The 144,179-nt window shown below is 45.7% G+C and overlaps 1 protein-coding gene across 1 annotated transcript; it reads right to left on the bottom strand.

Annotated features, from left to right (window-relative positions):
- Nucleotides 1-17,199: 17,199 nt before the first annotated feature.
- LOC144686406 (ATP-dependent 6-phosphofructokinase, liver type-like) lies at nucleotides 17,200-74,191 on the bottom strand. The gene is made up of 22 exons (XM_078551558.1): nucleotides 73,856-74,191; nucleotides 63,223-63,296; nucleotides 58,071-58,148; nucleotides 54,553-54,742; nucleotides 51,816-51,981; nucleotides 46,120-46,164; nucleotides 45,059-45,167; nucleotides 42,540-42,635; nucleotides 41,263-41,355; nucleotides 40,424-40,549; nucleotides 38,032-38,096; nucleotides 35,432-35,495; nucleotides 33,215-33,361; nucleotides 32,853-32,923; nucleotides 31,499-31,586; nucleotides 30,458-30,610; nucleotides 28,661-28,825; nucleotides 27,810-27,871; nucleotides 23,826-23,937; nucleotides 21,698-21,797; nucleotides 21,063-21,168; nucleotides 17,200-19,459 (listed from the first exon to the last, which is right to left on the bottom strand). The coding sequence occupies exons 1-22, from the start codon at nucleotides 73,938-73,940 to the stop codon at nucleotides 19,312-19,314; spliced, it is 2,343 nt and encodes a 780-aa protein (XP_078407684.1). The 5' UTR covers nucleotides 73,941-74,191; the 3' UTR covers nucleotides 17,200-19,311.
- Between the last annotated feature and the right edge of the window lie 69,988 nt (nucleotides 74,192-144,179).

Consider the following 144,179-nt stretch of genomic DNA (forward strand, 5'->3'; position numbering starts at 1 on the left):
ACCTGGTCTCCAGTAGTCTTCCGAGTGCCAGAGACCTCGGCTACCACTGCCTCTGTCTGCCGTGGACACGCGTTCATTAGGTGATCACCAGGTTGTGAACCCGAGCCAACTCTAGAACTAGGAGCCACCGAGGTGTGTGCATCTACGCTGGTGGAGGGTGCATGAGAGTGCCTGTGGGCATAGTGACGACGGTACAGGTGTGGGACCCTCTTCTTCCTCCTCCGAGGCGGCCTGAGGGCTGAGGCTTCCTCTTGCAGAGGACGGTGTCCTCTCCCTCTTCTTGCTGGTACCTGGAATGGAGAGAAGAGAGAATTAGTGATTGGCTAGGCAGGCTCAAACATTACACATCACTCACAGTCATTGTCTGCATGTTGTTGCTGTATAATGGATGCTTCCTCAGTGGATTGTTGAGGGAGGACCATGCCTTCCACAAGGTCAGTGTCCTTCCCTGCCAGCTCTGCAGCCTGCTCCTCGAATGGAGTTAGGGTCCTGAGCTCTGAGGTCCCAACTCTAGTCTGGGATCTCTCCCTCTTGTGGGTGGGTGATCTTGTCCTGCATTAAGACAGACGGATTGAGTGGGAGCACTATGGGTGAAAGTGCAGGTCAGAAGTTTGCATGCCTGTTGTGTGTTCTGAACTCTACTCAGGAAAGAATTTAGACGCCGTTTGTGTAAGAACTTACAGCGGATGGTGAGCTTTGAGTGGCTAAGCCAAATTGAGTGCTGATCATATGTGACGTTGCTGTGGACTCAAACGCCTGGACTGCCTGATGCCCCTATGAGAGTGTGAGTTTGCAGTGAGAAGTTTAATTTACCCTGGCATTCCCATGGTGTGCCTAAGGTGCCTTATGCTTACGTTTGCGGGTCCTACGTCTTGGTGCCGCCCCATCGCTCGGAGTGGCTTGTGAGACAGCCTGCTGACTCTGCTGTCCTGTTGGCCTCGATGACCTTGGCAGGCGTCCTCTGGCCCGTGGAGCCTGTGATGGTCCCGCCTGGGAGGGAGTGGCCAGTTCCATCACTCATCCATTTGCTGCACTGCAGGATCCCACAGACGCTCACCACTCTGGCGACCTCCTCCCAGGCTGCCATGGTCAAATGGGAAGACCTCCTTCACCCGTTCCTCAGAAATAGGACCTCCCGCCATTCCTCGACCCGCTGGAGGAGAATCTCCATGGAGGCCTCGCTCAACCATGGGGCTGAAGGTTGCCATCTACTCTTGGACATCTTTCTTACGCGATCTGGAGGTCCTGGCGTTCAGTGAGTTTAAATATGGTGCCTGGACATTGAAGCCGATGAGGTGACTGCAGGGCAGACAGATCACTGCCCGTCCCACCAATGAGATTCGACATGTTCATCGCGGGTGCCTAATTAATGAGCTGAAAGGCGAAAGATCGGTTACCCAGCAGGAATCCTGTCGATTTTCCCACCCGTCACCGCAATTACTCTCCAAAACGAAAATTCCACCCTCTGTTTCTCTCTCTCTCTCTCTCTCTCTCTGTGCCTGTCTATCCTTCTCTGCCACATACTCTCCCTCCAGCTCCTGACATTTGATATAATACTGCAGCGATTGGCATTTTCCTTTTATTCAGAGAAGCAGTGAAGATGAATTTAGTTCTTTAAGTTACTCCTCTTTAACCTTAAACAAGTCTCAGTGCAGATATACCATTGTTTTATCATCGCACTCAAATCTGGCCACACAGACAGATTCTCTGGAAGATGGAAATGGAATTTTGTTTCCTCGGAAGGGGCCGCAATTCCGAATCTCCTAAGGCCTGGTTTGCAATCTTACAACACCTGAGTTTTACTTTATTGAAGCTTCTGAAAGAATATCTTGAATGTATCTTCTGTAGCAAATACGAGACTTGGCTAGGCCTGAAACAGGCCTCAGATAGCTATCTCCAAACGGCCTGAGACGGCTATCTCCAACAGGCCTCAGATAGCTATCTCCAACAGGCCTGAGATGGCTATCTCCAACAGGCCTGAGACGGCTATCTCCAACAGATCTGAGATGGCTATCTCCAACAGTCCTAAGACGGCTATCTCCAACAGGCCTGTGCTGGCTATCGCCAACAGGCCTGAGACGGCTATCTCCAACAGGCCTGAGACGGCTATCTCCAACAGGCCTGAGACGGTTATCTCCAACAGTCCTGAGCTGGCTATCTTCAACAGGCCTGAGATGGCTATCTACAACAAGCCTGAGCTGGCTATCTCCGACAGGCCTGAGACGGATATCTCCAACAGGCCTGAGATAGCTATCTCAAACAGGCCTGAGATAGCTATCTCCAACAGGCCGGAGACGGCTATCTCCAACAGGCCTGAGATAGCTATCTCAAACAGGCCTGAGCTGGCTATCTCCAACAGGCCTCAGATAGCTATCCCCAAACGTCCTGAGACGGCTATCTCCAACAGGCCTGAGATGGCATTCTCCAACAGGCCTGAGCTGGCTATCTCCAACAGACCTGAGACAGCTATCTCCAACAGTCCTGAGCTGGCTATCTCTAACAGGCCTGAGACAGCTATCTCCAACAGGCCTGAGCTGGCTATCTCCAACAGGCCTGAGCTGGCTATCTCCAACAGGCCTGAGCTGGCTATCTCCAACAGGCCTGAGCTGGCTATCTCCAACAGGCCTGAGCTGGCTATCTCCAACAGGCTTGAGATGGCTATCTCCAACAGGCCTGAGACGGCTATCTCTAACAGGCCTGAGACGGCTATCTCCAACAGGCCTGAGCTGGCTATCTCCAACAGGCCTGAGCTGGCTATCGCCAACAGTCCTGAGCTGGCTATCTCCAACAGGCCTGAGACGGCTATCTCCAACTGGCCTCAGACGGCTGTCTCCAACAGGCCTTAGACGGCTATCTCCAACAGGCCTGAGGCGGCTATCTGCAACAGGCCTGAGATGGCTATCTCCAACAGGCCTGAGCTGGCTATCGCCAACAGGCCTGAGACGGCTGTCTCCAACAGGCCTGAGCTGGCTATCTCCAACAGGCCTGAGATGGCTATCTCCAACAGGTCTGAGACAGCTATCTCCAACAGGCCTGAGACGGCTATCTCCAACAGGTCTGAGATGGCTATCTCCAACAGTCCTAAGACGGCTATCTCCAACAGGCCTGAGCTGGCTGTCTCCAACAGGTCTGAAACAGCTATCACCAGCAGGCCTGAGACGCCTATCTCCAACAGGTCTGAGACGCCTATCTCCAACAGGCCTGAGACGGCTATCTCCAACAGGCCTCAGACGGCTGTCTCCAACAGGCCTTAGACAGCTATCTCCAACAGGCCTGAGACGGCTATCGCCAACAGGCCTGAGCTGGCTATCGCCAACAGGCCTGAGACGGCTATCTCCAACAGGCCTGAGACGGCTATCTCCAACAGGCCTGAGACGGCTATCTCCAACAGGCCTGAGCTGGCTATCGCCAACAGGCCTGAGACGGCTATCTCCAACAGGCCTGAGCTGGATATCTCCAACAGGCCTGAGCTGGCTATCTCCAACAGTCCTGAGCTGGCTATCTCCAACAGGCCTGAGACGGCTATCTCCAACTGGCCTCAGACGGCTGTCTCCAACAGGCCTTAGACGGCTGTCTCCAACAGGCCTTAGACAGCTATCTCCAACAGGCCTGAGATAGCTATCTCCAACAGGCCTGAGACGGCTATCTCCAACAGGCCTGAGCTGATTATCGCCAACAGGCCTGAGCTGGCTATCTCCAACAGGCCTTAGACAGCTATCTCCAACAGGCCTGAGACGGCTATCTCCAACAGGCCTGAGATGGCTATCTCCAACAGGCCTGAGCTGGCTATCGCCAACCGGCCTGAGCTGGCTATCTCCAACAGGCCTAAGACGGCTATCTCCAACAGGCCTGAGATGGCTATCTCCAACAGGCCTAAGACGGCTATCTCCAACAGGCCTGAGATAGCCGTCTCAGGCCTGTTGGAGATATCCAACCGGCCTGTCAAAGCCAGGGATAAGTGGGGAGAACTCGCACCTCTGACTCTGAAAGTTGGAGGTTCAGGAGAGACATGAGTCCAAACTCTAAGCTAACACAGTCGGGGGTGAGAAGTTAAACCGAGGCCTTGTCTGCTTTCATGAGTGGATGTAAAAGATCTCAGTGCACGACTTTGTAGAAGAGCAGGGGTGTTCTGCCTGGTGTCCTGGTTAATTTTTATTACCTAAGATTAATTGTCTTGTCATTAGGGCTTAGAACCAGCCTGTGGTTCAGAATAACATGGTAAATAAACAGTGCTGGCTTGATTCCTGTTCTGGCTGAGGTAGGCTTGAGACCTGCCCACTTTCCCTACCCCTGAAACTGGCTGTTGCGTTTCCTGCACACGCCACTTCAGAAAGTACTTGAGGGACTGCAAAGCACATGGGATGTCCTGAGATTGTGAAAGCCACTATAAAAATGCAAGTCTTCCTTTGAGTATTCAGAAACTGGAAAGTGTGTGGTGAGGAGGGCTGTGTCAGGAAGGGGAGGGGGTACTTTAGCTTCTCAGCCAATTGGAAAGCAAACAAGGCCCTTTGTTACCTGATTGGATAACCTGGACCTTCAGTCAAACAGCTATTTTCCCCATAGAATTATAGAATAATGCAGCACAGGAGACTATTCAGCCCATTGAGTCTTTACTGGCTCTTTCAAAGAGCAATCCAGTTAGTCCCATTCCACCTGGATCCCTGCAAATTTCACTCCTTGCACTATTCAGCCAACTTCCTTCTCAAGGCCACATTCATTACCCTAGGAGGTGTCAGCTGTGGCTCAGTTCATAGCACCCTCGCCTTTGAATCAGAGGGTTGTGGGTTCATGTCCCACTCCTGGAAAAACCAAGAACTGTGATTGTACTTGAAAGAGTTGCAATCTGTGACTGTTGATAACTCGAAAGAGTTTCATTACCCTAGGGCACTCCAAATCCTAACTATTCATTGTGTAAAGTAGATTTTCCTCATGTTTCCTGTTTATTCAATGTCCAGTCAATGGAAACAGTTTGTCTTTATTTACTCTATCTAATCCTTCATGATTTTAAACACCTTATCAAATCCACCGTTAGCCTTCTCTGCTCTAAGGAGAACAACCCCAACTTCTCCAATCTATCCACGTCACTGAAGTTCCTCATCCCTGGAACCATTTGTGCGAATCTCTTCTGCACCCTCCTCAAAGCCTTCACATCCTTCCCAAAGTGCGGTGCCCAGAATCGGACGCAAGACTCCATCCGGGGCCAGACTAGAGTTTCATAAAGTTTTTATTTGCCGTGACTGAACGTGCACTGTCCCCATTACTAATGATACGAGCACACAAAAAGGAAGAGGTTAAAAAAGGAAGTGGAAAGTAATTTACTGTGAGCTGGACATATCATTCTCTCAATGCAGTGGTCAGTCATGGCTCTTGCTGCTGAGCTCCCTCTTCACTGCCTTGTGAAGTAGCTGGAGGGGATAATCGGGCCTACCTCAGCAGGCTTCTCATCAGACACAATTAAACCAGGCAACTGGTAGGGTGTGGAAACAATAGAAGAATGCAGGATTACGCACACTCTTTAATTACAAGAAAAACCCTGCTCGCTGGTGTGGAGCCCGGTTTAAACCCTGGTTCATTTCTCAGCTCAAGTGAGAGGGTAAAAGGCTGAATCAATTATTCCTGTCTCTTCCTTGAGGACTATTTTATAGATTGCTGATCAATCCCCAAAAGATGCTTCCCTTCCCTAGTTACCATGCAAAGTCGAAATGAAGGAACCCATCTTGTTGTCAAGAACAGTAAGTCTCTCTTTTTTCCTTCACTGTCAACTAATTGGGCCATTAAACTCATCAGCACTCTCTCCAGGGAAGCCATTACTTCTTCTTTAGTGAATCGGAGCATTTCTCTATCATTTTAGAATATGCCGCCTCTTTAAAATGTTAAAATTTAGCTTTGATTCCTATTTCAGGATGAAGCTCCTATTTCTTGGTCTGACTGATTATGCTTGCTGCACCCAGTGACATTGCAGTTTCTGGTGCCAACTATCCTTGCCAGTTTTACTGCCCAGTCAGTGCCCAATGAGTCACACTTGTGGCTGTGCAGTTACACACAAACCCACCTCAGCTGCTTCCCAATCAATCATCCCAGATCTATCCCTCCCTCCCTGCTTGAATCAGATCTCATCTCTGCTGCATTGCTATTCTGTCCCAGCTCTATTGTTATCCCAGGCCTTATCGCCTTCCTTATCCCATTCCTACCCTCCGCTCTACGAAACTGCACAATTCCTCACAGCTGTCAGTATTTTCCTTCCTCAATGATTTTCCTTCAGTCTTTAAAAGTCACCTGCCTGATTCCTCCCCTTCCCTCCTATTTTAATCGAGTGTCCTGCATTATCAGCCTCAACCCCACGCCCCCCAGCCACGGTTCTCAGTAATAAGAGAAATGCACCTAGGACCAAGATATAATCCAGCCCAGATCCATGAGATGAATGGTTAAACTTTCTATCTCTTGACGTCTCTTCCTCTCACTGTCTCTCTCATTCTGTCTGACTGACTGTCTCTCACCCTCCATCTCTCTTTCTTTCTTTCTCTCCCTCTCTCTGTTGTGATCTCTCTCTCTCTCTCTCTCTGCCTCTCATCCCCTATGTCTATTTCTCTCTCTCCTTGTTGCACTTTCTTTCTGTCAATCCCCAATCTCTCGTCCTGCCTTTTCCTCTTTCTCAGGCACCCTCTCTGGCTCCCTCTCTCTCTTCCTCTCTGAGTGTCTCTATCTTTCCTTCTCTCTTTCTCTCTCTTGTTTGTCTCTTCCTGTTTCTTCCTGTGTCTCTGTCTGCCTCTCGCTGTCTCACTCTCTGTCTCTTTCTGTCTCATATCTCCACCTCTCTGTCTGAGTCTCCCTCTCTTTGTCTCTCTCTCTCTGGGTCTCTCTCTCCTCCTGTCTCACCCTCTCTCTCACTGCCACTCCCTCTCCCTCTCTCACGGTCTCTATCTCTTTGCTGACCATGAGGTTCATTTTAGCCAGTCTTAATCCAGTTCTCATGGGTAAGATTCCACAATGTGAAACAACTCCGAATTTGTCACTTGAGAGTCATAGTGGGGCTTCAATGAGGAATGTAAATGCACAGTGAGTGTGTGAGTCTGTGTGAGCGTAATGAGATGTCTGTGTGTGTGTGTGTGTGTGTGTTGGGTGCATGTGTGTATGTGTGGGTAAGTGTTTGTTGGGGTGAGGCCGCACCTGGAGTACTGTGTATAGTTTTGGTCCCTGTATTTAAGAAAGAATATACTGGCATTGGAGGCTGTTCAAAAGAGATTCACTAGGCTGATTCCTGGGATGAACAGGTTGACTTATCAAGAACGGCTAAACAGGTTAGACCTTTATTCATTAGAGTTTAGAAGAATGAGGGATGATCTTATTGAAATGCACAGGTTCTGAGGGGGCTTGACAGGGTAAATGTTGAGATGTTTCCACTTGTGGGGGAGTCTTGAACTAGAGGACACAGTTACAGAATAAGGGGGCACTCATTTAAAACTGAGATGCGAAGGAATTTCTTCTCTCAGAGGGTAGTGAATGTCTGGAATTCTCTACCCCAGAGAGTTTTGGAGGCTAGATCACTGAAAGTATTTAAAGAGGAGGCAGATAGATTTTTGAAATATCAGGGAGTTGAGGGCTATGAGGAGCTGGCATGAAAGAGGAGTTGATCTGGGGCAGATCAGCCATGATCTTATTGAATGGCGGGGCAGGCTTGAGGGGCTGAATGGCCTACTCCTGCTTCTTATGTTCTTATGAGTGTGTATGTGTGAGTAAGTGTGTGTTGGGTGAGTGTGTGTGTTGTGTGTATGTGTGTGTGCGTACGTGTGTGTTGGTTGAGTGTGTGTGTGGGTAAGTGTGTGTTGGGTGAATGTGTGTGTTGTGTGTATGTGTGTGTGGGTGGGTACGTGTGTGTTGGGTGAGTGTGTATGTGCGGGTAAGTGTGTGTTGGGTGAGTGTGTGTGTTGGGTGAGTGTGTGTGTTGGGTGTGTGTGTGTGTTGGGTGAGTGTGTGTGTTGTGTGTATGTGTGTGTGGGTAAGTGTGTGTTGGGTGAGTGTGTGTGTGCAGGTAAGTGTGTGTTGGGTGAGTGTGTGTGTGTGGGTAAGTGTGTGTTGGGTGAGTGTGTGTGTGTGGGTAAGTGTGTGTTGGGTGAGTGTGTATGTGCGGGTAAGTGTGTGTTGGGTGAGTGTGTGTATGTTATGGCACAGCGGATGGTAAATGCCGAGCTGCTCAAATGCAAGAGGGAACATTGAAACAGCTGCTTCAACTGTGTTGCAATTTGCATTTTATTTCGAGGTGTGTGCCTTGAATTCAGTAGTAATAAGTCCACTGAGTCTTCTGGGTTTTTTTTTTACCTAAAACTAAATTAAACATTTATTAATAAAAGAAAAGATTTTAAGCACATGCATAGGTCTACAAATTACTACTATAATAACTCCTAACTCCCTTAATTAATCTGACTCCTAGTTACACCTCCATTAAGGCAACAGTAAAAACAAATAAATTTTAACAGACCCAGGCAAAGCAACACAATACCCTGGACAGGGATATTCAGAGTGAGTTTTCTTAGCTTCGGTTCCTGTAGGCAGCATCTTGATGCACAGAGGCTGGAGGCTTTTCACACTTGTGTTAGATCTTAGAATGCCTTCCCCTCTTACACATAGCCTCATCTCCTTTATACATGTTTCTCTCCTTTTAATACAAATTACATTGTTCCAATATGTCTATGCAACTTTACTTTTCTCATAATATAAATCTTTCATAGCACTCATATTATCAGTAACCTTTGGGAAAAATAAACACAGTTTGGCCCAGCCTCTTATTGCTAGGTGTAACATCTTACCATCTCTTTGAAATTCAAACTAACCTAATTTATCTAAAAATGCAAATGTTCCTCACACCTCACATTCTAAAACTTCAGCCATGTTTACGTATTTAGCATTTCAAATCTAGCTTTCCTTTTGATAACTCAAAATCTCCAGACCAGCCGTCTCCAATTCAATTAAATCCCCCCACACACACCCACACAGAGAAACTAATCCAAACCCCACTATTAACCTACCTTTACAATAAATCACAATAATATTGAAAATTATTAGATTTTCATGACAGTGTGTTGGTAAGTGTGTGTAAATGGGTGAGCGTGGTGGGTGAATGAATGTCAGCATGTGTGTGTGAGGGGGAGGGTAAGTGTGTGTGTGAGTAAGTGTGTTGGATGTGTGTGTGTTTCTGTGTGCAGGCAAGTGTGTGTGTATATGTTGGGGGGTGGGGTAAGTGTGTGTTGGGTGAATCTGTGTGTGTAAAGGTGTGATGGGTGATTGTGTATGTGTGGAGGGTGCAGGAAGTGTGTGTTGGGTGAATGTGTGTGTGTGAGTAAGTGTGTGTGTGTTTCTATGTGGGGGCAAGTGTGTGTCTGTAGGGGGGTAAGTGTGTGTTGGGGTGCGTATGTGTGCATAAATGTGTGATGGGTGAATGTGTGTGTGTGTTGGGGGGATGCGGTAAGGGTGTGTTGTGTGTTTATGTGTGGGGGTAAATGTGTGTGTGTCTGTGGTGGGGGGTGGGGTGTGTGTTGGGTGAATGTGTGTGTGTGGGTAAGTGTGTGTTGGATGAATGTGTATGAGTTTTGAGCGTGTATTGGTGTGTGTGTGTGAGCCTGTGAATGTGTATTGGTTAAGTGTGTGTGAGTCTGCGAGTGTGTATTGGTTAAGTGTGTGTGAGTCTGCGAGTGTGTATTGGTTAAGTGTGTGTGAGTCTGAGAGTGTGTATCGGTTGTATGTGTGAGTCTGAGAGTGTGTATTGGTTAAGTGTTTGTGAGTCTGCGAGTGTGTATTGGTTGTATGTGTGTGAGTCTGAGAGTATGTATTGGTTAAGTGTGTGTGAGTCTGCGAGTGTGTATTGGTTAAGTGTGTGAGTCTGAGAGTGTGTATCGGTTGTATGTGTGTGAGTCTGTGAGTGTGTATCGGTTGTATGTGTGTGAGTCTGCGAGTGTGTATTGGTTAAGTGTGTGTGAGTCTGCGAGTGTGTATTGGTTAAGTGTGTGTGAGTCTGAGAGTGTGTATCGGTTGTATGTGTGTGAGTCTGTAAGTGTGTATTGGTTAAGTGTGTGAGTCTGAGAGTGTGTATCGGTTGTATGTGTGTGAGTCTGAGAGTGTGTATTGGTTAAGTGTGTGTGAGCCTGTGGATGTGTATTGGTTAAGTGTGTGTGAGTCTGAGAGTGTGTATCGGTTGTATGTGTGTGAGTCTGAGAGTGTGTATCGGTTAAGTGTGTGTGAGTCTGAGAGTGTGTATTGGTTAAGTGTGTGTGAGTCTGAGAGTGTGTATCGGTTGTATGTGTGTGAGTCTGCGAGTGTGTATTGGTTAAGTGTGTGTGAGTCTGAGAGTGTGTATTGGTTAAGTGTGTGTGAGTCTGAGAGTGTGTATCGGTTGTATGTGTGTGAGTCTGCGAGTGTGTATTGGTTAAGTGTGTGTGAGTCTGAGAGTGTGTATTGGTTAAGTGTGTGTGAGTCTGAGAGTGTGTATTGGTTAATTGTGTGTGAGTCTGAGAGTGTGTATTGGTTAAGTGTGTGTGTCTGCGAGTGTGTATTGGTTAAGTGTGTGTGAGAATGAGAGTGTGTATTGGTTAAGTGTGTGTGAGTCTGTGTCATTGGTAAGTGTGAGGATTTGTGTTGGATAAGTATATATGTGTATGTTTCCGCACTCAAGGCTGACAATCTAAGGAAAGCAGATGTTGCCAGGGATGGGGGACCAGAAGGTGGCTGTGGCACCCCAGGGACATTAAAACTTCAGGTGAAGTGGGGAGAAAACCGGTGGGAAAATGGAAATAATGTGAATCACACACATGAAACAAAGACAAAGGGAAGGGTGAAGGACTTTCTAATGTAAACACAGAGCTTACTGCCATTCTATAAGAAGATTGACGATGACTGCCATCTTCTGGTTGCTGGGAACATTACGCTGAGTTCTGACCTGCTGAACCTTTTGCCTTCAGTGGGAAATGGAGCCTGTTGCTAACTCCAACCTGAAGCTGATGGTTCCCTTGGATGTTTAAAGAGGGACTGACCCATTTAAGTTATTTCTTGCTCCTGATCTTGTTAATACTAAGCTTTTCAAACCTTTCTATTCATTTTTAATATGTTTATTTAAACAATAAGGGAGAGTCAATCAAATCAGGAGGAATAACAGTGGCAGAGTTTTTAAATTCATTCCAGGCAAGTGGTCTTGCTGGCTGGGCCAGCATTTTTATTGCGCATCCCTAGTTGCCCTTGAGAAGGTGGTGGTGAGCTGTCTTCTTGAACCGCTGCAGTCCATGTGGTGTAGGTACACCCACAGTGCTGCTAGGGAGAGACTTCCAGGATTTTGACCCAGTGACAGTGGAGGAATGGCGATATATTTCCAAGTCAGGATGGTGTGTGACTTGGATGGGAAATTGCAGGTGGTAGTGTTTGCATGCGTCTATTGCCCTTGTTATTCTAGGTGGTGGAGATTGAGGGTATGGTAGGTGCTGTAGAAGGAGCCTTGGTGAGTTGCAGCAGTGCATCTTGTAGATGGTACACACTGCTGCCTCAGTGGTAGCAGGGGTGAATGTTTAAAGTGGTCAATGGGGTGCTGATCAAGCAGACTGCTTTGTCCTGGATGGTGATGAGCTTCTTGAGTGTTGCTGGAGCTGCACTCATCCAGACAAGTGGCGTATTCCATGTGGAGAGCAGGGAAGGGTTGCTGAGCCCAGTGATGTGAAAGAGCTGGATTGACAGACCCAGCAGAAAAAGATTCATTAGTACTGGCTTACTGTCCTTTCACATTATTGCCTTCAGTAGCCCCTCCTACTAGGACTGGGCAGAGTGAAAAGGTTGTCCTTTACTTGAAAAGGAAAATAAAAACATGTCTATCAATATACGACACATCTTGCACCTGGCACTCACCCCCTCCCACCATTAATCTTGCTTCTTGTGTCATGGTTTACCATGTGAAAGCCCCATGTCATTTCATAACGTCAGCCTGGTACAGTTGGCCTCAGTGCCCCCAGGCTAATGAAAGGGCAGACATCAGACCATGCACTCCCATTCCTGTTTGCCATCAAATGACTGCCTCCAGGAAACGTGCGCGTGTGGAAGTCAGGATCGAGCTGGGGCACGATGTGCCCGCCGTGGCTGAACAGCCCTTGATGTCCTCTGCCCGGTGTGTCACAGTGAAGAATGGGCTCCTAACTGAGCAGGGCTATCAAGTGCCTGTTAAAACCGTACCCCCTTAAGAGGGAGATATTGCCCACAAAAATTCACAATTCAGGAGTACAAGGGGGAAAATGTGATGTTGTCATGGAGACGGGTTGAGGCCGTATAGCTGAGCAGGAGAGGGGATTAGGACTTGACACACGGCAGAGATTTGATGGGCTGAGCCTGGAACCTCATTTGCTGTGAGAAACACTTCCTAAATCTGCTCCCCACCAGCCTTCTGCAGTGGGGCCAAGGGATCGAGAAATGGGTGGTGTCATGGCAACCAGGCCAGCTGGTTCAGAGTCGGGTTGCAAAGGCCTTCAGTCAGGCCCGTCTCCCAACCTCGCATTGGTTGGCACGGCGATGGTGACCACGCTGTCTTTAATTGGCGATTAACATTTGTCGTCAAGCATGTCAGGTTAATTAGCATAGCGCTAAGTCAACGCAAAATATAATTAACACATTAACTTTGCTCACCAGCGGTTTCGGTTATGGCAATAAACAGTGGCTGTTCACAGGAAGCCTGCGGTGCCGAATGGAGACAATTTAGTCTAAACATTAATTAAGAGCTGAGCTTATTATTAATGATCTTTTTCTGTTCATCAGGAGGAGGGACATTGATGCTAGAGAAGGGAACTCTTTCCAGTCCAGGTTCCTAGGGACGGAAATCCACTAGGTCAATCGCTCAAAACAAAATTAAAATCATAATAATAATAATAAGGCCTCAGGCCTTATTTTAATCAGTTTGGTGAGCTGTAAGCTATTTTTCCCCCCCAAAATATACTTTGCTCATTAATTTTGTAAAGGTACATTTCATAACAGTTCAAATTTTAAATTACATCAAGTGCAAAATCAACCAGTTTCTTTCAATACAGTAGGTGGCACTCTGAGGTGCCTCACTATACTTACAATTACAGGCTATGGTTACAACATTCATTTCACGTCAAACATACAAACCCTGAGGGGTTTACACGGTTTCCAGCCACATAGTGTACTATGGCGGGACAGCCTTAGACAGTGACCTTTCCCCATTGAGCCTTTGCGGCTGCTGGTGCAAGCTTTAGTGCATTCCCCAGCATGTTATCCTGGACTTTGTAAGTGCCGGTCCCCAAGCAGTGGGACTCCTGTATATCTTTGGAGGGAGGGGGAAGGGGTCACTGCGAAACTGCAAGGACTAGGCAGACCATGCACGGTCTACTTCTGCTCAAATTTGGACCAATTTCTTACATTCAGGCGTGAGGCTCCTTATTCCATATCTAAGGGGCCTAACACCAGTTTCACGATGAGTCCTGAACCTGAGATCCCTTGGGTCCATCACACGTGCAGTTGGGTTGGTGTGTGCACCGCTCAGGCTAACAAATTCTTCCTTAGCTGTAAGGCCGGGTTGGATTATGTGAAAGGCGCTTGTGAGTTCCTGTTGCATTTGCTCTGGCCTGCTGTGGCTATGGTGAAAATGCTGTCGTCAACTGGAGGGTTAAGTTGAAAGCTGGGAGGTATTTGAATTCAGGAGTTAGTTCTGGAAACAGGGCGAGACTGAGGACTCGTTCATGTCTGGCTTACATTCCAGAACTCACCATTCAAGTTCCAAGGCTGGAACTGCGATGGGAAGATCGAGAATTTGCTGTGCAGGTAATAGTGAAAGAAAGTTTTTAGAATGGGTAACTGACTCATCATGAACTTTGCTTCACTTGACCATTTTTGCTTTTCTCCAATTATAGATTCTTACCCATCCCCAATTGTCACTCCACCAGTGACACCTTCAGCTGCCAAGGCTCAAAGCTCTGAAATTCCCTCCCTAACCCTCTTTACCTCCCTTGCCTTCCCTCTCCCTTTACAATACTCCTTAAAGCTTTCCTCTCTGGCAAACCTTTTGTCATCTGCCCTAATAGCTCCTTGTGTGGCTCAGCGTCAAACGTTGTTTGATGATCAGTCGTGTAGACATCTGGGATGTTCTGCCACACTCAAAACCTTGCACAAATGCAAGGTTTCGATGCATTTGCTGAATTCTTTAATGCTTCACGATTCGAATGAATATTTTCATTTTATTTGCCTCTAGACTCTGTAAATCTGCCAATGCAAGGGGAATGAGCAGAGTAGAATGAGATGTTTAAATTAAGTAAAGGGGTAAAGTCGGGTAAACATGTTTCCATGGATCACGTAACTGTACAAAGGAAAAATGATCAATAATAAGGTCACTTCTACTTTTGGAGGGCGAGGTTCAATGCGAAAACAGCTGTCACTCTGTTGCGCGTCAATGATTCTACTAGAACCCTTAATTTGTTAACACACCCAAGAGTGCCACCAGCTGTAACATTCATTTACTTATCTGCGTGTTCTTAGTTTTAGTTAATACTTAAAAAAATGCTCTCAAACGGTGTAGTGAGTTTATTCAGCAAGAAGCTCTCCGGACCACGAGTGGCCCACACTTGACCTTTTGAAATAAACTGACCTCAGCCAGAGCTGCAAGTCATTTGGCCCAAGTACCAATGGGGAGGGGGGGGGGAAGGGAAGAGAAGATTGGCCGTGGTTCCGGTTCTCAATTACTAACCAATGACTCCAGCTGGAAAGCTGCGGATGTTGGGATGTAACTCTGGTGCCCCCCACCCCCCCCATGCCAGTTCTCACTGCCAAAGGTGTTCTGGCAGAGAAGGGCAGTTGGGTTGCTGAGGGCCTAGCTAACAGCCACAGAACTATGTAAGCAAACACCTTCAAAGCCAAAGAGAAATTCAGCAAAGCGAAATCAGAAGAGGTACAGGTTAACAATTCCTTACATCACTTGGCTTTTCCTAATTAATTGTTAAGGATGGAGAGGCTTCATTTTGGCTGGAGTATAATCAGCAAAAGTGAATGTACCTTCCAGTGGTCAGAACAGGCAGAATTTAAAAGGATGGTGGGTAGGAGGAAATCAATTATTCAGAGCAGCTTCTTATCATAGTCTTGTAATAACTCACTGTTATATTAATCAGCAGAACCTCTCTGACTAGATTAGGATTTAAATCTGACTGCAAGGCAAATGAAACCATAATTAAGTCAGTGTTTATTGGATGGGAGTAATTAATTTTACACATGTATGTGACATTATCATCAATGGAAGAGGCCATGATTTATAACTTGAGACAAATGCTATTTTCAAGGATCATTACAGGTTTACCTCTCAAACCATTGCAACCAGACATCCCTATCTTACTGCACATGAACTCTCCTCCACACTCTCGTGTGTTTTTATTTACTGCTATATGATCATTGACCATGTTGCCTGGGCAGCTCAGCTCTAACGCTCAGCTGGTGTGTTTGAACTCCTGACGCACCAGCCATCACCAGATTAAGATTTCACACAGGCACTTACACTCGAAACATCCTTCCTTGATCAAATTTAAACAGTGCGAGTGACAGAAGAGGACAATGATGGGTGGCTTCTGTGACGTTGTTCAGTCTCCACTCTTACCTCAGCCCATCTGCTGCTGAAATCCTCCAGCATGCTTTTATTACATCCAGGTTCGACGATCCCAATGCTCTCCTTGCTGAACCTAGCAACCTCCCCACCCCCACCGCCATTTTCCTCCTTCCGTAAGCATCATCTCATCTAGAACTACAGCCCGTATCTCGCACCAAGTCTCGTTCACCCATCACCCCTGTGATCTCTGACCGACGTTGGCTTCCAGTTCACCAATGTCTCTTTTTTTTTTAAACAATTCTTGTCCTCGTTCTCAGATCTCTCCATGGACTTACCCCATCACAATCTTAAGCCCCTCCAGTCCAACAAAGACTCTGCATCCCCCACTCCCTCTGCCCTATCATTGGCCTTCATGTCCTCAGTCATTTTGGCATCAACTTCTGGAACTCTCTCCCTAAAATTCCTCCACTTCTCTTCCCCTGTCCTTAAAAATCCACCTTTTTGAATGAACTTTTAATTACCCCTCCGAATATCTCCTCATGTGGTTCGGTTTATCTGATAATGCTCCTTGAAGCATGTTTTAATGACGCTGAAGGTACTATATAAATGCAAGGTGTTGTATTCTTTCCTGTACCTTTCCCTCTTGGGTTGCCACATTACACCCGTTACAAAATCTACCAGACTGGGGTCATGCACTGGATTTCTGATGGAAGTTCAGAAGCCTTAACCTGTCAACAACTAATTGTGTTCCAGAGTTGGAACTGCCCTCTTTTTTATAACACCATGGAGAGCAGGGGGGGGCTCCTGTTTAAATCTTTCAGAAGTTTCCAATCAGCTCTTGGCTCATGAGGCTGTTCCTTTCCTTTGTCCTTTCAGGCTGCTTTCTCGTGACTATGGCTCAGTGGAAACACTCTTGTCTCTCGAGCCAGAAGGTGCTAGGTTCAAATCTCTACCCTGGAGACTGGCGCTCCAAGGCAGTATTGAGGGAGTGCTGCGCAGTCAGGGGTGCTGACTTTCAGATGGGAAGTTAAATTGAGATCCTGTCTGCTCTGTTAGGTGGACATAAAGGATCCCATTTCGAGGAAGAGCAGGAAAGCTCTCCCCAATGTCGAGGGCAACATTTATCCTTCAACTCAATAGCTAAAACAGATTATGATCACAATTTGCTCTTTGTGGGACCTTGCTGCCTGTACATTACACTTCAGAACTGGCTGTGAAGGGGAATCCTGAGGTTGTGAAAGTTGCTATAGAAACGCGAGCTCCTTTTCTCTGTGGGTGGCGACACTCAAATGCATTCCATCTACCGGCTGAATCCTTTTACAATCCCCAACAGTAGCAGAGAGGAAACCTTCATTCTCACAGACAGTAGTGATCACCCAGCACAGAGCTACCAGGGGAAATCTCACCTCCTGGGTACCTTGTGTGAAAGCTTCAGCCCAGGAGGAGGAAGAAAAGATGAACATAATTTGCAGCATGTTGGGAGCTACTTTGTGGTTCCCTCCTCACGCTCCCCTGTTAGGTTCACGGCGTGGGATGTCCTCATAACCAATCCCATTTTATTTTGGGGGTTGGGTGGATAGGAAAGGGGAATTTCAAAATGAAACCCAGTAAATCACCAGACTCTCAGACAAAGCCATTGCACAATACAGATTTAATCACGAGACACAATATAATCTATCCAGGTCACAATCCATTGTCAGTATATGATAAACAGTCTTATATACACACAGTCCACAGACACGTTACACTACTTGCATATTATGGCCAGTAAAAACTTACTCTTGGTGTTAAAAAGCCATGTTTACTACATCTTGGAAATTCTAAACTGTTGAATGTATATATATTGTCAGGGAGGCCTTTTCAATGCCCTGTTGCAGCTTCAAACCCTCCCAGGTCTGCAGTAAAGCTCACTCTTAGTCTGGCCTCATGCCCAATGTCAGGAAAGAGCCCTCTGTTACACCATTGAGGCATTTCCCCACTCCAGTCATCCTACGTCGCCACTGGCTTTGTGCCCACTGGCAGGAGGAATGTCTTTCACCAGCTAGTGAAGGAGACTCTCATTCCCTCCACCCTGGCTAGAATGACCATGCACTAACCCACTGGGCAACAGCCTCCACTGTCAGAGTTCACCCTGCTTGCCTTGTGGCATCACAAGGATCTGATTTACCAGTTCCTGAATGGTTACATGATCAGAGAATACTGTTGTAATATTTAATGGAGCACTGTCAGCTTTAAATGAGTGTTGGAGAACTTTCATTTACATGGACACAAACAGACAGAGCAAGATAATAAATATTATCGGGGGAGTGGGGAGAATAGCTGTAACTAGGTTGTCAATGCTATTTGAAGATAGTGCTCCTTTACGCTTTCTTTTTTAAAAAACACAAATCCTTTCAATCTTAAAACAATCTCAAATAACCGTCTGTCATTAATTCCCCAGGCTCAATAATTAACCTCCCAGAGAAGGGAATGAATTGGAATTTTCTAAATCCCAGGCCTTCACTGCAGTCAAGAGATGCCAAGCTTCATTTCCATGGGACATTATCACCGAATGTGCAAGTGTCAACAGTGTCCTCAAAGGGCTTCATTTCAGGAGCTAATCTAACAGTTAAGATATAGTTAAGCACAGCCAGAATGGGTCGAGGTGCTGACTAGGGTTAGGTGATCAGCATCAGTGTCACAGAATGCACAGTGTACGATATTTAGGGGACGATGCTTTGATGCATTTAGAAGTGGAGAGGTAGCTATCTCAGTGCCAGCCTTGGATTTTCTATGACAGGGTGGGGAGGGTGCTCTACCCAGTTAGTCGCTGCTTCTATTAAGGTAAACCTAAGGGCATCAACTGTTTTGTTCATGGATTGAACTTTCCAGCACCTTCTCCCAACTATTCTCAATCACATATTTCATGTGCGTTTGTCCAGGGTCACTGTGAGAGGTAGTAGATCTTCCCTTCCCACTGAAAGAATACTGTTGTCGTGCACCTCCCCCGCCCCCTGTGCTTCAACAGCCTCTGGTACACGTGTGTTGAGTGGAGGGGCTGGTTACGTGCTAAACAGTCCACTGTGCTTGATACACCATAGCTAAGTCAAGCAACCCAAAAAAAAAACACTCTCTGGAACAATAATCAACGTGCTGTAATGCCCCAAATTGTGGCATTGGATAGCGCACAATGCCCGTGTTATCCTTGCACCAAACTCCCCAGTAGCAGTGGGGATAGATGAGGAGAGGTGAAAGGAGGGAATCTGAACGAGAGGGAGAGGGGTGGGGAAGAGAGAGGGAGAGAAGGGGCAAGAAAGAGAGAGAGGGGGGGAAAAGAGAAGAAAGGGAGGGAGAGATTACCAGAGAGAATCCAGCTTTGCAGCCACAAGCTGCTTTCGTGTGTCAGAAAAGGGCCATTTGATGAGAGAGACATAAGGTAGAGGACCCATGAGGTGAGGGGCGAGTTGGGGGAAGAATGTGTGTGTTAGAGGGGATTGAAAATGCTACTTTCTCACAGGCCTGAAACTATTCTCCTTGGGGATTAAGCCTGACACATGACCCATATGTATCGAGAACGTGGCCACCTGGTGTGTAAAGCTCCTTCTTTTGTCCGATTGCGCCCCTGTGATGCACCTTGGGATGTTTTTCTACATTACAGGTGTTATACAAATGCAAGCTGTTTTACGCTAATCCATGGTCATTTCATGCTAATGAGGTTAAAACGCAGTGACAGGGAGACCCAAGGTGGCTGCGAGCGCTCACTCGTCTCAGAAACCGGACTCGACGCTCAGACTCCGCCTGTTGACGTGTTCGATCTTGCCTGTGATGTAGTCATCAAAGTGAGTCTGGTACTTGGCTAACATCTTCAGTAAGGGCCGTACCCTCAGCCACCACTGCTCCTTCGGCACCCGGTGCCTGTCAGACACACGGAGAATTAAAGGTGTAAACCTCAGCAGCAACATCACAAAAGACAAACTGCAGCCCCAAATCTTGAAGAAAAATTCTCAGAAGATTTACATCCTGATCTCCAGCAATACCGACAATCGCCATTGACCTCCCTAATCTCTACCTCCATCCATCAGCTCTCTCTACAATAAATAGCCTTTTATCCTTCATTGGATCCTTTAGGGAGGAAGCGAAGGCATTACAAAGGGTGCAAAAAAGATTGAAGAGAATGGTTCCAGGGATGAGGAGCTTCAATTAGGTGGACAGATTGGAGAACTGGGGCTAGCTTCCTCAGAGAAGAGATGATTCAGAGGGGATTTGATGGAGGTATTCAAAATCATGAGGGGTCTGAACAGAGCGGATAGGGAGAAACTGGTCTCGCTGGTGGAAGGATCGAGAACCAGAGGACACCGGTTTCAAGCGAATGGCAAAGGACTTAGAGGCGACAGGAGGAAATGCTTTTATGCGGCGGGTGGTTAGGATCTGGAATGCACTGCCAGAGAGAGTGTGGTGGAAGCAGATTCAATCGTGGCTTTCAACAGGGAATTGGATAAGCACCGGAACAGAAAAAAATGATGGGACTATGAGGAAAGTGCAGGGGAGTGGCACTAGTCAAGGTGCTCTTGCAGAGAGCTAGTATGGACATGATGGGCTGAATAGCCTCCTTCTGTATTCTGTAACTATTCTCTGATTGTATGATAGGACAGACAGAGAGAATTTATCTCCTCTGACGGATGATTCCAGAACAAGGGGGCTTAGCCTGAAAATTATAATTACACTCATGGTGGTGTCAGCAAGCAATTCTCGAAAAAGGAGTGGAAACCTGGAACTCTCTTCCCCAAAGAGCTGTTGAGGTTGGGGTTCAATTGAAAATTTCAAAACCGAGATTGATAGATTTCCTTTGGGTAAGAGTATTTAGGATATGGCATTCGAACAAAGGTCAGGTATAATCTAATTGAATAGCAGAACAAGCATGAGGGGCTGAGTGGCCTCCTCCTGTTCCTATGGTCCTCACCACCTGTTCAATGCCTTCATTAGCGATGTGCTGGATGACAAGTTAAGGTTCAGGTATGGACTGTCTGGTCCAATCGTGTCTGAAAGTACTGGAGCACTTCTTGCCACTGGCAATATCAGTGGTCCTGGAAGACTCATTTCTGGATCTGAGGGACAAATCCAAACGTTGGAATTGCCCACTGGAGGGCATGACTCAGAGCAGGTAGGCAGCAGTGCTGCAGCCTCACCTCCTGACCTCTACACTCTCGGAGCGTGCCTGGCACAACAAGAGTGTGGGATCACACTTCCGGTAACTTCTAATCGCCATGTTGAGCAGTGAGAATAGCTGCTGGGGCCTATTGTGCTATTCTGGCCTCTTGAGCATTAGCGATTATTTTAGCTTGCCCTTGGCAGCCGTGCCTTCGAGCTGCCTTGGCCCTAAGTTCTGGAATTCCCTCCCAAATGCCCCTCCCTCCTTCCTGTCTAAAACCTACATCTCTGACCAAGCCTTTAGACACCTTGTCTTACACAGGCTTACACCCTGTGCTTTTCACCCTCCTCCCCCACCATCCGTACTTACTCAAAGTCCGTTTCTCCCTTCAGTTCGGTAACTGGTCGGAAAACCAATGCCTTCCTGTTCATTCCCAGTACACAGGCCGTCTCAGGAGAGTTGGCGAAGACTTGCCCTATCCAAGAAAAGGTAATTGGGTTACAGAAAAGGTGATTAGAGTGGATATCCTTTCCAAGCCCTGGCTTCTGCCATAACAAATGTTGTTGGGAAATCCCCCCATCCCGCTTGCTCCAGCCCTACTCCCCTCACCTGTGTCTTCATTTATTGGGACTGGATCAATCCACTGATTAGGAAGTGTGAAAGGAGCATTTTCCAAATTTAATAAGCTACTCACTACTCCCAGCTTCAGAACTATCAGGGGCTTCTCACCACTCCCCCAATGCTTTAGAGAGCTTTCCTCAATGTCCTCCTCTCTCAATCCTTCTACGTTCGATCAGGGGTTTGATCCCTTCCTAACTGTTTGCGAGGGACGTCTTCCTTATTCCCCTCTGGCCCAGTTTTTCTCAGTGTTTCTGACTCCTCGATAGGATTGTGGTAGCTTTGGATTCAGTGTGACCTGGGACAACTCTCCCCTGCTTCGCTGACCGGCCTCATTGAGGTTCCCGGTCCTGCTCTCTCGGCATTGTCCAGCTCCTACAGCGCACCTTTCCTGTAGGTTTCCAGGAGTTTCTCCGTCAGCCACTGCACGGCCTTCACACCCAGCTTCGTCCCAAAGTTCCTATCGAATGGTGTTGGTGCTCCGCCCTGGCAACAGAGAGCAGAGAAAATGAATGGAGAGGCTTGTGTGTGAATGAGGAGACTCAAACAGGATGAACTGCCCTCCCTGAGGAGACATAATGGCCTTGATTTTAACTCCTTCCCACACCAGCCCCACAAACACTGGACGGGCAGGAAAAATGTTAAAACGCAGGAACAGCCCGAGCCCACCACTAACCCTTTTATCATTCTTTCATGTGGGATGTAGGCGCCGCTGCAAGGCCAGCATTTGTTGCCATCCCTAATTGCCCTTGAACCAAATGGCTCGCTAGGCCATTTCAACCACATTGCTGTGGGTCTGGAGTCACACGTAGGCCAGACCAGGTAAGGACGGCAGATTTCCTTCCCCAAAGGGCGTTAGTGAACCAGGGGGTGTTTTAAAATCAATAATCAATGATTGTTTCATGGTCACCATTACAGAGACCAGCCTTCAATTCCAGATTTTATTTATTGAATTCAAACTCCACCAGCTCCCATGGTGGGATTTGAACCCATGTCCCCAGAGCATGAGCCCGGGCCTCTGGATTACCGGTCCAGTGACATTATCGTTACATCGCCAGCTTCCCCAAGCTGCAGCATTTCCAGTCACTGTAACATTAGCACCAGTGATTTAGGCTGTGGAAGATGATCCTGCTAAAAGTAGGCAGAGGCCTACATGAAGTAAAATTACTGTATCCCGATGGCATCGTTGGCACTCTGACGTGATATTAACGTCCAATTGCCTGGTGCCCTGCAGAGGACCCCAGTGACAGGAGCTTACTGGTCAGAAGAGGACCAGTTAAGTTAAAGAATTTCTTCTGTCAGAATTCCTGGAGTGTCGGGAGAAGCAGGATTGCTTCCATTCTAAAGCCTCTAATGCAGTCCATGGGCTTCCCCAGCCTTGGCCTCCCACGATCATGCTGGACATCTCCACTGACCCCCTAGTGCCCTCAGACCCCCCTCACCATCCTCCCAAAGGACCACTGACTGCAGCTGCCTGTCACCAAATTCCTGCTCCCACAGGCCAGCGGTGAATACGGCCAGCACGCTGGGAATTTTTAAGATCAGCCTGGCCTCCATGTCCATGGATTCTCCAGATATGCCTCTCGATAACAGGCCTGCGAGTGCCCTCCCTCAATGTAAATATTAACGCCAATTTGTCAATATCCAGGACAGGAGGATGAGCAGAGTCCGGGATCGACAGCGACCGGGATCGACAGTGACCGGGAGCAGAGTCCGGGATCGACCGCGACCGGGAGCAGGGTCCGGGATCGACGGCGATCGGGAGCAGGGTCCGGGATCGACGGCGATCGGGAGCCGGGTCCGGGGGCGATCGGGAGCCGGGTCCGGGGGCGATCGGGAGCCGGGTCCGGGGGCGATCGGGAGCCGGGTCCGGGACCGGCGGCGATCGGGAGCCGGGTCCGGGACCGGCGGCGATCGGGAGCCGGGTCCGGGACCGGCGGCGATCGGGAGCCGGGTCCGGGACCGGCGGCGATCGGGAGCCGGGTCCGGGACCGGCGGCGATCGGGAGCCGGGTCCGGGATCGGCGGCGATCGGGAGCCGGGTCCGGGACCGGCGGCGATCGGGAGCCGGGTCCGGGATCGGCGGCGATCGGGAGCCGGGTCCGGGATCGGCGGCGATCGGGAGCCGGGTCCGGGATCGGCGGCGATCGGGAGCCGGGTCCGGGATCGGCGGCGATCGGGAGCCGGGTCCGGGATCGGGTGCAGGGTCCGGGATCGGCAGCAATCGGGAGCCGGGTCCGGGATTGACCGCGACCGGGAGCAGGGTCCGGGATCGACAGCGATCGGGAGCAGGGTCCGGGACCGGCAGCGATCGGGAGCAGGGTCCGGGATCGATAGTGATCAGCATCAGGGATCCACAATGATCAGGATCAGAGTGTGGGATCCACAATGATCAGGAACAAAGTCTTGGAGTGTTCAGTCAGTTGTTTGAAATTTCCTGGGATACGGTTTTGTGTTTTAATCTCATTGATCCTTTAGCTGGAACTCTTGACTCTCTGTGCTGGGTGTCTCTTACCTGCTGCATATGGCCCAGCACGTTGGTTCGACAGTCGAACACACCCTTTCCCTCGGCAGAGTACAGGTTGTATAAGAACTCTGTGGTGTAATATTGGTGGCATTTCTCATTTCTAGAGAAAAAGGAAAGGGAAGAGAGAAAGAAATTTCACAGCAAATCTTTATGGAAACACGGCAGCCACTGGTCTCCTTGATCTCACCTAGTCCTCCTAAAGCATTCTCTGCTGAGGAGACTTGCTCTCCTCGCTGTGCCCAATTCTTCACCCTTTCCCCACCTCCAAAGCAGATACTGGTAACTGAGTGAGAGGTAATTCGCAGACCCAGTGTCTGGGGGCTCTGACCCCGGGCCCAGTGTCCAGGAGCACGAGGCAAAAGATCAGTCAGCATTTGCATAGGAAACAGGGGGACGAAACTCAGTCCCTCCAGCCAGTTCCACAGCTCAGTTAGATTCTGGCTGATGACTATCATAACTCCATTTACCTGCCTTGGTGACATAACCCTTAATACACTTTCCGAATAGAAATCTATCAATTTCAGTCTTTAAAACTTCCAACTGCGCTCCAGCAAGCACAGCTCCTGCTTGGGGCATTCCCACCTGTATGCAGGGGTCAGTAACATCTGGACCCCCAGCTCAGCAGTACTTTCTCAGGCCTGAGATGATGGCGCTTTGATGGTAGACACAGCATTTTTTGCCTCAGTGGTAGCAATCCTGCCTCTGAGTGAGAAGGTGAAGCGTTTGAGCCCCACTCCAGGCAAGACCCTGCAGAACCAGAGCTCCAAGCACCGGGACAATCCCTGGATCACGTGGCAATAGCGGAGCTGGTTTCCTGTTGCCTTCCCCACGGGATGTTTCCTTGCGGGCACCTTCTCCCAGGAGACCTGCACGCCAGACAAGAGAGTCTCACCCGCTCTTTACAACACCGGGTGCACTTGTGCCCAATGGGCACGGGTGGCATCCTGTATTGTAAAGGGTGTGTGAGACTCTTTAGCCTTGCTTGCAGCCCACCTGGGAGCAGTTACTCTGTGACAAAGGCAGCGCAAACCACCTCCACTGCCAGTGGGCGTTTCAAGAATCCCACGCGTGAGACTCGAGCTAGGAGCTGCGCTGAAGGAATTAGACAAGATGCCAGGTGGAATTCCTGGTCGGTGCTGAGTCGACTGATCTTCATTTGGGGATGGCGATTGGCGCTGGGGGTAGAGGCACCGAAATTGTCGCACTTTAGCCAGCAGAGAAACCTCTGAGCACCATGACAGCTTTTTGATGAAGACGGGAGGAAGGCGCTGAACATCTATTGCCTGAACCTGATCCTGGCCAATAATAGTCTGCTGGTGGGAAACTGGTTTGGGGGAAGGCTGGAGGCTGTGAGTCATCATGTCTGTCGGAGTGATTAGAGCTGAAACTTCTGCTATCCTTTCATCTCAGGGCTAAAAACAGAAAAGGTCTGTCACTGAACAGGAAGGGACAAATGCCACACATTCCTATTCAAAGAAAAAAGACAAGCAGAATTCCCCTTCGGCAAGTTACTCACGGAGTGGAACAGGTACAAAAGCTTCATTAGCCAGAGGGATGCACCTAACTCTTCAGCAGCTCTCAGGCACCTTCTGGTGGCCAGCTGGAGAATGACACCACTGGAGCCTGAGGGCAACCACACCTCTGCTGATGCTAAGATGGAATTCAGGTTAGCGCTCAAGCTGGGAGCTCAGCTTCCTGTGAGAAGTAGCAAACCAGCTTTAGGAGTCTCAATGGCTCATTCTCAGTCATCCTGTTTAACAGTGGGGGAACAGGGTCCTCATTAGAAAGGCAGAGTCAAGAAGTACGAGAGCTGGGTGTCTCACTACCTTCTCCGCAAAGATGGGCAATGATTTAGAAGACAAAATATTTCCTTATCCATGAAGAAAGACTTGCATTCATATAGCGCCTTTCAAAGCTCAGCACTTCCAAAAGTGCTTACAGCTGATGAAGTGCTTTTGAAGTGTGGTCACTGTTGTAATGTAGGATACGCGGCCGCCAATTTGCATTCAGCAAATTCCCACAAACAGCAACATGATAAAGGCCTCTTAATCTACTTCAGTGATGCTGGTTGAGGGATAAATATTGGACCAGGACACCTTTGTATGCTCCTCACAACTTGCTTCCCTACTTATCTTTGTATCATCAGCAAATTTGGCTACAAAACAGTCTGTCCCTTCATCCAAGTCATTAATATAGATTGTAAATAGTTGAGGCACCAGCACTGATCCCTGTGACACTCCACTGGTTAGTTTGCCAACCTGGAAATTACCCATTTTTCCTGAATCTCCTTCCTGTTAGTTATCCAATCCTCTATCCATGCTAATATATCACCCCCAACACCATGAGCTCTTAACTTGTGCAGTAACCTTTTATGTGGCACCTTATTGAATATCTTTTGAAAATCTAAATACACTACATTTCCTAGTTCCCCTTTATCCACCCTGCTTGTCACATCCTCAAAGAACTCTAATAAATTTGTCAAACGCAATTTCCCATCTACAAATCCATGTTGACTCTGCCTGATTGTATTCTGATTTTCTAAATTTCCTGCTGCTAACTCCTTAATAATGGATTGTAGCATTTTCCCCAATGACAGTTATTGGCCTATAATTTCCTGCTTTCTGTCTCCCTTCTTTCTTGAACAGTGGTGCTACATTTGTGGTTTTCCAATTTGTTGGGACCCCAAATTTAGGAAATTTTGGAAGGTTACAACCAATGCATCTCCTATCTCTGCAGCCACTTCCTTTAAAAGCATAGGATGCAGGTCCAGGGAACCTGCCAGCCTTTAGTCCCAGTAGTTTTCTTAGCACTTTTTCTCTAGTGATCATGATTGTCTTAAGTTCCTCCCTCCCTTTTGCCTCTTGATTTCCTCCTATTCTTGGGAAGCTTTCTGGGTCTTCTACTGTGAAGACAGGTTCAAAGTCTCTGCCATTTCTTTGTTTCCCATTATTAATTCACCAGTCTTTAAGGGACCAACATTTATTTTAGCTCCTCTCTTCCTTTTTATATACTTGCGGAAGCTTTTACTGTCTGTTTATATATTTCTTGCTTTTTTTTTTCTTCATACTCCAATTTCTTCCTCTATTATTTTTTAGTCATCATTTGCTGGTTTCTAAAATTTTCCCAATCTTCTGAGCTACCACTTATCTTTGCAGCATTGTACATCCTTTCTTCCAATTTGATACCATCCTTAAACTTCTTTAGTTAGCCATGTCACATCCTCAAAGAACTCTAATAAATTGGTCAAACACAATTTCCCTTCTACAAAACCATGTTGACTCTGCCTGATTGTATTCTGATTTTCCTTCTCATGGCGTCTTTCTTTCTCAATGGAATATATCGTTGTTGAGAGTTATGAAATATCTCCTTAAATATCTGCCACTGCTTCGCTACTGTCTTACCTTTTAACCTATTTTCCCAGTCCACTTCAGCCAACCCAATCTTCATACCCTTGTAATTGTTTTGATTTAAAGTTTAAAACATTGGTTTCAGACCCAAATTTCTCACCCTCAAACTGAATGTGAAATTCTATCATGTTATGTTCATTCTTACCTAAAGGATCATTTATTTGTGAGGTCATTAATTAATCCTCTCTCATTACACATTACCAGGTCTAAATAGCCTGTTCCATGGTTGTTTCCAAAACGTATTGTTCTAAGAAACCATCCCAAATACACTCGATAAACTCTCCTTCAAGCTACTTTTGCCAATTTGATTTGCCCAATTTGTGTAAAACATTAAAATCTCCTCTCACCTGAATGTTGGAAACTCTGCCAGTGCAGTGCTTCCTCGGCCTAGATTTAGTGCTGAAACCTCTAGAGTGGGATTTGAACCCATGACTCTCTGACTCAGGGAATGAGTGAACTACCCACTGAGCCATGGCTGACAGCTAAGCAGGTACACAGAGAAACATGTGCGTTCCTTAGCATCACCAGTCCCACACCCTCCACGGTTTTTCCAGTGAGACTCTACCTTAGCACCAGCCCTCGCTGGATTGTGGTCTTCATTTTCCCGGTTAGATGCTCCACATTGGCCTGCAGTTACAAAGAAAAGCATCAGAAAGTGAGAAGCAAGGAAAATAAGCCCTTCCGACACATCCCCCTCCCTGAAGGCACATCCAGCCCAGAAGGGAAAACGACAGAAGCTTGATGGGGTTTTAAACAGAGTAACTCAGGACCAACTGTGTCCACTGGCAGGAGGATCAGTAACCCGAGGACCCAGACTCAATGTCATTGGCAAAAGAACCAGGGTGGAGGTGAGGAGAGTTTTTCTTTAAACATACAGCAGTGAGCTGTTCTGATCTGGAACGTGCTGCCTGAAAGGATGGTGGAAGCAGATTCATTAGTAACTTTCACAAGGGAACGAAATACATACTTGAAAAGGAAACAATTTTCAGAGCTATGAGGAAAAGATCCAAGGGGAGTGGGATTTAACTGGGTAGATCTGTCAAAGAGTCGATACAGGCAAGATGGACTCTTCATGAAATTGGCGGGGGGAGAACTACAATTTGCCACTGGGCTAGAAAGGAGAAGAAACCATCATGCAGGGTTTTGTCACAGTCACAATCAATTGATGTCCTGATAGAAATACTTAAGTGTTGATGTTAGGTGATGATTAGATTAGGTTAGGTGTGATGCTCCATGCAGTTGAATAGATTTCCATTGATGCACCTTGGGTTGGGGTAGAGGGCACCAGTAGACTGTAGCCCAGGGCCTGTAAATATCCTCAGGAGGACAGAGAGTAATCACAGCGGAAGAACTAAAGGATTGGGTATTGCCCCATCACATCCCCACCCAGTCAGGTTTTGCATCTCACAAACGTACCGTCAAGTCATGAATGTTAATGGGATCTTCATAGATGTAGGCAGCATCAGCCCCGACAGCCAGTGCTGTGGCGGAGGCCAGGTAGCCACAGTAACCTCCCATGGTCTCCACGATGAAAACTCGCCGCTTGGTTCCTGATGCAGACTGCTTGATGCGGTCACAGGTCTGCGGAGAGACATTTAAACATCAGTAACACATGGAGAGGTCAAATAATCTGGCCCAGAGATCCTGCAGATCCAGAATTGATTCAGCTCCTACCCACTGCCCTACACCCTCCCCAATTAACCTTGCTCCAAATGTTTACCCAATCTTCCTTTGAAAGGTGCAATGGGATTCCATTGGGTGAGGAGGTGGCGGCAAGTCAGTCCTCTTTAGAGAATATTATCTGGGAGTCCAATGGGGCTGCCCCTCCACTGCGTGTAGCAGATAATTGTGTGAGCACAAACATGTCTGGTAAATGTGTGTGGGGAGTGTGCCCACAATGTACTTTATCCCATCAATGACCCTAATAAGGTCTGTTCCACCTCTTTCCAAGGCTGTGGCTAATCAACGAAATTTCCAAGTCTCTAATCCCCAGGCCCCATTCCCCATCTCTCTAATCCCCAGGCCCCATTCCCCATCTCTCTAATCCCCAGGCCCCATTCCCCATCTCTCTAATCCCCAGGCCCCATTCCCCATCTCTCTAATCCCCAGGCCCCATTCCCCATCTCTCTAATCCCCAGGCCCCATTCCCCATCTCTCTAATCCCCAGGCCCCATTCCCCATCTCTCTAATCCCCAGGCCCCATTCCCCATCTCTCTAATCCCCAGGCCCCATTCCCCATCTCTCTAATCCCCAGGCCCCATTCCCCATCTCTCTAATCCCCAGGCCCCATTCCCCATCTCTCTAATCCCCATTCCCCATCTCTCTAATCCCCATTCCCCATCTCTCTAATCCCCAGGCCCCATCTCTCTAATCCCCAGGCCCCATCTCTCTAATCCCCAGGCCCCATCTCTCTAATCCCCAGGCCCCATCTCTCTAATCCCCAGGCCCCATCTCTCTAATCCCCAGGCCCCATCTCTCTAATCCCCAGGCCCCATCTCTCTAATCCCCAGGCCCCATCTCTCTAATCCCCAGGCCCCATCTCTCTAATCCCCAGGCCCCATCTCTCTAATCCCCAGGCCCCATCTCTCTAATCCCCAGGCCCCATCTCTCTAATCCCCAGGCCCCATCTCTCTAATCCCCAGGCCCCATCTCTCTAATCCCCATTCCCCATCTCTCTAATCCCCAGGCCCCATCTCTCTAATCCCCAGGCCCCATCTCTCTAATCCCCAGGCCCCATCTCTCTAATCCCCAGACCCCATCTCTCTAATCCCCAGGCCCCATCTCTCTAATCCCCAGGCCCCATCTCTCTAATCCCCAGGCCCCATCTCTCTAATCCCCAGGCCCCATCTCTCTAATCCCCAGGCCCCATCTCTCTAATCCCCAGGCCCCATTCCCCATCTCTCTAATCCCCAGGCCCCATCTCTCTAATCCCCAGGCCTCATTCCCCATCTCTCTCTATTCCCAGGCCTCATTCCCCATCTCTCTCTATTCCCAGGCCTCATTATTCCCCATCTCTCTCTAATCCCAAGGCCTCATTCCCCATCTCTCTAATCCCAAGGCCTCATTCCCCATCTCTCTAATCCCCAGGCCCCATTCCCCATCTCTCTCTATTCCCAGGCCTCAGCTCTGCATCGACTCCCGTTCCTATGCAACAGGTTTGAGGGGCTGAACGGCCTCCGCCTAATCCCCTGCTCCATTCCGCCTTCCGCTTACCTCCATTGCAGCATTGACAGCAGTGTCGCAGCCGAGGCTGAAGTCGGTGCCCGGCACGTTGTTGCTGATGGTTGCCGGGATGACGCACATGGGAACGCAGAGCTCCTCGTAGCGTTCCCGGCCCTCGGTCAGCTGGAGGGCCGCCACGAAGGCCTGCCGAGGGAGGAGAAACACATGCTTGTCAGTGCGCCCACCCAAGGCACCACGACAACGGCTCTACTTTTACCTCAGAAATAACTACACGAGACTCCTCCTGAACAAAAATCCAAGATAGCGGGTCTGGGCCCTGTGCTGGAGGAGGCCACTACGGTTCGTAAAGAGGGAGAGAAGGCGGGCAGGGGTGACACCAAATTTTGAATTTTAAAGATCTGCAGCTTGTCGGTGGATAGGTAGGTCTGACGGTTCCTTGAGAAAGAAGCAATCAGATTAGGAAAGCGTGATGATCCTGATTTCAGCAGCGTGAGAAATGCCGAGAGGGGACTTAAAAAAAAACCCAAATACCCCTAAAATCTGCAAGCTAATTGCTTGATGTTATACTTAGATGACAGCCTCAGTGCTGGAACTTCCAGCCTAGCTTATGTACTCTGGTCCCTGGTTTGGGGACTTGAACCCATCTCCACCGACACCAGCACTGACACCACAAGGATCGACTGTGTAAGGATCAGGATCAAGCTCCGTTGAGCCTCTTCCACGGTCAAACAATCTACTATAATCTCACGTTCTAGGCAAACGTCGCCAGCTGCATGTGCTGCCAGTTTTTGTTTTGAATTCCTACACAAAAACAATGAGAACACAACTCAATGACATCCTTGTAATCATGGCTGCAGTACCAGCGGACATCAGCAGGTGACAAAGCTGAGCAATGCTCATTGTGAGCTCAACATCATCCCCTGCCAGCAGCTTAACGGTACTGCAAGAGTGAGGAACGGGCAGCTCAGCAAAGTCAATGGGATGGTGAGCAAATGCCCGAGGACGCCAGCAAGAATGGAGGGAAGAGTGCCAGGAGGTTCTCTGACCCGCCAAAAATGTGTAACATCTCACCTCGAACCCGCCAATAATGAGGATAGCATGGATGTGATAATTGCGAATCTGTTTCACGAGCTGTCCCATACACTTCTCAGGGAGCGTTCTGTAAACAAAAGGGATGACATAGCGGCAGATAAATTTAGACAAAGGAGGTGTAAAGTAAGCCAATACAAGAATGTCGTGAAATGGCTGGTACTGACTGTTAGAATGGTACCAGCGATGAGGGACATGAATAGAATTACAGCAAAGAAAGGCCATTCAGTCACTGGCCTGTGTCAGTGTTTATGCTCCACACGAGCCCCCTTGCATCCATCTTCATCAAACCCTTTCAGCATATCCTCTATTCCTTCATGTGCTCCCTCATGTATTCATCTAGCTTCCCCCGAACTGCATCTATGTTATTCACCTCGACCACTCCCAGTGATAGTGAGTTGCACATTCTAAGCACTCTCTGGATAAAGAAGTGTCTCTTGAATTTATTAGTGACCATCTTACATTCATGGCCCCTGGTTTTGGGTACTCCCACAAGTGCCCTATGTCTACCCTATTGAGCCCCTTCATAATTTTAAAGATGCTTGCTGGTGGGACTCAGCAATGATGATTCCCAAGGTGGAATATGCTGCCGTCACACACATATCTGTGCTTAAGCATGAAGAATGGCTATTTTGGAAAGGGAGCTTAGAACAGTACATCAGCGAAAGAAAGACAATGAAAAAAGGAGGAAGAAAGGAAGAAAAGAAACACCTTATATCTTTCAGGGTATCTCAGCACGATTCATATAATGTTTGATTGCTCTTACTGTGTGGGGCAACATGGTTGTCAATTTGTGAACAGTAAGGTCCCACAAGCAGCAATGTGGTGAATAGCCAGATGGATTGGTTTCAGCAGTGAAGGACCAATTTGGCCAGAACACCAGGGAGAACCACCCTATACTTCAAAATATGAGGTTTTTATATTCACCCAGACGGCCTGGGTTTAGCTCATCCGAATGATGGCATCTCTGACAGTGCAGCACCCCATCAGTATTGCACTGAATACAGGCTTGTGCCCCCTGTGTCAGGCTTGACCCCACGACCCTTTGGCTCAGTCCACCAAGACAAACCGGATACCAGTGGGGATTATGGTTCAAATGTTTCTCCTCTCACAGAAATATAGATGTGTTAAAAGGGTTTTTGGCAACACAATGCGCGACAGGACTCAGGAACGTGCACTATGAGGAAGCTAATTCCGAGTGATCTCAGCAGTATAAACAGCTTATTTCTGAGCAAGTGTGCAGAGTCTGATGCTACAGAGGATTCCCAGTCCTCACACATCAGCAGAGACTGCTCGGGGAAGGAATGGTCACCAGGGTTCTTGAGGCAATGCGTACCGTTTTGTACCCAGCAGTGAGCCACCTTGTCCAGTCCAGCCTCCAACATCACACCAGCTCACTTCCTTAATCTGCGGGAAAAAGGCAAAATATCTCACAATTCTGCTGGATAACACACCTTTATGTCAGTGTCACATTTACATCTTGTAAAATTTCCCAATCACATTATGCTGATAACCCCTATTCTTATAAAAAAAGTGTCTCCTCTGACTCACTCTTGAGCAATGCCACAGGGGATCTGCTGACATCTACCTAGATATAGTTAAATCTCTGCCACTAGCTTGTTGGCGCTGATTCCTCCCAGCATTCACATGAACAAGACTGTAAGGGCCGCATCTCCCTGGAACGATGGAGCCACTTACCTGCCCTGCAGCAAATCCTTCTAGCCCGTCACTAACAGTGTAGACGGTGTGACCCGACGAGAGCCCAACTCGAACCGCCGAGCGCACTGCCGCGTTCATCCCTGCTGCCGGAGCTCCAATATTCACGATGGCCATGTTGAAATTACTCTGTGAGATGGGAAAAGTGCAGAGACATATCAACAAGGGCATTGCGCAGCACTGTCTAGGGCACTAGTTCATTACTCTGTGGGAACCCGGTGATGCTATAATTCCCTAGAATGATCTGAGACATCAACGTGGGTCGATCTCAATTACAGGCCAGTCCACTACCAGGCCTATAGATCTACTGAAACAAGTCAATTCCAGAGGCTGTATAGGAGCTGGAACAAAAACCATCATAGCATTGCCTTGCTTTCTTTGGTTAGACAGCATAAAGTGGAGAAGGAACAGGACATGAGTTTCCAGCAATAGAACAGGAGGTCTGGACAGGGCTACAAATGGCTCTCAGGCTTCACCTCGAGCCCCACTTACTCCCAGGTTGGCCACTCTTCAATCAGAGGGATCGAGAACCAGAGAATGCCGACTTAAGGTGATTGGCAAAAGAACCAAAGGCGTCTTGAAGAAAGCTTTTTTTTTTAAAACACAGCGTGTAGTTAAGATCTGGAATGCACTGCCTGAGAGTGTGGTGGAGGCAGGGTCAATAATGGCTTTCAAAAGGAAATAGGATAAAAGAGAAAAAATTACAGAACCAAGGGCAAGGTGGTGGGACTAGCTAAATTCTCCTTGGAGAAGGCTGACATGGACTTGATGGGCCGAATGGCCTCCTTCTGTACCATAATCCATTTTGTGTAACCCATACAGCAATGCCAGTGTAGATACTGTCGGTGACTGCTGCAATTTTAGAGGGTCAGGAGGCTGTGCAGTCACTGCACTGGAGCACTTCCCTGGAGATGCAGTGTCCAGCTGTCACTCCACTGAGCTCCTTGATAGCAGCCAACCATGGTTTGGGAACGAGTGACAGCAGACCAGCAAGGACTCCTCCCACACCTCTTCACAGCCCATATTCTGACGTGATGTTTGTGGAGGGCCAGAAATCGGACCCACGTCGCCTGAAAGGGGAAAGGGAATTTCAGAGCTTCCTCCAAGGGGTCGGAGCTGAAGTCTCCATTACCAAGCCATGAAGGTAGTATCGCCATCTGTGCTGCAGAAAATGTAGGGGCGCATCCTAACTGGTCTCTCATCCCCAGAGTCAGGTAAGGGCAACAGAATACTGACTAAGGTTCCTATTACTGAACCGTAAAAGAAATGTCAGTGGAATCTGGATGCGCTGGAAGGGTGCACCCACGACTTAGCTTAGGATCATAGGAACAAGAGAAGGCCACTCAGCCCCTTGAGACTGCTTCACCCTCATTCAATTAAATCACGACTGATCTGTATCTTAACTCCGTTTACCTATCTTGGTTCCCTTAACACCCTTGCCTAACACAAATCTATCAATCTCGGTTCTGAAATATTCAATCGATCCCCTCCCCCAGCCTCAATTGCTTTGTGGGGAGAGAGTTCCAGATTTCCACTACCCTTTGTGAGAAAAAAACCCCAAGCAGCCTGGCTCTAAAATTAAGGTCGTGTTCCTTTGTTCTGGACCCCCCCCCCCCATACCAGAGAAAATCGTTTCTCTCTATCGACCCCATCAAAACATTAAATCCTCTTAAACAACTCAATTAGATCACTCCTTAATCTTCAATACTCAAAGCCATGCAAGCCTAGTCTATGCAATCTGTGGTCAGAATTTAACCCTTTTAGCCCTGGTATAATTCTGGTGAATCTACGCCGCATAAGGCCAACGTATCCTTCCAGAGGTGCAGTGCCCGGAACCGAATGTAGAACTCCAGATGGGGTCTAACCAGAGCTCAACCCGACTGTAAAATAACTTGCACTTCTTTGCAGAACTTGCAGAAATACTGGTGTACAGTTCAGTAACCGATGACACCCGCTATAGGATAATATAGTCACTTAGTGAGGTGTACTGTAGCAGAGCTTTATCCAGCCCCCCGTGGCCAGCATTTGACACCCTCTCTGTGCCTGCCATGCCAGCTCACATGGTGGAATTCCCTCATGTAGGATGCAAGTGGCAACTGAGAGGGGGGCTGACTGGGCTTCTTGTGGTCAGGTGCCTGATGCGCCAATGTGAGAGGCCAACGTGGCAGGAATATTAACGCTTTGAGTTTGTGAGTTTACCTTGGATAGAGCAGGTTTCTGGTGAGCTAGCAGCTTGTAGATGTTCCAGTTATTCTCGAAGCTCCTGTGACAAAGGGAACAATAGGGTTCGCCATTAGGATTTAGGGTCCATTCAGATCGTGTTCCAAAACATCAGGTGTGGCTGGAGTGCGGCATTTTTTTTTTTTTTTTTTAAGTTCACTGGGTAAAGTTCAGGTACAATAAAGGAAAGCTCCGCACACACCATCTCAGCAAGTACTCCCAGGTCAGGAACAGTAAACGGAAAGTTCCTTAAATGTCCCTTTTTATGGGAGAGCGGGTGTTCCTATTTGAGTCTGTTGGGTTTGGTTATCAGCATGCACAGTGAAGGCTTTTCACTTCTATCCACAATCTCATTTTATTTTTGCTGAAGGGTTAGAAATATTTTTGTGTGCGCATTTCATTAGGCTCACTCACATGAGGATCTGGTCTTCAGCCCCAGAAGGTTCATCACCCCTATATACAGGACGCATCTCCCTCTATAATGCTGTGTCAGATACAGCACAGAGCTGTAATGTAGAAAATATGGCTGTCCATTTAAGCTCCCACAAATAGCAGTTTGATTATGTCCAGATAATCTGCTTTTCTGCTCCTTTTCAAAATGTTCCCGTGGGATATTTTGTGTTCACCCGAGAGGGCACAAGGTGCTCATCAATCTTTCAGTTTTTTTTAATCTGAAAGATAGCACCTATGGCAGTACAGCACTCCCTCAGCACTGGGAGGGTCAGCCTGGAATTTTGCTCAAGTCTCCAGAGTGGGACTTGAACCCACAACCTTCTGAGTCAGAGGCAAGAGTGCTACCCATTCAGCCATGGTGAGATTAGAGTAAAGTTCTCTGTATGCCGCCTAAGGGAGTAGTGTTCTTCATCCACTGATCCCAGAGGTGTTAATTAGACAGCAAGTGTTGGCTACAGTTGTTTAAAAAGGAGTCACAATCTTCATTATCCATTCTCCCCTGTAAATATCCTGTCGCTGGGGAAGGAGTTGGGAGAAATTACTGAACTCAATTGATCGAGAGAATGTGTGTTACATCAGCTTCCTCACAGCACCGACTCAGAATCTCTCCCAGAATATAAAATATTAAACTTAAAAGTTCATAACTGCTCAATATTGCTTCAGAACATGTAAAAGGTGCTATTACTAAACTTAAAACTTTTAAAAAAATGTTGCAAACCTTGAGGTAGTGAAGAAAGGAGTCGCTGACTGAACTGAAGGGCTTGGGGCTAAGGGAGTAAGAAAATTTGGAGAAATTTGGTCTTTAACCTTGAAAAGGTGCCAAGTTGGAAGGAACCTCAGAAAAGGTAACAATCGGGCTAGAAAAAGGTGAAAATTCAAACTTATTTATTTATTCACGGGAGGCAAGCGTCACTGGCTAGGCCAGCATTTACTGCCTATCCCTCGTGAAGGTGGTGCTGAACTGCCTTCTTGAACCGCTGCAGTCCATGTGCTGTAGGTCCACCCACAGCGCCGTTAGGGAGGGAGTTCCAGGATTTTGACTCAGCAACCAGTGAAGGAACAGCAATATATTTCCAAGTCAGGATGATATGTGACTCGGAGAGAAATTTGGATGTGATGGTGTTCCCATGCAGCTGCTGACCCTGTCCTTCTTGGTGGTAGAGGTCACGGTTTTGGGAGGTGCTTTGGAAAGAGCCTTGGTCAGTTGCTGCGGTGCATCTTGTAGATAGTACACACTGCTGCCATCCTGCACCAGTGATGGAGGAACTGAATGTTTAAAGGTGGTGGATGAGATGCTAATCAAGCAGCCTACATTGTCCTAGATGGTGTCGAGCTTCTTGAGTGTTGCTGAAGCTGCATTTATCCAGACAAGTGGAGAGTATTCCATCACACTCCTGACTTGTGCCTTGCAGATGGTGGAAAGGCTTTGGGGAGTCAGGAGGTGAGTTACTTGCCACAAAATTCCCAGCCTCTGACCTGCTCTTGTCATCACAGTATTTACATGGCTGGTCCAGTTCAGTTTCTGGTCAATGGTGACTCTCATCTCACCTCCACACTTCAGCCCTTTTGTCCAAGATTAAATGAAACCATGGCACAATAAAGGAGAACTAGTTCACATTGGTGAAAGTACATTTAGGACTGATGTGAGGAGATTCTTCTTCAAACAGCCAGTCTGAAGATTGTGGCACTCACTCCAGAGACCTGAGCACAAAATCGAGCCTGCTATTCCCTAGTGCAGTACTGACTGTCGGGAGTTCTGTGTTTCAGATGGATATTAACTTGAGGCTTCACTTGCCCTTTCAGGTGGATGTAAAAGATGTCCCAACACTGGTTTGAAGAATTGCAGAGGGTTTCTCCAAGGGGACATGGCCAACATTTATCCTTCAATCAACATCATCAAAACAGATTATCACATTGCTATTTGTGGGATCCTGCTGTGTACAAATTTGCTGCCACGTTTCCTATGTTACAACAGTGAATAGACTTCTAATGTGCTTTGCTGGCTGCGAAGCACTTTGGGAGACCTCGAGTCCGTTAAAAGTGCTGTAGAATTGCAAGTCTTTATTCGTCTTTCTGTTTGAAGATATCCAGGATAATGATTAAAAAAAAAGAACTGGAACTCTTACCTGCCACGCAGAGTGATGGATTCTTCAAACCTCTTCTCATTCATCGCTTTCTGGACATCCTTGGTCTTCAAATGAAACAAAATGAATAAATTGAGAAATCGCTTTCTTTTAGCCAAAGTGTTAAAAATTAAACTCTGCTTTGAATTCTGCCTCAATTCTCCCCTCCTTCCACCTTCCCTGCTGAAGATGATGACTCTTGTTGGGCTAACGTTCCACGGACACCATTTGAGAAAAAGAGCTAGGGAGAGCACATTAGGCATGCAGATCATGCCCTCGCCCTGGTTGAGCAGGGAAGGAAGGGGCAGTTCCTCGATGAACTGGATAGAGCAAAATCAAGGCAGATTTATAAAATTAGGTTTATGATTTTGCTCCATGGTGTGCCATGATTATCCTTGTCCCTGGCATCCACAGTGCAGAGGTCAGTGACAATCAGGAACAGCGCCATATCCCCCTCTTCCCCCAACGATTTTCCCCTCACTAGCTCAGGAGAGTCAAGGTTACCAGAAATCAGCCAACTCGACAAAGAGCAGGAGTCTATCCTGGGACATCGAACTGTGGCTTACTAATGCACCATGAAGTGTTTTAATCATCTCGATTTTCACTTTAAAACGGTGTTCAAATCCCTCTGTAGTTTCACCCCACCCCCTCCTATTCCCTGCAACTGCCCTACGTCCTCTCTGCAGTCTTTGCACTTCTCCAATTCTGGCCTTTTGCACAATCCTGATTCTTTTCACTCCACTTATCGACAGCCAAGCCTTCAGATGACTAAGCCCTAAGCTCTGGAATTCCCTATCTAAACCTCCCTGTCTCTCCACCTCTCTCCCCTTGTAAGGCACTGCTTAAAACCTACCTGCTTGACCAGGTTTTTGGGCACTTGTCCTAATATCTCCTTATGCGACTCGTTGTCCAAAGTTTGCCTGGTAACGCTCCTCTGAAATACCTTGAGATGTTTTACTATGCTAAAGGTGCTATATAAATGCAAGTTGTTAATTGACAGGATATAATGAGAGCTCTCCTTATTTTGTTTGTATGTAACTAATATGACATTAAAAATAACTTTTTTTATAACAGCAATTTAATCACTTAGCCCCACTGTGGGATGAGGATTAATTCCCTCTCACTTAAATAGTGCTAAAATTCAGCTTTTGACCTTGGGAGCCCCATGCTCTGGCATAGGAGTCTGCCCTGCCTTCCTTTAAGAGACACTCATTATGTAACCTAATATGCAGAAAGCATTTTATACAGTAGCATTGCAAACCCCAGTGCCCACCATCTATGAAGAAAACACGTTAAGATTAGGAGGCCATTCAGCCCCTTGAACCTGTTCTGCCATTCAGTTAGATCACGACTGATTTGTACATCAACTCCAATTACCCGTCTTGGGTCCATGTTCCTTAATATTCTTACCCAATAAGAAAACTACTGAAAATTACGGAAAAGAGAGGCACGATGACAAAGCCTTTTGTCTTGCGCTGATCAGGCCAAACACAAAAATGCCAAATTTCAAAGGATCACAACGATTACTGTTGTGATCGTTTGAAATTTGACATTCTTGCATTTGTCCAGATGAGCACAAGATGAAAAGCTTCAGCAACATGTTTCTCTTTTCAGCAATTCTCAAGTTCTGTACTACCAAGCGACAATTTCAATTCTGAAATTTTCGAACACCTGCAGCCTTGACAACTTTTTGGAAAGTTCCAGATTTCCACTACCCTTTGTGTGAAGAGGTGCTTCCTGACAATCACCACTCAATGACCTAGGTCTCATTTTAAGATTATACCCCCTTGTTCTGGATTTCCCTATCAAAGGAAATAATCTCTCTCTACTGACCTCATCAAAGCCTTTTATCATCTTAAGCACCTCAATTAGATCAACCCTTAATTTTCCATAATCAAGCCTAGTCTATGTGACTGGTCCTTATAATTGAGCACTTTTAAGCCCAGGTATCATTCCGGTGAATATCCACTGCACCCCCTCCGAGGCCAATAAATCCTTCCTGAGATATGGTGCCCAGAACTGAACACAGTCCTCCAGAGGTGGTCCAACCAAAGCTCTGTAGCACTGTAACATAAGCTCCACCCCTTTGTATTCCAGCTCCCTTGAAATAAAGGTCAACATTCTATTATACCTGTTCACTAGCTATTAGTGATCTCTGCACACAGACTCCTAAATCCCTCTGCCGCTCACTGATCCAAGCTTCTCGCCATTTAGAAAATACTCCGATCTACCATTCTTTGGTCCAAACATTGGTAGTTGGCATCAGGTGATTGGGATTTATCAAGGAAATGAATGGAGAGAGGAGCCAGCTCAAAATGAAGTTTGCGATGGGAGACAGGGATTGCACGCCTGCTCTCAGCAAGAAACCTCGAAAGGGAAAGGGTCAAATACCCACCAGCTGCACGCACTCCATCAGTGGCAGCCGCAGAGCCTGGTTACCGGAGAGGCTAACGACACAGGACGAAGTCTCTGGCGAGGAGTCCAGGAGGGTGAGTACGGCCTCCATGCCCATCTTGCTGCTCTGAGAACGGAATAAAGAAAGGGGAAGATCATCAGCCAGTGCGCAGAAACAAGCAAAGTGAGGGTAACCAGGAGGGAGGAAGAAATAAAAGGATATGTTGACAGGCAGAGGGAAGGCAGAATGAGGAAGCTCATGTGGAGCATGAACACCAGTTGGACCAAATAGCCTGCTTCTGTGCTGCAAATTCGATATAAAGACGCAGAAACGCTAAGAGTTTTCACACTCTGGAAAGCTAATAGACTATGAAACAGTGTACAATATGATGCACATCTGGCGTCCATGCCACCCTTTTCACTCCTTTCACCAGTTTTCTCTTCCCCCTCTGTTTAAAATATTGAGGTGGTGTTCAGGTACAGTTCCATGGGTGTCTCCCACAAGCGCTCATTTCTATTGTATGAGCCTCAACAAGCTAACCAACCACCAGGAGCAGCACTGCCAAGTCCAACCCTGCCCCCAGTCACCATCCATACTTACCAACAGCAGCTAGCAACTGGTTCAGGGACCCTGGCTGCTTTCCCCCCACCTTTCTAACCCAAGGCTAATCGTGGCACCTCTTATTACTGCTTCCTAATTCGCATGATCTAACACAGCTCCGGCTGGGAATGGAGCTTGGGACCTCCTGATTGGCATGGCCCAGCTACTCAGTGAGCTGTTAGGGGAGGTCGACGGTGAGGTGCCATTCATAAAGGCCCAGAGCAAACTTGTGCACTTACCAGAATTCGGTCGAAGGCAGAGGGCGTCCCCCCTCGCTGGACATGCCCCAAAACTGTGACCCGTGTGTCAAATCCGAGACGCTTAGAAACAAGCTGGGGGAAAGAAAGGAAACAGTGAGGGAGGGAAGTAAGGAAGGAACCACAGATACAAGGATCAAGGAAATAGAGAAGGACAAACCCTGCTGCTCAGACTCACTGAAATACATAAAGCACACAGGACAAGGGAAAAGGCAGAGGTCTCTTTTGTGTGTCATATCTGGAACAGGTTTACAATTTTGTTACACATAACACAAGGGGAGAACCTACCCCCACTGAAGGCATTTTCAATATTAACTGTGCATTGGTTTAAATGGTAAGAAATAAAAACTCACCAGCCACTCTCCTCCTGAATAACGATTAAAAATACAATCGTTTTCTTGTGGTTCAGTTGCACGCGCTCGTGAGCAAGCTTGTGAACGAAGTTTTAGAGCAAAGTGTAAGTCGCAGACCCAATGTGTGAGTGAGCTGGGACTCTAACCTGTGGCCTGTTGTACAGTTGAGGATCAGGAATTGTTTTATGTGAACTCCAGCATTGTGGTGTGTCAGAGAGAGACAGGCTTTGGTTTCTTCCCCCCAACCCCAGCACTAATCTGTACCAGAGACCAGCTGCGATGTTCCCCGTCCTCTTCCAGAGCACACACTGCCCGTTGCATTCGCTACATCAATGGTTCATGAGACACAGTATTTTGCTGTATTGTACTTTGAGTAATGCAATAGCTGTTTCATGTGAGCTTTGTCCAGTTAAACAATCTGATGTGTTGAAATATGGAGAGAGCAACAAAGCTCCCTTGATGGTTCAGCCACTTAGGACGTAATGCATTTCCCTGTAAATTGACATACATTCTGACAATTAAAAATAATCCTCGTTGTAGATTCCAGTTCATGGCAACCATATAAAATACCCTTGAACTGGGATTGAAATACAAAATAGTCATAAAGACTGGAATCGACATATTAAATAGTCATGAACTAGAAGCTAAATAGCCAGAGACTGTACACTGTACTTCACGGAATCACTAATTTGATTAGCACATGGACCCAGGCCTCTTCATTTTGTCCGTTTATACTAGAAATGACTTGCATTGTGTATTTAACAGCTTGATTGTGGTCTCTGTTTTGAGGTCTAGTAATTAAAATGACAAGTGCACACAGGAACACATCCTGGGAGCAGGCATACTTCATACTATGTCAGTGCTACTCTCACTGTCAGGCTTACATGCTGATACTCTCATACTTACTTCTTTTACATAATTGGAGCTGATAGGATTCCCATGCCGGTCAATTGCCCCTTCCGCAAGGATGATGATGTTCAGCCTGGAGCCTCTGCTGCGACTCTGGGGAAAGGACATGTGAGCTCAGTGAATGCGCCTTTGATATCAGCAGAGTCAGCCATGGCTCAATGAGCATCACTCTCAGCTCCAAATCACAGGGTCGTGGGTTTCACAGTCCCATTCCAGGGACTTGAGCACTAAACCCTCACTGACAATCCAGTGCAATACTGAGGGAAGGTTGCACTGTCAGAGGTGAAGTCTTTCAGCCCTGTCTGCTCTCTCAAATGGACGCAGAAGATCCCACTGAATTATTTCTAAGAGTAAAGGAGTGCTCCCTGATATCCTGGCCAACATTTCTCTCTCAACTAATATAACCAACACCAATTATCTGGTCATTAACACATCATTGTTTCTGGAACCTTGCTGTATGAAAATTGGCTCCTGGTTTCTTACATTCCAACAGTGACTGCACTTCAAAGAGTAATTCAATGGCTGTAAAGCATTTTGGGACATCCTGAGGTCATGAAAGACACTATATTAATACAAGTCTTTCTTTGTTGGCTGCACTGGACCCCACCGTAGGACTATAGATGGATACAGTCATATCCTTGTAAGAGTGTCAGTACAGTACAGCACACAAGAAGCAGCACCTAATGGATTACCTAACGTCTCTAAAAAGTCACAGAGCAGCATAATCCAGGCCTACTGACGTTTCTGCAAGCGGCTGAATACGAGTCAATGAAATGGAAATCGCTTTTGCTGAAGCTGCTTTCCAAGGATAAGAAGGTTTTCCCCCACCAAGTTACTGATGGCTGTTCCTGGAGCTATACAAGTGTAAACAGTGGAAGCTGGTGTTGAAGTATCTTTCCACCTATATCACACTCCTTGTGTGTCACAGCATGATAAAAATATCGAATCTTTCGCTAATTCTTCGGGGTTTGGGATTTAAATTGGTTCTGGAACTTTTCAAATGGTAGGCAGAGGCACCACAAGCAGGATAGGAAGACCCTTTGTATCCTCCTCCAGCCCTACATCTCAGGGAACACCCTCTGCTCTCCTGACTCTGGTTTTTGTGGATCTCCCAACCCTGGGCTCCATTAGTGACAGAGTCTTCACTCCACATTTCCTCTCTTAACAACAACTTGCATTTACATTGCAGCTTTACTGTGGCAAAACACCCCATGCACACACCAGGAGCATTAGCAGACAAAACTTGGCACCAAGCCACATGAGGAAATATTAGGGCAGCTGATCAAAATGTCAATTAAAGAGGTGGATTTTAAGGGGCATCTTAAAAGGAGAATGAGGTAGAGAGGTGGAGAGATTTAGGAAGGTAATTCCAGAGCTTAGGGCCTGGATGGCAGGACTTAGTTAAAGCATCAAGAAAAGTAACCAACTTTCTCACAGACAGACAGAAAATTAAAAACTAAAGAATTGTATTTATAGTTAATGTGTGGAATTCTCTTCCCCAGAAAACAGTGGAGGCTGGGTCATTGAATTTATATGCAGCAGAGTTAGACAGATTTTTGTACAACAGGGTTATGGGGGGTAGACAGGAAAGTGGAGTTGAGACCGCAATCAGGTCAGCCATGATCTTATTGAATGGCGAAGCAGGCTTGAAGGATGGAAAGGCCTTCTCCTGTTCCTAAGGCCTATGTTCCAATAGCCAGTACACTGGGGAAAACTCCTGTGGTCTTTGAATAGTTTCACAGAATCCTTTAAACCTATTTGAGAAAGCGGGCAGAGCCTTGATTTAATCTGTCATGTGAAAGACAGCGCCTCTGGGAGTGCAATATTCTCTCAGTACTGCATTGAAATATCAGACTAGATTCTGTGCTAAGTTAAGTCACTTTGTCTCCTGGTCACAGGGACCTGGAACTAGATCCAATGGATGATCCCTTAAATGGAAAATACAGCAATGTAACAGGGGACAGAGGGGATGGGAGCAAAAATTTGAACTTAAAAGCAAATAAGGTATTGAAGCACAGTGGTTATGGCCCTGGATTAGTGACCTAGAGGCCTGAACAATTAATCCATAAAATATCAATTCAAATCCCACCATGGCAGCCTGAGAATCTGAATTAAAATATCTGGAATTCATATCTGATATGAAGCTGTCGGATTTCCATAAATACCCTCAGTTCACTAATGTCCCTTAGGGAAGGAAAGCTGCCGTCCTTACCCAGTCTAGCCGAGCAGTCCTTCACCGCAGTGGTTGGCTTTTAACTTCTGTCTGAAGTGACCTAACGAGTGCCAATTAGAGATAAGTAACAAATGCCAGGCCTTGCCAGTGATGCCCATAACAAGAATAGTTAATATAACAGAATCAATATATAAATGTCTGGAGCTATTTTGTGCAGACTGTAAATTGGGACATGCTAATTGGCTTTCTTATTTGGCCGACTGATGGTCGGAGCTGGGAACTGAAGAAATCGGCAGTCACGTTCAGAGACTTCCCAATGTCAAAGTGGCTCCCCAATCCTTACTTCTCCAAGTCTTTTGCACATGAAATCCTCCCAGCCGTCCTCTGGAGGGGCCTCTGGAATGAAGAGCCAGTCTGCACCAGAAGCCAATGCAGACACCAGAGCCAGGTACCTGCACAAACAAGACCACCAGATTGGTTACATGGCCAACCAGTAACAGGGAAACCACAGCTGATGGTGGAGCTGTGATTATATATAACTTCAGCATAAAAACAGGTCATTCAGCCCAACTGGTCTATACCACTGACGGTGCTCCATACAAGCCTCCCCATAAATGCATCTCTGTTATTCATCTCAACTGTTCCACATGATAGCAAGTTCCGCATTGTAACCACTCTCTGGGTAAAAGAAGTTTCTCTTGAGTTCCTTATTGAATGTATTAGTGACTATTTTATATTTTTGGCCCCTAGTTTTAGACTCTATCACATGTGGAAACATCTCTACATCTACCCTATCAAACCCCTTCATAATTTTAAAGACCTCTATCGGATCACCCCTCAGTCTTCCTTTGTTTTAGAAAAACGAGCCCCAGTTTGTTCAATCTTTCCTGATCGTTGCAACTTCTCAGTTCTGGTATTATCCCTGTAAATCTGTTTTGCACTTTCCCCAGTGCCTCTCTATCCTTTCATAAGATGGAGCATTGAACCCCAAGTGTGATAGGATCTTAACAAAGTTTCTCTGCTTTTCTAGCCTCTCCCTCTAGAAATGAACCGTAGTGCTTTTGTTTTTGCATTGCAAGGTGAATACAGATGGAGCAGAATCTATACGTTCTGTGCAGGTGGCCTTTCCTCTTTCTGTATTAGTTAAAGGACCAGGTCAATTGCCGTCAGCTTCTTTGGCACATGGATGTGCTGCCATTCTGAAGCTCAAGACACCGCTGCAGTGGCATAGTGTCTGGGTCCACACCACAAATTCCAAATATATGATAACACAAGGATGCAATGATCCATTTTTAGCTCCGAGGTTGCACTATTTTTAAAAATACAACGTAACAAGCTTCGTTTGTTTTCATTATTAGCTTTATAAGGCTAAGAGTTTGAATGTTCCAAGAATCTGTAACTTACCCACAATGCCTGCCCATGACTTCAAGCACAAAGGTTCGCTGGTGACTGCAGATTGAAAAGGGACAGATTACTACAAGGTGAAAGGTTAATTTACCAGCTTAAACCTCGACTTGAATTCAGTCCAAGTTAACAAAGCTTCTTGTGCTCTCAGATGCAAGAGTCCAAAGTGAAATGGACGCTTCTAGTCCCACAACAAGGTGTTGACTCTTAACTGCCCTCAGAAGCAGCCCAGCAAGCCAATCCAAGGACAACTAGTGGATGGGCAATAAATTCAGGCCATCTCAGCGACGCCCACAACCTAAGGATTAATTTTCAAAATAAACACTGCTATTTTGAGGCTATGGGAGATCTGGAAGTGCCCAATGTTGTAACGTAATATTATGAAGATCTGGGCCTGACGGGTCGGATCACAAGATGCATTTGGGTCACAAACAATCAGCATCAGCCTGAAGTCTCCTATCACATCACTGGCCTGGTTCTCAAATGATTCCAGTATTTGGTTTGCACTGACTGACTCCAGACTAACAGCATTCTGGATTCACTGTCACAGTACAGAAAACTGTCAAAGTGAATGCATCGCCATTGGGCCGCAGAGGGGACTTTTATGGGCTGACAGTGATCATTACCATGTCCAATCATTCACCCATACAACAGGCATGAACAAACATATAATGTTACAGTAGAACATCAAATAGACCTCAACGTCAGAGGAAGGGAACATGTGTTTTTGCCATTATATCCCAAAGGAAGGTCAAGGCCAGTGAAATCTCCAAATTCCTGCCTCTCACCCAGCTCTGTCTGCTGACCCTGTGCTTTCTTTACAGAGACAGGTTGAAAACATACAAGAGATTGTGACTGGCGGAGCTTCCATGTTGTAACTGATAACTGTCTACCCAAGGTGGTTTGTAAATAAATAAATATTAAGAGGAGCAGGCTGCCGGCAAGGCTACAGGCCTGAAATCCATTTACCGAATGCCTATGTACGTGTGCTAAGTGCCAAAAGCTCACCCACATAACATTAGGTTGCACTTGGGCCTCCCGGTTCAGATGCTTGCTGACTGCACACCATTGGTTATGCAGAAGACCAGGAGCCATGCCCAATATTTTTAAACCCCCTTTCTCTCTCGCTATTCCCCCAACACTCTCCACAACCCTATCTCACTCACATGGTTATTCTCTCTCTCTTCACCTTTTCTCTCCTCCCTTCAGGGTCCTCAGCTCTTAATGTATGACACAAAAACTGGAAGATATATTAAGACTGTGGCAACATTTTCTCTTTGAATGTCTAGTTCAATCCCACTTTGGGCTCACTCCACATATCCTATATCTCTCTTGATTAAGCAACTTCAGTGAAAAGGGGTGAGGAAAAACATATTCTGATAGTTTAGCTTGAAGTGCAAAAGAAAACATTTTTTCAAGAGAATCACATCAGTTTAGATAACTGGTTAAATGTGAACTCATGGGACTTTCTTTGAGATCTCCATTCCCCCAACCCCAGTCACAATTTTATTTGTCCTTTTAGGTTGGGACTTGTGTGTGAAGCCTTGAACTGGATTATCAGATTTCATACATGCAGGGCAACACATCATGTTACAGGTTGTAAAACTGCACATACCAACAAAAATGAATCCAGTTAATCTCAATCTCTAGCTAGGTGGTAGCTCCTTGCACAGCTAGAGATTGCTTGGCCCCATAATTGTCACCCAGAGTTAAATTTTTATGTTGCATGTGTGGGCTTGGCTGGAATAGTTAGCAAACTATATCTTGTCTCGAGCCAGAAGATTATGGGTCAACTCCAGAGGCTCGAGCACAAAATCTTCACTGACTCTTCAGTGTAGTACTGAGGGAGGGCCGCACTGTTAAGAGTCACCAATCGCCCTCAAACACTCAGAAAAGATACTAAGATACTACACTAAAGAAGAGCAAGGGAATTGACCCCAAAGTCCTGGCCAATATTTATCCCTCAACCAGCATCTATAAAAGTTTAACCTGGCCATTTATCGCACTGATGTGTGGGAGCTTGCTGTGTGTGAGTAATATAGGCATTTTCTACATTACAACAGTGTTCTACATTACAACAGTGTTCTACACTTCAAAAGGTACTTCATTGGCTGCAAAACACTTTGTGATGTCCTGAGGTGAAAAGAACTCTAAAAATACAAGTTTTTCTTTGCTGAATTATCCACCACAATAACAAAGAAGATGGAACATTTCATGAGAGAAACAAAATAAAGGAGAAAGTAGACGTAACAAATTACCTAAACAGGCAAACAGCAGTACCCTGGGCAGCAGTGAGATCAATCAATGTTGCTATGGGCTAGTTAGTTACATATACACAGTTGAACTAACAAGGCTTTATAACTTGGGTGTAAAGGCTGGATAAACATCAAGGGTCACAATGTCCTTCAAACCCACTGAGACTGCGACAACTGTTCAGTTATTCAGTAGACAGCAGTTTGAGCTAAAAGCAACTCAATTTATTTTCTCTGATAATAGCTGATGTCTCGCTGGGCTCAGCTTTCTTTGGCTGTGAGACAGAAATGTTACAAGGTGAGCCATAAAACTGCCGATAAGTTATTAGATCAGGTTTATTTGAGATGCCATTAAAGGGACTGTTCTGTCTCGGGTGCAATAAATTGGATTCATCGTTGATGGGGTGAGCAGTTTCGCAACACATATACAAGGTGCTTCCCTAAAGGTGCAGGGTCCAATAATCAAGTTCGAGATTTCACACACACAAAAGCCTTTGACGACCGTTCTCGGGACCTATAACAGCAACTTGCCTTTAAGAGGGGCTTGAGCATAGTGAAAGGTCCCAAGGCGCCTCGCAGGAGTGTTATCAGACAAAATTTGACACCGACCCACAGGGAAATATTGGGACAGGTGTCCAAAAGCTCGATCAAACCAATAGGCATTAAGGAGGGATTTTAAGGATAAGAGAGAGGCAGAGAGGTTTAGAGAGGGAATTCCAGAGCTTGGGGCCGAGGCAGCTGAAGGCACAGCTGCCAGTCATGCAGAGAAGAAAATCAGGGATACTCAAAAGGTCAGGGTTGGAGGAGTGCAGGGATCTCAGACAGTTGCAGAGATGAAGGAAGTTCCAGCAATAGGGTGGGGCAAGGGGTTTGAACACAAGGATGAGAATTTTAATTTGGAGGTGTCGTGTGAAGACAGAACATTGACCCTCTACATACTGGTGGGTGCATGTCGGAGAGGGAGCACCATCAGCATTACATCTGGAAAGTTAAAAGCAACAAGAGCAGGGTGTGACTGGAGTCAATTTATTTCATTTCTAACTGTAGAGATGTCAGTTGTAGAGATAAGCCAGGGAACTACAGGCCAGTGAGTCTCATGTCAGTGGTAGGGAAACTATTGGAGAAATTTCCGAAGGAGAGTATCTATTTCCACTTGGAGAGGCAAGGTTTGATCAGGGATAGTCAGCATGGCTTTGTCAGAGGGAGGTCATGCCTAACAAATTTGATTGAATTTTTTGAGGAGGTGACCAGGTGTATAGATGAGGGTAATGCAGATGATGTAGTTTATATGGATTTCAGCAAAGCCTTTGACAAGGTCCCAATTGTGAGACTTATAAAGAAGGCAAATGCACATGGGATACAGGGTAATTTGATAAGGTAGATTCAAAATTGGCTTAGTTGTAGGAGACAGAGGGTGATGACAGAAGGATGCTTTAGTGACTGGAAGCCAGTGTCCAGTGGCGTACCACAGGGATCTGTGCTCGGTCCCCTATTATTTGTCATTTATATAAACGACATAGATGACTATGTGGGGAGTAGGATTAGTAAGTTTGCGGATGACACAAAGATTGGCCGGGCGGTTAACAGTGAGGTTGAGTGTCTTGGGCTACAGGAAGATATAGATGGGATGGTCAAATGGGCAGATAAGTGGCAGATGGAATTTAACCCTGAAAAGTGTGAGGAAGGAGTAATTTGACAAGGAAGTATTCAATGAACGGCATGGCACAAGGAAGTTCGGAGGAACAAAGGGACCTTGGCATGTGTGTCCATAGATCTCTGAAGGCGGAGGGGCATGTTAGTGGGGTGGGACACTTGCCTTTATCAATCGAGGCATAGATTACAAAAGTAGGGAGGTCATGTTGGAGTTGTATAGAACCTTGGTGAGGCCACAGCTGGAGTACTGTGTGCAGTTCTGGTCGCCACATTATAGGAAGGATGTGATTGCACTGGAGGGGGTGCAGAGGAGATTCACCAGGGCGTTGCCTGGGATGAAACATTTAAGTTATGAAGAGAGGTTGGATAGACTTGGGTTGTTTTTGTTGGAGCAGAGAAGACTGAGGGGTGACCCGATCGAGGTGTACAAGATTATGAGGGGCATGGACAGGGTGGATAGGGAGCAGCTGTTCCCCTTAGTTGAAGGGTCAGTCACAAGGGGGCATAAGTTCAAGGTGAGGGGCAGGAGGTTTAGGGGGGATGTGAGGAAAAACTTTTTTACCCAGAGGGTGGTGACGATCTGGAATGCACTGCCTGGGAGGGTGGTGGAGGCGGGTTGCCTCACATCCTTTAAAAAGTACCTGGATGAGCACTTGGCACGTCATAACATTCAAGGCCAAGTGCTGGTAAATGGGATTAGGTAGGTAGGTCAGGTGTTTCTCACATGTTGGTGCAGACTCAATGGGCCGAAGGGCCTCTTCTGCACTGTGATTCTGTGAACTGGACTGGTGCAAGCGAACAGTTTGTGGGCAAGACCCTGGTTATTTACTCTGGCACTGTGTTCAGTGATTTGGGACACAGTTTCTCCTCTGGAGCATTATTTTAGTGGAGCCTGTTGTCTGAAGGAAATAGAGCGTGGGACACTGTGCTTTATAGCAGCTGATTCAGAAGCACCATTCATCTCGCTCCAAGTGCTGGCTTTTGAATGTAGTTATCAGTTCAATGCCTTCTGACTCATTAAAATTGGGCCCAGATCCAATGAGTGCAGAGTCTGTTTAACTCTCTTAGTGGGCTGTTAAAAGAGGCCCAAGAATTTTCTCAAAAGGGAGCCTTGTTTAACCTGGTTATGTGAAAAGGCAGCTCTCTTTAAAGGAGCATGCTTGTCGTTAAAAGTGGCTTCAGGGGAAATTACCTTACTGTCCTCTCATCTTTTTGGTAATTCTGTCAATCACTTGAAATAAAGGCACCTTGTTCGAGACATTCAAGAAGAACCTGCAAAGCTAACGGCTTAGTAAGGGCACCACCCAGGCTAGTACTGAGTCATCTCGCCTGAACTACCTCAGTTTGACTCTTGTTCTGTTCTGAGTATGTTGACCTGAGATGGGCAGTAGTTGTGCTTGGAGACTGCATACGAGAGCCGTTGCACTAAGTAAGAAATACACTGCATGTGCGCAAAGTCTGGCTCAGTTGATGGCATTCTTGCCTCTGAGCTAGAAGGTTGTGGGTTCAAGCCCCACCCCTGAACTCAAGTGCTAAGTTTGGGCTGACACTTCAGTGCAGTACTGAGGGAGTGCAGCCTTATCAGATGAGTTGTCAAACATTGTTTAGATGGAAGGTTAAGATGCTCCAACACTATCTGAAGAGGTGCAGGAAGTTCTCCCACAGCCCTTGCCAACATACATTCATTTGCTGGTCATAGTGGGGCTTTGCTCTGAGCAAAATGCTACACCAATACTGTTCTAAGGTCTCTTCCTGTTGACTACGATCAAGTCTATTCATGGTTAGGCATACCTCTGTGCTGTGGTGGTTATGGCATCAATCACTTCCATAATTCTGTGCAGGGCGGAGTCTGTACCAATAGTCATGTCTGTCCCACAGAAGTCATTGTCAATCGATCCCACCATCCCAACAATGTTCAGGTGGGAAAACTGCTGGGAAACTTCTTCTGTGATTTTACCTGAAAGACAAACAGGAAATATGTCAGTATGGTCTGTTTTGAGCCCTTATCAAATGACATTTGGCCACATAACCATTTGGAATTACTATTTATTCAGCAGGGCTAACAGTTACCAACTCGTTAACTCTGTGGAGTTTCTGGTTAGTCAGCAGGGTAAGGATTACTCACAGGGTAACTGTGGCTCCAGGTTATTCAACACAGTACAGGTTATTTAACATCTTTAGTCAACAGACAAAACCCCTGCAGTTCTTAGCTAGGGTCAACACAACACATTGCTGTGAAAATGGAAGGTAAATAGTATCCTTCCTGCAATCCGGGCTGGGGTGTGTGCACGGGTAAGTCGATACAGGATTGAGCTCAGTTGGGAGGTCTTCTGTGCTCGAATAGTCAGTCAAGACTCATTCGTCACTTGAAGGGGATACTCAAGGGCTGAGTATACCCCAGCAAGGAATCAATATCTTCAGGAAAAGAAAGCAGGGAATTGATGGAAAAGCAAAACAATCGTTGAATAACCAGGAACCCCACACAGTTACACTGTGAGTAATGCTTACCCTGCTGAATATTGGTATGAGGTGTTGGCAGATATTAATACGACTTCAAGTGCACAATATGCTCTCCACCAAAACATTCTATGTAACATCTTGGGAAGGACTGTTCCTCTCAGCACTTCTGCTCCCACTCCTTTCAGCATGCTTACCATCATGTAGCTGTTCTCACACAGCTGTTCTTTGACTTTACCTTCCAGAACAATGCTGCTCATTCTGGGTTTCGAGTTTCCTCACAGCTGCTGCAAGCAGGCAGCATTCAAGGCAACAAAAACAAAAATAGCTGGAAGAACTTAGCAGGTCTGACAGCATCTGTGGAGAGAAAGACAGAGTTAACGTTTCGAGTCGGTATGACTTGTCTTCAGAACTAAAGAGCAGTAAAAATGTGGTGAAATATATACTGTTTAAAGGGGTTGGGACAGGTGAAGCTGGATAGAAGGCCAGAGATAGGTGGAGGCAAAGGAGAGATTGTGAAAGATGTCATAAACAAAAGGTCGAAGGGGTGTTGATGGTGGTGATACTGGCTAAAGGAGGTGCTAATGGTGACATTAAGAGTAGAAGCAGGATGAGCAAGTGACAGACGGGGGTGGGGTGTGGGAGAAAAGATCGCAATAGGTTAAAAGGTGGGGATGAAACAATGAATGGAAATAAATTTTAAAAAATATTTATATAAAATATAAATACTGGAGGAAATTTATATTAAATATAAATATAAAAATAATATTTTTATTGTTATTTTTAAAATTAATTTCCATTCATTGTTTTATCACCACCTTTTAGCTTATTTTGATCTTTTCTCCCACACTGCACCCTCCCCCCTTCTATCCAGCTTCATCTGTCCCACCCCACTTTAAACAGTATATAATTCACCACATTTTTACTTCTCTTTAGCTCTGAAGAAGAGTCATACCGACTCAAAACGTTAACTCTGTCTTTCTCTCCACAGATGCTGACAGACCTGCTGAGTTTTTCCAGCAATTTTTGTTTTTGTTTCAGATTTCCAGCATCTGCAGTATTTTGCTTTTATCTTAGCATTCAAGGCATGTCATCTCATACTGGCACAACCCAGAAAGATAAGAGGAGTTGTGGGGGGGGCTGGTATTTCATTTGTGGGCCTAAATCATGAGTGCCAGCAGGCCATTGGACTGTGGAGGCCATCACGCCTGAGCCCAATCCTGTTCTCACCCGATGTGTGCTATTCTCTGCCACAAACCGGGGTTGAAGTAAGAGTTTTTGAACTATTAGAAAATAATCTGAAAACACATTCAGGAGAAAGAGGAATATTCACAGGGTATGAGGAGCATGCAGGGAATGTGGGAATTAGATTAGGTTACTCACGTGGAGAAAAACCTCCAGCATCGAGCTAAAGAGGAAAATGGTCTGTTTTTTTGTGCAGGGTCACTCGATAATGATCAGGAGATGGAATTCTAGCTCCAAGGCCCTGAGGCTGACTGTGGTATCTTGACTGCTGCCAAGGCTCAGATTAGCAAACAGGGCACAGACCCTGTCACCCTGTGGGTTATAAGGTTCATTCCTATGAATTCTACCAACTCGCCAAGAGGATTATATTGACGGGACATCTCAGACGAACTTTTATAGACATGTTTTTGTCTATCTTTACCCAGAGAGTGGTGAGAATGTGGAAATTGCAATCAGTTGGACTAGTTGAAGCAAACAGCATTTTAGAAGAGGCTGGACGTAGTACACGAGGGCAAAAGAAATAGGTTGGGATGATAGAGTGAGATGATGTAGAATAGGAGGAGGCCTGTGTGAAGCATAAACACCAGGGTGAATGGTCTGTTAGAGGAAACTGTGGAGTGTTTCAGAGGGTCTGATTTCCCTCTGCTCCCCTACACTGATGGTGACATTATTGAGCAGGCATTGGTGCACATAATTTGACTCCCTGAAATTGCCAAGAATGCACAATAAAATATTAACTGTGTGTCTCTCTTGATTGCATCTTTGTTTCAATATATATTTTGTAAGTGCTTGTGAGACAAGTAGGTCAATATATTAAGGCACTTACCCTCTTCAACTAGACTAGCCAGCAGGTCACTCCACTCTGTCCGGAAGATGTTGGCCCCAGTTAGACTGCCGTCTCCCCCGATCACGCACAAGTTGTTGATTCCATGCTGCACCAGGGTGTAAGCTGCTGCCTGGCGACCTGCACGGGTGCAGAAACTCTTGCATCGGGCACTGCCAATGATCGTTCCACCCTGCTCACCAGACAAAGGAAAGGTTCCCATGACAACAGTGGGCTACGCCTGCCCGTCCTAAAGTCTCAAACATGGCCTTTTCAATTGCAGGAGGTGCATTGGAAGCTGGTCAGATTCATGCAAAATAAAACAAGAGGTGCAACAAGCTGCTCTCGCTCCAGATTATAGCTCTCTAATATCTTAAATCATCCCAGATCACCCCTATCTCCAAATTCAGGAGTCTAAGCAGCTGATATGGGATCCTCGTGGATTAACTGGAAGATTTGTTCCAGATACTCCCTAACTTCTAATTTTCTCAATCCATATTAAAGCATCTCTGCATCTACCTGCTTGTTCTTATTCACCACTTTTCGCTTTAATGAAATCTCAAATATAAAACTTTTGAATAAATATTTAAGAATGTACAATACAGTTAATATGAAATGGAAGGTCATAAGTTCTCAATCTTTCAGTCTTTTTTCTCTTTTCTTCTCTCTCTCTCTCTCTCTCTATCCAAACCTCCTTCCAGCTCTAAATTCCTCCCCTTTTCATTTTCTGTGTCTGCCCTTTCTCTCCCTCTCTGACCTCTTCCATCCCTGCCTTGGTTGCTACGATGACAGCAGCTTTGGGTCAGGCCAAAAAGAACAGCTCCATTCCCACTGCATGGCCTTCTCCACTATTCCATGATTTAACCAAAGCCTCAGAGGTTCACTTTATTTTCACTAGTGGTCACACGAGGACAATGTTTTACTACTCTTAAACAAAGGTGAGTTCTGAAGCCAGCTTTTTAGTTAACAAGCAGGCCATTTTTGACAGAACGCAGCAGATTTTATTTGCCACCCTTGAAGGGCCATATTTCACGGGTATGTTGTGGCTTCTCCACACTGATGATAGCCGTCTTTCAGGCCAGTTCAAACTGGACAATGCACGCCACGCAGTCCATCTGGATGCCAGCAGTGTCTTCAAAGCTTTTCAGATATGCCAGCCTGAACCAGCACGCTCACAGAGGCAGCTCATCAGCAGGGGGTGGGGATCAGATGTCCATCCACACTCCACTTCAAACACATACACATCGTCAACCTGGTCCTTGAGATGCCCACAGATAGAGCTTTCAGCTGTTCAATCAGTAACTATTTCAAGCCCTCTGCACCATCTTTCACCACTCCATCTGGTATAATGGATTTCTCCAGCTAGCCACTGAATTACAATGTGCGGCAATGACTCATTACTGATATGGAGGTCACCAGTGAATCATGGCAATGGAAGCTGGATGAATTATTTTAGCTTCTTATTCGTAATGTTTTTGTTAAAGGACATTAGATGTCAATCTGCGATGAATAGAGTTACCAAATTATGAGTTGTAGAGCGATTTGCACTCAGTTAACGGAAGCATGCGATCAAAAACCCAACTCCAACCTACCAGCTCTTCCAGCAGAGAGAGAGGCTGGATTACAGCCACAGTAGACATGTCATACAAGCAGCATCAGCCCTGCCCCAACCAACCCTGCAACAGCACAAAGCTACTAACGCCAGAAAACAGAACAACCTTACCCCACAGGTGGGACTCCCTCACTACAAGGGAGAATGACTCAATTTCATTACGAAGGCAACCTGAGGCAGAGATAGATTACAAGGTGTACAGAAAAAGGAAGAGATACATATGAGGGCAAAAGCACAGACACAGATGCACACCAGAGCACTCAAACAGAGATCTAGCTGCTCAAAGAGCTGGCCATCTAACTCCTGAGTTGAGGTTGAGGCTCAACCCTTGACCAGATGTTTCTTCAACTCCCTTCACCATTTGGTTGACAGAGATTCACCAACTGGTAAGTAGATAGGCCACATTAATTGTGAATACTCCACATCTATCTGTGGTTGTGCCACCCAATGGCCGTGCCCATCACAGGTTGTGCCACATGATTACGGATTATTTAAGTGAAAGGATTAGATTATTGGAGAACATTGTACAGATTGTTTAATTGATGCAATCCCTAGTCATGGCTAGGACATGGGCCGACAGCAGCGCGATTATGTTTCTTCCCCCTATTTTCCTTCTTTGGCACACACTGCCATTGCAAACGTCGATTGCTGAGCATCATGGTTAGAACTCGTGCAATTCGCTAATACGATGGCCTAAATTTCACATTCCCCTGCCGACGGATTTTTTGGGGCTGGAGAGTGGGGGGTGGGAGAAAAGGGCGTGAAATACGGCTAATGGGTTTCCTGCTGGATTCCCGTCTGCCTCCTGAGCAATATTGTGCTGGGGCGGGCAAGGCCTCAGACAGGCCACCCAGCCTTGCCCCAGTTGAGGCCCTTAAACTTAAGCAACTACCAGTTAATGGCCACTTAAGGGCCGTTTCCTGCCCAGCCTCAATTTTTAGGCTGACAGGAGGATTTCCCAGGTTGGGGGGAAGCCTGAAAATGAGCGGGTTTGGGCCTTGGGCAGGAAGAAGGGTTGGTCACCTCCAACAGAAGCCCTCTTCCAACTTCGGGTGCCCCCAGCCTCCCCCCATTAAGGTCCCCACTATCCACCCCACAGGCCTTCTCTACCCTCCCCCACCACACCCTCTCCCCCAGACCCCAAAAACTAACCTTTCCATTCAGTCCTGGGCCTTAGGTTCCCTCATCGTCCGGAAGTTGCCGTTCTGCCCACTGCAGCTTCTGCCGCTGCAGGGACTAGAGAGCTGCCGACCAATCAGATTGGCTGGCAGCTCTCTAAGGCAGGACTTCCTCCCCAGTGAGGGGCGAAAGTCCCACCTGTAGCCAACTGATGTGTGAAATGGCTGCGGGGCAGGCAGAGTCGGCAGGGATGTGTTCCCCGTCGACTCATCGGATGGCGGGTAGGGGAAACCCTGCCATCCGGAATATCCTGGCCGGCAAATTCCTAGTCTCAGCTGGCTGGCAAGAGAAAGTTGTCAAGTGGAGGTAAATAATTTAATGGGGAGGTTGTGGGTGGCGTGCGAGAATGGAGCTCAGCAGGATGTATGTGCTCATACCTCATAATGCCCGACTCGAACGTGACACCGTTACAGGCTGAATTTCATGTTTCATGAACAACAAAATCCTAAGAGGGCAATCTTGCCAAGACTGGTGGACTTAGCCCTTAGCGGCAAAACACCATTTGGTTTTGAATCCGGGTTTCAAATGTCACGGGCCAAGTGTTGCAGATGCTGTGCTGCTTTCTACTTTATTTTGAAAACGCTTCCCATTGCAGAGGTTAAAAATGATCAATGAATAAACAAAGCAATTAAAAAAAAAACACTCTCAGAAACTACACAAAACTTCTAAATCAGGGCCGATCTGTGCAAATCTTGAAGAGGAATAGAACAAAGAGTAGCCTACGGCTTACCAGTTGGATGATATTTGAAACACTGTCCCAGTTTGCCAACTTCAAGAACTCTGCACCGCCAACCAGCCCTTCGTAACCCTGCAAAAGGAAAGACATACTCATTACAACACAGAGCATCTATCATTCTGGTTCAGCCTCAACTGGAGAATTGTGCCCATTTCTGGGCACCACACTTTCGGAAAAATGTGAAAGCTTTAGAGTGGTTGCGGGAACGGTTTACAAGAATGGCCCCAGGGATGAGGGACTTCAGTTACGCGGATAGACTGGAGAAGCTAGGACTGTTCTTCAGAGAAGGGGAAGTTGAGAGGGGGATTTGATAGAAGTGTTCAAAATCATGAGGGGTCTGGGCAGAGGAGATAGAGAGAAACTGTTCCCATTGGTGGAAGGGTCAAAACCAGCGGACACAGATTTAAGGTGATTGGCAAAAGACCAAAGGCGACAAGAAGAAAAGCTTGTTCAATGCAGCGAGTGGTTAGGAGCTGGCATGCATTGAGAGTGTGGTGGAGGCAGATTCAATCGTGGTTTTCAAAAGGGAATTGGATAAGTACTTGAAGAGAAATAATTTGCAAGGCTACAGGGAAGATGCAGGGGAGTGGGATGAGTTGAGTTGCTCTTCTGGAGAACTGGTTTGGACATGATGGTCTCTTTCTGTGCCGTAAAAATGATTCTATGATTTTTGTGACATCACCTTTAGTGGCTGTGACTTCAACTGTTTAGGCCCTAAGTTCTGGAATTCCCTCTATAAACCTCTCTACCTCTGTCTTCGCCTTTAAGAAGCTCCTTAGAATCTAGCCCTTTGATTACCTGCCCTAAAATCCCCTTAGGTGGCTCAGTGTCAATTTTGTTTTATAATACCCTTGCAAAGTTCCTTAGGAGATTTTGCTACGCTAAAGGTGCTTTATAAATGCAGGTTGTTGTTGACACTCGCAGTGGGCGGCAAGTGGCAGTTCCTGTATTCAACACATGAGCTAGCTCCCAGCTTCATGGTGACTGAACAAAGACGCCTGCATTTTTTATTTACTGGGATCTTGGGATTCTACGGAATCTGTGAGGAATGTGATCTATGACTGTGTCTGTTTGTCAGTGAAAATGGAGAATCAGCTCTTAACCAGAACCCACACTTGGTTTTAGTCAAGAAGGTTGGTTTTTAGGCACATCCAAATAAAAGGAGAGAGGTGAAGAGGCTTATGGAGGAATTCCAGAGGTCAGGGCTAAGGTAGCTAAAAAGCATAGCCGGCAATGGTGTAGTGATTAAAATTGGGGATGTGCAAGAAGCCAGAATTGGAAGAGCGCAGAGATCTTGGAGGGTTGTAGGGCTGGAGGAGGCTATAAAGACAGGAAGGGGGCGAGGGCACAGGCTGATTTGAAAACAAGGAAGAAACTGAACAAAACTGAGACATTATCGGACTGAAGAGCCAGTGAAGGTCAGCAAGCGCAGTGGTGATGGTGAAGTGAGATTTGGAGTGAGTTAAGAAACAAGCAGCCAATACTGTCAGAGGTGAGAGTGGAAGAGGCAGGGGAGGGTGGTTTAAAAAGACAGTTTGTAGTAGAGAGAATTTGCATTTTGGATGAACTTTGAATGGTGAGCCGCTTTACGGGTGGAGGGCATTGCCTGATAATGCTCTAAGCAGTGTAGCCACCTGAATGGTCAAACCAGTTGTTCGCCAAATCTGTGTCCCTTGTGGCTAAGGGAGCTGAAATGGGGCGGTGTGCCAGGGCTGAAGAAGGTGAGAGAAAGTAACAGCTCTATTGGCGACAAGGGCATTAAAGGTGCTAGAGAGGGTGTGATTTAGTAAATCATTAGCTAACAAGGTATCAAGGTGAACTGAAGGCCAAAAGCTGGATCAGTGCTTCCAAAACCTTTTCCCCACTCTGACCCCTTTTCAAGGCTTGAAAATTTCCATGACCCCTCGGTGAGAGTGGGGGGTGGGAATGGTAGAAACATTTGACGGAGAGAGGGGGCGAGAATCTGTGAAAGCGGTGAGGGAGCGGGGAAAGACCACCAAGCGCAGGTGGAGGGGGGGGTTGGAAGTGGCAAAGTGTTTAAATTTAAAGTGTTTAAATTTAAGGGATTTTAAAAATCTACCTTTTCACAGGTATTTTGGAGCAGGAAACAGGCCTCAGACATTGATTAGGCCACACCCACCATTAAAAAGACACAAGGATTTAAAGGAGCCTCACAGCTGTTAACGTTCAGTCAGAGATCCACAGCAACCATTGTTGCCTCAGAGCTCGCAACCCAGAATCTCGTCTCATGGCCCCACTGGGGGTTGGGTCCCAGATTGGGAAGCCCTGGGATAGATAGTTGGGAATTTAAGAGTGCTAATTTCCAGCAAGAGCTGACCTGAGAGAATTAGTTAAGGGCGTAATGATCAAAAATGGGAGGTGTGTTGATTTATCACATATAGACTCAGAAAGAGTAATCTGAGAATTATAGTGGATAACTGTTTGAAACCATCAACCCAATGTTCAACTGCAATTAAAAACAAATGCAAATAATGTCATCTTTCTATTCATTGGTGGGACATGGGCATCGCTGGCTGGACCAGCATTTTATTGCCCATCCCTAGTGCCCTTGAGGTGGGGGTGAGCTGCCTTCTTGAACTGTTGAAGTCCTTGTGTGTAGGTACACCTGCCGTGTTGTTAGGAAGGGAGTTCCAGTATTTTGACCCAGCGACAGTAAAGGAATGGCGATATATTTCCAAGTCAGGATGGTGAGTGGCTGGGAGGGGAACTTCCAGGTGGCGGTGTTCCCGTCTATCTGCTGCCCTTGTCCTTCTAGATGGTAGCGGTTGTGGGTTTGGAAGGTGTTGCCTAAGGAGCCTTGGTGAGTTTCTGCAGAGCATCTTGTAGATGGTACACACACTGCCACTGTGTGTTGGTGATGGAGGGAGTGAATGTTTGTGGAAGGGGTGCCAATCAGCGGACTGCTTTGTCCTGGATGGTGTCAAGCTTCTTGAGTGTTGTTGGAGCTGCACTCATTCAGGCAAGTGGAGAATATTCCATCACACTCCTGGCTTGTGTCTTGTAGATGATGGACAAGCTTTGGGGAGTCAGGAAGTGAGTTACTCACCACAGGATTTGTAGCCACTGACCTGCTCTTGTAGCCACAGTATTTATATGGCTAGTCCAGTTCAATTTCTGGTCAACGGTAACCCCCAGGATTTGATAGTGGGGACTTCAGCGATGGTACTACCGTTGAATGTCAAGGGGCGATGGTTAGATTCTCTCTTCTTGGAGATGGGCATTGCCTGGCACTTGTATGGCGCAAATGTTACTTGTCACTTGTCAGCCCAAGCCTGGATATTGTCCAGGTCTTGCTGCATTTGGACACGGACTGCTTCAGTATCTGAGTCGTCGCGAATGGTGCTGAATATTGCACAATATTCAGTGCACATCCCCACTTCTGACCTTATGTTGGAAGGAAGGTCATTGATGAAGCAGCTGAAGATGGTTGGGCCTAGGACACTACCCTGAGGAACTCCTGCAGTGATGTCCTGGAGCTGAGATGACTGACCTCCAACAACCACAACCATCTTCATTTCTGCTAGGTGTGGCCCTAACCAGCAGAGAGTTTTCCCCCCTGATTCCTATTGACTCCAGTTTTGCTCGGGCTCATTGATGGCACACTCAGTCAAATGTTGCCTTCATGTCGAGGGAAGTCACTCTCATCTCACCTCGGGAATTCAGCTCTTTTGACAATGTTTGAATCAAGGCTGTAATGAGATCAGAAGCTGAATGACTCTGGCAGAACTCAAACTGAGCGTCAGTGAGCAGGTTATTGCTAAGCAAGTGTCGCTCGATAGCACTGTTGATGACCCCTTCCATCACTTTACTGATGATCGAGAGTAGACTGATGGGGCCAGGTTGAATTTGTCCTGCTTTCTGTGTACAGGACATACCTGGACAATTTCCCACGTAGCTGGGTAGATGCCAGTATTGTAGCTGTACAGGAACAGCTTGGCTAGGGGCACAGCAAGTTCTGGAGCATAAGACTTCAGTAGTATTGCCGGAATACTGTCAGGGCCCATAGCCTTTGCAGTACCCAGTGCCTTCAGCTGTTTCTTGATATCACATAGAGTGAATCGAATTGGCTGAAGACTGGCATCTGTGATGCTGGGGACCTCCTTGCCCATGTTTGACCTGATGCCATGAGATTTCATGGGGGTGGGAGTTGATGTTGAGGACTCCCAAGCCAACTCCCTTCCGACTGTAATAACAACGTGCTGCCACCTTTTGCTGGATCTGCCCTGCTGGTGGGACAGGATATACCCAGGGATGGTGATGGTGGTGTCTAGGGCAAGATCTGTAAGGTATGATTCCGTGAGTATGACTATGTCAGGCTCGACTAGTCTATGAGACAGCTGTCCCAATTTCGGCACAAGTTCCCAGATGTTAGTAAGGAGGACTTTGTAGGGTCGACATGGCTGGGTTTGCTGTTGTCATTTCTGGTGCCTTTCCTTGGATACAACTGAGTGGCTTGCTAGGCCATTTCAGGGGCATTTAAGAGTCAACCACTTTACGGAGGATCTGGAGTCACATGTAAGCCTTCCTTCCCTAAATGGGATGTTAGTGAACCAGATGGGTTTTTATGACAATTGACAATGGTTTCATGGTCATCATTAGACTTTTAATTCCAGATTTTTACGGAATTCAAATTGGTGGGATTTGAACCCGGATCTCCAGAGCATTGCCCTATTGACTGGACTGGATTACCAATCCAGTGACAATATCACTACACCACCACCACCGCATGGGCAGCTTCAGCAGAGGGATTGCTTTTCAGGCTCATAATGAATGACAGCCATTTGGTCAAGAAGCTGGAGGATGACTGGCACCCAGGAAACTGCACCCTAGTGATGAAGGATGGCAACTGAGAAAGAAACTGAATAAAATGATCAGGATGAGAAAATGTGCTCCAACTGAAGAACTGTTTATTGTGTACTTAACATTTGGTCTGGAGGGTTCCTGACGTGGTTCTCCTCTCAGTTTAAATTGCCCTTCAATCACCTGCTATGGACAAAATTCCTCTCGAAGGGCCAGAGATAAAGAGAGCAAGGCCAGTCCACCCACACTCTTCACTGCAAACAAATACAGTCAGATAGTCATTAGAGCCCCAATATTAGATAACTAGGACAAAAAGGGCACTAACCTCACAGACAAAATAAACATCAGCTCCCACATAGATCCCCATCCGCACCACTGCTCGCACCGCAGCATTCATACCTGTAGATTACAAGAACTACAGTTAGAGCAAAGAAGGTTAAGAGGTGATTTAATGGAAAAGTGTTGAAATTGAGGGATTTAGATACCAATAAAGAAACTATTTTCACTGGCAGGAGGGTCAGTAACCAGAGGACAGAGTTTTAAGCGAATTGGTCTAAGGAGCACGGGGAGGTGAGGAGAATTTTTGTTTTATGCAGTAAATTGTTATTTAATGGAATGCGCTGCCTGAAAGGCTGGTGAAAGCAGAATCAATATCTTTCAAAACAGAATTGGAGAAATACTTCAAAAAGAAAAAAATTCTGAGTTATTGGAAAAGACCAGAGGAATGGGGTTAAAACAGATCTTTCAGAAAGCTAGCAGAGGCTTGAGGGGCTGAATGGCTTCCTTCTGTGCTATACAATTATATATGCATTAACTATTATGTTCAGTGATGTTACAATTCTTACATTGGTACCAGTATGATATAGGAAAATCCATTTAAGCCAATACTATTTAAAGTGCTTCTGATACGATGCTTTTAATTCATATTCTCAAATCGTATCTAACACCAGATCTGGCTCTATTAGTACTTCATCTGATCTTATACAACTCAATCTGCTCTGTCTAGACAGAATCCACATTGGGAAGGCATCACTGTACTGTTAGCAATCATAAAAACCATATTGCAGGGAGGAAGGAAAGGAAGATTTACATTTAGACAGTGCTTTAAGGCATCTCTTAGAAACTGTTCCCAACATACAGTAATTACATTCAAGTAAAATAACAGTTATGTAGAAAAAGACTGCAATTTTTGTCCACAGCAAAATCCAACAAACTGTAATCAAATGTTTTGGTGTTATTGGTTGAGGGAAGAACGTTGGTCAAGATACAGGGGCACGTCCTTGCTCGTCTTCCAATAGTGTCATGGGAACTTCAACATTCACCTGAACCATCAGTAAGCAAGACTTCAATTTAATAGTGCACCTTAAGGGCAACACTTCCAATATCACAGTACTGACATATGAATTAGGAGCAGGAGTAGGCCTGATCATATCTGATTGTAACCTCAACTCCATATTCCCATCTACCCTCAATAACCTTTCATTCCCTTGCTTATCAAGAATCTATCTAGCTCTGCCTTAAAAATATTCAAAGACTCTGCATCCACCACCTTTTGAGTAAGAGTTCCAAAGACTCTCAACCCTCGGAGAGAAATTTCTCCTAATCTCTGTCCTAAATGGGCGACCCCTTATTTTTAAACAGTGGCCCCTAGTTGTAAGTTCTCCCACAGGAGGAAACGTCCTCTCTACATCGACCCTATCAAGACCCCTCAGGATCTTATATGTTTCAATCAAATCACCTCTTACTCTTCTAAACTCCAGCGGATACAAGCCTAGTCTGTACAACCTTTTCTCATTAGACAACCAACCCATTCCAGGTATTAAATTGGTAAGCCTTCTCTGAACTGCTTCCAACATATTTACATCCTTCCTTAAATAAGGAGACCAATACTGTACACAGTACTCCAGAGATGGTCTCACCAATGCCCTGTATAATTGAAGCATAACCTCCCTTTTTTTGTAGTCAGTTCCCTTTGCAATAAATGATAGCATTCTATTAGCTTTCCTAATTACTTGCTGTACCTGCATACTAGCCCTTTGAGGTTCATGCACTAGAATCCCTAGATCCCTCTGCATCTCAGCTCTGCAATCTCTTACCATTTAGATAATATACTTTTTTTATTTTTTCTGCCAAAATGGATAATTTCACACTTACCCACATTATACTCCATTTGCAGGTCTTTGCCCACTCAACCTATCATTATCCCTGTGTAGCCTCCTTATGTCCTCTTCACACTTTACTATCCTATTCTATCTTTATGTCCTCAGCAAATTTAGCAACCGTACCTTCAGTCCATTCATCCAAGTCATTTACATAAACTAAAACATTGAGGTCCCAGCATTGATCCCTGTGGCACACCACTCGTTACATCTTGCCAACCAGAAAAAGAGCCATTTATACCTAGTCTCTGTTTCCTCTTAGTTAGCCAATCTTCTATCCATGTCAATATGTTAGCCCCCACACCATGAGCTTTTATTTTTCACAATAACCTCGGATATAGCACCTTATGAAATGCCTTCTGGAAATCTAAATACAGTACATCCACCAGTTCCCCTTTATCCACAGAATTTTTACTTCTTCAAAGAACTCCAAAAAATTGGTTAAACATGATTTCCCTTTCACAAAACCATGCTGACTCCGCCCAATTACCCTGAATTTTTCCTAGTGCCCTGCTATAACATTTTTAATAATAGCTGCTAACATTTTCCCTATGACAGATGTTAAGCTAACTGGCCTGCAGTATTTTGCTTTCTGTTTCCCTCCCTTTTTGAACAATGGAGTTACATTCGCTATTTTCCAATCTAATGGAACTTTCCCCGAATCTAGGGAATTTTGGAAAATTAAAACCAACGCATCAACTATTTCACTAGCCACATTGTTTAAGACCCTAGGATGAAGTCCATTAGGACTTCAAAATAGACTGTCAACCCAGATTATGTGTGGTTAAATAAAGCACGGGTTGGTCGATAGTGTGCAGTAAATGGGTCTGACATTTGTGTTCACAGGTCAAAAGGACACTGTACAAAACTTGACATTCCACCAGACTTAGTGAAATCTTGTGACAACACCAATATGTGCCAACCATCAGTGCTTTATTTTGTCAATGTTTTCTGTAACCATCCAACCGTCATCCAGCCCAAATTCTTACACACAGTAAACAGATGGTGATAATTCTTGCCATTAGTGCTGGGAGTAGCACATGGAAAGGATCCGTTTCAGTGTAGTAGTCACCGCACCACAGCAGTCCTTCAGCAAGAATGCATTCAATTAAAAGCAAGCCAACAATGAAAGTCCAAGAAATGGCACTGTCACTGTAAAGAAAAAGGCTGTTTCTAAATGGACAATTTTCAGAAATTGGCTAGGTTTCACCTCCCAGTATTCCACAGGACTTTGGAACTGGACTTAAAAAGAAAACCTTGAAATGAAACACAGGCACAAGGAAGTGACTTCCTGAATGTACTAGCCAGGAGATGGCAGAGGGAAGAGTCATATAGACTCGAAACGTTAACTGTGTTCCTCTCCGCAGATGCTGTCAGACCTGCTGAGTTTTTCCAAGTATTTTTATTTTTGTTTTGGATTTCCAGCATCCGCAGTTTTTTGCTTTTATTTTAGACCACAAAATGATATGTGTTTGTCCAAGATTTAAATGATTTGTCTCAACCATTGAACTCCTGTGGCCAAGCCGTCGAACTGTAAATCATACTTACACTCTAATGAGCTCTGGATTCCAGTATGTCTGAGAGTGAGGCCACATTCCTTGGAAATGCTGATCCTCAAAACTGTTTCATTAGAGCGAAACTCATTCTCCAACCTGGTGATGCTAATAAGCCAGAATTTTCCCCATCGAAACCCCTTCATATGTTAATGGACTATTGATAAATCCAGGATGTGAGGTTATTGCAAGGTGTAAGAAGGTACAATTAAAAGTGAGAGGAGTTTGCGGCAATCATTGTCAAGGATGTGATTTTTGCACTATAAGAAGTGCACATTTAGGGACAGGGACAGCAACTTGCAAGGTTAAACATGGGTGGGATTGATCATCTGCACAAGTGGGAACGTATTCCTCTGAGCAATCAACAGGGTGGGTGCAGTTCGGGAGTTAAGAGCACAGTGTTTGTAAGTATTGATTTAACTTGATGGGAGCAGGGTACTGATGTTTGTAGGTTTTCGGAGGGTACTGATGTTTATAAGTTACTGGTGGTACAATAAGCTGTTAAAAGAATACAGAGGCATACCGAGCCTTGACCATTTTCTCCACCTGCTTGGGTTTAGGTTGGACTTTGGAGTTAAGAGTATAAAAGGGAGGTGGGGGCTCAGCCACCGCTCAGTAGGAGTGGGTGGAATTGGAGAATGGATGGCAATGAAAGCTGTGTGCATGGTAGTGATAGAGGAAAAATGGATGGAATAGGGGGGGGAATAGATGGCTACAAGAGGGAAGGGAGAATAGATGGCAATGAAAGTTAAGGGAAGTGGGTAAAAGTGCCTTGGAATGGGTGAGGAAAGAGATTGCCAGCACTAATGTGAGGAGAAGGGAAGTAGGGAAAGATTGTCAGCATGAACTCTGGAGAGAGAAAGTGCCAACTTCAAATTAGAAATGGAAGAAGGGATGAGGAAAATTGCATGGGGTTGGGGTGGGGGTGAAAACTAGCATCGAGAGTATCATTCTTTATTTCTTTATTTGTCCCATTACCACTCCCTTTTGTCATTTATTCAGGGATCTTCCCCTTCTCCTCACCCATTCCAAGGTACTGGTGTTGCTTCTACAGTCTTCCCTTAACAAGGACAAACGATTGAAGGAGAAACAAGAACACAATAAGTCTACTTGGTCCTAGTCACAGATGCAGATGGCTAATTTTAGTCATGATTTTATTACGGCTGGATACCTCAGATATATGATTCATGATTGAAAATCTCATACCTTGGTACTTTTCAATGATTTCTGTTCAATTATTGTCTGAACCCATTGGGCCATTTCCTGCCTAGCCATACACTGTAGCCCATGCATTACCCTACATTTAATATTTTAAGAATGTCTTGAGGAAATGTTTTGTTGAGGAATTATAAAAAGGATGGGGGTTTTTGATTAAATAATCTAGAGAATGGCTAAGGCTCTCGGCAATGGATTTGGTCCTTCAGGCCTTAAGAGTATAGCTGCAGTGAATTTTCTGATGTGGGTTGAAACACCGTTACTAGTGGTGCTGGTATCGAGAACAATTTGAACTGATGAAGTAAAAAGATGAATGGCACAACGCTGAAGTGTGTGGGTGATATTTTCCATGTGCCAAATTCTTTCCTGAGTGTTATGCTGGTATATATGGTACTAAAATTACCAATTAGATGACACCAAGGGCTGGGTTTATTGAATGTTTGAAGGCAGGAGAGCTTGTAAAATGGAGCGCATGGCCTGCTCTCTGTCCTTCTGCCCGTTCCCGACCTGTCTCCCATTTTACAGGGTGGTAGTGGTGTCGTCGGATAGCCAGCCTGTCCTTGGGCCTATTGAGGCCCTTAAATAGCCAATAAGTGGCTACTTAAGTGCCTCATCCCACTGTCGCTATTTACCTACCTGCAAGGGAGGTGGGGTGGGGGGGGGGGGGGTAACGCGACAGCTTTTATGAGTGGGCTGGTGTCAGGCAAGGGATGGAACCTCCTTTGGGTGTCCCCTGTGCCCATTAGAGGCACCAAGGACATACCCCATCTTTAACACTCCCAACCCCCCAAACCTGGCATCCCAAGCCCCCATAGCCCCTCACTCTGCCAGCCAGTCCCATCCAAAACCTCAGGCTCACCTGAAGGTAGGTCACATCTGTCCAGTCCACTGAATCTTTTGAGCAGGTCACTGGCATGGTGGATAAGGGGTGTCTAGTGATGTTATCTGAATGGACTTTGAGAAATGGCAGGGGATGTCTGGAACTCCATTTTCCCCAAAAGGCTGTGGATGTTTGGGCATTTGAAATTTTCAATTTGCAATTGATCAAATTTGTCAGGTAAGGAATATGGAGAAAGATTGGGTAAATGGGATTGAGGTGAGGATCTTACATTAAAGAGGTTATAAATTGTTAAAGTGTTAAATCCATTACATTAAACAGAGTCAGATGCTGATGCCAAGTCTCTCATTAATGATCTCTAAAATAGCTGCTGGGAAGGTCTTGTGGTGCAGTGGGTAGCATCTCTACCTCTGGGCCAGAAGCTCTGGGTTCAAGTCCCACTTTGGCACCTGATGGCCATGCAAGGTGTTCATAACCTGGCCAAACAGATTGATTATCAGCCTGTAAACCCTTACAAAATGAATGCCTAATGGCATGTGGTATGAGTAGGAGCATTTCCTGGTCAGCCATACTTCAGAAGACAATAGCAAACCACTGCAGTACTTTGTCAGGCATAATTATGGACCAATCCAATGGAAGTCCATAGTCACCAACACCCTCTTAGGGCATGGTACTGAAGGAGGAGGAAAATAGTTGGTATGCAGCCTCAGCCTGCAAAACTTCTGAAAGGAACATCAATACCATTGAGAAATGTTGGTAAAGGTACACAAACCCAGTATGTGAAACAATCAGATTGAAGGGAAATGTCTTGGCCAAAAGGATACTGATCAATAGGATGTTGTGTGGCACTGCCACAGTGCTAAATGGGATAGATAGCAACTCAAGACTGGGCCATTAGCAGCAGCAGAATTGTACTCAAACACAACATGTAATCTCATGGCCCAGCATATCCCCCTCTCTACCATTACCATCAAGCCAAGGGATCAACCCTGGTTCAATGAAGAGTACAGGAGGGCATGCCAGGAGCAGCATGCGTACCCAAAAATGAGGTGCCAATTTGGTGAAGTAAACACAGTATACTTGCCTGCCAAACAGCTTAAGCAGCAAGTGATAGACAAAGCTAAGCGATCCCACAACCAATGGATCAGATCTAAGCTCTGCAGTCCTGCACATCCAGTCGTGAATGGTGGTGGACAATTAAACAACTCACTGGAGGAGGAGGCTCCACAAATATCCCCATCCTCAATGATGGTGGAGCCCAACACATCAGTGCAAAGGATAAGGCTGAGGCATTTGCTACAATCTTCAGCCAGAGTACCAAGTGGATGATCCATCTCGGCCTCCTCCAGAGGTCCCCAGCATCACAGATGCCAGTCTTCAGCCAATTCGATTCACTCCACGTGATATCAAGACATGGCTGAAGGTGCTGGATATGCAAAGGCTATGGGCCCTGACAACATTCCAGCAATAATGCTGAAGACTTGTGCTCCAGAACTTGCCATGCCCCTAGCCAAGCTGTTCCAGTACAGCTACAACACTGGCATCTACCCGGCTATGTGGATAATTGCCCAGGTACATCCTGTACACAACAAGCAGGACAAATCAAACCTGGCCAATTACTGCCCATTAATCTACTCTTGATCATCAGTAAAGTAATGGAAGGTGTCATCAACAGTGCTATCAATCAGCACTGGTAACCTGCTCACTGACGCTTAGTTTAGGTTCCGCCAGGGCCACTCAGCTCCTGATCTCATTTCAGCCTTGGTTCAAACATGGACAAAAGAGCTGAACTCCCAAAGTGAGGTGAGAGTGACTGCCCTTGACATCAAGGCCAAATGTGACCGAGTGTGGCATCAAGGAGCCCAAGCAAAACTGGAGTCAATGGGAATCAGGGAAAACTCTACGCTGGTTGGAGTCATACCTAGCACAGAGGAAGATGGTTGTGGTTGTTGGATATCAGTCATCTCAGCTCCAGGACATCACTGCAGGAGTTCCTCAGGGTAGTGTCCTAGGTCCAACCATCTTCAGCTGCTTCATCAATGACCTTTCTTCCATCACAAGGTCAAAAGTGGGGATGTTCGCTGATAATTGCACAATGTTCAGCGCCATTCGCGACTCCTCAGATACTGAAGCAGTTCATATACAAATGCAGCAAGACCTGGGCAATATCCAGGCTTGGGCTGACAAGTGTCAGGTAACATTCGCGCCACACAACTGTCAGGCAATGACCATGTCCAACAAGAGAGAATCCAACCATCGCCCCTTGATGTTTAATGGCATTACCATCACTGAAACCTCCAGGATGTTGATACTGGGGGATATCATTAAACAGAAACTGAACTGGATTAGCCATATAAATACTGTGGCTACAAAAGCAGGTCAGAAGCTAGGAATCATGCGATGAGTAACACACCTCCTGACTCTGCAAAGCCTGTCCACCATCTACAAAGCACAAGTCAAGAGTGTGATGGAATACTTCCCATTTGCCTGGATGAGTGAAGCTCCCATAACTCAAGAAGCTTGGTACCATCCACGACAAAGCAGCCCGCTTGATTGGCACCAGATCCACAAACATTCACTCCCTCCACCACTGACGCACTGTAGCAGCAATGTGTACCATCTACAAGATGCACTGCAGGAATTCACTAAGGCTCCTTCGACAGCACCTTCCAAACCCACGACCACAACCATCTAGAAGGACAAGGGCAGCAGATAGATGGGAACACCACCATCTGGAATTTCCCCTTCAGATCTCTCACCATCCTGACTTGGAAATATATCACTGTTCCTTCACCGTCGCTGGGTCAAAATGCTGGAACTCCCTCCCTAACAGCACTGTGGGTGTACCTACACCACGTGGACTCCAGCGATTCAAGAAAGCAGTTCACCATCACCGTGTCAAGGGTAACTAGGGATGGGCAATAAATGCTGGCCCAGCCAGCGAAGCCCACATCCTGTGAATAAGAAAAAAGCTGACAATAGAAACGACACTCCAACATGTCTCCTTTCATAGAACTGACCCTAGTGCCACTACCTAATCCAAAACTCTAAAACGAATGCAGAACAGGGAAAGACAATGCCATGCAATGATTAGCATGCTCGCCTCTCAGTCACAATGCTCTGGGTTCAATTCCCACTCCACAGGCTGGAATACAAAATCTTGATTGACAGTCCAGTGCACTAGTGAGGGAGAACAGCACTGTTAGAGGAGAAGCTAAACTGAGACCCCATCTGCCTTCTCAGACAGACATAAAACATTGCATGGCATTCCATATTTGAAGGAGAGCAAGAGGGTTCCCACTGAAATCTTGGCCCGTAGTTATTCTTCAAGTAACATTGCTTAAACAGATTACCTGATCACAGCCACATTTCTGTTCATGGGAACTTGCTCAACACAACCTGGTGGGTGAATTTCCTACATCACAACAGTGACTACGCTACAAAAAGTAGTGCATTTTCGGTAAGTTGTTTTGGGGTGCCCCAAGGTTGTGAAAGGTGTTATATTAGTGCAAAATCTTTTTCTTTCTTCTTCAGGAAGTGCAAAATGAGCGTGACACATGCCTTGCCACATTAGTACTTATCAATAACCGCCCTCAAGATGTCTACATCGCAGAAGTTTCTGGAAAGCTTGCTCAAAAAGCATACCGGTCAACCCAAGGTTAAACCCAGAATGTGTGCCACAGTAATCACCAGAGTTGGCTCATTTAACAGCAGTCAGATTTTGTTGGGGACAGTTTAAAAGATAGATTAGAAATGCAACGGATTGAATGGAACTCAGTGGGCATGAGGAATTAACATTCATGCTTGCCATGTCCAAACAGAAAAGCAGAGCGGAATTGATGCAGGATGAGTTGAGATTACAGCTCTGGTCCTGATTTAAGGCAGTCAACCTCAAAAGAAATGTTAGGAATCTGCGTTTGTACTTTGCCCTGACACATAGGCTTTGTGAAAATGAGTTTGAATTTAAAAAAAAATTCAAATTTTGACATTGGTTACCCTATTTCAGCAGTTTTCAGGTACACCATTCAAAAAATCAGAGAGAGCTTTAACAGTAGGGGAATGACAGGAATCAAATACATGACGTTGCAGATTGGAACTGCATTTTAAACACTTCAAATTTGGGACTGAAAATGTGCCACAACAGGCTAAATGTTTTTTTTTAAAAACAAGACTCACGCCTGAACAGGCAGCAACTTGAATGAAGTCTTGGGAGGGCAGTGCAAAAGTGGGGCCCCTATTGATTTGCACTCTCCCTCCCACCCAGTCAGTCAGTCAGTCTCAGAGTCTGGGTCCCAGGAACAACCTGCCAGGCAGCACGTCCTCCACCACGTGACCCACACCCGCCGCCGCCATCATTGAGACTGGCAGAAATAGAGGTGAGGGGATAAAAAAATCAAAATTTTCAAGTCCACACCATCCGTTCGCAATTTTATCATTTGCGCCCTTGCGAAATTAATTTAAAAATTAGAAAACTTTCCGGGTTACGAATCTTTTTTTAAAAAAATCTACACCTTAACAGGTCCGTATCAATGATGGCGGCGGCTTGGTTTTTTTTTTAAACGGACCCATTTAACCGTTGGGCTCCGGCGTTTTCCGTTAAAAAAAACGAAGACGACAACCATTTGCGACCAGGTCAGTCACCAATTAAACATTATTCCCTGACCGAATGGGAGGTTAAAAGGTGCGAATCTGACAAGCAATGAAAAAAGAGAAGCCCCGACAGCTGGAGGGAGGAAAAGAGGGGTGTTTTTGGAGGAGAAAAACTCAATTTTCTATTATCTTTAATAAATATCTTGAACTAAGCCCGACCGACAGATCAAATATTCCGCACAACGGAACGGAAAACAGCATCGAACTGTCTGTGGGGAAAAAAAACCGCTTCAGGGGCGACCACTGTTTTCCCCACCCGCCTGATCACTTTTTAAAATTACTTTTAAACATTTCCACCTCTTTAATCTCTCATTTGGTCATAATCCTGGCACTTGCATTGCATCTGAAAAATTAATCCTCTTATGTTTCTCTCCCGTGTATTACCAGGAGTTGTGTGGGGGGGGGGGGGGGGGGTGGGGTCGGTGTGCTGAAATGCTGCAATATTGCTCTTCGTTTCCCGAGATTGCAGCTGCGGCGGGTCCTTATCGCTATTTTTTTTCTTTTCTTCTTCAATCTGTCCAAAAGGAGATTGGAAAATGTTACCTTGTGCATCTCCTCCGCTGGTCAACACCGCGATGGATTTCCCAGCGCCTCTGCTCCTCAGTTGCTCCATGTCCACTTGTGCCATGATGTCCTCTCCTCTCCTGCACTGTATTGCAGCTGATTCCCCTTCCTCTCCTTGCAAGCTTCCTGGGGTTTTTTTTTTGGGGAAGGTTTTCCCTTTGCCTCAGATCACTGTGTCTGACTACACAAGCAGAGCCCCTTCCACCAACTGAATGCAAATGACCCTCAGCCAAGGCATGCCCACATGCAACCTATGTTTCATAACTCCTCCCTCATATCCCTTCAGCTTTATTTTATTTATTTCTGGCGCATCATTTAACCAAAGGAACCCAGTACGCAGCCTGAAGCCTTAACTCTGTGTCACAATTGTGCCTGCATTTCCTGGGTGAACTTGCAGATTCATTTTGGAGCTGATTTCCTTCTTTTGGGGTTGCAATTTCACCCTCCTCCTTGCAAAACCAGAAACAATTCTGATGCCAAACACAGATTTGAAGTGTGGGAACCTGAAAAGCAGCATTACCTAATCCCGCCTTCAGTTTATGATTGGCATAACTGGCTCTGGCATTTGTCCTTGACGGACTGGGTTCTCAACTCTGATTTTATTTCAGGGATAAGAAATAAGGATCTCACTAAATACAAATGACAATTCAATGCTTAATGCACATTCATTAGAAATAACTTGTATTCATATAGTGCCACAACATCTCTCAAACATGCCAAAGAAATATTTTGAAGCATTTTCTGTTTTGTAGGTGAACATGGCACCTATTTGGTGCACAGCACGACCCCACAAACAGCACGGAGTTGAAAGATGAGCAAATCTTTGGTGGTGCTGGTTAGTGAGGAATGTTAGTTAAGGGAATTGTAGCAAGCCAAATGGCATGAATCCTGAAGAAAAATATATTAAGGAAGGGGGAACAGTAGGGAAACGAGGCGAGGTGAGGAGAAGGGAAAGGAAGGGCAGAAAGCAGGGAGTGAAAGGGAGGAGAAGAGGGCAGGGCAAGGAAGGGGAGTAAGGGAGGGGTGAGTCTATACACTTGGAGTGGCTGTCTGAGCCTTTCAAACATGAGGAAGCCATTGAAAAATCTTGATATTTCTACTTTTCCTAGGTGGGCTTTTGGGTTTTCATTCTACTGCTAGTTGCCAGCAAATTAGGGGGAGAGGGTGGAGTAGTAGTAATGTTGCTGGACTAATGATCCAGAGACCCAGGTTAATGGGTTCAAATCCCCCATGGCAGCTGGTGGAATTTGAATTCAGTCAGTAAAGCTGGTTTCAGTAATGGTGACCATGAAACTATCATTGATTGTCCTAAAAACCCATCTGGTTCACTAATGTCCTTTATGGAGGGAAATCTGCCACCCTTACCTGGTCTGGCCTGGGTGTGACTTCAGATACACAACAATGTGGTTGACTGTTAACTGCCCTCTGAAGTAGCCCAGCAAGCCACTCAGTTCAAGGGCAATTAGGGATGGGCAATAAATGCTGGCCTTTCCAGCGATGCCTACATTCCATGAAAAGAATAAAGAGAAAAAAAAGGGCAAAGGTTTGAGAGTTTGCATATAGAAGCATTACTTAGAATTCATACTGCTCTTTTGATTGCTTGGAGGGGGCAGGAAAGGTCCATCACATCGTGGGAGGAGCCCTGCTTTCATTAATTGGTAAACAGACTTAATTGCAGAATTACTTACAGGCACAATGCTATTAGAATGTTGTGACCATTCTGTGTACATACAGATAAGGCATTACTATTAGCTTTATATATATATATACTGCTTTTATCCAATGTTGAGGAATTTTTTTATCACAATATATCATAGTTTCACTTTTTTGCTGCTGTTGGATAATGGCACAGAATCTTTGAGCACTGATCAATCAATTTGTACTCGATGGTAATGCAAGGACGCATGCTGCTGACCTCAAAGAAAGCTACCCATGAATATGTAGAGGTCTCTGTGGCATAGATTTCCCTTTTCCTGATGAAAGCTGGTGCTAAGTTGAAGACATGCAGCAGTAATAATGTCAGCAAGCAGGTAGGCAGCCAGTTCCATCAATTATTCACATAGAGCAAACCAGGAAATTAGAACAATTGAAACCCTTAATTTTTAATTAATATTTTCAGATAGCAATATAATAATCATGATTGGATTAAGATAGAAGCTAAAATATAGTTAAACAGCTTTCAAGAAAAGGGCAATTTTTTAAAAAATTGTGCATATTTTAATCATTTTGGAGAAATTTGATAATTTTGATATAAAAATTAGCTTACCAGGGCTAATAGGGCTGGTTAGCAGTAATTAGGGATGGGCAATAAATGTTGGTCTTGCCAGTGACACCCTCCTCCCATGAAAGAATAAAAAAATTCTGAGGTTAGTATGCTGTTAAAAACCCAGTTACACCTCATTCAACAAGATGTAATGGTTATAGAGATTTGTACAGCAGGAGTAACAGTATTGAATGGAATTTCTCATCAAATCATGATTACAGTGGAGATTGCAGTCTGTGGGAACTACTACGCTGCAACCTATAGAGGAGTATAGGCTCAGTGACAACTTCTGTGTTTCCACATTATTCTGAACAAGTGCAGAACTCCCAAAGATGCTGTCAGCTTCATTGAAGCAATGATGGTAGATGCTGACTCTTATTCCTTCATTACCACAGCAAAATCTGGGCCATTGACTTGGTGATCCAAACTGATTATTTAGTGAATGCAAATCCCCGAAGCCAAGCGATAGCCTCCTCATTTGCGGACTTTAATATGATTAGCCCACCGCTTAGTCTGTAGAGGGGACACTCCTTGGTAACGTGCAACATTGTTTGTGTCTGTCCACAAGTGCAGAAGGGGTTTGTACTGAGGCCCCAACAGTGGAGGTTGGCTGCACAGGGGCCCTGGCTTGTCCTGAACCTGTTTCAACAAGGACCACTCTCGCCGTGGCAGTTCAAAGCCTGCCATTCGACAGGTGGGGTTTGTTAGAAGGAACTTGTTTGTGACTTCCCATGTTTCCCATTCCTTGATCCAAAGGATATCTGCTAGTAGATCTTGCTGAGAAAGGGTGCTCCATTTGGGGCGCTGAGAGGTGATCAAATGAGGTGCAACTCAGATGCTTTCAATCAGCTTGTGGGTTTTCGGCAGTCAGCCCATATCTGGGGGAGTGATGTTTGCAAGGACAGGGAGCCAGAGGAGGAGTACCAGCTATGATGTGCATTGTTGCATTTAATTGAGTGTCCACAAGATGTGTGTGTGATAACAGACTGATAAAGGACATCCTCACCAAATGCCGGATTCCTCCTCGTTAGTCAGTTAATATTTACTTGTTTGCACTGTGGTCTGGTGACTGCTTTGGAATGTGACAATCATAATTTTTTTCTGTTTTTCATTTTTCCCAATTTTGCAGCATTTTCCTTTTCCACTTTGTTTCTTCTGACTTTTTCTTTTATTTCTTCAGTGCATTCTTCTATTGCTTGACTAAGATGATCTGTTATATCACCCAGCCATCAAATCCACTGGTACTTCTTCCCTGTTAGTGTGCTTGCTAGTTTCCCTTCCCCTTTTTTTTTGACTCCATAAAGGTTTGATTTTTCAGTACTGAAGAAGGAAATGCATCAGAAATGTCAACTCTCTCTGCACCACAGATCTTAACCGATTTGCTGTGTGTTCCAGCCTTTGTGTTTTTGTTTCAGACTGCCAGCTTTTTATTCACAAAATCCTGTACTTGTAAGGAAATTATGACTGGAATGGATTGTCAGAAACAAGTTTCACCCATTTTGCTCCATTCATCTCCTAAAAGCATCGAGGTCCGTTGTGCTACTGCTTCACTGTACTCCAGTGGTCTTTCTTTGGGTAATCCTGGATAGTGGATGCAGCTGGGTATGAGGGAGGTGGGTGGCAGGGTGGGAGAGGAAGTGGACGGGAGATGGTACAATGCTCAAAGCAGAAGCAAAATAAGAGGGGAAAAAAATCGATATCATGTTTGTAGTCAAACTAAACAAAGTTAGATTGTTTCTAGTAGTGACACTTTGTGTGAGAAACAATGAAACAAATAAAAACACAGAAAGTAACAGAGGGATTGTTTTAAACTGTGAAACAAATAGGAATTACAGTTTATTTAGTATCAGTGAGACAATGCCCCAGATCTGAGAAAGTAAGAAGTAAAAGAAATGTGAAACCATTAATAGGCTTGTAAACTGAAATCCAATCTGTTTGGATAAGCAAGGGTTCAATGTTTAATACAGACTTCAGCTCAGTTATTGTGATTGGGGCCTAAAGTTCCCAACGGCTTGCCAGCAGAGCAGAGAAGGTGAGGAGATTTAATTGATTATGAGGGGTTTTGATAGGATAGATAGAGAGAAACAGTTTTCAATGGATTAATAACCAGAGGGCACAGGGTGAATGCAATTGGCAAAAGAACCCAGGCTGATGGGGGCCGGTAATGGGAGGCTGGGAGGCGGAGCGGTGATGGTGGTGAACTTTTGTTTTGTACAGGAAGTTGTTGTGATCTGGAATGCACAGCCTGAAAGCGAAGCAGATTTAACAATAACTTTAAAAAGGGAATTGGTTAAATGCTTGAAAAGGAAAAATGCAGGGCTGTGGGGAAAGAACAGGCCAGTGGGACTAATTGGATGTCTTTTTCAAAGAATGGCCACCTTCTGCGCTGTATTATTCTATAGGTGATCAGATCCTGTGATGTAAATTTGTGTTTCCGTGTGCTTGCTTTTTGAGTGGGATTATTGGACATGTCTCAAAGTACTGTTTTTTTAAAGAAACAAGAATCAATTGTTCCATTGTGCTTCCTAATGTGGGGAGGATTTCACTATTGAGGTGACTAAGACTTTTTTGGTGGGTTTTGTTTATTTTTGGACATTTTTTGTGTCTTTTTCCTCCAGCATTTTGAACTATATTGCCATTCAGCATTTGAAGCCAAAAAATAATTTATTCTTGACAATCAGAAGGTAGTATTCAGTGAGTAATGCACAACAGCTCTATGTTTTTGCAAGTGCTATAACTGAATAGGAACATGTAAGTAATAATTTGAACATTACAAAATTTTTGAAACAGCCAAATGTTAAAATATTTTAGAATAGAAGAAATGTACTTGTCATAAAGAACATGACACTGATATTTCTATGTTGCTTCTCAAGTATAGAACGACAAAGGTAAACTAAGGACGGAGAGCACGGATTTTAGAGGCAGGGTATTTCACAAATTGGTTCAAGGATTTTTTGAACAAGTTGTTGATTGCATGGATAAAGCGAGTTCAGTAGATGTGGTGCATGTTGATGTTCAGAACATAGGAAAAGTAATAGGTCATTCAGGCCCACAAGCTTGTTCTGCCATGGAGTGAGATCATGGTTGATCTGTATTTTAATTCCATACGCCTGTCTTGACTCCATATCTCCAATCTTTGACTAAAATAAATATATCCATCCTTAAAATTACATCTACTGCATTTTGTGGAATAGAGTTCCACACTTCTGCCAGCTTTTGTGAGAAGAAGTGTTTCCTAACTTTTTTCCTGAATGACCTGGTTCTGATTTTAGTGTTATATTCTCTTGTCCTAGGTTTACAGCACTGTTTGTGAGCCAGGTAAAGTAGGATCCCATCCTCCCAAACTTCCACCATCAGATTCCCTCGCCCATCTCTGCCTTGTGAACTCTAAGCAACAGGAACCTTAGCTGCTCTTGGGTTACCGAGTCTGCTGCACCATTCTCTACATGACAAGGAGCCAAGCCCATCAATCAGGCTGACTTCCACACGGAACCTGCTCAATCATGCACAGTGTAACTCTACAGTGTTTGAGGGCAGAACTCTGTTCCCCAGGCTTCAAAATCCTAATCAAGTAAATATCAGGGCCCATGGGCTGAATTTTCATTTTGGGGTCATATCCAGGTCCTGACCCCACACCGTGTCAGCGTCTGACATGTGACGTGATTTTGAAGGTGATGGATAATCAGCAGCTAGAAGGCATGTCCACCTTCCAGTTAAGTACATCAGGTAGGCTTTTGGGCTGGAGGGCCAATCGGAGGTCCTCCAGCATTGAAAGAGCAGCAACCTCACTGTCAGGGGTGGGCACTGCTGATGTAGGGAGGAGAGAAATAGGGTGCCTTAAGATGGAGGCGTCCAACGAGCACACCTTATCATTTTTCAACACAAGAAGTGACCACAGTTGGGTGACTGCTATTGTTAAGGATGGAAGGGTTGAAACAATACAGAAGTGATGGCCCCTCATCTGTTGCCAGGAGGCTTCAGCCTCGGAACATGGCCTTAACAGGCACTTTAATTGCCTTAATAGGCTACCCACAGTTTACAGGCAGGTAGCCATCACAGCCTACCCCACCCCACCAACCCGCCTCTACCAAAATTGGCCAGAGACAGGAACATGCTGGCAAAGCCGCTCTCCAGCACCAAATTTTTCCAGCCTTCCTGCCTCCGGTTCTGCATCTGATGTGTTTTGAATAGTCTTTCCTTTGTGTCTAGAATGCAGAAAAGGTGGCAACAGAGATAAAAAGTTGGTTTAAATTTAGGAAACTAAGTGCAAGAGTAAAATGGTGTTGCTCAGATTGAAAGAAAGTTGGAATTGGTGTACCCTAGATCTTAGTGCTGGGTCTCTTTTGTTGTTAGCATATATATTTGGATTTGGGTATTGGAGAAATAATCATGAAATTTGCCAACAACAGAAAAATATGAGGTCTGGAGTGAGGAGCATTTTAAACTGCCTATGCCTTCCTGAAGTTAGTTTATTGGAGCTGAATTTTACCAGTCCCATGGGGCCCTCCTTTTTGGGCACTGGTTGGTCCATGGAAGGGACCCCCAGAAGCAATGGTTGCCCCACGGCATTGGTGCTGCTTGTCTTCAGCCACCACTACACACACACCCACCCCCCTCCCCGCTTTTGTCAAGTCCAGCCTGACTGACCCCAGCATCCTCAGACCTCACTTCCCCAACTTTGAGGGGGCACAACTATCAATGCACCTTCATTCTCCACGTGCAGCCGCAGCATTGCTAATGGTAATGCTGCAGAGCTAAATGGCCCTCTGATTGGGCCGGCAACTCTATGGAGTGGGCAGCAGTGGCATTTGATTGGGACCCTGGGCCCCACCAAAGCAGGGTTAAAACCACCCCCCCCCCAACCCACTGCCCACTTTTGGCCTTGATGGTGGGCAGGACCATCTGTTCCCTCCACAAAATTCCACCCTCAGAATGGGCAGTTGAGTGTGTGATATTTGCGTCATATGCCCCTGAAATTATGGAGGTGATGGAAATTTATACTTTTCAAAAAACAGCCTGGCATATGAAGTCCTCACCTTGACCCAAGATGGATCCGGGGTGGGGGTGGGGGGGGTCATCTGACTTTTTGTGATTTCTACTCAGACAGGAACTAACTCATGCCTCTGGAAGGTCATTGAAATATAAATGTCCATGGATGGAAGACCCTCCCTTGCAAAGAGATTCAAAATGCAAGATCAACAGTGGAATTTACAGCTCCTATTGTCTGGGTATTTATAGAAACTCAAATACAATAGTCCCCCAGACTCAGAGTCTGCAAACTCAAAACCTAGGAAGAGAGTTATGATGAAACCAGTTTATCACAAGCAAGTGTGAATAGCCACCATTCATCCTCCATTGTGTAGCAATGGCCTCTAACATTCTATCATCTGTATGGATACCAGAAGTATTGATTATGTGGTCAAATGATAAAAACTGACTTACCTACGAAAATTCTCTTTTCTACAGAAGCTTGGCCACAACTTCATATGAAAATTCAGAGACTTGTAACCAACATTTATCTTCAAATAACCAAGAGAAGGAAACCATCAGGCCTGCAACGCATTCATGTTAAACGACTTACTATGGACACATGATTCATTTCTTGTTATTCTTTTGATAATTCAGGTGCATGCACCATCTTTAGAACTCATCTTTTCTTGTGTGTATGTATCTGTGTGTTTGAGGGAGTGAGTGTTTTTGTTGTTGACAATAACCCAGTGGCAATAACCATTTATTCTTTCTTTCAATTTAAACTCACCAGAAAGCCTATTTGTGTCTATCCTTTAAAGTCACAACACTCAAAGGGTTTAAAACACTTCCCCTGAAATATACATCTTGTTGTGGACAACCAAAAGGTGAGGGAAAAGGGGAAAAGTTATCTCACCACCTCTTCCAGTCTGTAAGAGACAGCAGATGCAATTTAATGTGGATAGATGCAAGATGATGGGATGTTAACCTAAGCTCCATCTGCTCTCTCAGGTGGATGTGTCAGCTTTCATGGCATTATTTTGGGGAGATGGTGGTGTGGTGGTAATGTCATTGGACTAGTAATCCAGGCTGATGCCCTGAGGGCAGGGATTCAAATCCCACCAAGGCAGCTGGCGGAATTTAAATTCAATTAATAAATCTGGAATATATAGCTAGTCTCAGTAATGGTGACCGTGACAGCTATTATCATGTAAAAACCCATCTGGTTCACTAATGTCCTTTAAGGAAGAAAATCTGTCAAGCTTACCTGGTCTGGCCTACATGTGACTCCAGACTTACAGCAATGTGGTTGACTCTTAACTGCCCTCTGAAATGGCCTAGCAAGACACTCTGTTGAAGGGCAATTAGAATGGCCGTGCCAGTGACACCTATATCCTGTGAAAGAATAGAAAAAAACTGTTTTGAAGAAGAGCAGGAGTATTCTCTCCACTGTTCTGGCCGACATTTATTTCTCAAAAACATCACTAAAACATGTCTGGTTAATGTCACATGGCTATTTGTGGGTCCTTGCTTTGCAGAAATTGGCTGTCACATTTCCTACCCTTTAAAACCTCTTCATTGCCTGAAAAGTGCTTTGGGATGTCATGAGGTGATGAAAGTTGTTGTCTAAATACAAGTCTTTTTTCTTTAGATAATGCATGTCGGGAGTAAAACATAGGGAATAGAAAGACACTGAAGTGCGTGGATGAACAGAGGAGTCTTGAAGTTCAAATACACAGTTCCTTTAAAGTACATGGAGATTGATACCCCAAAAAATCTGAACATTTTCGATTTTATAGATAGAGACATTGGGCGGAATCTTCCACACCTGCTGACATCGGGCGTGTTTGGTGACGTGAGTGGATAATATGGCGAGAAGGCCAAAAATTGGTTTCACGATGTCGTGAAACCAGTTTGTGACCGTCCTCTCTGCCCGTCAATGGTGGGCCGCGTTTCCCACCTTTGGATGTCTGGAACCTCAATGTAATACATCTGCATATCATTATAAGCCCAGCCCGCTGGAATCATCCTCCCCCCGCGCTGGATCATTTGAGCCCATTGGCATGATTGCATGCCGACGTGTTTCACAACAGCATATTTAAGGCGTGCACTTGGTGGGCTGCACTTCGAGGGGAACTCGGAGGTGAGTGCACAGTAATGTTGCGTCGTGCTCACCAGGGTTGCCTGTTGGACTTCAAGGTCGAGGTGCCACACATTCAGGCGAGGGCACAGGCAAGTCGCTTTTCCCGATTGGCTGATAGTGCGGTGCCGGGGCAAGGGCTGTCCTGCAGTTGAGGCAAGTTGAAGTAGGGTGCAAGGGCTGTATTGCGGTTGAGCTGACTTGGAGGTGGCAAGGGCAGCGCTGCAGTTGAGGTGACTTGGGGGTGGGGGGGCTGCAAGGGCTGCATTGCAGTTAAGGAGACTTGGAGGGGTGGGCAAAGGCGCAATGCAGTTGATGGTAGCGCTCAAGCACATGCGGACTGGGAGGGAGGGATGCAGCCACGCATTAGGGAAACCTTGTATAAAGCGACCATTCTTCCACAGCCATATTGACATGTTTGGAGACAGGCCTCTACCTTACCTGCCCACTCAAGCAACACAGAGACATGAAATTACCACCAAATGCTCCTGAACATTTCTATCCCTCGGGGCACAGACTGCAAACTAATGAGCATTTTAGAGGTCTGCAGAACAGTTGGACGACTGGGCACGTTGTACAATCTCTTTGCTAAAGCTGGCCATGGATCAGTCACAAGTGGAGGTGCTCACAGCCCCTTGCAATGTCATCATTCAGGTTTGCACTAGTCTCCCCCATGGTTCAAGCTAACAATGCAGCCTTGCAGTGCGGGTTAGGAGAATGCCTGTGCCAGAGCAGAGAGCACAGTATGCAGTACAGTGGGCAAAGCTGCTGCTGATCGGTCATATGGAGTAGGGCAAAGTTGGGTGGGGCCTCGGGCAGCCATGCAGCGCCCTAAACCCTGGCCATCCAAGTGTTGGCCAGCATTCTCTGGGATACATTAAGGGGCCTTCAGACTTAACCAAGAGAGGTTCTTAGGAAATCCAAGCTAACCCATGCATCTCTCTTTCATCCTGCAGGAGGAGTACATCAGGAGCATGGAGCCTGGTGACATGTATGCCTCATGGCTTAAAGAGGAGAGTGACAGAGGTGCCTGGCTGGTCAGAGGAAGGAGCAACACCCTGAGGAAGAACGGATGGCTGGGGCTCCTGCACATACCGCTGAAGACCCACAGCGAGTCATCGCCATTTGGTGCCTAGCTAGACCCAGATGCTGCCTTTCATTCCTGAAGATGACTGAGGACAAGTGTCACCGAAGACCGTGCATGTCCAGGGAACTGGTCAGTTACACTTGCCAGCTGCTGCAGGGTTTGGCGCCACGGGGACATGGAGGGCACCCACTGCCCGTGGCTTTAAAAGGGACTGCGGTGCTCAGTTTTTACACCAGTGGCTTTTAGCTTCTTTTAGGGCTCCACAGGTGACCTCTGTGAGATACCGCAAGCTGCTACCCACAAATGCATCCATGAGGTCATGGACGCCATCTTTGCAAAGGCACACAACTTTGTCCATTTCACCTGGGACCAGGAAAGCCAGGATGCAAGAGCGCTGGGACTTGCCCAGATCTCCGGGTGCCATCGGCTGTGCACAGTGGCACTCAGATCTCCGTGGCAGCAAGCAATAAACTATGTCAACCACAAGGGCTTCCACTCGCTGAATGCTCAACTGGTGTGCAACCACCACAAACACATCCTGCAGATCTGCGCACGGTTCCCAGAGAGTGCCCATGACTCCTACATTCTCAGTCAGCCTCAGATCCCTGACGCCTTCCAGGGCACACAAAGATTGCAGGGATGGCTCCTCGGGGTCAAGGGCTGCCGCAGAGGACGTGGCTGATGACACCGTGCGGTGGCCTCAGACTGCAGCAGAGCCACAGTATAACGAGGCTCATGCTGTAACTTGCACTGTGGTGGAGGAGACCGTTGGGATGCTGAAGATGAGGTTCCGATGCCTGGACCGGTCTGGTGGAGCCCTGCAATACAGTCACACATTATTGTCGTCTGCTGCGCCCTTCACCACCTGGCACTGCAACGGGGAGGGGAGCTGGCTAAGGAGGAGATGGAGGAGCTGCACATCTCCCCTGTTGAGGAGGACATCAATGGGGATGAGGGTGAGGAGGTCCTTGAAGGCGACGATGATGGTGATGAGGCAGATGCGCTCGGGAGACCCTCATAGCTGCAATATTTGTGGAGGATGATGACGACATGCAGTGAGGAGACACCATAGATCGTGACATTCATCTATGAACATTTGACTCCAGCCTGGCTGATGGCAGTGCACATACCCTCTGTGATAAGGCTCCTGTCACGGAGATGCAGCAGAGGCGCTAATGGTAGCTTGATTGTGGGAGGATGATGACGACATGTAGTGAGGACATTCCATAGATTTTGACATAGCCCCTGAGAATGTCTGACTCCTGCTGAAGGCAACTCATTTGTCTCTGTGATCAGGGTCATATGGAAATGCAGCCGTAAAACTTTAAATGCACTTGATCCTTTGTCCGCCTTCAGCACTTGGCCCCTTCAGGAGCACAGCATCACTGGTCACAGATGCTGAAGAGATGGTGGCCAGCCCCATCTTAAAGGTGCTGAGAGCACACAGAGAGAATGGTGGAACCCTATGATGCATGCCCACGATATTCTGGCAGCAATGACAAGCACCATCGAGGTCCAGGCATCAGTAATGTGTCCAGTGAGTGTGAGGCTGGACCATCACTTTGGTCTGAAGGCTGCACAATGCACAGGGAAGAGGCCCTGGACTGAGACACCTGCCTTTATCTTGTGCAGAAAAGTTTCACATCTGAGTGACACTGCTCATCAGAACAAGGAGTCATGAGCAGGGAGACATTCCTGGGCGTTTATTTATAATGTACAAGTGATTAACACCCATGCCCAGGCTGTGCAATTACATCTTCTTTATCTTTTGTGTTTGCAGTTTCACTTTAAGGGGCTTCCTTTCGATTTGCCTTTTGATTTGTTAATTTAGTTTATTTGGTTTGTAACAAAAGAGTTACATCTTCTTAATCTTCCTAGCCCTGCTGCTACGTCTTGGTGCTCCCCTGACATCCACGGCAGGGGCGGAGGCAGCCTGCTGACTGCTACGCCTTTACTGTGATGACCTTGGTAGGCATCCTCTAGAGGGCCAAGACCTGGAGGGCCACAGCCTTCTTTTGGAGTCCAGCTGTGTGGAAGTGGCACCCTCCTTGACCTGTGGAGCAGGAGCTGCTGGGGTCACAGAAAGAGGGGATTTGGTTAACAAAGGTGGTCAAGGAGCGTGTCCAGTCAAAAACTAAGGCGTACAAAGCAGTGAAAACTAGAGGACTGGGATTTTTTTTTAAGGAACCAGCAGCGGATGATTTAAAAGCTAATAAAGAGGGAGAAAATTGATTATGACAGTAAATTGGCAAGAAATATAAAAGCAAACAGTAAGAGCTTCTACGGGTATATAAAAGGAAAGAGAGTAGCTAAAGTGAGCGTGGGATTCTTGGAGGATACGACTGGAAAATTGATAAGGGGGAACAGGGAAATGGCAGATAATTTAAACCAATATTTTGCATCAGTCTTCATGGTGGAGGACACTATAAACATTCTAAAGATATTAGATAAGCAAGGAGCTAATGGGAGGAAAGATCTTGTAACAGTCTATCACGAGGGACAAAGTATTTGACAAACTAATTGGGACTAAAGGCAGACAAGCTGCCAGGACCTGATGACCTGCATCCAAGGGTTTTTAAAGGAAGTGGCTGCATTGGAGCCACTGGAGGCATTGATCAAAATATTTCAGAACTCACTGGATTCCAGGAGGGTCCCAGCAGATTGGAAAACCGCTAATGTGACACTCCTGATCAAGAAGGCAGGTAATCAAAAAGCAGGAAACTATAGGCCAATCAGCCTAACATCTGTTGTTGGGAAAATGCTAGAGTCCATTATTAAGGAAGAAATAGCAGGACATTTAGGAAAGCTTAATGCAATCAAAATAAACATGGTTTTGTGAAAGGGAAATCATGTTTGACAAATTTGCTAGAGTCCTTTGAGGATATAACAAGCAGAGTTGATAAAGGGGAACCGGTAGATGTGTATTTGGATTTCCAGAAGGCATTTGATAAGGTGCCACATAAAAGGTTATTGCACAAGATAGGAGCTCACAGTTTTGGGGGTAATGTATTAGCATGGATTGAGGATTTGTTAACACACAGAAGACAAAGAGTCGGGATTAATGGTTCTTTTTCAGGTTGGAGAGACGTAACTAGTGGAGTGCCACAAAGATCAGCCCTAGGTCCTCAATTATTTACTATCTATATTGATGACTTGGAGGAGGAGGCAGAGTGCAATGTATCCAAATTTGCTGATGATACAAAAATAAGTGGGAGGGCATAAGGAATCTGAAAAGGGGATATAGACAGGTTGAGTGAGTGGGCAAAAACTTGGCAGATGGTGTTTAATGTAGGAAAGTGTGAGGTCATGCACTTTGTTAGGAAAAATCAAAAGGCAGACTATTATTTAAATGGAGAGAGACTCCAAAAAAATGCAGCACAGAGGGATCTGGGTGTTCTTGTGCATGAAACACAAAGTTAGAATGCAGATGCAGCAAGTAATTAAGAAGGCAAATGGAATTTTGGTCTGTATTGCTAGGGTGTTGGAGTTTAAAAATAGGGAAACCTTGTTACAACTCTTCAGGGTTTTGGTGAGGCTGCACCTGGAGTACTGTGTACAGTTTTGGTCCCCATATTTAAGAAAGGATATACTGGCATTGGAGGCAGTTCAAAAGAGATTCACTAGGCTGATTCCTGGGATGAAGAGGTTGACTTATCAAGAACAGCTAAATAGGTTAGACCTTTATTCATTAGAGTTTAGAAGAATGAGGGGTGATCTTATTGAAATGTATAAGATTCTGAGGGGGCTTGACAGAATAGATGTTGAGATGTTTCCACTAGCAGGGGAATCTCGAACTAGGGGACATAGTTACAGAATAAGGGGATACTCATGTAAAACTGAGATGTGAAGGAATTTCTTCTCTCAGAGGGTAGCGAATGTCTGGAATTCTCTACCCCAGAGAGTTGTGGAGGCTAGATCACTGAAAGTATTCAAAGAGGAGGTAGATAGATTTTTGAAATATCGGGGAGTTGAGGGCTATGAGGAGCTGGCATGAAAGAGGAGTTGAGGCCTAGGGCAGATCAGCCATGATCTTATTAAATGGTGGGGCAGGTTTGAGGGGCCAAATGGCCTACTCCTGCTCCTATTTATTATATTCTTATGGGCTGGACACTCCTGGAGTCAATTGGGTGGATGGCCCTGGGGTGTGCACCTGCTGATTCTCCTCCCTATGGGTGCCTGAGAGCCCCTGTCTGATTCCTTGAGAAGAAGTGGAAGATAGAGTGAGATCGAGCTGCCCCCCCACCCTTCTCGCGTACACACTGTTGGAGGCCAACTATGGCGTCAGTGATGGAGTTCAGCCCACGCAGCAGTGCAGGACCAATGTCCTGGACCAAAGCCTCCATGGCAGCCACCATCCTACCAGTATTGACCTGAGTCTGTTGGCATGCTGGGGCTATCACCTCAGCCTGAAGGCAGACGGGCTCTTCCATTGTGCATTGCAATCTGAGGAGTGCAGCGGACAGCCCTTCCTGATGTTCCTGAGTTTGCCTTTGCAGCTCCAGCAACTGAAAGTTGACTGAGTCCAGAGGCTCGTCATCTGACTCGGACTCAGGAGATTTCTGGCCTTCAGCAGTCCTCCGAGTGCCAGAGACCTGGGAAGTCCCTGCCGCTGCCTGCTGTGGATCAGACAGTGCGATGTGCTCACAAGATTGTGATCCTAAGGCTATTCTAAAGCTAGGTCTACTGAGGTGTTGTGTCTCTGCGCGGGTGGAGGGTGTGGGTGAGCACTGTGATGGGACTTCAATGAAGATGCCTTCAGATTCCTCTTCAGATCTTCACTTGGTAGAGCACCGCTCACCTCACCATCAGCACAGGAACGGTCCAGATCCTCACCGGCCAGCTGAATGCCTCTGTTTTCAAAGTCCGTGAGGACCTTGATTTCAGGCATTCCTCCACCAGCCTGCAACCTCTCTCCCTTGTTGTGTGCCAGCTTGTCCTGCATGAAGACAGATGGGGATAGTGTAAGCAGGATGCCTGCCAGGCCAGTTGATAAGTATGCCTGGCGTGTGAGGGTGGTCAGTAGTCCCATGGACAGGATGAGGACAGTGAAGGTGTGTGTGAGAGAGTGAGTGGTGATGTCCCTTGAGCTGGCAGCGAGTGAGATCCCTGTGGATGTGTGATGGGTTTGTGAGTGTATGAGTTGAGAGTGATGAGAAGAGTGACTTACCCTGACGGAAAGGAGGAGATCATCCTTTTTTGGCACTGGGTGGCTGTCCTCTTTTGAAGGGTGTTGGTGCTGACCACTGCTGCCACAGCCTCCCATGCTGGATTGATGATGTTGCTGCCCCTCTTGCAGCCAGAGCGGGGGTAGAAGACATCACGGCGGGCCTTCACGGCATCCAAAAGGGGCTAGAAGGATGTGTCGTTAAACCGAGTGGCTGCAGTCTTCTTGCCTTTCAGGGCCATGTCTTCTTTGCAGCAATCCTGGGCTGTAAGCACTAAGAGGTGTGCGTGTGGCTGCACTTTAAATATGGTGCCCGGTGTGATGAAATGGCGAGGTGATGGCGAGTGGGCATTCTCTTGCAATACAGCATGTCCTGGAGAATGAACAAAGGTCATGCAGGGTAGAACAAGCTGCTAAAAGAGACAGGAGGGATAGGGACAGAAGGGCCCACAGGAGGCGACGATGTCTGCTCAGGGTGTTTAGGGAACAATTATCCCACTTGAACCTCAGGGAAGTACGGGGCGTAATATGCCTGCGCTTCAGTAAGGACATCACCAATGAAATCTGCCACTTGCTGCAGCCACAACAGCAACCTCAGAACAAGGCAAGGATCGCATTGCAATAAATGTTTATGCTTCTAGCTCATTCCGATCTGAAGCTTTTCTTTTTCCCCAAAAATACACTTTATTCATAAAATTTGTAAAAGTACCATTACAAAACATTTCAACTTGAAAATCAGAGGAAGTGCAATAAAATTCAACTTGATTCCATACAGTATGTTCCACTCCTAGATGTCCCTATACAATTGTAATTCTCTTGATATTTACAATATATATTCCATGTCAGGCATACAGCCTGAGGGCAAAACATTTCAAATTGAAAAATTACAGAAAGTGCAATAGAATTCAACTTTCCTTCATATAGCATGTTCCTCTCTGAGGTGCCTTATTACAATTTAAATACTTTTGATATTCATAAAGTACACACAGACATACAGCCTGAGGGATTCTACAAATCTTTCGGCCCGTTGGTGTACTATGACTGAAAGGCCTTAGACAGTGACCTTTCCTCATTGCGCCTCTGCAGCAGCTGCTCCAAGCTTTAGTGCATCCCTCAGCACGTAGTCCTGGACATTGGAATGTGCCAGTCTGCAACACTTGGTTGAGGACAACTCTTTGCAATGGAAGACCAACAGGTTTTGGGCAGATCAAAGAGTGTCTTTCACCAAGTTGATGATCCTCCAGCAGCAGTTGATGTTCATCTTGGTGTGTGTCCCTGAGAAGAGCCTGTGGAGCACAGAGCCCTGCATCACAGAGCTAGTCAGGATGAACCTCGACAAAAATCACTGTATCATCTCCGGACCATCTTTGCAAAGGCACATTTCAGAAGGAGGTGAACTACAGTCTCTTCCCTGCCACAGCCACCTCGGGGGCAATGTGTGGAGGGGGTGAGATTCCAGGTGTGTAGGAAGTATCTGACAGGGAGGGACTTTCTCACCACGGGCCAAGCTATGTCTTGGTGCTTGTTTGAAAGTTATGGCGATGAGGCATTCTGCCAAATGACTTTGACTGTCTGCTTAGGGGACCATCCAACAGGATCTACCATCTCCTTTTCCTGCAGAGTGTCTAGGACGTCGTGTACAGACCACTGCCGGATGGACTTGTGGTCAAAGGCATTTTTCCAAGAGGGATAGGTGGTAAGGCACGGACCCACTGCTTGGAGCACTCAGCAGCAACGTATCCAGAACCCATCCTTCACAATACCAGGGACAGGTGGAACCTCTGGTCTGGAGCTGGTAATGTTTGTAAAATCCTGCAGTTTGGGCCTGCGTTTCCATAAAAGAGATCATGAAGGCTCTTTATTCAATGAGAGGCAACTACATTTCATTCTCACTTGCTCGAGAGAAGCAGGCAGAGAAATCACATGGGACAAAATTGTCTTCCAGTGTCGAGAAACAGAGTTCGGGACTGTTTCCAGGTCCCAAACCTGCTCCCAAAGCAAAAACAGCCACTTCTTGCGATTTTCCCAGGTGCTCCTCCTTAACTGATTCGTCATCCTATTAAGGATGTTGGGTGCGCTCGAGAAGCTAGAGAGCCAAGAAAAGGCTTTCCAGCTTGAAAGGAGTAGCAGGCTACAATAGAGGGTAAAGGAGAGGGAGCTTTAAAATGGAGGCACCCTCTAGCTCTCCAACTTTTAAAAAAATCTTAAATAAAAAAATGGATCTTACAACCAGGGCACCACTGGGGGGTGGGGTTGGGGATGGGAAGACCCTCACTGCAGGGTGGCCTGTTGTTGTTCCTGTACTCAGGAGCGCTGGAAAATCCCAGTTGGCCTCCTTTAATTGGCCTCAATAGCTCCTGTCAGTTATCTGCCACTCTGTAAAAATGGCACAGAGGCAAGATGGAGCCAGGGAACTGGCACACCAATTGGCAGGGTTATTTTTAGCTCCCACCCACCTCCATGGTGCTGGGTGCCATTAACTGCACATCGCTTTGCAGGAGCCAAATGTCAATTCTGTTTTATCAGAACTTCCACTTGCTTAACGTCCGGCGACATGGCTTGTGACTCCGCTGTGCAAACCACCTGCATTTACGCAGGATACATACAATGAAAACCATGCTGCCACACGAAATAGGAGAAAGCTGACCACTGGGGTGCTGAAGCAATGCTTCCACTGCCTGGACCATTGGAGGAGCTCCGCAGTACTTGGCAGAGTGGACGTGAAGCCTCATGGCGGTCTGCTGCATGCTGCACAACCTCAACATCCTGAGCCAACGGCCCTTGACATCAGCTATATGGTGAACAGTGGTAGAGGAGGAACATGAGAAGAAGGAAGAGAAGGAGCATAAAGGAAGAAGAAGAGAAAGGGAGAAATCAAACTCAGCCATCTCTTTTCTGCTCATGCTGTCATGAAGAACTGATCTCAGTGCAATACTAGTAACTGTAACCCCAATACCCCATTCACCAACAGTGCCACAACTGGCTTTCTCTCTGTTATTGACCATCACAGTGTCCATTTGACCACAATCCAAAAATAAAAGCCACCATGGAAGACAGCAATCTGGCTGGCTGGCTGACAGGTAACAGTGAGAGCACTGGCGGAATGGCAATGGTGGGAGGACGGATTTGATCCTGGAAGAGGCAGCAAGTTCATGCTCCACACAGCTACTGCCACTGCCTTGGGGTGAGCTCAACAATCCTAGCAATTTATGGAGGATGAATTGCTAGACTGCTGTGTCACCCTGCGAGCTGCTTTGCACACTGTAATCCACAGCCATGATGGAATCAAGCTTACCGCACATGAGAGCAGTCTGAGCTTCCACTACAGCACTCTGGCTGCCACTTGTGCTGCAATGGAAGCTGAAACATTGGCATTAAACCCTGAATTGTGGCTGGGTCCACAAGTGTGCAACTGGAATTGGCCACCACTTTCATGCTGGATAGAATGGACTCTAAATTCTGTTCAAAACTCTGTGCCAAGTTGCTGCTGATTGCTTCTTGACATTGAGCGCAGCTTCCCTTTGCTATTGTAAATTTAGGTATTAAAGGACATCATCCTCATGTTATTTCTACATCATCTGTCATTAAGATATTGTTATGATGCTTTTTAAACTTGTGTAACTAATATTCATTATTATATATGACCAGAAATTAGATTCCATTGAAATGCACTCTGGTGGCTCAGTTAGTAAATGCACTGCTTTGTGTGGAATCTAGTCACGCACATAAAGAAAGACCCCGAGTTTGAAAACTAGTTTATGTTGAATTAGCTGACCTCAAACTGGAAAGCAACAAGTGAGCTCCAATATGTCTTTAGTCGTGCCTTTGTAGTAAAAAGGAGAACTTTTACACAGGATTCCAAAGACTAATGTTAATCTAGTACACTCTGCTGAAAATCATGCATGTGAGGATAGTACTGTTTCCCAGCTGTGGTGCTGCCATATCAGATGGGTTGTCAGTATTCAGCATGAAAAATACCCTTGGTGATATATTGGATGGCAGTTATGGCACTATACCAGGGCTACTGGGTGGCTTGCATGTGTGAAAACTGGTGCCCTTACATGTCTGGCTGCTCACATTCCAAGTGGAATGGATCAACACACATCTAATATATGTCCCCAGGGACGGTTAGGACTTTGAACCCAGTAATCTTTATGCTAGTGATTAAAGTAAACCAGAAGAGTCAGGAATGCTGATCTGGGTCTTATCTGATTAAGTACTTTACAGCACCACATGTTCCAAATTCAGCCCATAACCCTGATTCTAGCACCCTTTCCTATTATTAATCATATAACATTACAAGGTGATATGTTTCTTTGTTTGGAAACACTAGTACTTATATAGCAAAAGAAAAAGAAAAATACCTGGAAAAACTCAGCAGGTCTGGAAGCATCTGCGGAGAGGAACACAGTTAACGTTTCAAGTCCGTATGACTCTTCAACAGAACTAAGGAAAATATTCTCCTTAGTTCTGTTGAAGAGTCATACGGACTTGAAACGTTAACTGTGTTCCTCTCCGCAGATGCTGCCAGACCTGTTGAGTTTTTCCGGGTATTTTTATTTTTGTTTTGGATTTCCAGCATCCGCAGTTTTGTGCTTTGTTGCGGTCACTTTGACAAACGGACCACAGGAGTCTCAGGTACAGGTCACGATCGTTTATTCGAGCAATTGCAAGGGGAGAACCATCTCAATGCAGCAAGAGATAGCACTCTACTAAACTACAAATGTTCATCATATTTATACATTATTGGTCACGTACAAGAACAGTTTCCAGATTTCGATCTTGTCAACATATAGGTTTACATTAAACTGACAGGTCTGGTGACAAGTACATGCATTGTATGTCCCTATTTGTTTTTCACCCAGGCAGAGACCCTCCCTCCTACCTAAACTAGGACCGTCTGTTCTTTCCCTATCTGCTGTAAACAGGCTCAATCTTAGTTTTTTTCCAGCCTAAGGCTCCAGTCTGACTCCCAAAACACCCAATCTATCATATTTACATTCTTCTTCATCCAATATGGCCTTGCTGATACTCACAAGCCCGGAGAATGTGCAAGGTTTAGATTTCTCTCTGTCCAGCCTGGCCTTTAACTGTTAATTGCTTACGCAGACAGGTTTTGCCTGCTTGGATATTTTAAGTATTTGATTCTCTTCAATAAGTTCTTACTGTATCCCTATACTGTATCCCTTTATTTCCCCCTAACAGTCCCCCCTTTTGGCCCTTGGCTTAGCCCAAGGTAGCCAACTACAGTGGTGTTGTCCGCTCCCCCTGCCCTTTACATATCGCCGCCCATTGATACTGGCCTGGTATCCAGTTTTGGCACGTAAAGGGTACGGGTACTGGTCAGACCATCTGTATCATCTGGTCCTTTAATCCGAACCTCTGGCTTACCAGATTCCTGCTCCATCTCCTAAAGCTCCCCCAACGCCACCTTTTTTGTGACTTCCGGGTGCGATGAATCAAGTATGTTAGATATATAATCAATATCAGTTGAAGTATAACTAGGGCATGGGAGATCATCCGAATTCAGGGGTGTATCTGAACGCTCGAGCCCCAGTTCCACAGATCCTCCCACCAGGTGGAAGCATCTATTTGTTCAATATCCGTCTTTAAGGCTCTAACCTGTTGCTGCATTGTATAGTAAGTTCTGTACATCTGCTGAGCCTGTCTCTGAATCATGGTTAGGTGCTCTGGTAAGAGGGGAATTTCATAGGAGAACTGGTTCAAATATTGTGTCAGGTTATCCTTAAGACTTTCCTTGACCTGAATAGTAGTCGTTCCTCTCTTGTATATTTCAACCAGTTCCACTTTCCTTACCCTTGCTGGCACCTGTGGGTGTAGGCACACTGAATGATTATGGATGGGGCATATCCGCTTGTTCCCGTACTGGATTCTTTCCTGCCACGTGTTGATACAATATCTCCCATTCCCTGCATACGCAACATGGGTCGGTTCTTTTGCAGCCCATATAGTTTCCATTGTACAGTTTGCTGCTGCTTTAAATCAACACTTCGCTTCATCTGTCTCATATATTGGGTGTGCACATAGTACTGCAGTGGGCTCTATCCTACACTCTTCTAATGTGGTGCAAACTATATTCCCTTCTATGCCTATTGCATATGGTGGAATGTCATGATACCTAATATAGTAATTCTCCCGTATAACCCCAATATTTCTACTCTATATAATGTTCTGCTGAGTGTTGACATAGGTATAACAGGTATTACTAATACAATGCCTATTGGCATATTACTATTCACTATACATTCAACATTAATTCTATATACACGTGTTAAACCTCTGAGCTGGCAACCGGTCAAGTCATGATCCTTATGTCGTGAAAGATTAAATAAATGCTCATTAGTTACCCATAAAGGAACTACCCCTTCATTAATCTGTCTTAAATTCTCTCGGGCTTGTTCCAACGCCCAAGATCCATAGGTGCTGCAAACATCATTTCTGCTCGCTTCGTTTGAAATATTTTTCACCATTTCAGTCAGTTTGTTGATGGTCCCCGCATGACTTTCGAGCACGGTAGTCAGGCTTTGAATTAACCGTGTCACGTCCTGGTCCGTATCTAATTGGGTATCCTGGATCCCCTGTCCCCGCCCTAAAATCTCCTTAAGCTTAAAGCTCAGGGTACGGACCTTCTGATCAACAGTTGCCAGGTTCTGAATTAACCACTGCTGTCCCGATATTGAATATCATAGCGGCATCATTTATCAGGCTGCACTTAACGCAGTTCCCTCCCAAGCCTGATCGCATCCATTGAACTGAGATGCTTCAGTCATCAGCTGGCCCATTAGAGCCGTATATAGTGCTCGAATATGGGTTGAGCACCACTGGGGTGGGGCAATTCTGGATATGTTCAAGACTACGGGTACCAGCTCGTGGTGTACATTATCATACAAAACTTCTGATTAACCAGTACCAAACCATTCATCGGTCCTGGATGCATAGTCGGACAAGGTGGGTCAGTCGGTGTGGTTTGAGGGGCTTCAATTATCTCTACTCAGACAGTGGAAGTAGATGTGGAAGGTGGCTGGATAGTGGCGGACCTCCCACGCCCGATCTGAAGCAAACCCTTACTACAATTTGAAAACACTTGTTCTCCTACTGTTACATTTATCATTCCCTGTTGCGTGTCGCATTTAGCACTGTCCGTGCTGTACCAAAGTTCCTCCTGCGGTGCGGGATGAGCAGTGATGATCCCCAACCTTGTTGTCAGTACTGATACGCCTACAACCAGGATTGTAGTTCTGTGGAGCCATTAACATCGGTTCTCGTTCTCCGGGTTACCGCTTGGTCAATTGTCATGTATCTTTAACTGTGTGTAATTCCTCCATTTACTTCCTGTTCTCATATCTACAAGTGCGCATGTATCACCTGTCATAATTACCTCGTGTGGTCCATGCCTGTTTGCTCCGGGCTCACCTTGACCATCACCTGTTGGTCTCTGACTTCCTTCCTTAACTCATGCAATTGCTTACTTATTTCCCTCACATAGTCTCACATCCTTCCTTTTAGTGGTCCTACATCTCCCACTCCTACTATGATTCCCTCGGGTAACTGCATTGCTCTCCTTGTCATTATTTCAAATGGGGTCAACCCGGCGGTCCTGCTTGGGGTAGCCCCTAAGGCGCATTAGAATATTGGGCTGTTACCTGTCTCTTGAATTGCTTTTGTTATTGATGTTTTTTTTTAGTTCGGTTCATCCTTTCCACCATCCCTGAGCTCTGTGGCTGGTAGGGAATGTGGAATTTCTGTTTATATTTATATTTATACATTTCTTTAATGACTTTTCCTATGAAATGAGTTCCCTGATCTGAATCCATCCGGATAGGCCCCCTCTACTCCTTCCAGTCTACTGTCTCCTGCTGCTGTCCCACGTCGGACCTCAATTCCTTTAAACTGCCGACACAATTCTACAATGCACCTTCTTATCCTATCTTTCAATGGCTCAGTATCTTCACTTCCAGTGATGGTTCTCTCTGTGAGCCACTTAACTCTGTCTGTCATCATAGTGTTAATCCTGTGGCCTTACTTTTTGTACCTCGCAGGCACATTAATACAATCAGTAATACATCTATTTAGCCTTTTTCCCCTTGCTCTTTAGGCTGTATTAACTATTCCATGACAATGAGGATCTCTGTCTCTAGATCCTTGCTAATTCCCCCTGTGCGTTTCCAATGTCTCAGCTGATGGCCAAATTATCAAATTCACTTCCCTTAAAAAAGTTTGTATATTGTGTCCTCTTTCCCTAACTCTTTCTCCTACTTGCCTCATACCATTTTACACATGCAACAGCTACCATCCTATCTTGTTCAGGTTGCCTGGAGAGACTTTCAAATAAATAAAATATTCTCATAACAGTTTTAAAAACAGAAATCAGGCATTGACATGTTTTGCTTCCTTACCTTCTTCTCAAACAACATTTTATTGTCTCAAAAGTAACCTACTAAACTGTGTCTGACCCGTTTCTTTTAGAATTATCCCAGATTCATTAACTTGGCCAAAAATTGGATTTCTGCCAAACTTTGTCAAGGTCTTGAGCTTAGCTTCATATTTTGGGAACAGACTTACAAATACAAAAGCTTGCAGCATTTGAATTAGTGCCAATTGTTGTCAAACCTTTTAAAATAAAAATTCCCTTTTGAGAAATTATCAGGAACCAAACCTCAAATTTTAAACTTTGTAAGCAATGTAATTTACACTATCAAAATTAAAATAACCTGTTTCTTATGTGTATTGATTTGTATCCAAGTTATAATTCCCGTATGTTTATCGAAACATTCATTATCTTCGATAGCATCCTAGTGATTCAAAAGTAATCTTCTAAACTACATTACACTTTACACCTCAAGCCTTGTTCCAACTTCAAATAACAGTGCTGTTGGGATGCAGATTTCCTTTCATATTTAATTCATCTCTTCAAAAGACACCCCTTTTTATCCATTGGAATCACCTAGACCGTGTGTTTATGCCTTTTGGTTTTCCTAGAATCCCTTTGAATTTCAGGTAATCTTTCCCCTCAGAATTTTAGAATACTAACTCGTATGTATCAATCCCAATCAGCTTGGAAGCTGGTGATACTAGTCTACAAGGGGATGGTACAAAGGTTGGTTCATCTAACCCTGTTTAATGACTTAAAACTCTCATATTCTAAACGAAACTTCAAATAGCAGTGGGGGAAATAAAGGGATCTTGAAGGCTCCACCTATAGGGACCTTCAAACTGATGAAAGCTCACATTTCCCCTTCTACTGCCTGTCAGTGCTTATTAACTCCCCTAGGGGTACGCCCCTTTTCTCTCTTTCTCTCTCTCTTCAGCACAAGCAGCTCTTGTAACTTAGATCAATTCATTTTTTTAAGTTACAGAAAATTCAGTAGCGGACCTTTCGGGTCCCAATCATCCTTTCACATTTTCAGGAAAATCTCACCATCCCGCACGGGACATTATACACCCCCAAGGCTTCCTTAACTGCCTCCTCAAAGTCCCTGTGCAGGGCTGTCACCTTCTCCCGATCTGGGACGTCCCCAGGTTTCGCCCAGTCTCCATTTCTAAACTGCAGGGGTAATCTTCCCCAAATATCCCTTGGGCACTTCGCCTTCACCAGTATGTGGGTATCAAGGGGTTGCATTGCATGGAAATCTTGCATTTCCCGCAGTTTGGTCCAAAAATATGGGTTGTTATGCCGAGTTTTAAGTCTCAGCAGTTCTTTAAGCAAAACCTGCTTCTCCCCTGGGCTGAATGGTACCTGCTTAACTTTCTCCGTATCCCTCTCAATCTCTTCATCCTCCCTCTATTCCTCAGCCCCCTTTCTCCCTTCGGTTTTTAATTCGCCTTTCCTGACTTTACTTTTCCTAACAGTTACTGCCATAGGGGCCATGGGATTCAACGGGCAGTGGGGTGGTTGGTACTTATGAGGGCGGTTTTGTCCCAACTCCATCATAGGTTTCTCCTTCGGAGCTCTCCTCCTCTTGATCAGTATCACTGCAAGCTGCTGCCACTGCTCTGATCTGTCCTGGATCTGACTTTGTCTCTCTCTAATCGACTGAAATTTAGTATTAACCCGTCTGCACAACTGCAGGTACAGTGTGATAATAACCATCATCCCTTTCTTTTCCTTGTCCTTTTTTAGCTCTATCCACCACTGTTTTTGTTCTCCGGGGGTTCCCTGTGGGTTCCACCCCTCCTTCATTTTAGTGATTATTTTTGACTGTTGTTCCGCTATGAACATCGTAATGGAGTCTGCAGTTCCCCAGTCGAGTTCCATAGCCCTATTTTGTTTCCCTGACGGCATTCTGTTCCTATTTTCCGTCTATCTCTGCACGGTACGTTTGCATGGTCCTAACAACTTAATTATCTGAGGTATGTGCGATTTCACTGGGACCTGGCCTCCCCGCGCGGCTTCAGCTAAGGTTATATCTCAAACCGTAACCCGCTAGCACGGCTCCGCCCTCTTACTGGGTTCTGGTCTCCCCGCGTGGCTTCGGCTAAGGTTATATCTCAAACCGTAACCCGCCAGCACGGCTCTGCCTCCTATCTCTGGTGATGGTCTGGCCCTCCCTGTGCGGCTTTGGCACCACTAGCCCATCTGCACGGCTCCGCCTCTTACCCCTGGCGCCTCCTATCTCCTGTTCTGAGTCACCCTCCTGATTCTTTGATACTTGACCGGACCATTCTTGGGTAGGCTTACTGCCCTAACTACGGGTGGTAAATAAATATATTCACCCACTTTGCAGAGCTGTTCCGAGGATCCGATCCAAGTATCCTGCTGACTACGCCAAATTGTTGTGGTCACTTTGACAAACGGACCACGGGAGTCTCAGGTACAGGTCACCATCGTTTATTTGAGCAATTGCAAGGGAGAACCATCTCAATGCAGCTTGAGATAGCACTCTGCTAAACTACAAGTGTTCATCATATTTATACATTATTGGTCACGTACAAGAACAGTTTCCAGATTTCGATCTTGTCAACATATAGGTTTACATTAAACTGACAGGTCTAATGCCAAGTACATGCATTGTATGTCCCTATTTGTTTCTCACCCAGGCAGAGACCCTCCCTCTTACCTAAACTAGGACTATCTGTTCTTTCCCTATCTGCTATAAACAGGCTCAATCTTAGTTTTTTTCCAGCCTAAGGCTCCAGTCTGACTCCCAAAACACCCAATCTATCATATTTACATTCTTCTTCATCCAATATGGCCTTGCTGATACTCACAAGCCCTGAGAATGTGCAAGGTTTAGATTTCTCTCTGTCCAGCCTGGCCTTTAACTGTTAACTGCTTATGCAGACAGGTTTTGCCTGCTTGGATATTTTAAGTATTGATTCCCTTCAATAAGTTCTTACTGTGTCCCTATACTGTATCCCTTTATTTCCCCCTAACACCTTGTATGACCTCAGAACATAGCGCTATACAACCAATTTAGTAGTGTAATCATTGTTGTAATATAGGAAACATGACAGCCAATTTACACAAAGCAAGATCCCACAAACAGCTATATGATAATGACCAGATTATCTGTTTTAGCGATGTTGATTGAGGGATAAATATTGGTCAGGACACCAATATGACTCCTCTTCTCTTTGAAATGATGCCATTGGATCTTTTATGTCCATCTGAGAGGGCATATAGGGCCTTGATTTCAACTCATCTAAAAGATGACGTCTCATAATAGTGCTGCATTCCCTCACGACTGCTCTGCTCAAATTTGGTGCTAAAATTGGTGGAGTGGAACTTGAATGCATTTCTGAGGTGACAGTGCTACCACTAAAAGATCTCAGACCCTGGTTGGGGGATTTTGTTTCACCCCAGTTTCATCGCTAACCAAATCATTGTTGGGAGCTACAAAATGGTATAAAATCATCTGCATGTCTCTGACAGTTATTTAGATAAAGCACAGCTTTTGGCTGTGGAACAGGTAAGGTCACTTGTCGCCTGGATAGCAAATTTTCCTTTGTGATTTTTCATGATTCACCTTGCCTTAGTAACAAATTACCATATCCACAGGCAAAACAAACACACTGAGTGCACTCAATAATTTTAACATGCTTCTCAAAATCAACAAAGGACAAGGTTTGAGTAAAAGACCGCAGCAATTTTGAGTATTGATCTTGGGCACTTTCATTAATGAGTAAATCCATTGTCTGACATTTGTATCTGGGCCTAATGTATTTCATGCTGACCTTCTGCAAAGGTCATTGCAGAACCTCCACTGTTTGGCAATGGAATTCTAGTTGCTGCATAATATTGTAATGTATTACTGGGATATTTATTCATAGGTAACACACATGTGGGAGAAATATGAGGAAGATTGCAATTCAGATTCAATACTGATGCAGCACAGTAATAAGAAAATAAGAAAAACTGTGCATAATAATACTGAGCACAGTGCTTGAATAAAAAAAAAGAAACCCCAAATACCACAGATGCTGGAAGCAGTCAAATAGATCTGTCAGTGTCTGTGGAGAGAACAAACAGGTTAACATATCAGGTATGGACCCTCTGGCTCTGAGAGTTGGCTGACCCATATCCTGCCTTTCCCAACAGGTGAGCTACTCAGAATGCTGTTTTAGAGCTGGCTTAGGGTGACAACTCTGGTTGGATGTATTCCTGAAGACTTCATCATATGACGTCTGGCTTCAACTATCTGCCCTCACCATTGGTTGCCCATCATGTCCAACTTTGCCTCCCCATGATGAATTGGGAAGCGAATATACTCTTCCTTTTTGACTCAGTTCAATGGCCTTTTTTTCCTCTACATCCAATATTTTTATAACTAATAAACAAAGAAAATGTAAAACAGACACTATTTTAAAAAATTCCTCTATGGTTATTCTCCCTGAAATAAAAAACAGAAAATGCTTGAAATACTCAGCAGGTCAGGCAGCATCTGGGAGAGAAACAGAGTTAACGTTCCAGGTCAATGATAACCTTTCATCAGAACTGAGGAGCAAAGTCAGAAATATAATGGTTTATAAGCAAGTGAAAGTGGGGCGGGGAGAGGAATAACAAAAGGGAAGGTCCGTGATAGAGCAGAAGGCAGGGGAGATTAAATGACAAAAGCTTTCATGGTAATGGGTAAAGTAAAGAAACAAAAGATATGTCCAGATGAGGTGTGAATGGCTAAATAGCAACTGTCCAAATGCAACTTGAATGAATAAAGAAACGAGAAAAACTGAACCAGCAAAATAAAAAGAAACAAAATGTTAGTTTTCTCTTTGACGTGTATGTACCAATCATTCACTAGGATTGGTGAAACAATAATGTGGGTTCTTTATTTGAACATAAGACTATATACAGGTAGAGTGAACTGGGAGACTATATATACATCTGGCCTCAATCACTGTTGCCTACAGACTGACTATGAGTCATGGGACTAATATATCACATCTTGTTGAGGTGTGCAATGATTGACAGCAGTTTAAGATGCACTCCCTTAAAGGTATATGCACATCATATCGCAACAAAAATGGAGGCAGAAGTTATGATCTAAAATAGTTGAACTCAATATTGAGTCCACTGCAGCTTGAAGTCACCTCAGCCTGAAGGAAGCCGCATGTGATTAAAGTTTCTCCTTTTATTTTGAGTGCAGGACTTGAGCACAAAAATCAAGGCTGGCACTCCAGTGTAGTACTGAGGGAGTAATAGCCAGAAGTGCAACCTTTCAGATGAGGCTTTTAACTGAGTCTGCCCTCTCTGGTGGACCTAAAAGATCCCATAACATAATTTTGAAGATGAGCATTATCATTATCACATTGCTATTTGTGGGGAATGGGCTGCCAAATTTCCTACATTACACCACTGGCTACACTACAAACATACTTCACTGGATGTAAAGCAACTTAGGACACCCGGTGTCTTTCTTTATATCCCTTTACAACATCATTGCACCCCTCTCACAATTTACTTTCTCACCCAATTTTGTATCATTAGCAAACTTGGATGTGTGGCACTCAGTCCCTTCATCTAAGTCATTGAAATGGATTGTATATGGCTGAGTCCCAAGCACTGATCCTTAATAATAATAACATGTTCTAGTATTTTCCCTATTACCAATGACAAGTTGACTGGCTCATAGCTTCCTGTTTTCTCTATCCCTCATGAGGACCTTTCTAGAATCTAGGGAATTCTGGAAGATCAAATCCAATGGGTCTGCTAGTTCTGTAGCCACCTCTTTTAAACTGCTAGAATGTGGGCCATCAGGCCCAGGAATTTGAAAGCAAAATACTGCGGATGCTGGAAATCTGAAACGAAAACAGAAAATGCTGGAAAAACTCAGCATGTCTGACAGCATCTGTGGAGAGGCAGCATCTGTGGAGATTTGTTGACTTTTAGGTCCATTGATTTCTCCACTACTATTTATTTACCAATACTAATTTCTTTAGTTTCCTCATTCCCACTAGATCTTTAATTCCCCACTACTTATGGAATGCTTTTTGTGTCTTCTATCTCGCAGACAGAAAGTATTCATTTAATGTCTGCCAGTTCCTTATCCCTGAATATAATTTCTCCTGTCTCTGTCACTAAGGGACCTATTTTAGCTTTTGCTAATCTCTCTTCACATACCTATGGAAGCTTTTATATCTGTTTTTTATGTCTCTTGCTAGTTTACTCTTATATTCTACTTTATCAATTTCATGATCATCCTTTTCAACATCCTGGGGGTTACCATTGACCAGAAACTGAACTGGACTAGCCATATAAATACTGTGGCTACAAGAGCAGGTCAGAGACTAGGAATCCTGCAGCAAGTAACTCACCTCCTGACTCCCCAAAGTTTGTCCACCATCTAGAAGGCACAAGCCAGGAGTATGATGGACTATTCTCCACTTGCCTGGATGAATGCAGCTGCAACAACGCTCAAGAAGCTCGACACCATCCAGGACAAAGCAGTCCATTTGATTGGCACTCCCTCCACCACCGGTGCATAGTAGCAGCAGTGTGTACCATCTACAAGATGCACTTCAGAAACTCACCAAGGCTCCTTAGACATAACCTTCCAAACCCATGACCGCTACCATCTAGAAGGACAAGAGCAGCAGATAGATAGGAACACTACCACCTGGAAGCTCCCCTCCAAGCCACTCACCATCCTGACTTGGAAATATATCACTGTCTCTGTACTGTCGCTGGATCAAGATCCTGGAACTCCTTCCCTAACAGCACTGTGGGTGTACCTACACCACAGGGACTGCAGCGGTTCAAGAAGGTAGCTCACCACCACCTTCTCAAGGGTAATTAGAGATGGGCAATAAATGGTGGCCTAGCCAGCGAAGCCCTTGAATGTATATTTTTAAAAAATTCTAAGATCTTCCCAATCCTCAGGGCTGCTACTTCTTTTGTCAACGTTATAAGCTTCTTCATTTAGGCTGATATCTTTAATCCATTATGTAACCATGGTTGAACAACTTATCCTGTGGGGGTTTTTGTTCCTTAAGGAAATGTATACTCATTGCATATCCTGAATTAACTCTTTAAGTGTTTGTCATTGCCTATCTACTGTTATATTTTTAAGCTAGTTTCCAATTCTACCTTACCCAACATGCCCCTCATACCTATGTAGTTTGTTGAGTTTTAAGACCTTATTTGTGGAGTTAACTAGATCACTCTCAATTTCAATATAAATTCCATTGTGTTATGATCACATTCCCCCAGGGGCTCCTTTACTAAAAGGCTATTAATTAACCCTTTCTCATTGTACAATACTAGATCAAAAATAGCCTGTTCACTAGTTAGCTCCTTGACATACTAATCTAGAAAACTATCTTGAATGCATTCCATGAACTCACCCTTTACATTATAAGTGGTCTTCCCAATCTATATGAAGATTAAAACTTCCTATGATTACTGTATTATCCTTGCTCCTTGCACCTCTAATTTCCTGATTTGTACATTGTCCAGCACTACAACTACTTTGTGGGGTGGGGTGGGGTGCTTATCAACTACTTCCACCAGTGTTTTCTTGTCATTTCTTAGTTCCAGCCAAACTGATTTTGCATCTTGATTTTACGAGTTAAGATGCTTTCTCTCTGCTGGCTTTATCTTATCCTTTATTATAAGAGCTATACCTCCATTCCCTTTTCCATTTTGCCTATCTCCTCTAAAGTATTCCAAAATATTTAATTCCCAACCCTCGTCAACTCTGCAGCCATGTTTCTGAATGGCTGTTTCATCAAGCCCATTTATTTCTATCTCTGCTATTAATTCATCAAATTTGTTGCAAATGCTTCACACAATCAGATGTAGTGCCTTTCGCTTTAACTTCTTTCTGTATGTCCCTGATATCACCTTCGTCACTAATGCCCTATTAAGCCTTCTGTCCCTCCCTGACCTACACAGCTTATCTTTAACCAAATCGCTACTCCGCATTTCAGTGAGATACATTTCTTACTGCTTTTGAATTTACCCTTTCCTGAGTACCCCCCCCACCACTCTCTTTTTTAGATTATTAGATTAGTTATTTGATTCACCCAGATATTAGTCCTAGGTTGGTTTAAGTGGAGCCTGGCCTCAGTGTACAGGTCACTCTTTCCCCGGTATTGGTGTCTGCCCCTTGAATTGAAACCCTTGCTTCCCACAGCACTCGTTCAGCCAGGCATTAATGCATTTAGAAGAGAGGGGAGTTCCCCTCCCCCCAACTCCTGGTGCTCTGGCCAATATTGATCCTTCAACTAACATTACTAAAATAAGTTATCTGGTCCTCTCTCTGATTGCTGTTTTGTAGGGGCTTGCTGTATGCAAATTGCTGCTGTATTTTTTTATAGCGCAACAGTGACTACACTTCAAGAAGTGCTTAGTTGGCTGTAAAACACTTCAAGACTTATTGTGCAAGATGCTCCATAAATGTGAGTTCTTTCTATTCTCGGTGAATTTTTTTCCACTGGCAGGAGGGTCAGTAACTAGAGGACACAGATTTGAGATAATTGGCAAAAGAACCAGAGATTTTGAGAATTTTTGTTATGCAGCGAGTTGTAATGTTCTGGAATCCGCTGCCTGAAAGGATGGTGGAAGCAGATTCAATTGTAACTTTCCAAAGAGAAATCAGATATGGACCTGAAAGGGAAAAAGATAGCATGTCTTATAGGGAAAGAGCATGGGAACGGGACTAATTGGATAGTTCATTTAAAGAGCCTGCACAGGCATGATCAGCTGCATGGCCTTCTTCTGTGCTGTACGATGCTTTGATTCCATGAAAAATGAGGCAAATATATTTTAATATCCCTGTCAGTATCATCTCCTGTGAGTTTATCTAGTTAATCCCTCTTGTTAATTCTCTTTTTGTTATATACTGCCTATTTCTTTTCATATTCTTTAATATTCATTCTCTGAGGCTCACAGCTCAAGAATGAACACTGGGGTGGTATCGGAAGGCTGCTGTCACTGGTGGAGCTATAACCCAGGAAGAGCCTGTGCTTTCACAAGACGAGAAATATGGGAAAGAAAGCAGACTTCAGCAGAACTGGTCTGGGCTTTATTCTGCAATAACCTGGAAACACATAAAAACCCTGCATAAGGCTGACTAGTGCACCACATAGTGGTTGAACTGATATTGCAGCAGGGTTTATTAGAACCACAGAAACCATAGAAAAGTTACAGCACAGAAGGAGGCCATTCGGCCCATCTTGTCCATGCCAGCCCGAGGACACCCAGGTGCCCTTTCTAATCCCACCTCCCTGCACCTGGCCCATAGCCCTGCAGCTTACACTTTAGGTGCAGATCCAGGTACTTTTTAAAAGAGTTTAAAGTTTCTGCCTCTACCACCAACCTGGGCAGCGAATTCCAGACACCCACCACCCTCTGCATAAAAAAGTTCCTCCTCACGTTCCCCCCTACGCCCTCTGCCACTTATCTTGAATCTATGTCCCCTGGTTCTAGAATTCTCCATCAAGGGAAACAATTTTATCCTGTCCACTCTATCTATTCCCCTCATAATTTTGTACACCTCAATCAAGTCACCTCTCAGCCTTCTTTGTTCTAAGGAAAATAACCCCAAGCTATCCAATCTCTCCTCGTAGCTACACTTTTCTAACCCTGGCAACATTCTTGTAAACCTCCTCTGCACTCTCCCTAGAGCTATTACGTCCTTCCTGTAATGTGGTGACCAGAACTGCACACAATACTCCAGTTGTGGCCTCACCAATGTTTTATACAATTCCAATGTTATATCCTTACTTATATATTCTATACCTCTACCATTGAAGGAGAGCATTCCATATGTCTTCTTTACAACCTTGTCTACTTGAACTGCTGCCTTCAGGGACCTGTGTACTTGTACGCCAACATCTCTCACTTCATCTACCCCTCTTACTATTTTCCGATTTATTTTGTAATCCATGTAACTGTTTGACCTCCCTAAATGTATGACCTCACACTTCTCTATGTTAAAATCCATCTGCCACTTTACCGCCCACTCCACCAACCCATCTATATCGTTTTGGAGGTTATGGCTATCCTCTACACTATCCACTACTCGGCCAATCTTTGTGTCATCTTCAACTTTCCCAATCGTGCCCCCAACTTTCATGTCCAAATTGTTAATATATAACACAAACAGCAAGGGTCCCAACACTGTATATTATTTTCAAGGTTCTCCATTCAGATGATATATATACACATATGATTATGTGATGCTTGCAAGAGGTGTACATTGGTTATGTTTGAGCTGGTTTTAAGAGTTGAAACAGTTTGTTGTGTTGATTTTGGTTGGGGACAAGGGGATTGATGTCCCATTGGTTTGAGATCACTAAGAGTCAGCCAACTGACCTGTGAGAATGAGCACTAGACAGTGTGGTATTTGTTCACGATCGGAATGCAAAGTGTCAGATGGGCACTCCACTCTGCTGCAACTTGTTAGCAGCAAAAGCTTTGCTAGCCTGCATGGGGCTTTCCCTCTGCTTACTAAACTCATCAAACACTGGACTGAGTCCTCTGGAAATACAGGGCCAATCATGGACCTGTGGTCTTCCACACTGATGACCAAAATGACTAATACTAGAAACAATCAATTAAACAAGCCCAATAAGTTATTTTTTGGCATCTGAAAAGGATTTTTTTTGGTAGTTAATGATCGTTATGAAAAATGCTTGCAGCTATCTTTAAACCCAAGTCACCATTGTCATATCACATAGCTTTACTAAGCCATATAAAAGGCTTTCTATAATTCATGTTCCAATCTGGATAGTCAGTCAGAATCAACATTCTGTGATCCTGTTATTTTCTAAATGATGAGAAGCTAGAAACTATGTTGAAGCAAAGAAAGTTAGAGTTTCAAACACAGAAATCACTAAATCTAGCAGAGAGGTACAATAAATAATTAAATAGACAAATGTAACATTGAATTACAAAAGGGTAGAAGGTATATTACAGCTATTTAAGGCTCTGGTTAGATCCCATTTAGAGCGCTCAGTTCTGGTCATTGTGCCTCAGTAAGGATATAATGGTCTTGGAGGGGATGCAGCATAGATTAATTAAAGTTTATACCAGGGCTTAAAGGTTAATTCATGAGTACAGATTGCATAAATTAGGCTTGTATTCTATTGATTATAGAAGATTAAGGAGTGATGTAATTGAGGTATTTAAGATGATTCAAGGCTTTGATAGAGAAAAACTATTTCCTGCGGTGGGGGAGTCCAAAACAAGAGGGCACAGCATTAAAATAAAAGGCCTTTCAGGGGTGATGTCAGGAAGCACTTCTCCACACAAAGGGTAGTGGAAATCTGGAACTCTCTGCCCCAAAAAGCTGTTGAGGCTAGGGATAAAGTGAAAATTTCGAAACTGAAATTGATAGATTTTTGTTTGGTAAGAGTATTAAAGGATATGGAACCACGGTGGGTAGAGTTAAGGTACGAATAAATCATAATCTAAATGAATGGCGGAACAGACTCAATGGGCTGAATGGCCTCCTCCTATTTCTGTGTTAAATATTGAAAATTGTGTTTGAGTTCCTGAGTTGACCCCCGTGCCAAGGCTTATAATGACCAGAATGTGAAGTGATTTTTTTTGCCTCATTAACATTTGCCCCATATTTATAATTTGTACATGTGGAAGAGCTTCCTCACCGTGGAATATTTCTTTTCTGTTTTCTGCAGCTGTTCTCCTAAGCTGAAATGGGTTCTCCCATATGTTTCTCTCATCTTCATTGTGTTGAATTCAAGCCTCATTATACAGTGTCTCCATACCTGTCTCAGCTGGGACAGGCGCTATGGAACCCAGAGGCCCTCAAAATGTCAGGCAGAGCACTTCTGACCCCTTTTAGCATGGTGCCTCCTGGTGCTCCATGCTTGGAAGGATGCTAGTGGATGTTCCTTGCTATCCACACAGCATGGGCAGATTGTGAATCAAATATCTCTGATTTGATTCATGTTCTGTAAACTCGATTGTGCATCCAGTCAATGCTGTGTCCTAATCATTCAAAGCTAAACCTGCGTTCAGCTGCATGAGGGATTCCCCACCCTCACGGGTGTTATTTAAAAGACCAGTCGTCCAACTTGCAGGTGAGGTGCTTTTGAGTTACTTTTGCTCTTGCAAAGTTTATGGAATACTGTGGAGGAATTTTGGGGACTTACTGACTGAAGGCTGTGTTGCTGCATCCTGACAGACAGGTCAGGGGATTAAGTGACCTATCCCAGAAGGGCTAATTCATTTATGGGTACTGCAGTTGAAGTTCCTTTTCGTCTAAAACATGGCAGGGAGATGGAGCTTAGGGTGCAGGGAGAGGAAGCTATACACAGGAGGAGGAGGAGCATTCTCCACAGAAAGCTCTACCCAACAAGGGTCTTTAGATTGCATTTCAACCCTCCTGCACCTCAGCCAGTGTGTGAGGAGCGTGTGATTCACCAAGGAGATAGTGATTGAACAGTGTCATCTCCTTCAACAGCACCTGCAATTTCACGGCCGTGTGAGGTTGTGGCGATAAGGCAGGAACTTACCATCATCCTGAATGTTCTCGGCGGTGTAGGATGCAATGGCCTCTGTCACAGCCGCCCCCATGATGCTGAGAACTATCTTCACTATCTTCTTCAGCTTTGGTGGTGCAAGTGTGCCTGCCCCTCTTCAGTTCTGCTCTTCTTCCTGGAGTTATGGGCCACCTTGTCCTATAAAAGAGAGGGAAGAATATCAGAGCGTTTGGGTGCCACAACTGAATTGCTGGAGATACATGGAGAGTGTGAAGCCGGCATCTTTGGTGCGTGTGCGCAAGTGAGCTGGAGCATCTGAATGTTAGGCTTGAGTCCTGACTGCTAGGGACAAGTGATGGGTAAGTAATTGGATGTGGTGATTCGAGCAGTGTGAGAGATTGGTGGTGCAGTAGATGGGAGATGTCATTTGAAGATGTATTCACTGTTAGCCACTCAGGCTGGTGGGCCTCTTGTTGAAGTGCAGCTAGCCACTGATCATCTTGGACAGAAGCTACAATCGTCCAAATGAGGAGGCAGCACAAAGTTTGGATGCTTCATGCCTGCCTCAGTGGGAATGGGTGTAAGCTAATTACAAATGATGACCCCCCCTTACCCAAAAATGGGTGCACAGTGCACTTGGGCCAGGATTTTCTGGTCCCGTTGTGGCGGGACCCGCTGTGGGAGATCCGGCGGCCCAGCCAAAAGTCCACTGACTTTCAGCAGGGCTGGCCAATCCCAGCAGTGGGTGGGGCCAGAAAATCCTGCCCTTGGCACCTAGCACTTATTAGCCACGCATCCATGGAATTTTGTATTTCCTTCAGGCATTCTTTCCTCTGTGTTGTAGTAGTGTGGCCCTGTCATCTAGTTGTAACAGAGTTGATCCGCAGATCAACTCAAAGTGGAAACATTAGATTTATTTACAACAGTCAGCAGCAACTACGCGTGTGCTTTCAACTCCATCTCTATCTCTACACTGACTGTGGAGGAAGCCCACGCTGCTAACACATTGGTTCACACAGATCATGTGATCTTACATCACAGGACTTAAAGGTACAGCCCAACATTTAAGAAAAGCATTATTACTACACAATGGCAGTCTTAAAGTTTTCAAAGCCGTTTCCTAATCACTACTTTCTGATTTACCCCTTTTTATTTATTCCTTTCAACCTTGTCACTGTTCTGCATTCTGAGTCCTCTCCTTCCTAAGTTTTTCAATGAAAAGAAATGAAATTTATGTGTGGGAATCAAAGGCAAGCATGTATTCAGATCCAACCTTCTGTATTGAATTACAGCATCAAAATCCATAGTCAGAAGCATCTGTGGACATAATATTTTGTAATGATACATCAAAAACTATTAGAACTAGACGGCCTGTGATCAGTGTATTTGGACCCATTTTAGAAGAATCCTGGCACACATTTGATACTTTGGGGGTCAAATTGGTCTTTGGACACAGGTCAAAATATCACTGGAAAACAATATTGGGGGGACGAAGGACACCCTGGAGCATATGGAGACCAACCAATTTTGCAGCCATAGAGAAATGAATCAGTTCCAATCTTCCAAGTGCCATATTGGAGCTAACTGAGTCCCTGTTTCTCTGCTGAAGAGTGTAAATCATTTTTCATGGGAAACCTCCCACAGTGGTTCATTTGGTAAGTTTGCTGTCTGGTGTAGAACTAAGTCATATTGGTCAGAAAGATTCCAGGTTCAATGCTTGGTCTACCTGAAATAACTGATGCCCAACTGAAATGTCTGCAGCAGATCCATTTTAGGACTCAGATGAGGTGTTGACCACTTCAGTACCAGTAAGACTCCTAATCCACATTCACAGCGATCCATCTCTTTTGATCCTGGGCTTTGAGGAAGCACCACATTCAGCAATGCAGAGTCATGCAGAAATGTCCAGAGGAAGTATGATGTTTGCAAATGGTAGGCATAGAAAATGCTGACAAATTTTATTATGGAAAATGGCATGCGAGGAAGGCCTTCTGTACTTATGTAATGGGATGAAGGTAGGATGAAGTGATTTCTCTAATTTAGGAGGAATGACTTCTGATAGTTGCTCCCTAAGAGCAACATGGTTGGCAGCAGATTGACATTATTGCATGTATCTAGCTATAAATATTGGTTGCCGCTGAGATTTCTGGCTCTTTTGATTTCTGAATGGTTACCTCTTGTTCCTGTGTCCCTGATTCTTGAATTCTCTGGCACCCAGGCTGTGACACAACAGTTGTCCTGGTGCACCGCAGGATCAGTCTCAGAATGCAAGAAATTGCAGCCTCACAGTGTGACCAGCAATGTTTCCTCAAGAGCATGTTAAGCCTGGTGCACAAGGTGCACACTTCCTTTTATACAAACTGATCCCTAATCATTTCAGCTATCATTGCTCCCAATATACATAGCATGACTAGTTTCCGCAACGGGTTGTGACTGCATACTTCATGCCAGGGCAATAACTGGTTTCTGGTTTAAAATTAATCTTTTATTTTGGCTGAATTTCATTCTTTAATGAAGTGATACAAATTTCTTTCATTGAGCTCCTCATTTAACCTAGAGCAAATCAGCCTTATATTATATGGTAGCAGTACAGACATCAGCCACATGATGGCTCTCACATTCTTCCTCACTTTGCTTGCTTACCCCCTGTCGAAAATCAGAATTGATGTTAGGGGGCAGCACAACATTTACCTGCACTTGGATCCTGGACAATGAATCCGAAAATGGCTGTCAGGTACCTGTATTTGCAGCAAACCCTGACTGTAATTGCAACTGAATGAAAAAAAAAACATAAAAAATCTTTTTTCCCTCATTATTCAACTAAAATATAAGGTATGCAGAGTTGGTTTATAGCGTTCTTTAATTTGTTTTCCATCTCGAGGGCACAAACTGTTGGGGTCTAGGTACATGGGTGACAGCAGCTCTTCAGTCCCTTGCCAAAGGGGTCATCCATTGGGCGGGATTTTAACCACTACTTCTTGCATTAAGTGGGTGCCACTTCTGCTTTTCGTCAGTTCCCACGTGACTCCTATTAAAACTTAAAGTGCTGGCGATGTGCGCGGGAGACACGTGCAATCACGTGGAAGGGGGGAAGTTTATCAGTGGCGAAACCCACCATCAGATGACAATACAGCAGGTACGGGGGGGTCTATAAAAGCCTCCTGGATAAACAGGGAGGCTTAGCACCATGGCCACAACTTTCCTGTCCAACTCCATTGCTGTTAACATGAAACTTATTGAGAGTACAAAGGTGGCACAGGTGTTTCTCAAATTTAGATTTCACTTGTAAATATTTCACATTACACTGGTTTCACTTGTTGAGACTAGTTTAGGCAGAGAGCCAAGTGTACTGACATGCCTCATGGTTGGCACACATTGATGGTTACACGTGAGTTAGGGACATTTTCTTTATTGTATTTTTGCGTTCACTCTTTACTGAGTGTTAGTTTCCAGTGTCATTCTCACCATTCTGAGATATGACCAAACTTGCAGGCTCAGCTGACCCTCCCTTCTAAAGGAGTCCGGCGTCACTCTCAGCGAAGCTAACTTAAATGTTGTAGGTGAACTGAAAGCCCTGTAAAGACTCTGCCAGCCAATACCTTGAGATGGACTCACTTGTGGACAGTACTGACACTGTCCTTTAGGCCCCTCATTTTCATATCTTGACTGACTGTTCCCACCACCCCTCAACACACCAGGCTTTCCCTCTCCCACACCTCCATGCCCCCACCCTGCTCCACACCCTCCTTACCACCCACCATTGCCAGTCTCAAGCTTCCATGCAAGCTGCTCCCCTCCCTTGTGCCGTACAGTTAAAAAAAGAAACACCACTGACTTCAGACACAACTGCACAAAGCTGACTCTTGCATGCCACCTTTAAACAAACGCGACCTGGAGCCACGAGATTGTCATGTGCCACTGCCTTTATACTGAAGGTAGATCGTAATTAAAAAAGGTTTTACACGAATGAATATACATGGCATACTAACGTATTACAAATGGGAACCTGCCACAGGATGGTGAGAGGCCCAACATGCCGCTGACTTAATGGACGGAATCATCTCAGATTTGCACCTAAGTGCGGTAGTGTCATTTTACCCGCTGGCTGCGATGGCGGGTTTTCATGCCCCATTATTTATGCATTCCTGGGAAACACACCGTTTCCATTACAGGCGGGCTCCAATTCACCCGCCTGCCAAGACCTCGCTGCTTCATCACACCAGGCGCCGTATTTAAAGTCTAGCTGCGCACATACATCTCAGTGATTCCAGGCCACAACTGCTGCAGGGAAGATGTCCACCAAAGGCAAAAAGACTACAGCCCCCAGGTTTAGTGACGCATCACTGGAACACCTTTTGGATGCAGTGGAGGCCCGCTGCAATGTCCTCTACTCCCACTCTGGCCATAGGGTGGGCAGCGGTGTGACCAACCAGGCTTGGGAGGCGGTGACAGCCATGGTCAGCGCCGATGCCCTGCAAAAGAGGACAGCCACCCAGTGCTGCTACAGGATGAATGGTCTCATCCATTCCACCAGGTTAACTCACTCTTCTCATCACTCTCAACCCACACACTCACAAACCCATCACACATCCACAGGGATCTCACACCTCAAGGGACAGCAGCACTAACTCACACACACACACCACCACATCTCCATCGGGCTCAAATCCTCTTGAGTTCAAATCCTCATTCATCTCCATGGTACCGCTGACCACACAGTGAGCATGCAGTGCCATGTGTCCTGCTCACACTCTTTCCATCTGTTTTCATTCAGGAGAAGCCTGCTCACATCAGCAGGGAGAGGTCCCAGACCGGGAGTGGAGTGGCCCACATTCCGCCCCTCGCTCACTTTGAGGAGCGTGCCATCACGCTGACTGGTGAGGGTGTGGACTGTGCCTGCGGTGATGGTGAGGTCGGCAGTGAACACCCACGTGAGGATCCTGCACCACATCACCCCTCTCTCAACGCAAATGTGAGTGCTCTCTCCCTCCTGCTTTTGACTCTGCTGCGCTGCACTAATTATCTCTACTTTGGTTCACAGGGAGCTCTGCCAAGCGACCAACACCCTCAGTCAACCAGTCCCTCAGCTCCATCCAGGTCCTCACCTCCAGCCAAGAGGACTCCCCCTCCAGTGAAGAGGTGGAAATAAGCAGTTTGGAAGACCCATCACTGCAGAGGGATCAGCCGACCCATGAGTGATTATGGAGGGAAAAGTGTGTGTGTGGAGCAGGGTCTTCGGAGCCTCGTGCAAGCACGCTCACAAGCACGCTGATCCTTCACGTTTCATACCCATCTCAATGTCCTGAGCATTTTCAATGCTGCCTGCTGGGGTTCTCTTTCAGTTGTCCATCTGAGCTGATCTGCATCTCACTCACCCACTGATCACACCCCCATGCAGCACCTGATCTCGCCCACGACTCTCGTTTCACTTTCAATTTGAACAGTATGGTGCTAATTCGGTCACCCAGTCACCCAGTTCCTCTCCCCCATCGCCCGTTGAGCCCCCCTGGCATCACCTTCCACCTCCTCTCTGTGACCTACCAGCCACAATTCTTTTCCTTCGGGGGTGTCCAGGTGAACATGCACGTTCCCTTCCTTCCTGAAAATCCTACCCCCATCCACATTCATCTCCCTGACCTCCTCCTTCCCACCCCGAGGGTCCGTGTCTGTCTCCGGGTCCCCACCAATCACCCCCGCTGTCCCTTCTATTGCTATTATTGAACCCTCACCCTCCTACTCTACTGCCTCACTCTGCCCTCGGTCATTCTCACCCTTCCTCCATACCATGCCCACCCTCAGTTCATTCTCCAGGAGGCAGACATGGACCCATCCGACCCCTCCTGTGCACGTTCACCTACACATCCCCCACTCTGCACCCCTTACCCCCTGGAACCCCTTCCCCCCTGCAACCCTTTTCCCCCTCCACACCATTCCCCCCCACTAATCTTCCCACCACCCCCAGACTCCCCCCCCCAACTTGGTCCCTCTCCCTTCCTGACTCCTTCCTGCACCCTTACCTCTTCAGCCACCCTGAGTCCCTCCCCCTCCCCCCTCCTTCCTCCAGCCTTACTTCTTCCTCCAGCCTCAGTTCTTCCTCCAGCCTCACTCTCACCCGCTTCCTGACCCCTTCCTCCACTCTTACTTCTTCCTTAATCCTTACTCCCTCCCCTCTTCATACCCCTACATCCCCCTGGACATCCTCCCCTATCTGCACCCCTTCCTGCACCTGGACACCATCCCCTCTGCACACTCCTTCCCTTGCAGCTTCCATCCCTCTTACACCTACCTCCCCAATTGTGGTCGTCTCCCCCGTTAACCCCTTCTCCCCTGTTCTCCCTTACCCTCTTCCCAACCTCCCCCCACCCCAGCACCTTCATTACCCCCCTCCCAAGCTCCCCCCATCCTGACACCTTCATTCCCCCCAACCTCCCCCATCCTGACACCTTCATTCCCCCCAACCTCCCCCATCCTGACATCTTCATTCCCCCTAACCTCCCCCCATCCTGACACCTACATTCACCCTCAACCTCATCCCATCCTGACACCTTCGTTCCCCCCAACCTCCCCCATCCTGACACCTTCATTCCCCCCCACCTCCCCCCATCCTGACACCTTCATTCCCCCCCACCTCCCCCCATCCTGACACCTTCATTCCCCCCCACCTCCCCCCATCCTGACACCTTCATTCCCCCCCACCTCACCCCATCCTGACACCTTCATTCCCCCCTCTCAACCTCACCCCATTCTGACACCTTCATTCCCCTCCCCCCAACTTCAACCCCCCCAACACCTCTTCCTCTCCCAGCCGATTCTAGCCCTTCCTCTCCCAGCCCCTCGACCATCAACGGTGACTTTCCAACTTCCGTGAGCTGCTTTGTAACATGCTGTTGCTGTAGGACTCCCGCATCTCCTGCTCCTCGGATGTCTGTGACGTGAGCAAAGTCCTGGTGGCTAAATCCCGACCTCTGCATGTCACACTTGTCAAGACGTGTTCTACACCAGTGTGATTTCCTGCTGATGTGGATGGACAATCCAGTGGTTGGGGGGGATGAGTCCAGCGGCTGGCCTAATAATGATATGCCGATGTATTACAATGAGGTTCCCCACGTCCAATGGCGGGAAATGCGGCCCGACATTGGCGGGCTAAGTGGATGATCGCAAACTGGTTTCATGCCGTCATGAAACTGATCGCGCCATATTGTCCACTCACGCCACCAAACACGCCCGACTCCGGCGGGCACAGCAAATCCCGGCCAATATCTGCATCTCAACCCACCATTGGGAAAATAAAATTTCGGCTTCTGCCTGATCCGCTCACCCCTTACCGGTCATTCAGCACCTTGAGCCTGTTCTGTCATTCAGTTAGATCATGGCTGACCTGTATCTAAACTCCATCTACCTTTAATCCCCTTGTCTACCAAAAGTCCATCAATTGCAGTTTTGAAATTTTCAGTTGATTCCCAGCCTCAACTGCTTTCTAGGGAGAGTGTTCCAGGTTTCCACTCCCCTTTGTGTGAAGAAGTGCTTTTCCCGAATGGCTCTAATTTTAAGGTTATGCCCCCTTGTTCTGCACTCTTCCACTAGAGGAAATGATTTCTGTCTCAATTAGATCACCCCTTAATCGCCTATATTCAAGGAACAAATGAGTGGACAATGATGCTAATTTTAATCCATGTTTTTCCTGGTCCATGTCCATTTCCAGGGTGAAATGGAGTATGACATTTGGTGGAAATCCTTTCTTATTTATGCTGAGTCTTCGTCCACATCAATGGGGTGGACAGTGGCATAGTGGCAATGTTTCTGATTAATATTTCTGGACAGAGGCCAAGGCTAATGCTCTGGGGACACAGGTTCAAATCCTACCATGACAACTGGTGGAATTTAAATTCAATTAATTAATGAATCTGAAATTAAAAGCCAATCTCAGTAATGGTGACCATGAAAGCATCAGATTGTTGTAACACTCCATCTGCTTCATTAATGCGTTTTAGGGATGGAAATCTGCCATCTGGTTTGGCATTTATGTGACTCCAGACTCATACAAGGTAGTTGATTCTTAACTGCCCTTTGGAAAGGCCTAGCAAGCCACTCTGTTGTACCAAACCACTCCAGAAAAGTAAAAAATGAATAAAACCACACAGACCACCTGGCATCCATGTAGGCACCAGAAACAAAAACAACACACCCTGCCCAGTCAACTCTACAAAGTCCTTCTTATTAACATCTGGGAACTTGTGCCAAAATTGGGAGTTGTCCCTCAGACCAGTCAAGCAACAGCTTAACATTGTCAGACTCACAGAATCATACCTTACAGCCAATGTCCCAGATACCTCCAACACCATTCCTGGGTATGGCCTGTCTCATTGGCAGGGCAGACCATCCAGAGGCAGCAGCACAGTAATATACAGTCAGGAGAGAGTTGCCCTAGGAGTCCTCAAGATTGACTCCGGATCCCATGAAGTCCAATAGCATCAGGGTAAAGAAATTTCCTGCTGATTACCACTAATCCGTCAGTTGATGAATCAGTGTTGCTCCAAGTTGAACACCACTTGAAAGAGGCACTGAGAGTAGGAAGGGCACAGAATGTACTCTGGGTGGAGAGCTTCAATGCCCATCACCAAGACTGGCTCAGTAGCACCACTACTGACCGAGCCCTGAAGGACATATCTTCCGGACTGGAATTGTGGCATATTGTTCACTCTACCATTGCCATTAAACCAGGGAATCAGCCCTGGTTTATTGAGGAGTGCAGGAGGGCATGCCAGGAGCAACACCAGACATACCTAAAAATTAGGTGCCAACCTGGTGAAGCTACAACACAAGACTACATGCATTCCAAACAGCAGGAGCAGCATGCGATAGACAGAGCAAGTGATCCCACCACCAAAGGATCAGATCAAAGCTCTCCAGTCGTGACACAGCCAGTCATGAATTGTGGTGGACAATTAAATAACTAACTGAAAGAAGTTCTACATACATCTCCATCCTCAGTGATAGGGGAATTGCCAACAGACAAGGCTGAAGCATTTGCAACTGTTTTCAGCCAGAAGCGCTGAGTGGATGATCCATCTCAGCCTCCTCCTGAGGTCCCCAGAATCACAGATGCCAGACCTCAGCCAATTTAATTCACTCCACACCATTTCAAGAAATGGCTGAAGGCACTGGATACAGAAAAGGCTATGGTCCCTGACAACATCTCAGCAGTAGCACTGAAAGCTTGTGCTCCAGGACTAGCCACACCTTTAGCTAAGCTGGTCTAGTTGCTAAGGACAGGTGAGGAGAGATAAACTTATATCCTTGTACCCTTTTGGAGAGGAAGGTATGTGTGGTTCTTAGCCCCTGGCGTGTATGTGGTCAAATAAGCAGCAAGCTTTTATGGATTTAAACAAAGAGGGTTATTTATTCACACATGTTCAACCTGAAAATTTAAACCCAATGTCATTCACACACCACACACTTAAGAAAGGTACAGTTAAAGAAAATAGTAAATCAAAAGGATAGTTCATAGTTCATGTGTTTGGCTCGTTGTAGAAGGACAGTCATTGTGGGGCCCAGTAAAGAAAGGAGTCTTTTCCACCCTTGTATTGTAGTTTAGCTGGGTTCAAATAACTGGAGTTGGATATCAGGATGATTGCAGGATTTGCTCGAAGAGATGGCCTTTTCAGAAAATCACGAAGCTGGTTACACGTGGTTTCTGTGCCAGGAGGCCCCCTTTTGATACTGATGGACTTTTGAGAGAAGGAAATCAGGCTCCGAGACTAAGAACATTTTTATAGACCCCTGTTCTGCCTTTTACTGTTGCTGTTCTGCAGCTTTCAGTGTTCTCTGCAGATGGCCCAAGTCTTCCTGGGCCTTCAGATAAAGTTATTTCCAGCTGGTTTTGATCACAACCAGAATGGTTTGGAAGTCCAAAGCCTTCACTACATATAAGGAGACAGATGGTGGTCTTTCACACTTAACTTATAGATAACTGGTCTCACCAGCTCTCTTTTGTTACACATTGACCTGGAGGTCTATTGATTTTGAGTTTCAGGTAACTCAAACAATTAGCAGATGCAAATTCCACAAAAAGGTTCAATCTGGATGTGTCCATTCAAGGTGGGGGGGTGGTGGCGGGGAGTGGGGGGCGACCCTCACCCTGGTTATTCAACCAGGAAATTCACTGAAGGTTTGGGGCAGATATTGCAAAAGGCACCTGACCTTGACAGCCATCTTAAACAGGCTTGTCAGTATACAGTTTTAAATGAAAGACAGTTCTGAAAAATTATATACAAATTTAGTCCATGTTTGAAGTTATGAATAGGGCATGCCTTCACTGGGCATGACATAGTAAAGCTACAACACTGGTATCTGCCCAACAATGTGGCCCAGGTATGTTATTTCTAGAAAAGGCAAGATACTGTCCCATCAGCCTACTCTTGATCATCAGCAATGTGGCGGAAGGTGTTGACAGCGCTATCAAGTGACACAAAACAATAACCTGCTCACTGATGATCAATTTGGGTTCACCAGGGCCACTCAGTTCCTGACCTCATTACAGCCTTGGTCCAAACATGGACAAAAGAGCTAAAATCAGGAGGTGAGGTGGGAGTGACTGCCCTTGACATAAGGCAGTTTTTGACCAAGTATGGCATCAAGGAGCCCTAGCAAAATTGAAGTCAATGGGAATCAGGGGAAAATCTCTCCACTTATTGGAGTCATACCTAGAACAAAGGAAGGTGATTCTGGTTGTTGAAAGCCAATCATCTCAGTCCCAGGACTTTGCTGTAGGAGTTCCTTAGGGTAATGCCCTAGGCTTAACCATCTTCAAGTGATTCATCAATTGATTCATCAATTCCCTCCATCACAAGGTCAGAAGTGGGGATGCTCACCGATTGCACATTATTCAATACCATTTGCAACTCCTCAGATACTGAAGCAGTCTATGCCCATATGCAGCAAGACTGAGACAACATTCAGGCTTGAGCTACACAAATGCCAGGCAATGCCTGTCTCCAACAAGAGAGAAACTAACCCTCTCCCCTTGGTGTTCAACAGCATTACCATCACCGAATCCCCTGCTGCCAGCATCCTGGGGGTTACCATTGACCAGAAATTGAACTGGACTGGCCATATAAATACTATAGCTACAAGAGCAGATTAGAGGCTGGGTATTCTGTGGAGAGTAACTCACTTCCTGACTCCCTAAAGCTTGTCCACCATTTACAAGGCACAAGTCAGGAGTGTGATGCAATGCTCCCCGTTCAAGTCCTGATGAGTGCAGCTCTAACAACACTCAAGAAGTTCGACACCATCCAGGATACATGAATTAGGAGCAGGAGTAGGGCATTTGGCCCCTCAAGCCTGCTCCACCATTCAATGAGAAAGCAGCACCCTATCCAACACTTTAAACATTCATTCCCTCCACCACTGGCACACAGTGGCAGCATTGTGTACCATATACAAGATGAACTGCAGCAACTCACTAAGCCTCCTTCGACAGAACTTTCCAAACCTACGACTTTCCCCTCCAAGCCACACACCATCCTGGAGTGGAACTATATTGTCATTGCTTTACCCTCACTGGATCTAAAATCTAGGACTCTCTTCCTAACAACATTGTGGTGTACCTACACCAGTTGGACTGCAGAGGTTCAAGAAGGCAGCTCAAGGCAATTAGGGATAGGCAACAAATGTTGGGCTTGCCAGCGGTGCTCACGTCCCCTGAAAAGAATAAAAGAACAATTCCCTGGCAGTTTTCCAATGCTGAGCCTCCAAAATCCCCAACCAAAACAGGTGAAAGCCTCACTAATGTGGTCAGAATATGGCAAGGATGTGCGGCTTGCAGTTCCCCAGGAAGGACATCCTGTATAAATTAGAGCTGACTAGAGTTTGCTTTTTGCATTGCTAAGAACTGATATGGCAGACAGGATATCATGTAAAGATCATAGAATAGACAAAGTTTTTTGTGTGCATCAAACCTGAAGGCTGCAGTCTTGAGGGAACAAGGTGTACAATTAATCTGGGCATTGCACTACACTGAACCAGTTCAAACCCCAGAGGGTTTGGGGGCGATGATGTGTCGTATTTGCTTAAAACGAAGAAAGAATAGGAAACACATGTATAGGTTGAGGTAGCATAAGTGAGTGGCAAGCTGGCTACTTCAGAGACCCGCTCCTGAGCAGACTGGTCCATTATCTCTATGCGGGTGTTTGGTTGTGGATAGGTCCATTGCCTCTATGGGGGGTGTTTGGTTGTACATTGACCTTTAAGGGAAAAAGCTAACCAAAGTTATATTTGCATCCAATTCTATATTAAACATAAAATGTTCAACAAACAAAGTGATATGTAAAAAAAATAAAAAAGGGAAGTGATTTCTTCTCACAAAATAACAGCCCCTCATCAAAATGGTCATCAAATCCTCCTGTAGCCCAAGCTCCTCAACCATAGAAGCCTCCACCCACTTAATACTTTCTCACTTCTTAAATCAAAATCCTGGAACCTCTTACTTAATAGCGCAATGAATCCATCTTCACCACATGGAGTACAGCAGCATGAGGACAAGGCCCAACATCACCTTCTCTAGGGTAACTAGTAATGGTCAATCCATGCTGGCCCTGCCAATGAGGTGCATGCCCCAAGAATGAATAATAATAAAAAAAATCAAGTTTGAAGAGTTCAAGGATTCTGTTGCGTTCAGAATTGAGAATATTCCTTGGATACCTCTGTCCTGACTTGCCAGATTCTGCCTAACATCAAGTTTTAGCATGAAGCAGAATGTTTCAATTATCAATATTGACAATATTGAAGCCAAACTGTTGATCTCCTGTCAAAACATTTGCAGCTCAGCTGTTGATTCCACCCACATTCCTGAGTTAAAGCACAAATCAATCCCCATAGCAAATAATTAACAAAGATAAATGCGAAACTTCATAAACAATCTGTAGTACTTTTATGGAACACAAAAGTAAAGCGGTTACGCTAAACTTTACCAATCACCAGTTAGGCCTTAGCTGGAGTATTGAGTTCAATTCTGGGCATCACAATTTAGGAAGGTTGTCAAGGCATTGGAGGGGGTGCAGAGGTGATTTGCTGAAATGGTACCGGAAGTGAGGAACTTCAGTTATGCGGAGAGACTAAAGAAATTGGGATTGTTCTTTTTAGAACATAGAAGGCTTAGGGGAGATTTAATACAAGTGTTCAAAATTATGAAGTGTTTTGATATTTAGAATATACAAGGAGGAATTGTTTCCACTGGCAGATGGGTTGGTAAACAGAGGACACAGGTTTAATGTAAATGGCAAAAGAACCAGAAAAGTGATGAGGAGAACCTAATTTCTGATCATCATAGGCAGTAGATATATGCTACTAAGTAGACAACAGTGCTTGTGGCAAGTCAGTTTAGGTCACACAAAATGGACATGGTGATTATATACCTCTGTGGCTGGGCATGGTGCAAAATACCTGTGCAGGTGTACTGAGAGAAACACCACAGTCATTTACAATGAGAGAGTGTGAGAGAAACAGCGTGGTCATTTACAGGAAGAAAGTGTGAGAGAAACAGTGTGGTCACTTACAAGGAGCGAGTGTGAGAGGAGTGAGGCCTTTACTAGTGAGAGAGTGAGAGAAGAGTGTGAAACCATTAAAGAGCGTGAGGGGGAAAAGAGCACGGAGTGCAACTGATTGGTGAGTAGGATTGGTGAGTATTTCTAGTCTTTACAGTAAAAGTAAGGTCTTTAGTTTGTGGTTAGATCTCTAGTCTTTTTTTTCTTTTTGGTAAAGATAGCTTGTTAAATATAAGATTGATACTGGTGTGTATGAAAAAAATAATTATAATAAAGTGTAAAGAGTGGGGATACTAGAGTAATTAATTAATAAATTGAATAAAATATGATAGCGATGGCAGGATGGGTGATGTGTTGCTGCTGCAGCATGTAGGACCTGCTGGGTACCAAGGTGATCCAGGGCGAACACATCTGTACCAAATGTTTGCAGCTCGAGGAATTTCAGATCCGGGTTAAGGAGCTGGAATCTGAGCTGCAGACATTGCGCCACATCAGGGAGGGGGAAAGTTACCTGGACACTTTGCTCCAGGAGGCTGTCACACCCCTCAGATTAGGTCATTCAAATTTGGTCTGTGATCAGGGATAGGAAGGTGTGACTGCAGGTGAGGCAGATTTGGGGACCCAGGGGGTAGCGTTCGAGAAGCCTCAGCCCCTGCAACTGTCCAACAGTTATAAGGTTCTTGCAAGATGTGTGGATTAGAGAGGGAGGATGAGCGAACTGACCACGGCACCGCGGGGAGGAAATGGGAGCATGGTAATGGTAGGCGACAGTATAATTAGGGGGATAAATACTGTTCTCTGCAGCCATGATCATGTGTTGCCTGCCTGGTGCCAGGGTTAAGGACATCTCCTCAGGGCTGGAGAGGAACTTGGAGTGGGAGGGGTGGGATCCAGTTGTCGTCGTCCATGTTGGTACCAACAACATTGATAGGACGAGAAAGGAGGCTCTGCTGAAAGAATTTGCGCAGTTAGGAGCTAAATTAAAAAGCAGAACCTCCAAGGTAATAATCTCGGGATTGCTACCTGAGCCACAGGCAAACTGGCATTGGGTAAATATAGTCAAGGAGTTAAATGCGTGGCTCAGAGATCGGTGTGGGAGGAATGGGTTTCAGTTCATGGGGCACTGGCACCAGTACTGGGGTAGAAGGGAGCTGTTCCAGTGGGGTGGACTTCACTTGAACTGTGCTGGGACCAGTGTCCTGGTGAACTGAATAACTAGGGCTGTAGAGAGGGCTTTAAACTAAAAAGAGGGAGAAAAGGTTCTGGAAAGGGGATACATAGACTTACAAAGCAAAAGGACAAGGCAGCCTTGCAGGGCAGCTGTTTAGGTAATGATACCCAGAGTGTGACAGGAAGGGACAGAGTGTACAAAGATAAAATAAAAACAGCAAATAGGGTCAAAGGGGGAAGAAATGGTAAAAAGGCAAAATTAATGGCCCTTAAATGCACGTAGAATTCAGAACAAAATAAATGAATTAACGGCACAAAGGTGAATGGGTATGATCTTATAGCCATTACGGAGAAGTGGTTACAAGGAGATTGAAGCTGGGAACTAAATATTCAGGGGTGTATGACTTTTCAAAAGGACAGGCAGGAAGGAAAGTGTGGTGGAGTAGTTTTGTTAGTACGAGATGGAATAAGTATGATAGCAACAAAGGATCGCAAGAATCCATATGGGTGGAGGTAAGATATAACAAGGAGAAGAAGACATTGATGGGAGTAGTCTATAGGCCCCCTGACAGTAGCTATATGGTAGGACAGAGAACAAATCAGGAGATAATGAGGGAATGTAAAAAAGGCAGTACATTAATCTTGGGTGACTTCAATCTTCATGTAGATTGGGAAAATCAAATTGGCAGAGGTAGACACAAGCAAGAATTCATACAGTGTATTTGGGACAGTTTTTTAGAACAATATGTTGTGAATCCAACCAGGAATCAGACTATTTTGGATCTGGTAATGTGTAATGAGGCAGATTTAATAAATGAACTCAGAGTAAAGGATCCCCTAGGAAACAGTGACCATAATATGGTAGAATTTAGCATTCAGTTTGAGAGTGAGAATCTTGGGTCAGAAACAATTGTGCTAAACTTAAATAAGGGTAATTACAATAGAATGAGGGCAGGGTTGGCTGGAGTGGACTGGGAAAGCAGTTTAGTAGAAAAGACGGTTGGTGAACAATGGCAGACATTTAAGAAAATAGTTCATGGCTCTCAACAAAGATATATCCCAGTGAGGAAGAAGGATTTAAGGAAGGGGATAAACCAATCATGGTTAACCAAGGAAGTTAAGGACAGTATCAAACTAAAAGAAAAAACATACAATGTGGCAAAGATTAGTGGTAAGCCTGAGGATTGGGAAAGTTTTAAAAACCAACAAAAGATAGCCAAAAAAAACAAAGTGGGAGAAAATAAACTTTGAGGGTCAACTAGCAAGTAATATAAAAATAGACAGTAAGAGTGTCTTTAAATATATCAAAAAGGAAGAGAGATGCCAAAGTGAAGGTGGGCCCCTCAGAGAATGAAGCTAGGGAAATAATAATGGGGAACCAGGAAAAGGCAGAGGAGTTGAATAAATACTTTGGCTTCAGTCTTCATGGTAGAAGATACTAATAGCTTTCCAAAAATACTAAATAATCAGATAACTATACATCAGTTAGTTTAACATCTGTCATTGGGAAAATGTTGGAATCTATTATAAAGGATGTAATAGCAGAGCATTTAGAAACAGATAATCTGATCAAGCAGAGTCAGAATGGCTTCATGAAGGGGAAATCATGCCTAAAAAATTTATTAGAATTCTTTGAGGGGGTAACAAGCAGGATAGATAAAGGGGAACCAGTAGATGTAATATATTTTTGTTTCCTAAAGGCGTTCGATAAGGTACTGCACATAAGGCTACTAATAAGATAAGAGGCCCATGGTGTTGGGGGTAGTATATTAGCATGGATAGAGAATTGGCTAGCTAATAGAAGACACAGAGTTGGGATAAGGGCAGCATTTTCAGGATGGCAACCTGTAACTAGTGGAGTGCCACAGGGATCAGTGCTGGGGCCTCACTTATTTACAATATATATTAATGACTTGGATGAGGGAAGTGAATGTACTATTGCCAAGTTTGTGGATGACACAAAAATAGGTGGGAAAGCAAATGGTGAGGATGACACAAGGAGTCTACAGAGGAATATAGGCAGGTTAAGTGAGTGGGCAAAAACTTGGCAGATGGAATAATGTGGGAAAATGTGAGGTTATGCACTTTGGCAGGAAGAATAGAGGAGTTGGATATTATTTAAATGGAGAAAGACTGCAGAAGGCTGCAGCACAGAGGGTTTTGGGAGTCCTTGTGCATGAATCCCAAAAATCTAATATACAAGTTCAACAGGTAACAGCGAAGGCAAATGGAATGTTGCTCCTTATTTCAAAGGGAATGGAGTATAAAAATAGGGAAGTCTTACTAAAACTATACAAGGCACTAATTAGACTACACCTAGAATACTGTGAACAGTTTTGGTCCCCTTATCTAAGGAAAGGTATACTGGCATTGGAGGCAATCCAGAGAAAGTTCACTAGGTTGACCCCGGATATGGAGGGATTTTCTTATGAGGAGAGATTGAGGAGGTTGGGCCTGTACTCATTGGAGTTTAGAAGAATGAGAGGTGACCTTATTGAAACATATAAAGTTCTTCGGGGGCTTGACAGGGTAGATGTTGAGAGGTTGTTTCCCCTTGTGGGCGAGGTTAGGACCAGAGGGCATAATCTCAGAGTAAGGGGGTGTGTAATTGAGGATGATCAGGTCAGCCATGATCTCCTTGAATGGCGGAGCAGACTCGATGGGCTGAATGGCCTTCTTCTGCTCCTACATCTTATGGCCTTATGATCTTATTGGCACTCCAAGGTTTGGATTGGCACTTGTATGGGCAGGAATCTCTCTGCTGACATGAATTAACATTCCTCACTTGTATCAGTACCCTGATTAGTAGAATAAAGTGGAGTCGTTTTGGCAAGGATCCCAAGTCATAGGACTGTGCTAATTCACAAGTCCTAACCACTCTAAGTTATGGCACAAAATCCAATGTTGTGCAATTGCAATGAATATAATAAGGTACATGGTAGGTGTTAAATTAAATCTAAATGGTAGATTTTACTGGCCAATTTTTATTTCTCCAGCAATACAGAATTTTGCACAATCTAATTGATTTTGAGATAAGGTTCCCTGTTCCTTTAGAGAGAAAGAAAAATACTGGGCAGAATTTTATGGCAGACACGCGGGTGGCGGAGCCCACACGTCTGCACTTAAAATGTCGTGCGCTGATGTCGCAAGAGCGCCCCGACGTCAGCGCGCGTCATCGCGATATTTAGCTGGGCGGGCGCTATGAAGCGCAACGCGCACCTGCCATTAATTAAAGGCCCTTAACTCAGCAATTGAAGCCGATTTTGAGGAGCCCGTGCGATCTTCGCCTCGGCGCCTGGGCCCAATGGGCAGGCGGGTAACTGATTTTTTAACAAACCTCATCCACGGGCGGGTTATGTGGGCTCAGAGGGATTGTTCGTGTTTTTTCTGAAGTATTTAATGCAGAAAGTGTTTTAAACTTGCCTGTGTGATTGTTAGCAGTTCAGATCGATTTCCAACAGCTCTCTCTGTACGTTGAAGCTTCAGCTCAGCAGTCTGCAGACAGTAATCTTTATCAGGCCTGCAGCTTTCTGGAGGCCTCCATTTAGCCTGGGTATGGGTTCTGACATCTCCACTGGAGGCAGCTCCTCTGAGGAGGAAGGGAGGGATAGAATAAGGAGGAGGCCAGAACTGGACAATCAGCCTCCAGGGGAGCCACCTTTGGGAGGCCAGGCGCAGGCACAAGGGGCGCAGGGTCAAGAGGTTGTCCAAGGTGGAAGGGGCCGCAGAAGACGCCACTATCCTGCTGCCAGGGTATACAAGCGGCGAAGCAGCTACCTCGATATGACTAAGGTGCAGTGCTGAAGGAGGCTCCGTCTATCAAGGGAGACAGTCAACTGTATCTGTCAGATGATTGGCCCTGAGATCTCCCCTAACTATGTGGGTGGACACCCCATGCCAGCGACTCTGAAGGTCACAGTTGGCCTCCACTTCTATGCATCTGGCTTCTTCCAGGGCTCGGCGGGTGACCTTTGCGGTGTCTCCCAATCAGCTGTACACACTTGGTTCAAGCAGGTTACAGGCGCTCTGTTCAGACAAGCATTGACCTTCATCCACTTCCACTGGGACCAGGCAAGTCAGGCACAGCGAGCCGGAGGCTTCGCTGCCATTGCTGGATTCCCCCACGTCCATGGTGCTAGAGACTGCACACATGTGGCCATCAAGGCACCAGCAGGTGAGCCCGGTGCCTTCGTCAACAGGAAGGGCTTCCACTCCATGAACGTGCAGATAGTGTGTGATCACAGGATGCAGATTCTGCAAGTTTGTGCAAGGTACCCAGGCAGCTCCCATGATGCCTACATCCTCAGACACTCCCATGTGCCGGGACTCTTCAGTGCTCCGGCTCTGCTGGTGGGTAACAAGGGCCATCCCCTCAGAAGGTGGCTCATGACGTCTCTCCGCCATCCAAGAACAGCAGTGGAGGAGCGCTACAATAGAAGCCAGGGCAGCACAAGGGCTGTGGTGGAGAGAGCCATTGGTCTTCTCAAGATGCGCTTCCGTTGCCTGGACCACTCAGGGGGCGCATTCCAGTACCCCCCAGATCGCATCTATCTGATCGTGGTAGCATGCTGCGCTCTGCACAATCTTACGCTGGAAAGGGGGGATGCAGTTGATGATAAAGACCTTGATGCAGTGGATGAGGCTGCACATGATGAATCCAGCAGTGGCTCAGAGGATGAGGAAGCACAGGGCAATGATGAGGGGCAGCACGCCGACCCGCTACTACACCAAGGAGGCAGGGACACCCGGGACACTTTAATCCAACGAACCTTCAGCTAGCTCCACACACATCTGCAGGACCAGCATTGCCTGGCACTTCCACACGTGGCACTTAGGTGCTACATCTTCCACCTCATCAGCTGTAACTAAGGGCTTAGTGCAGAAACATCAATGTCCACTGAAACACTCATGAGATGTCTGTGAAACATACAAATGCAGCACAAAGGAAACACCCTCAGCCATGGTCAGAAATGTGGACTTTATTCCCACCAAAATAAAGCACAAACGTCGCTCTGACACAGATAATGAAACATTCCCTAATCTAGGGCCAACACAAAATCACCAGTGACAAACCCGTGGTGTGCCTAACGTGCCTTATGCTTACGTTTGCGGGTGCTACATCTTGGTGCCGCCCCATCGCTCGGAGTGGCTTGTGAGACAGCCTGCTGACTCTGCTGTCCTTTTGGCCTCGACGACCTTGGCGGGCGTCCTCTGGCCCGTGGAGCCTGTGCTGGCCCCGCCTGGGAGGGAGTGGCCAGTTCCAGAACTGGCACCTCCCCAGTTTTCGCAGCCTTGGTTGATGCAACGGTCACTGGCAGAGGGGTGGAGGAGCTGCTGCCCTCATCCGGAGCGCCCTGAGAGGAGCTCGCAATGACGACAGGCAGCTGCTGCGCCGACGTGAGGTCACATTGGACCTCCCTGCTCACCGCAGATGGATGGGCACCGAGCTGCGACACTTGGTGCCCAGAACATCTCCCACATTGCCAATGACCACCTGTGGCCATTAGCACTGTGAGGGCTTGCAGGTCAGAGCGTAACCCAATCAGAAGATTCTCAATCCGATTGAAGCCCCTCTCCTTGAGAGTCACTGATCTCTCAGTGGAGGAAGCCTGAAGCTCTGTCCTGAGGTTCATGCCTTCACTGACACTCTGCCTGGACTCCTCCACCACAGAGACAACTGAAGCACACCCTCATGCAACCCTGCCAGATGCTCCCATGCATCCCGCCACTTGTCCTGCAGCTGCTGCATTGCTGACATCTCCAGAGGCATATCATCACTGCCGGACTCAGCATGTGCCTGGTCCCCTGCAGTCCTCCGGCTGCTGGCGCCATCGGCACTCTCTGTCCGTGCCATTTCCTCTAGCGATTGTGAAGTGCCCTCTCTACTGTGCCCCGGGACACTAGCCGACGTCATAATCCCCACTGAAGTGTTTGTGGCTGCGCTGGTGCCTGGCTCACTGAAAGGACGTGACGCAAGTTGCAAGTCTTGGCCCTCAGGTGTGGAGGGGGGGCTCTGGACGTGTTGGTGGCGGCCATGCAGTGGTGATGCTGAAATTAACAACAAAGACAGTGCATCAGTTAGCGTTCATTCAGTAACACCTTTCATCCCTTTGCCCCCAGCCTCATAAGTCACTCACCCTTCAAGAACCTAAGGAGACGAACATTGGTGGGGTGGTAAATAGTCAAGAGGAGGCCCAACCATTACACGCGCATACAGACAGGCTGGTCAGATGGCCTAAGGAATGCCACATGGAATGTTATGTGGATAAGTGTACGGTTAAGCACTTGGGCAAGACAAGCAAGGTACGGGAATACATGAGTAATGGTAGGACCGTGGGAAGTCACGACGATTACAGGGACCTTGCTGGGCAGAGCCGTTAAGGTAGCAGAACAGGAACATAAGGCGTTTAACAAGGTCAAAACCAGACTTGCCTTTATTAGCCGAGGAATAGAATGTAGGAAAAGGAAGGTCATGTTGCAAGTGCAGAAAACACTGTCGAGGCCACATCTACACTTCTACGTTCAGTTGTGACCTGCGCTTCATGGGAGGGATGGCATTGGAGTGGGGAGAGTGCAGAGGTACCTGACCTGGATGCGGCTGGCCTGGAGAGTTGGAGTGATGAGGGAACATTGCAAATACTTGCGACATTTGCCGTGGAGCACAGGGGATTGACAGGTCACATTATTGACCTTCACACCGTTATGAGGGGCATAGAACAGAAGGCAACATTTCCCCTTGGCGCAGGGGTGACTAACGAGGTGGCATTTATTTAAGTTGAGTGCCATGAGGTTGACAGGTGAGGTGCTGAGGACCTTTTGGACAGAGTAATGTGGGACGCACTGGCTGAAAGGGTGGTGGAGGTACAAACCCTCCTAAGATGCAATAAGTCTTTGGATGTGCAGCAGTGATGCCATGGCATGTTAGGCCATGGGGATAGTGGTCACAAATGGGATAAGGTGACTTTGGAAGGTGCTAGAGACGCGCATCCTCAAGGGGCCGAGGGACCTTTGTGTATGACCCACACGTCTGACTGTATCAGTCTGTGAATGAGCAGTGTTGCTGCATTAACGATTGCAGCAATCATCAGTGATTTGGATGGTGGGGAGTCAGAGTGGATGGGACTGTGGCCCTCAAATACCTGGCCGCTGCACTCCAGCCTTGTCGACACCTGCCAGCCTGGCTGCCTGCCTCCTCCCCAGCTCCATGGCCTGCTCCTCATAGGCGGTGAGGTTCTGCAGCACGGCGTGCCCACCACCGGTCCGCTGCCGCTCCTGCATATTGCTCTCAGTTTTTGCCTGCAGAACAGAGAAGAGCATTTATTGGGGCTGATCGCTCATGTACTCTGCACGCGCACGCCGCACCCCAACCACAGTCACCCATTTGAGGCTTCCAGTGGCTCCTGTCCACACTACTGGTGATCAGTCCCCAGAAGATAGTACGGCTGCTCCCAACACCCTCCCCCAATGGCCACCTTGGACACATTCGGCATCCATCACAGAGATGAGGAGAAACTTCTTTAGCCAGAGAGTGGTGAATCTATGGAATTCACTGCCACAGAAGGCTGTGGAGGCCAGGTCATTGAGTGTATTTAAGACCGAGATAGATAGGTTCTTGATTGGTAAGGGGATCAAAGGTTACGGGGAGAAGGCGGGAGAATGGGGTTGAGAAACTTATCAGCCATGATTGAATGGCGGAACAGACTCGATGGGCCGAATGGCCTAATTTCTGCTCCTATATCTTATGGTCTTATTTTGAATAACACATGGCTCTTAGCGCCTATGGCAAGGAGGCATAACTAGTTGCGCCGCCAAGGCCAGCAGATGGCTCTTGGCCACGACATCTTGAGGCTCCCCTTCCACCATCTCACCATAAGACATGTGTTGGAGTTCTGAGTATGTGTCTAACTGCCTCCCCTGAAGGTTACCCCCAGACTACTCAAATGTGACAAACACCAACATATGCTGCGGGGAGAACCCAGCTTCTCCTCAACCACTAAGGCTGATGTAAGCATGGTCACTATCTGTTTGCCCACCCAGCGTGCGCCAAATGCCCAATGCAGTAACGACACTAAGACATGGGGTGTGGGGGGGGCTGGTGCTCAAAGGCTAAGGCTACCTGCTAGGTCACATGGCCAAGGCTGACATGGTCCTCACCCTTCCAGAGCGCAGCAAATCATTGAAGCGCTTGCAGCACTGGGTTCCGGTGCGCTGCACAGCATCAAGAGAGCTAACAGCCTCCGCCACCTCCTGCCGCGCCTGCCTGGTGACGTGGCGGGCCCTCCTCCTCCTATCCTCCGGAACAAGACATCCCGATGGTTGGACACCTCTTCGAGGAGGACAGCAAGGCAGGTATCTGAGAACTGAGGGACACAGTGGTCCCCTGCTGGCCTATCCTGCAGCCTGCCCCCCTCCTCCTCCTCCACCCTCACATCTTGTGTTGTTTGATGACTGGCCATGGTGAACAGCCTAAAGGAGGCTGTCTGGGTGCTCTTTGTACAGACTGCTGGTTCCCCATTGGAACTGGAGGTCTGAACACGCCTGCCGCCGATTTAATTTTCCTGATGAACACGGGAGTCAGAACCCTGCTGGGCGGGCCTTAATTGGCCTGCCCGCGCAAAATGGCGGCGTGGCCTGTTTCGGCGGCGGCGATTGGCTGCCTGCCTGCCGCCGAGTCGGTTGGGCCCACCCGCCTGTCAAGCGCAAGATTCAGCCCACTGTTCAGGAGGCACAAAATGTCAACCTATGCTCATTGTTTATGACCGGTAATACAGGGCAATGATTGAGTTGCTCATGGCTAAGAATGGGACTATGGAATGAAAAAAAAGCTATGAAAATTATTTATCTGCTTGTGGTTGAATAGAAGGGATAGGACTTATGAACACAAGAAATAGGAGGTGGAGTGGGCCATTTGGCCCTTTGAGCCTGTTCAGCCATTCAGTAAGCTCATGGCTGATCTTGTATCTCGCCATCCTGCGCTATCCCTATATCCCTTAATTTCCTTAGTTACCCAAAAATCTACTCATCTCTATCTTGAATATATTCAAAGACTAAACAAACACAGCTCTCTGGGATAGAGAATTCCAAACATTCATAAACTTTAGAGTAACTAAATTTCTCCTCATCTTAGTCCTAAATGGCTGACTCTTTATTCTGAGACTGCGACCCATGTTCTAGAATTCCCAGCCAAGGGAAACATTTTTTCAGCATCTATCCTGTCAAGACCCTAAAGAATTTTATCTGTTTTAATTTGATCACCTCATTCTTTTAAATGCCAGGGAATATAGGCCTAGTCTGCTCAATCTCACTTTATAGCACACGCCCCTCACCCCAGGAACCAGTCTAGTGAAGCTTTGTTGCAGTCCCTCTAAGGAAAGTATATCCTTCCTTCGGGAAGGAGACCAAAACTGCACACAATACTCCAGGTGTGGCCTCACCCCTCTGAACAATTGTGGTAAGGCTCCTTTACTCTTGTTCTCTAATCCCTATATAACAAAAGCAAACATAGTATTTACCTTCCTAATTACTTGATGAACCATACGACCATACAAGTTAGGAGCAGGAGTAGGTCACTCGGCCCCTTGAGCCTGCTCTGCCACTCAATAAGATTATGACTTACCTGATTGTAACCTCAACTCCACATTCCTGCCTATCCCCGAACCCATATTAATTTTCTGTGATTCATGTACAAAAACACCCAGTTCCCTTCGAATGCACACATTTCTCAGCCACTCACCATTCAAAAATATTCTGCTTTTTTAGTTTTTTTCAGCTGGTTGCGGATGGCTGAGGAATGACTGCTGAGACAGTGATGGCCTTGTGTGTGAAGATTCGCTCATTATCCTTTGCATATCTAGAGGTTTTAGTTCTGCACATTGTCCCAAAGTGTCCAAACCTTTTGAAGTGAAAGCATTCCGCAGTACTTGCAGGACATTGTACATACCTATGGGACATTTTGGTGTCACAGCGGTGGCATGGTTTGATGGCATCTTGAGCTTTTGTTCCATGTAGTGTCTTCTTCCCTGGAGTTTATTTGACTTTCTTTAGTTTAATAAGTTGTACCATTATTGGGGATTTTCTGAGCCACGGTTTTTCTTCTCCTCTGAGTATGGTTCTATTTTGTTTATGAACCTCAGTTTGTCTCACCACCTATATTGTCTTCTCCAAGGTTAAGCCTCCTTTCGATTGCAGTAGGTCAGATAGGGTGTCATCAGTAACATTGACTACAATGCGGTTTGGTATTAGCTCTGTTTTAAGATCAACATATGTGCAACCTTCAGCTAGTTGATACAGGTAGTTCATAAAGGTATCTAACTAGTTCACCTGGTTTCTGTACCCTTTGTTCAATTTTGCCCTTTCTAAAATCTGTTACTCCACAGATTAAAATAACTATCAAAGGCTTTAAAGACTTTTTCAAATTTGTTTGATGTTTCATTGATGCCTTCTCTTGCTTTAACATCATTCGCAATTGCTCCAGTAGAGTACAGTAATGTGTTGACTTGTTCACCTCACACTTATTGTCCAATTCAGAAGTAACAGCTGTTATGGAATAGAAGGAGGCTATTTGGCCTATTGTGTCTGCACCAGCTATCTGAATGGGTAACTCACCTAGTACCATTCCCCAGCCTTCTTCCCATAACCTTGCACATTCTTCCTTTTCAGATAGCACTCTCAAGAAGTGCATTCCAAACCCTAACTACTCGCTGCATAAAAAAGTTTCTCCTATCACTTTTGCTTCTTATACTAATTATTTTAAATCTGTTTTAAATCTCAATCTCAATCATTTCACCAATGGGAACAATTTTTCCCACTATGTACTCTGTCTAGAAGCCTCATGATTTTGAATACCTCTATCAAATCTCCTCTCAACCTTCTTTTCTCTAAGGAAAACAGTCCTAACTTCTCCAATCTATCTTCATAACTGATGTTCCCCATCCCTTGAACCATTCTCATGAAGTTTTTCTGCACCCTCTCTAATGCCTTCACATCCTTCCTAAAGTTCAGAGCCCAGAACTGGATGCAATACTCTAGCTGAGGCCAAACTAATGACTTGTACAAATTCAACATAACTTCCTTGCTCTTGTATTCTATGCCTTTGTTAATAAAGCCCAGGATACCGTATGATTTATTAACTGTTCTCTCAACCTGTCCTGCCACCTTCAATGCTTTCTGCACATATACACCCAGAGTCCTCTCCTCCTGCATTCCCTTTAGAGTTGTACCCTTTATCTTATATTGCCTCTCCATGTTCTTCCTACCAAAATGAATCACTTCATATTTCTCTACATTGAATTTCATCTGCCACCTGTCTGCCCATTCCACCAACTTGTCTATGTCCTTTTGACTCTCCTCCTCACAGTTCACAATACTTCCAAAGCTTTGTATCATCTACAAACTTTGAAATTCTGCCCTGTACACCAAGGTCTAGGTAATTAATATATATCAGGAAAAGCAAGGGTCCCAACACTGACCCCTGCAGAACTCCACACCTTCCTCCAGCACAAAAAACATCCATTAACTCTCTGTTTCCACAACCACAACAATGTGGCTGATTCTTAACTGCACTCTGAAATGGCACAGCTAGCCACTCAGTTCAAGGGCAACTAGTGATGGACAACAAATGCTGGCTTTGCCAGCGATGCCCACATCCCGTGACAGAATGAAAAAAAAACGAAAAGATTTGTCAATCATGATTTCCCTTTCATAAATCCATGATTAATCATATTGTGATTCTCTAAGCGCTCTAACAATAGGTTCTAGAATTTTGCCTACAACTGATGTTAGGCTAACTGGCCTATAGTTCCCCATTTTCACTCTTTTCCTTTCTTAATAACAAGGTTATGCTTGCTACCTTCCAACTCTACGTGACTTGACAAAAGTAAATTATCCCTCCTCATCCTTCTTGACCTGTCTGCAGCCTTTGGGAACTGCAGATTTGAAGGAAGGAGGGGACAGAACCTAAGGAGAGAGAATGGCTAACAATGTCAGCTAACATAGGGGAGAGGAAGGCAAGTTGGAGGTGATCAGCAGTTCAGTGGGAATAGGCTTAAGAGAGCAGGAGGTGTGCCTCAAGGACAAGGTGAACTTGAAGAGGTCATGAGGGGGGATAGGAGAGAAACTAGAGAAAGATATAAATTCCCAACTAAACCAGGGGACAACCTTAGATGAAGCTTTGCCCTGTGGGCTAGGGGAATGGAAGGAAAAGTCAGAAGCATCTGATTGGATGGTCTCAATCTTCATAGAAAAGAAACCCATGAGCTCTTCACATTTATTGGAGGTGAGAGTGGAGGAGGCAGGGGAAAGGGGTTTAAGAAGACTGGTTTCGGTAGAGAAAAGAAGCCAAAGTTACTGTTGCGTTCCAGGATGATCCTAGAATAGTGAGCAGGTTTTGCAGACATGAGCAGGATCTGGTAATGCTTTATGGGGTCCAGTCAGACCTGGTGGTGAATGGTTAAACCAGTTGTTCACCATACCCATTCAAGTACATGTCATTTGGGCTTAAGAGAGTGGAGATGAGGGTCGTATCTGAGGAAAACAGTATAATGGGGATGATGACATCAATGGTAGGGCTGAGGATTTGGTTGAGCAGATCAGTAGCTGCAGAAATGTTGTGGTGAACAGAGGGCCAAAGGTTAGATAATAGGGATTTTGTGAATGCAGTTGTAAATGACTTGAGAGGGGTTGGTTGGGTTGGGGGGGTGGCGGGGGGCGCAGTTTTTGTCCAGGGATGGGTACAAAAAGAAATAGGGTTTGGAGGGGGAAGCAGGATGTGGTGGAGAGTGTTACAAGAAAGTAACTTGTGATGGCCTTATCTGTGATTGATACTATGCAGATAATGGAGACACCAACATTCCACCCTCCGTAAGCTTTGCTACCTGTGTCCTAACTTGCACCAAATTCTATTCACCCATCACCCATGTGCACTCTGACCTACACTGGCTCCCGGATAAGTAATGATGCAATTTTAAAATTTGCTTTCCAATCCTTCCATGGCCTGGCCCTTCCCTATCTTTGTAATCTCACCCAGGTCTGCAACCCTCCGAAATATCCACCTCTAACCCTGGCTTCTCAAGCATCCCTGACTTTAATTGCTCCACCACTGGTGGCCGTGCCTTCAGCTGTCTCGGCCCTAAGTTCTGGAATTCCCTCCCTAAACCTCTCCACCTCACATTTTTCCTTTTAAGGCAGCCCTTGAAAACTGCCTGTTTGACCCAGCTTTAGGCCATCTACTCTAATATCTCCTTATGTGGTATGGTGTCATGGTTTGTTTCACAATGTCTGCATGAATTGTCTGAGATGTTTTGTTTTAAAAGCACTATATAAGTGCACGTTGTTGTTCATTTGCCAATTACACACCCATTTTGCTAGTTTATTTATGTCTTCCTTTGATTTTGTTGCAGTCCTCCTCTGTATTAATTTATACCCCAAATTTGCAGTCTGCAAACTTTGATATTGCACTTCTGATTCCCAAGTCCAAATCATTTATGTAAATAGTGAACAACAGTGCTCTCAGCATTGCCCCATGTGGAAAACCATTTCCTACTATTTCCCAGTCTGAGTAACTACCTTTACTCTCTATTTTCTGTTTTATATTTATCTTGCTGCTTAATTGTCCCTGATTCTACAGCTGAACTTTAAGCAGTCAGCAAGGGTAACTCATTAGCAGGGAGATCTCCAACTAAATTTTGAGTTTTAAAATGCCTCTCTGAACTCTGCTCCACTGAATTTCAGGAGGTGGTAGGAACAAAAGTTCCATTTGTTTGATGGTGACTGTGTGGGTCTTTGGCAGTGAGGAATTCTTGCTCAGAGAGTTAGGGGTTGAGGAGGACTCTTGTGGGCACTGTGGGTGGCAGCTGACCTGCTTTTGTGACCCTTCTTAAGCTGGGGTTTATACATTGCTAATATAAATGTCTGACTCTGAGGGTAGCAACTAAGTTGTTTAAATATTGGGCCAAGTAAGATATAGCAGATTGAAGTACAATTTTTAAAAAACTGAATTTTGATTCGATTTTGGCTCTTTTTTTCTTGTTTGCCTTGATTTCATTGATATAGTTTTTAAGTCTTTGACGTGTTCCAAACATGGAGAGGTTTTAAAAAGCATTCTGGATATTAAGGAAAAAGTGGATAATTTGCTCCTCACTTGGGACTTAAACTGGATATTCAGAGAAAACAAGTAGAGTAAAAGATTGAGCCAAATGTAAATAAAGCTCATGTGATCGTAGTAATTAAGCCACTAATATGTTATGTAACTTTTCCAAGTGCAGTCATTTTTAGCTCTCCTGGAGGTTCAGTTGGTGGGTGAAGGTATCAGCCCAGTTTCGCACTGAGCTATCATCCAGACAATCATAGATTCATCTCCCAGTCTGCAATAAGGGGGAGGTGATGGCATAGTGGTATTGTCACTGGACTAATAATCCCAAGACCCAGGGTAATGCTCTGGGGACCCAGGTTCAAATCCTACCATAGCAGATGGCAGATTCTGAATTCAATAACAAATTTGGAATTAAAAGTTTAATGATGAACATGTTGTTGGAAAACCTATCTGGTTCACTAATGTCCTTACCTGGTCTGGCCTACATGTGACTCCAGACCCACAGCAATGTGGTTGACTCTTAAATGCCTCTCTGAACTAGGGATGGATAATAAATGCTGGCTGCTTAGTCCTTACCAAAATGGCAGGGCCATTAGTGGGTTTGGAACCTCCAGCTGAACAATGGCATTAACCCACATCCAATGAATAATGAAAAAAATAAGTTCATAGATCTCCGTTGGGAGAGTGTGATTTATCTCTTAGCTCTAAGGCTTAGAGAAGGAGGGCTTTTTTGGCAGTCAATCTCCTTTCTTCTATGGTTCACAATGTTTTGAATAAGCATGAAACACTTTGCAGTGAATTAAAGAAAACAGACTTTATTGATGTACAATGTGATCACTGGCAGAACTATACAGAGCAAGCAGTTTTTTAGTTTCTGTATTTTACCAGGTCTCTAAGAACTATTGAAAATCTGCTGCTTTATACACCATACTTTACCTACATCAAAGGGAAAATCATAGGTAAGACCTCATGAGGAGGACTGCAACAAAATAGAAGGAAGGCATCAATAATCTTGTAGAAGTGGTCTATAATTGGTCATTGGACAATTCCTGTGAGGACAGTCTATTCATGGAAACAGTTGTAGCTGTTTACTCCAAAGTTACTTCCCAAAAACAAGATTTCCCAACATAACAGTTCCTAACCTCTTTGAAGTACAGGCTTTGCCAATCATTATCTTTCTATACTATATTTAATGGATCCCACTACCTACATTTAGAAACATAGAAACATTGAAAATAGGAGCAGGAGTAGGCCATTCGGCCCTTCGAACCTGCTCCGCCATTCATTATGATCATGGCTGATCATCCAACTCAATAGTCTGCTCCCACTTTCTCTCCATATCCTTTGATCCCTTTTGCCCCAAGAGCTATATCTAACTCCTTCTTGAAAACATACAATGTTTTGGCCTCAACTACTTTCTGTGGTAACAAATTCCACAGGCTCACTATTCTCTGGGTGAAGATATTTCTCCTCATCTCAGTCCTAAATGGTCTGCCCCTTATCCTCAGACTGTGACGCCTGGTTCTGGATTCTTCCACTGTCGGGAACATCCTTCCTGCATCTACCCTGTCTAGTCCTGTTAGAATTTTGTAGGTTTCTATGAGATCCCCCCTCATTCTTCTGAACTCCAGCCACCAAAATTATACTGTAACCAACCATGCTTATGCCATTACTGTCACTTATTTGCTTACACAAGCATTTTTGTCTATAACACTTAGGGTGGAATTTTCAAAACTTAGCCCTTGCCAAAATGGCAGGACCATTAGTGGGTTGGGAATCCATTGGAGCCTTCAGCAGGCTTTGCTGAAGCTGTTTAACAATGGCATCAACATCCCGCTTCCAGACTCTCAGACCAATCAGGAGGGCAGGTGGAATTGCGAGCCGGACAAGGGAAAGATTTCTATTTAAAGGGACCTTGGCATGGATCAGAAAGGCTCAACTAGAGACTGATCTTTGAGGCTGCAATAACCACAGGAATGGGGGGCAGCACCCAAGGTAGAGGAGTGTAGAAAATGCAGCAACTTAACTCTTTCAGGTGTGGAACCTCACACTCCTACTTTCCCAGCATTCTCCTGCACAGCACACCTCAGGACAACACACCTTGCAGCTTCACTCATTCCTCTCTCCAGGCGCCTCATCCCCATCTGAACAGCCAACTCTCACACTCACCCTACTGTCCTCTCGTATCCATGCCTCACAGTTACCGTCCACAAATGTCCTTCCCTCCTATCCCCATAAGCCATTACTAACACTCAAAGCTCTCTGCTTTCTCTCCTTGTGGGAGATGCGAACACATGACCTCAGGGAGATGTGGGGAGGGGACATTGGGCCCCTAGAAACAGATACCTTAATGGCAACTGGCAGTGTGTGCCTACCTGGCCCACTGGGAAGGAGGTCTTACTCCAGGAGGGTGCAGATGTCAGCAGCGAACTGCTGTCAAAACCTGAGCTTCCTGAGGTACTGGTGAGAATCGAGGGAGCTGACCATCTACTGTAGACCCTGTGTTGGGGGTCTTGTCTCCTTGGAGCTGAGTCTCTGTGCCCATCCCTTCTGCATTGTGGAATGGCAGGTGGCTGAAGAGAAGGGTGCTGGGACTGGCCTTGCTCCTCCTGCTGCTGGTGTTGTTGATATTGTTGCTACTCCCATTCTTCATCAGAGGTCTAACATAGAGCTGCTTAACCTGCTTCAATGCTGTTGTGAAGGCAGGAAGTATGGAAGTGCAGCAGAAAAGCTAATGAGATGTAATAGAAGTGAAGTGACTTCCAAGCAGTGAAAGCACTCTCCGAGAAAAAGAGTTGTGAGCAGCAGCCTCTCACCTGGCTGGAGCTCTTCAGTTTCACTGAAGACACACTCCCCAATGTACACTCACCTTGGTGGCCTTGGCAAGTTGCTGATATCTCAGAAATAGGTCTGCTGGCTGTTAAAAACCAGAATGCAGAGCTAGAAAGACATTTAAATGCCTGTTTGCATTATCTAATTAATGCTCACTTCAGACTGCCCTGGTCAAACCCAGAAGAGGGTGGGGTGATGTTGGTGTCCAGAGCCACATGCACCCAGCCTTGCCTCCCCTTGGCAGTTAAAATTCTTCCTTAGATTCTAAAGACAGAATACAGGTTATGCTTTCTTCTCATGATATGACAAAGCAATCCTGTTAATCTTGGAAAGTCTGTTGTTCCACACAAAGCAATTTGTTTATTGACCCTTAACTCTACAAGATATCCAACATATCAACATTTCTTCAGGATATCCAATAGGTTCAAACTCTTGATTACTATCCATTAGCTGGATGTTTGTTCTGAGGGGACTAGATCAGGCTGTAATGTTCTCCATTCTTCAAAAGTCTGTCAAAAACTATCATCTAGACTTCACATATAAAAATGGTCATTGGCAAAGATTACAGAAAACTGTTGCCACTCATCAGGTGGTGATGGGGTATCACCTGCTGGCTGGTGAACGGGCAAGAGCCCCACCTGTTTTTGGGAAGTCCTGCCAAATCAAGTGCCAATTAGGTCAGCAGCAAGCCTTCCCCGGAATCAAGGCCCCCGGGGCCAGAAGTCCTGCCCACCGAGAGCTACCAGCCAATCAGAGGCCAGCAACACTTCATTGCAAGGTGGCCGAGGATCGCCAATGGACCCAGGTCAGAAGTGATTGATGGCGGGACAGGAATTGCGTGGTGGAATTTGCGGGGGGAGGGGGGTTGAGGGCAAGGGCAAGGGGTTGGCTTTCAGTGGGCCCCCCATTCCTGATGCCAGATCCCTCGATCAGGCACTGAGTGCCTTTGAATAATGGACCTCCCCCTTCTACCAAAAGCCCACAAGCAACCCCCCACAGTGTTTACTTTTCTTGCATGGCAAGTTCCCCACCCACTGCTGAGTGAATACCAGTGGCGACAAAATGAGGCTCTTAAGTATGCAATAATTGACCGCTTAAGGCCTCAGTTGGTAACAGGGTGTGAAGGCCGCCCACAGGCCTTCCAGCCATGGACTTAATCGAAGTAGAAATGGGAAGGTGGTGGGGTCCCCACCCACTACCAGTTTGCCCGATTAAATGCTCCCCCACCAGCAAACTCACCAGGGGGGAGGGTATTAAATTCTGCCTATCAAACTCCAGGGAACCTGCAGGAGAGAAAGTGGGGAGTCAGATGTGGAATTGGGAAATAGAATTGGTTAGTGTCCATATTCTAAGTGTTGCGCTCATCAAGTTGAAAGCATGTCTGTTGGGGCAAAAATTCCTTACCTTTCTCAACTCAGTTCCAGCATCAAGTCAATTCAAATAGTTTTAGGGCAAAGCAATAAAAAAAATCATGGCACTCCCAGAAACATTGAAAATTGGCCCCAAATTGTCTTTATAAGCTTAATAAATCTTCATGGGATCCAAGCATGATCTGGTCTGGATCCCCAGAGCCTCCTGCTGGTGTTCACGACTCTCCTTCAGGAAGCCTCTTGCACTTCTCACTTAGCTTTACGCTCCAAAACTAAACCTTACGGGCCTGACTGAAGGTTGACACCTGGATTACCTGAGTCATGGCAGAGCGTATGGACCTCCACTGATTCTATAGTGCAGGATCCTGTCCAAACAGCTGAGGAATTTCAGTCCTAAAAGGTTTTAGAGAGAAATTGTTGGGCAACCTGATAGATCAGTAAAGTCAGGACATGAGTGATGTCAGGAAGTACTTCTTCACACAAAGGCTAGTGGAAATCTCCCTCCTAAAAACCTACTGAGGCTGGGGTGGTGATCAATTAAAAAGTTCAAAACTGAGATCATTAAGGTGAGGGTATTAAAGGATGGCGAACCAAGGCAGGTAAATGTTGTTAAGATTCAGATCTGTCATAATCTAATTAAATGTTGGGACAGGATCGCTGGGATGAATGGTCTTCACTTGTTCTTATGAGCCATACAGCCCAGAAGGTCCCAAGTTCAGTGCTTGGTCTGTGATGAGTTCAATATTCTCAACCAGGATGGCAGCACTGA

This window comes from Cetorhinus maximus, chromosome 11, assembly GCF_964194155.1.
Source record: "Cetorhinus maximus chromosome 11, sCetMax3.hap1.1, whole genome shotgun sequence".
NCBI lineage: Eukaryota > Metazoa > Chordata > Chondrichthyes > Lamniformes > Cetorhinidae > Cetorhinus > Cetorhinus maximus.

Excerpts from the sequence above, each read along its gene's own strand:
- LOC144686406 (XM_078551558.1), bottom strand. The coding sequence starts at position 73,940 with ATGGCACAAGTGGACATGGAGCAACTGAGGAGCAGAGGCGCTGGGAAA. Across the intron at positions 45,168-46,119 it reads GTCATGGGCAGGCATTGTGG|GTACCTGGCTCTGGTGTCTG; the intron begins GTAAGTTACAGA and ends TTGTTTGTGCAG. Across the intron at positions 21,798-23,825 it reads TGCTGGGCCATATGCAGCAG|GGCGGAGCACCAACACCATT; the intron begins GTAAGAGACACC and ends CTCTGTTGCCAG.